The sequence below is a fragment of the Aythya ferina genome, assembly GCF_964211825.1.
Source record: "Aythya ferina genome assembly, chromosome: 1".
In the NCBI taxonomy this organism is placed as follows: Eukaryota; Metazoa; Chordata; class Aves; order Anseriformes; family Anatidae; genus Aythya; species Aythya ferina.
The window spans coordinates 173,051,957-173,196,135 of NC_140296.1; the positions used below are offsets into that span (position 1 = coordinate 173,051,957).

Genomic DNA, 144,179 nt, shown 5'->3' on the forward strand with positions numbered 1-144,179 from the left:
TGTTTTTGTTTTTGTTTTTTTTTTATCAATTATAGGCTTTAGATGTTTGGTTTAGTCAATGTAATGTCTTCACGTGTTACTGGAAAAGAGGAAATTAAGTCTATTATTTGCTAATACTTGAGGTTTTATTTTCTCTCTCTCTCTCTCTCTCTTTTTTTTTTTTTTTTGGGGGGGGGGGGAGGGGTATAATCTCTGCCTTAAGGCACTTGACTAAAGTTTGGATATGTTCACAAAAAATGTTTAGTAAGGTTAAATACAAAATATAACCTTGCTGTTTTAGCGGATTTTAGGTGCTATAATGATTTCAGTCAGTAGCATGGGCACACTTTGAATGCACAATATTATTTAATTGTCCAGGGAAGAAGCCGGTGGTGATAGGTGTGAAAATGGAAGCTTTCTCTGGAAGAAGTGGGAAAACAGTGGTGACTGTGGAGTAAATTTCTAGAGGCTCAATGGTAAGTAACTGCATTATCAAGTTGATTTACATGTTGTACACTTACAATTACTTTTATAAGGAAGTCTGTGAGGTGAACTGACAGGAGAAAACATTTATTTGCTTCTCAAATATTTTTGCTTCCTAAAAGCATTTCTGATTCTCTTTGAGTTGCTTACCCACTAGGAATGTTTGTGACTAATAATGGCTTTTTGACACTCTGTACAATAAGTGCACATGACCTCTTTTATGTTTTTAGGTTTCCATTAAACATGCATCCAGTCCCAGCTCTTTATCAAGCAAACAAACAAAAGATGATCTTTTTAAAATGTGTGGCCAGCAGGGCTAGGGAAGTGATTGTCCCCGTGAACTCGGCTCTGGTGAGGCCACACCTCAAGTACTGTGTTCAGTTTTGGGCCCCTCGCTACAAGAAGGACATCAAGGTGCTTGAGTGAGTCCAGAGAAGGGCAACAAAGCTGGTGAGGGGTCTGGAGAACAAGTCTTACAAGGAGCGGCTGAGGGAGCTCGGATTGTTCAGCCTGGAAAAGAGAAGGCTCAGGGGCGACCTTATCGCACTCTACAGGTACCTTCTTAAAGGAGGCTGTAGTGGGATCTATTCTCCCATGTGCCTGGTGACGAGGTAATGGGCTAAAGTTGTGTCAGGGGTGTTTTAGGTTGGATATTAGGAAGAACTTCTTTACTGAGAGGGTCGTTAGGCATTGGAATAGGCTGTCCAGGGAAGTGGTGGAGTCACCATCCGTGGAGGTCTTTAAAAGATGTTTAGATGTTGAACTTAGTGATATGGTTTAGTGGAGGACTTGTTAGTGTTAGGTCAGAGTTTGGACTCGATGATCTTGAGGTCTCTTCCAACCTAGACAATTCTGTGATTCTGTGATTCCCAAGTCCTTCTTATGCTGGAAGTTAAGTTTTCCTAGGAAGCATAGATATGAATTCCAGTTTCTCCCAGAACACTGAACCAGGGTATTGCTCTTAGTGATCCTTCAGATAGAAGGATAAAAAAGGCAAGCTTCTTGTACCACTGCCATCATACACAGACACAGAATAATTTGTATTCAGCTAAATTCTGATTAATAATCTTATGAATTAATTTCAGGCTCCAGTTCCTAAGTAGTAGTTGTTATACTTGTAATACAAGTTGTTATACTTGTAATACCAAGTAGTACTCAGTAGCCTGATTCTGATGATAAACTCTGAAGATGAATTGTTTAAAGGCACCAAAAATATCTGCCTTATTTAAGTTGAAGGCACCTAAGCATGTAACAGGATTTAATCTAAGAAGATATTTGCAGGACTACCCTCTAATGCATAACAGGCTGTTTAAATGTAAGACAAACAATGGGGAGCAAAAACTTGGTGTTACCTTAATTAGTAGGCTGCTCAAATTCTCAAAAAAGCTGTTTTGTGTTTTTGTGTGTTTGTTTGTTTGTTTTTCATTTAATCCAGCATCAAGTGGAGATTATCTACGTGTTTTGTTCAAAGGAAAAATGATATTAAATAACCACCAGTACTAATTCCTGTATCATGCAGTTTCCTTAAGGGTCTCCAATCCAAACTGAATGTCTCCACTTCCTTCCACACACCCTCAATTAATTTGTTATGTCTGACAGGACAACAGTTGGGAGTAATATGGCTGTGAGGCATAAATTAATATTTAATATCTACTAAAGAGAAGATATTACCTTTGTAATATCACTGAATTTTACAAATGTAAGTCAAAAGAGGGTAAAGATTCTTCACAGCACTAAATGAGGTTCCATTCACATGATAGAACTTACTAATATACTTTCCAAATGGAAAACTAAGCAAACATGCACTTTAGAAGTTGACTGAGTCACACTGTTCCAAGCACTAACTCTTACTACTGGCAGGACAGACTGCACTTGTATTCCGGAATCCCTCAGAGAGTCTCAGTGCTGTGTGAACAGGACAATTTATTCTTTTTTTTTTTTTTTTTTTAATATATTTGTCCAAAATACAGAATATGGAGAGATGCTGCATTCATGTACAACACAATACTACAAATAACAGGTGTGTCTACATAGCTTATTATTTCTTTATTAACCTACCTTACCCCTCCCCCCTTCTGCCTGCCTCTGGTTTCCCGTGTTTTTTCCTCTACAAACCACCTCAATCCCTCCCTTTCTGCACCTTCACTACATCTTCTAACAATTCCACAGCTAGTCCTGTGCAGTCCCAGTATCTCTTCCTTTCTCCCCAGTGGGAGCCCTGTATCCCAGACAATGTCCTTGGGCTGTGGGGCAACCTTCTTGGGCTGTGGGGAGAGCCTCCTTGCTGATGTTGGGGCACCTGGCCTGTGGGCCTGTGGCTCCTCTGTGGTGGTGGCTCCTGTCTCTAGACTAGGATAATGGGTTTCCCCCCACAATCACAGCTTTGTCGTCCTTCAGGGCTGTGGCAACAAGCCTTTCTGCTCCCCATGAGACAAGACTCTGGTAACAGAGTTTAAGTGACTCAGCTTCAGAGTGCAGAGGTCTGCAGCAGCACCTGGAAATGGTGGCATGAAACCTCCTTTTTTTTTCACTCTTCCAAATTTAGAAAATTCCAAGTATATGTGAACCTGTGCAGGTCTCATATAGGACTCTGTCTTATAACAGATTTGATATTTTTTTATCTTTTATAAATGAAGTTAGATAACAAGTATGTAAGTATATGCCTTATCCTTTATATGCAGTTTTCTTAAATAAGTTAAAAAATGAATTACAGCTTTGCAAATGTAATATTCTTGTTCTGTCTTGACAATGATTTTCTGAGCTCCATCAAATGCAACAGGTGAGACTGCATTTCCCAAAGTAAATCAGGATCTTATATTTGAGAAACCCCTCTGGGACATAAGAGAATGCTCCTTGAAATATTAACATTATTTTTTTTCTCTATTTACATTTGGTCATTTCTATTCAAATTGATGTTTTAATCTTGGCCTAGATACATCACTCTTCTCAGATGCAGTAATGGACAAATTTAAGCACCTGTTATTGAATGCAAGTTCAACAAATCATCAGACACTTCAGTCTTCCTGCTGCCAGACTTAGGTCATCACGTATCTATTCAGCTCTACTGCCCACAAACAAGGCTTCCATAGTCTGCTATCACTGATAGTCTTTGTCACTGAGACACAATTATGCAACTTTGCCTCATGATGGGATACTTTGTTTCCACTAAAATTATGACGCAGTTATCCTGCATTCATTTTATTTTCCTTGCACAAGAAAAAGAAAAACAAAATCCAGAGTCTCCAAACCCTACAGGAGTTTGACTGAATGCTGAGAACTCTGTGGTAGAAGTTCCATAGGAATAAACTGAGAAGAAAATGATTTACTAGGAAAACAAAAACAATGAATCAAACAGACAAACAAACAAACAAACAAACCCTGAAAAAAAAAAAAAAAAAGTTCTTAAGTTTGAGACTGATTCAAAGACATAGTATTTGACTCCTGTATTATTTTAGTGTTTTTTGTTTGTTTGTTTGTTTTAATATTCCTGGTTCAGTTAATATTTTTTATTGATAATCAGGAGGAAAAAATAATTACCATTATCCTCCTTCCACCTCTGAGACATTATAGTAAAGAGCAGCACATCCTTGCAGGGGTGGGAAGATGAAGTCCAAAAATAAAGACAGAAAAAAGAGATAGGCAATCATAGCAATGACTGGGAGAGAAGGCAATATATAATATCTACAAACTGGAAAAGATTGAATAGTCACACAGATTTCAGTCATTTCTTTAGTGACAAAGAGAGTACATATGGCGCCAACCAGTTTTGTTTTCCTTTGTCTTTCCTACCAAGGCTGACCCAGCCTCACACTTAGTAATTACACATCTTTTATCACACACACACACACACACACACACACACACAAAAAAAAAAAGTACATCTTTAACGTGTGATTTGATGAGACAGTTAGGCAGACTAGTTTCAAAACACAAAGGGTGTAGCAGTTCTCATTTGGTGACCCTTGGATACCTGTGCTAATGGCTTTGTCTCGATTATCAATGTCAATTGTCAATTGCAAGTACTTTCATTACATATATATATGTGTGTGTGTTAGGAACTTGATAAACTTTCCTAGCCTACCTGGCATACATGGACTGACATACCATTTTTATCTTCTGTTGCTGAGCTTAAAAATCAAAGCTGAGTCAGTGAACTGGTGTGTCAGTCCAGGCCTAAATGCTCCTAAATGTGATCATTCTATCTGACACTGTGAACAGCAATTTTCTTTGTAAACAGCATGTTTAATTTAGACTGGACCAACATAATTGACAGAAAATGTTTGTATTTTTCTCTTATTACATAAAGGTGATGAATGAATCCTAGCTTGATTTTTTTTTTGGAATGTTTTTAATTTATATGTATAGAATCAAATGGAGTAGTCATTGTTCTTCAGTACTGTTATTCCTGTCTTGTCTTGGATTTTAGAATTATTTGTAATAAGGTAATAAGGTAACTTCACCAGTAAAGTTGTGGGGAATAGTAAACTTTCAAAGAAAATGTAAGGTTTGCACTTTAATATTTCGAGAAGAATAAGTCAGCATAGCATATCATAACATACTCTCAGGCATCTGAATTTTCATATTGAAATAGTACAAGCCAAGAAAATAACTAAGAGATAAAACATGATAATTTTCAAAATATACAGAACCTATGTGAAGGCTCTTGCATCATTTCCTCTGTTTTCCACTACTGTTGTAGGGGAAAAGGCACCCAGACCAGACTCTTCTGGTCCTGGTGATCACTGTACTGAGAAATCCTTGATGACAGTGAGAGTGAAAATAGCTTTGAAACAGACTGGTCTAATTAAAAAAAAAAAAAAAAAGTTTTACTTTTTAATTTGAAAATAGCTCTTTTTATCTGAAAATAGCTCTTTTTATTTGAAAATAGTTATTTTCTTCCAGGATTTTTTCACTTTGGTGAGGTGTTTGTTTATTGTTGTTGTTGATGATGTTGAGTTTCTGGTATATTTTTTTCAGTGGAATCTGAACAGTGAAGAAAAATGAAACTTTACAAAGATAGAATGAGTGTGGAAGAAGGAGAGGAAGAGGGAGAGGAAGAGGAAGAATGGACACTCAGTTTGCAGATGAGACAGATGTCTCTACACGTAATTAATCTCACCTCACTTAGAGATATGAGGACAGCAAAAATCCCCTTTATTAATAGGATTAATGACCAGAAGGAGAAAAGTGGCTTATGTGTGAAAAGAATTAAGTATCAAATACTAGCAGTTCAGAGAGAGAACTCTCTGAACAGAGCAGTTCAGAGAATAATAGTGGTTATTTTCCAATAGTACGAAACTAGTTCAATAGCACAAGACATACATTAAAAATATTAGGTTTATTGTGAGTACACAGTCAGATTTATCATGTAGCTAGTGTATTTCTACTGAAAACGCTGTATTTGCTCTCATGGAGAGCAAGAGCTCCTGGGTTTTGTTGTTGTTGTTTATTTTTTTTTTTTTGTATTTTCATGTTTTTCTTGTGTTTTTTTTTTTTTTTTTTGTTTGTTTGTTTGTTTGCTTGGATTGCCTTGTACCATGACTAAAAATATACCTTCATCAAACCCCATTGATTCTAGATAGAACTGCTCTTCTCTTTGTTTCCTTATTGAGTGCAATTATTGTGTAGGAAACAGACAAACAAAACTTATTTTTAAAAAAGAAATATACTGTCTTTGTGCTCTTTAAAACTAATGTAATTGTTCTAATTCACATCAGACAACAGTCTTAAAGACAGCATTACTTAATCAAGTGTTAAGGATATGATTTTATCTAAATCTATTTTTTCTGTAACACATGCTTCTGCTTTTGTCTGTTTTCAATCAGTTTTACAATTTAAACTTGTGACACATCAAATCCTCTTGTTTTTCCCTGAAATATTATTTATGACAAATTCACATCTCTTAGCACCAGGCTTGAAATGCTTTAGATGATATATGACTTACATAGTGAGATTTTCAAATGAACAAATATCAGATGACATATCTCTTTTCTATACTAGTCAAATCTCATTTAATTCTAAGAGTGTACTTTTATTTTTAAAGCTATTTCCTTTATTCTGCCAAAAAATTATTTTTCCCTTGCATACAACTATGTAGAAGGAATAATCCAAACATTTTTGTGGAAAAGTGTATGCTACTGAGGCTCAAGGAAACTTGTTACAAGATAGCTATGATGGAAATATTCTCCATAACGCTACTGGAATAAAAGAATCAGAGATGGAGGATCACTGACTTAGCACAGGTTTTCACTGCAATGCGCTGTGCAGCACGCTGGGAGATCAGGTGAACAGAAACATGCTGAAAGGTCAGAAATTTGTAGATGGGCATAAACTTTAAAATTCTCAGATGACTGCATAAAGTGTTGTTCCAGCACATTAACATAGTCTTTGATGAGATTTAAATATGATTGTTTTGGAGTGGGTACATCTTGTACTTGGGTGTGCCTTGTCAAATTATTTTAAAAGATGTAGAGTCTAGATATCTTACAGGAAGACTTGAAACACTCTTTTTAGGCTTAAACCTAACTTTTTATTCACTTCATTTCAATTCAAAGCTTAAGAGTCTTGAAGTCTGAGAAGTCCAAGGATGCCTTTCATTTCTTTTGTTAAAGTACGGATTTCATGAACAGAGCAGCAAGTATGCTTTTTGACTTTACACAACTACGATTACCAGGATGTTTTAGGGACATTCTTTTAATCTTCTGAGAAGATTCACCTGATAACTCAGATTATAAGGATAGATCTCATTTAATGATCAGTGCAAGCAGACTAAATTTGTTATACTTTCAAATATACCCCCCTGGCTTTTTTTTTTTTTTTTAATATAATCTTCCTAACAGAAGAGCATAAGGAGCTGAAATATAAAATAGACAGTTAATTATGTATATAGAAAAACTGCCTGAATGAAATGAGGATTGTTCCCTGTGAGCAGGAAAGCTTTAAAAGTTGAAATATGAAACGTTTTATTTTTAATAATTAATATTTTAAAATTGAAATGAATCAAATGGAAATTCAGCTGAAAGTTACCTAGAGAGTTCTGCAGGAAGTATATACTCAGTACAGTGGATTCCTATGGACCTTTACACATACTTGCTAGAGAAAATGAAAGTGAAGTGATATAAAAGCTGTATTAAACAATGGAATTTTTAATTTACTTGATTGGGATTTTTAACACTGACAGAAAACTTGCCTGATCTTTTCTATATACCAATTTTCATTAAATGTAAAATGCAAATTAAGCAAATGAGTTGTCTTTTTTTTTTTTTTTTTTTTTTTTTTTTTGGAGGGGGGTGCAAGGGAGAGGAAGGGGAGAATATTTACAAGATATTGAATACCAAGTAAAATGTGTAAATAAATGTGATAAAACACCTTTTATAAATGTATATGTGTTTCTTTCTGTTTACAGACATATGTAATTGAAATATGTGTGTATATATACATGTATTACCTCTCTCTCTCTTTCCCCCCTGGGTCTTCATAGGTATTTAGAAATTCAGTTGTAAATCCAGTGTTAAGTTAGAATGTGTATCAGAATGGACATGTCCTATCCTAAAACACAACTGTTAAAGTGCTTCAACTAGCTTCCTAGAGGTTTGTTTCAGCTGTTTTGTAATGTAAAAGAAGTAGTATTTAAATAAAGAGTAGCATTCAAAATTACATCAAAATTAGTAGCATACAAAATTACAAATCAGCAGATAGAAACTCGACATTGCAGCTGAGGGTTGGGCTTTCATGTAATGCAACTGAAGGCAGTGAATGTGATTTTCATCAGTTTACAGTGGGTTTCATAAACCCACTTGTTAACTGAAGACACCACTACACTTTGAACTTCATATATCAGACCATAACTAACAACCAAACATATCTTACCTTTGTGGTTTGCATCTGTTGTTTCCTTGCCTTTGCACTGTTGAAATTAAGGCTTTGGAGAACAGCTTATTTCCTTTTCCTGAGAAGATGCTGTATTGTTATTGTAGAGTCCCAACAGGCAATTCATCTATGACAGTCTCATAGACATATGTAAGTTGGTAAAACTGAAGCAGTAGCAGAATGTGACAACAGAAGACCTCCTCATTCTCTCTTCCTCTCTTATAGCCTTATGAATGAAGAGTCAGACTCTGTTTTGAAGGGCTGTTCATCAATCCATTGCTGCCTGAAAGGACTCCCCACACACACCTTCTTCAAAGTTTCTCACCTTTGTACAGGAAATTTTTGCTTTCAGATGGGTAGAAACAGCTTTAGAGATAAATTTATTTGGTGATGTAGCCAGGCATAAGGACATACAGAGATGAAGTGAAAGATCTCTTAGTATAGTAAGTGATCCGTTTCTTCACCTTTAACATTGCGTAAGTGAAAGGGCTTCTGTTTTTTGTTTGTTTGTTTGTTTGTGTTGTGGTGTTTGTTTTAATTTTTTCTGTTTTAACATAAGTCTCTAAAAGTCTGCCATGAAAATCCCAATTGCTACAACATGCACACGTCACAACCCGTCATGCAGCACCAAAACTGTATTGCTGTGAAATTATTCCTATTCAGCAACTCTTATGTATATTTTCAGGTGGATTGCACTTTGAGACACAGAGGTGGATTGGGAAAGCCTCTGTGAAAGGAAACAGTGAGAGAAGAGCTAACCCAGCTACTATGTTTCATGGTAGATGCTATTGACATGTCACTGGGAAAGGTGAGTCTTACCCCTTCTGACCCTGACTGGGAATTCTGAGATACAATACTTTAATTTGTGAAATGGGGGGAAAGATGTAGTGGGAAAAGAAAACTTTATACCAGCCTTGCAACATTTGATCTTATCTTCAACTGTTGGTAACAAAAAGAAGCTGTGTCTCATCACAGCAGCTTTGAATGTTCAAGGGAATAGGCAGCTGTATGAACATTCCCTTGCTCCACATCCTCTAAGCTATGCAAGGCTGTATAGTGTTATCCAGTCAATACAATTTACGGGCAACCAGCAGATGCGTGTTTTCATAGTAAAAAAAAAAAAAAAAAAAAAAAAAAAGGAAAAAGGGGTGACTGTAAGCAAGGTAAGTTATGTTTTCATGCAGACTAGATATTGTTTCTCAGGTACTTGGCTTACATTTTCAGTTTTGTCTCCTATGATAATAAGCCTGACAGAAATAACAAACTGAGCAGAGAAACAGTTGTCTTTAATTTAATATGTGACTGTGAGTGTTCTGAACTATGAAGTTATTCCTAGCTTAGAGGTGTTAGAAAGTGAGTAGCTGTTCTGGTATTCTTTCTTCAAGGATGTTAGCAGCCTCATGCTGAGAACATATTGTCTGCAATTCTGTAGCACGGAAAGTGGTTCTTCAGCTGCTACAAAGGTGACAAAGAAAACAGTATGTGTTTTGAGAACATAAAAATATCAGTAATCACTGATATTACACCTTGAATTCATAGGTCTCTCTCTCTCTCTCTCTCTCGCCCCCCCCCCCCCCCCCCAGAGGTCTTTAGACATCATTTCTTGTATGCTTAGAAATGTAGGATAATAGTCCAGAAAATCACTAGGACACTAGGAAACTTCCTAAAATAATCCACTGGACAGATACAAATCAACTTCCAGTTATCTTATATTTTAATCTTCATTTTATTTATTCTGTGGTTCTATTTTAAAGATAAACTTTCTAAATATACAAGTTTTTCCAGAAAGCGTGTATGGACTTTCGAGAGAAATGATATAGGAGTGGAGGAAAGACTCCTGGGTGTGCAAATTCTGATTCTTCTTAAATTCGGTCATTTTTTTCATATTCCTTTCACCCACCCATCATGGGATAGCTAATGATTTTCACAGCCACATGTGATTGGTCAAAAGAATTATTCCCAAATGTATTCTTCCATACAGTGACTGAAAATTTCTTGGCAGAGATGAAATTATCTTAAGGACAGGTTGCGTGAAGTGAAAAAATCTATTCAGAAAGCTTTTTGATTCCTTCCAAGTGAAGAACTTAAGGTCTTTGGCAAAAAAGAGAATTCCCCATATTTAAAAACCTGATGTTTCTTCTGGTGGAATATATTCATGCACACTGAATTTCATGACTAACAGAGAGAGAACCCTCTCACCACCACCACCACGCCTCAAACTGTTTAACCTATAAACTTTGTGTTTGTCCTTTGAGATGGTTTGGGGCAAATAGAGGAAGAATTTGGACTGTGTTTAAAACACATAACTTTCACTAACATAACTTTCAATGAGCTGAGCCACTGAACTGAGCAACTTGCAGACCTGATGTAAGGCATTGGTTAGTTATTTTGTATTTTTTGTATTGTGGATGCTTAGCTATAAGCTGGAGAAAGTGGGGGGAAAAAAAAGAAAAAAGAAAAAAAAAAAAAAAAAAGAGAGAGACAAGCGGCAAGCTATTTTCACCTCAGGCTCTCCAGGTAGCTGTCTGATCTGCACTTGGAGGAAAGTGAGAGAAACATTATCATGGAGGCCTCTCAGTGACTTCCTTTGGTAAACAGAAAACTCATTGCTAAGACTGATGACACAGATGTGGGAATAAGTTATTAACTGATATACAAAATGGAGTTGTAAATAGTTCCAAGGTGTTTCATGCTTGTTGATGATGCCCTTCAACACATGCAGAACTTCAAGCAGTCTGCTGGCTGCAAACTTGTGTTAATTTCAAATTCTTGAAGGCTATTAAGCATGTCACACTTTTGAAAGCCTGTGACTATAAACTTCTGTCAAAAGCCCACTTGCAACCCTCTACCAGCTGCACTGAATCTCCAGGTTGCTGCTGCTGCTTTTGTTAAAGCAGAGTTTAGGAATGAGTTTTTAGTATCTTTTCACTTGATCCCTGAATTGAGATCATTTAGTGAGATCATTTAGGCATTTGAGATCATTTAGGCAGTATTTCACATTTTCTTTTTGCATACTTTTTATATACAGATCTAGATCTGAGGATGGGAAGAGAAATATCTAGTTGTGTGAGGTAGTCATTTTCAATCAACTCAAGTTCTGAGTTTGATACAAAAAATCTAGTGTCCATGTAAATACAAAATGTCTGACTGTGAATTTTATTAATATCCAAAAATTAAAACTTTTGTTTGCAGTGTACATCAACCAGGTAAAAGAAAGAGATCATCAATACAATCTATTTTTTTTCATCTTTCAGAAGTGATGCATAGTGTATCTTTCTAAAACAATGCATTTCCTACAATATTACCCAAACACAATTCCATAGGATTTTTCTGGGTCTAGAGTAACAGAAAGTTCTTTCACTGGTGCTGTTTCACTTTGCATAAAATATTCACTGTTGAAAGACTTATAATCCAGGTGCTAGAGTCCATCCATGTGAAATGGAAGAAAAGATTACCAGTCACAGTGGCAGTAAAAATTACGTAGAGCAGAGAACAGCAATTCACTCACTAATCCTCAATTTTTTTTGGAAGAGGGAATCATGAGTACCTTCACAGAATGTACAGGCAGAAGAACTGAATCTGTCTGTATGAATGAATAATATGATCATGAATGAAACCTGTTGTTTCATAAATAGTATCCAAATCTTCCTTTATTTCCATTCAAAAGGTCCAAAAAGTCATTGAGAACATGTGTTTTGTAATTAAGGCAAAGAAACACTTTTTCCGGGAAAAATAAAAAAAAAAAGTTCAACCTAAATCATTTTTTTCTCAATTATTCAGTTCAGTGATTGAACTGAATAATTGCACTGCCTAAATGCTACTCATTTATCATTCAGACCAAAATGGAATTGCAGTTATTAATCAAAGTATATTATGATGGTTGGCAAAATGAATCACTGTTCCTCCAAAATAAACTTTTTGTCAGTAAAAAAAGATATATGTATGACACTAAAAATTTTGCCATTTCTTTTGATGCCTAGCTATGGCTTTAGGGTTTAAAAGGACCGTTTCTGAAAATGTTTGTTTTGTGCAAAGTATGAGCACATAAAAGTTAATTATTTCTTTTACTGTTTGGTTTAAACTTATTTTAATAGCCATAAGACCTGACTGGGAGTATGTATTGTTGGTACAGAAGGCACCAAACTTTTCTAGTATCACAGTAAATTGGCAACAGTTTTATACAGAAAATGGACTCCCAGCTATTGCTTGATTTTCTATAATTGAACAATTTACAGGGAGGAAATTATATACATACATATATATATAATTACATTCAGATTAAAAAAGAAAAAAAAAAGAAAAAAAGAAATAATAATAAAAAAAAAAAAACAGACATTGAAAGAAAGAAACTTCATATATTTTGTAAGAAAACAAAGCCTTGCAAAATACTGATAGATTCTGTTGAATATAAGTCAACAATATGCTGTGGTGGCTGAAAAAAACAACTATATCCTGAAGCACGACACTGCTAGCCAGTCAAGAGAAGGGATTGTCCCACTCAGCTCTAAACTGGTGTGACCTCACCTTGAGTACTGTGTGCAGTTTTGGGAGCCAAAGGACATAAAGAGTGTCCAAATGACACTGTGCAGAACCAGAAGTTGAACTTGATGATCCTCATGGCTCCTCTCGAAGGGAGCCATACCGTACCAAGATGGGGATGATAATACCACTTGAAAGTATTCAAATTAAAATTGAAAAAATCAAAGCAATAGCATCTTTATTATAATATAAATATATTGCAGTGTATTAGAATGGCTTTTATGAAAGCTGAACAATATGTCCTCCAGTCATGCTTTTTTTTTTTTTTTTTTTTTTCCTTTATGGAGACATTGCCATTCCCAAGAATTTTCTGAGAGATTTTTATCACATATGGTATGACACTTCTTAATTTTCCAAGATGTTGGAAAAACAACAACATTTTTTCTTACAGTTTTTATTTAGGTGTTTGTGCTTTTGTTGCTGTTGCTGCTTCATTTTGTTTAGCTTTGATTTTCTTTTTAAATAAAATCAATGTCTAGCAGCTAAAATGTATCACTTTACTTGATGGGTATTTGTTTCAGCATGGCTAGTGTGGAAAAGTCAGGAGGAGAAGAGTACATGAAAGAGGAGAAACTACTTGGTTACCCTCCAGGTCAATTTACATATTAAAGCTCTAAACAGATGATAAAGAAAAAAAAATACAGACTGAGGTCTCCATCTATCTTGCCACTGAACTATCAAAATACAAAGGCTCAGAAACAAGTACATTTGGTTAAGTGTCTATTGGTCATTGTCTATTAATCAGAAATATATTTTAGTCAAGCACCTGGATTCCTTGAGGCAACATAGGTTCAGCCATAGAAGTGATAGCAACAATGTCTTTGATCAAGCTTAAATATTATATTGACATGGAAAACAAATGGGAAAGAGCAGTATTGGACTACATTCATTCTGCCATTTCTTTTACCACTCTGTATCTTCAATTTTACTTTTAGTCTTTGTTTGGTCTATGTCTCAAAATTGATTATTTATGAATATTACACATATTGAAATATGTAAATATTATAAGAGGCTAGAATCTAAACAAGATCTAAATATAGTTTAGCTGAATCAACATTTCCATATCAAGAGAATTATTGATAACATTATTTTAAAATTTGTTTTGCAGTTATTAGAAATCTAAAAATAAAGGCCATTTGCTTTCATATTATTTATTTATTTATTTATTTTGTATTCAGTAATTCAACTTTCTTTAAAAATTTGGCACATTTGTTTGCTACTAGCTTATTTTTCTTCCGTGTAGAAGGTTCATAAACTGTATGTAAAGGATATTAATCAATATCTCTAATTTTAAATACCCAATCACATTCTATAAATAGACACTAATTTAACTGGGGCAAGCAACCATAACGTTAAGCCAATAGACAAATACATAAGACCTTAAACACTTAGAGAGATGAGAAGGAATAGAGTTTTCTATATCCAGCATTTCAAGCCAAATTCCTCTGAATTCAAGGACAAATTCCTCTTCTATATGAAAATGACTGTCAGTGATACATTAATGATATTGCATGTACATGGAATATAGAAAAACATCCCAACCAGACTAGTGGGTGTCCAGACATTTTTTGAGTAATGTACAAGATTCAGTTGTAATTACAGAGGAGGTAGGGACAGCAAAGGGCTGGTAGCATCCTTCCTATACAGGAAAATTTTTAGTTCTGTTTTTGTATGCAAGTGTAAGTGATTTTGAGATCTTAGCTAAATCTGAATAGTGACTCTATGAATATCTGCACATTTTAAAACTGCAAAAAAATTACTACTAAAGAATTAAATAATTAAAAAAAAAAAAAAAAAAAAAGGTCTTACATCTTCTCAGAAACTTTACATGGAAATTTTATTTTAATTTCTCTCTTTTTTTTTTTTTTTTTTTTTTTTTTAATTCTTATCATACACATTTTTTCCTTGTACTTTTCCATAAATATATATGGACAAACTGGACATTAGACACTAGTACAGGCCTGGAATAAAGGTTTATGAGCAAGAATGCATTTAAGTACAATTTAATGCAGTGCATAAGCATTTTACAGGGTTAATATACATTATGAACAATGAATTTTGTCAGATCAAAAATGCATTTGGCATGTAGAAAGAGAATGTTATCATCCACCCAGATGTCTTTGGAACATAAATAGCACCTCTAGCTAATAAATGATTGTCAAAACAAAACAAAAATAAAAGCCTAGCCAATATATTCAAGTAAAAACCATACAGTATTGCAAAATACAAAAAAGGAAGAAAAAAAATTGTTAGTCAACAACAATGGCTACTGCATGTTGAATTATTGCATAGCAATACCAAGTTCTATTGGTAGACTGTAGACACGGTGAACTTTCCAGGTAAGTGGTAAGCGGAAAATACACCTATGTCACACTTAAGGAAGGGTATTCATTTAAGTGCTTTATGTACCACTCTGAAAATTTTCTCAAAAAAAGCCTTAAGGTAGAATGTTTTAAGAGTCAGAGACAAATGTAGACATTTCACTGACTTGCCTATTTGCAGACAAAATAAAAACAAAATGTGGAAAAGATACAAAAAATTGTCATTTTTTTATAGCCTCGTGTTCTGGAGAGTTTCCCATAATAATTTTATGGGAGTATTGTTTGCAGGGCCTTCAGTATCCTCATTTTCCATAGTTTTTACAAGAGTATCATGTCCATCAATTTTTCATATGATCTTGTCCTACATACTACAGTAGAAGAAAAATCAGTCTATATTTTACAGTCTATTCAGAGATCAAGTAGATAATACTTCCACAGCAAAACCAACCAACCAACCTCTCTACAATGGAGGATTTCTGCTGTCTAACAACAATGATAATTCTTGATTATTTTAAGCCAGGTGAATTATTGAAATATCAGTGTTATGGAATATTTCAGTTTTCTGAATGAATTTCTAATATAAATGAAACCACCAGAAACTGAGAAATAATAAAATATACTCTTGTAGAAAACATTTAAAATTTTCTGTCATTTGCTGCAGTCTTTTATCTGTTTACAAATACATTTATCAGGCACAGTATGCAACTTACTCTAAAACATTATATATATTTTATATACACACAAATATATATAATATATATAAATTAGAGTTGTATATATAGGGGAATACATATATACACACATACACATGTGTGTGTCTATATTCCCATATATATTTATTAATATGTACATTCCAAAAGACACAAACTACTTGCTCTGGAAAGAAGAATGGGGGGCAAAAAAAGGGAAGAAAAAAAAAAAAAAAACAAAAACAACAACTGTTGAAGGAAGGCTTGATTGGAAGGAAATAGATAATTTCCTTAGGGGCTGAACAGATTAGATCCGATATATATTCAAATATATCCCCTATATTTATAATCTACATTCAGAATGTTTTTTGTTTTGTTTTTGTTTATTTACAGACTATTAAAACAATACATATTGTGCGTTAACTTAGGGACTGAGTCATTAGGAATATTATGCAGGGATAGCTAAATTTGCCAGTTGCAACAAATCTTGCATTTGCTGTTTTATATCTGACATTCCTGAGATTTGATATGGAGAAAATAAGGCTGAAGCCTCCACTGAAGCCAGATCATTTCCAATGTTTCATAAAGTTCTTTCACTTTGATAGTTTGTTTATATTGGCTTCAGTGGACTCTGTACTAGGTCCTAGAAGGCAAGAATGGTTTGCAGACTAAAAAGAGTATCTTTGAAGAAACAATCATCTCTGGTTTTGTAAAGATGATATGAACAACAATCATTTTTCCTTGGCCCCAGTGCAATATTTTGTGATCATCTTCCCCAACTACCCCACAAAGGGAAAGAAAGTTAAAATTCTGTATGAATTCCAAATCAAATAATTTTATTTATTTATTTTTAGGGGTGACGAAGAATGTGAAATATTCTGTAATACTTTTTAGAAATGTGTGCAGGTATTAATCATGTAATGTTTCCATTTAGTTGATTCCATTAATTCAGAAATTGGGGAAAAAGAAAAAAAAAAGGCAACATCATCTCACAGAAAGGGCTTTGGATACTTAAATGATACTTTTTACACTTCATTTTTTTTTCTTTTAATGACACTTTTTACACCAGTTCATTACTGTAAAAACTATACCAGTATGGCTTAAGTCTTCATACTTACTAAAACCTATTCCAATTGATTTAAAGAATTTGGTCATTTGGTTAACGCACTGCCTTAGAATATAATAGAATATAACTGTAAGCCAAAAATATTGGGGAGACTTTATAATATTCTGTATGTTTTACCACTATGCTTTTGTTAGCTGTATTCTTCCAGGGTCATGCAAGTCGCCAAACTGTAATTGAGAGGTAGATGACAGAGAAAAAAATGATTGCAAAATAATAACATGCAATTTATGTTGAAATTATATAGCAATACTTCTGCAAATTGTGATTTAAAAGGTGTCTATACATGCAAATGCTTTTAAAGTATATATGCACAAATATCAGAAAAGTACCCACTCCCCCAAAAAATCCAGAGAGCCTTGTTAAAATTGATGTCATCTCTGATAACAATAAGTATTTTTAAAAATTCCCTTTATATTCCTCAGTGTGAATAGAAAAATAGTAATCTATAGAGAAACTAACAAAAATTGCCATTTTTTAGGCAAAATTGTCAGTATCAATTACAGCAAGTTCATCTAAAAAAAAAAAAAAAAAGTAATTTGCTTTGTTTAATGAAATCCTGATGGCAGCACCCAATTTAGCTATGTTGTATCTGTAGCTTCCAAATATCTGAATAATACCACCCCACAACCACACAGACTTGAAAGCAGCAAGTGAAAAACATTACTTAGGCAATTGAGGAAAGACAATGAAAAGAAAGCATTTAACAGAAGTCACTACATGCCAGGTACAAGATCTTTGTGTCACATCAGAATGGAAAATTGGGGGTGGGCAGAACCTTCAAGAGCAATGAGAGTGGAAATGAAATTATAAAAATTGCAATTAGGTATGCATTTCTAATGGGAAATAAAATCAGTATGATTTCTACATGGGTAAAACTAAGTAAGATTAATCCTACTTCTTAAGTGAGTATAAGATGCATTGTTGCTTCATGGAATCTTTATGAGCAGTTGTACAAAAGTTGTACATTTGAAACTCCTCATTTGCCAGCACAGCTTGTGACTCTACAGAGTTCTCTGGGAGAAGTTTCAAACAATTATATACACACTGTCAAGTTTTTGTTTTGTTTTGTTTTTTGTTGCTTTTTTTTTTTTTTTTTAAGTACATTGGATGCTGGCATGAAAAAAAATAAAATTAAATTAATGTGAATTTTAATTCATGAAGTTAGTGAAATTGCTGTCATCAACTTCAGCACCAAGTAACATTGAATTTATTCTCATAAGAAGAAAGTAAATAAAAACAAACAAACAAAAAAATCTATTTGAAGATAACTTTTTCCAAAGCAGTTCACAAATCACACTCCTGAAATAAAAGCATTGCAGTCTAACTACTTATGCTACAACATTTCTTATAAAAAAAATACTTTTGTGAACTTGAGGGAGATACAGAACTGGCAACAATTGCAAGCACAGTTGAATGGTGAGAAGTGGCAAGGGTGAACGTTTGTTCTTGAACAAGTACTGAGAATTATTGGTGAAAAGTCTTTCTCTGGAGCTGGAAAGGGCAATGCAGAAGAACCCTCCAGCTACTAGAGAAGTATGCTCCCCCCAAAAAATAAAGAGATAAAAGTACCTGGATATGTACTCTGAAGTATTTGAAATTTAACCTTGATGTTAAAAAGGAAAAATATGATTGATGTAGGTTCAACCTCCTTTCCTACAAATTTTAAGATTTTGGCATTACTTGATTGATCAGATAAAATTAAGATGATAATTTAACTCAGTGACACTATGGCAGAGGTTTGAAGAGGCTGAAGTATAAAGGAGGTTAAGACCAACTCAGGATTTGCTTGCATTGACTGACAGAGACTACTGACTCTGTACTGCCTAACATGCATGTGGTACATCTTCAAATTTGAGAGCACATTTCTTGATTGTAGGGCAGAGGCATCTCTTAATCTAGACCCTGCAGTGGTGCACACTGGAGGCTGAGGTAACTAGGAGGGTTTAGAGAGACAGCGTATACCCAGGTCTCATTCTGAAAGCAGAATTATAAAGAAATGATATGCAGTAAAAATTAGTGCTAGTACGAATGATATTCAGCGGGTTGTAAGCAAGTTATACTCATTTTGAGACTGCTGCTTAATATAGAATTGATGCAAGGCTATTTGTTATTACTTTTAGAAATAAGACCTACATATTCAAAGCAATTGCCTCTTTATAAGCTGTTACTTGGAAGACATAGTTTTTTAATTCCAGGCAGTTTTTGCATAGATATGGTTCCAATCTTCTTCATCCCACTACGGATTCAGAATTCCATAATACTCATAGAATCATAGAATGGCTCGGGTTGGAAGAGACTTCAAAGATCATGTAATTCCAACCCCCTGCCATAGGCAGGGATGCCCCCACTAGATCAGGTTGCTCAGGGCCTCTGTATCAAGTGTATTCTGATTTTTTGTTTTGTTGCCAGTTTTAAGAGGAAAAATAATGAAAGAGGTGTAAAGAAATGTTTCGCTTGAGTCAGTTCACGTTTTATATTGTTTCAGTTACTTGCTACATCATTTTACCTTATTGTATGATTAAAAATTGTACATTGGTGAGTGGTGGTGAAGCAGCTCTTTCATTCCTAACATAATTTACTGGTAATAAAAGAGCAAGAGCTCTGCAGAGGGTTGTGTTTATATAAATTTTGATTTCCTTTGAGACAGGAACATCATTTTTGTTACTCATGGTCAGGTGTGTCTATGGCTCAAAGAAGCTTGTTTTTCCCTTATTTCCTATGCCATGTGTATTCTGCAATCCTGCACAGAACAGATTAGATGCCTGCATGTTTCCTAAGAGCCTTTTTGCCCTTTTTTATCATCTTTCTTCTGAGTCTCTTATTTACCCAACAGCATCTTTTAACAGGCTTAAATCAAAAGATGATGCTGTCTTCTACCCTGTTTTTTTTTTTTTTTTTTTTTTGTATTTTTTTTTTCCCAAAGAGATAATGAGCACCTCAGTTATTTTGGCTCATTCAAGTACTCAAGAAAGGCTTCAAATCCTTTCAAATAATCTCTGCCTTTCTACCACTTGCTGTCAAGAATAGAAAGAACAGAGTAATGTTCCTGATGACTACTCTTTAGCTGAAGTTTCGGTTCATCTTTTGCAATCCAACCTTTATAGCTGATATTCCTAACTCTATGAAAGCTTAGTGCTTATGAAACTCTTCCTCTCTTTCTGATTCTGGGCATGTAGGGCCTTCACAGACTGGATCCTAGAATTCACCCATTATGCCCATATAGCCAAAACGAGAGAAATGCTTTTACCTCATGGGGTGTTGGCAGGACTACATCCTGGAAAGAGGTGTTTATTTGTTCTCTGGAACTGAGGGTTGGCAAAGGAACTGGAATTTTACTGAGATTAAATCATTTTCCTTTACACAGTTCATTGCTCAAATCCGAACATGTAACCCTTATTTTCTCCCAAAACTCTGAAATGCAACTATTTTCTTGTTAGTGTACCTACAGAACACATAGGAGGTGTTTAATTTTCCTGCACATAATTAGGTAAAAAGAAGACATTTATTTCTGTACCATGTTGCCAGTAGATTTATGATGTCTCTTCCCCAAAACTGCTGAGATAATGAAAAAGATCAGCACTACTGTGGAAAATCATAGTGGAATATCATGATGATAACCCTGCAAAACAGAGGCAAGCACTATCAATATTTTTTGGAAAAAAAAAAAAAAAAAAAAAAAAAGAAAGGAATTAAAGGAATTAAGATAATTGTATTGAACACTATTCTTAAGAAACTGCTTTCTCAAAAGCAGTAACATCTGCTAGTTTTTACTATTGTTCTTCTTTTGTTATTGGCACTTCAAAGTGTGTTTAAAACATCTGTTAGTCCAACATATTTGCAACTTTTTGATATTTAAAAGAGGGCTAAAATGAATGATACTATTTTTTCCTAAACTGAATGTACGTGTATCCTGCATAAACAGTGCATGTTTTAGGAATCAGACCCTTAATTTTCACAACATCCAAAGTATTTATATACAACACTCCAAAACAAATATCACCCTTCCTCACCTATAAATAGAATAAAAGTACTTTAATTTAATACCTTCAGAAGATTGCAATGCTAAATCATTTTTGTAAAGTAAAATTTTAGGCTTTGTTTTCCTTTACATAAAGGATGAGGAAAAATTGTGTACATTTTAATTGGTGTAAGTGAATGTGTGAAACCATAGACACAAGATCAAATACCCTGCACAAAAAAATGGTATGTCGATACAAAGCTCCCAGAGTGGCACTGTCAATGTGCCTTGCAGCATTTTTGTTTAAATCAGCAATATGAAAAAGAAGTAGCTTTTTACTAAATGCATAGGAAAAGGAGATAACTAGCATGAAGTTACCTGTCTGCAAGGATCAGGATCAGTTAGACCTTTTATCTCCTCTTAGGAGACCATCAACTGATGACTTGCCAATAAAGCCAAGCAGTTACACTGATGCCACTGCCATGAAACTGGTTCAGGCCACAAAAGACAAGGGTGGCCTGGATCCTTTTAATATCAGCAGGTTAAATCTAGTCAGCAGGGTTAATCTAGTCCCTGTAGAAAGAAGGCTTCACAGTCTGGTCCAGTTCCTTCAACCATACAGGAATACGCAACTGAACAAACTAATTGATGCTCCTGTTAGCAATGTAAATCCTGGTTCAAAATTGTTTCATTTAGGTTAGTTCAAATTAGTGAGCTGTGTTCAAATATATTTGTTGAAGTACAACATAGCCACCTATCACAGGAGGAAATAACCTCCAGAATATATTCTAATTCAGCTGTTTATTGCATTTTAGAGATGGTGCCCAACAGTTGTTTGTCTTCCAACCTTAACTTTTACATCCATATTATAATTCTTTATACAGGTGTAATGTATATTTTGATCATACATTTGTATATTTTGAGCATACAAATGAGAAAAAAACGTTTCCATTGTGCTTCACTCAGGTACTCTTGTTTCCTTTCAAACAAACCTTTGAGCTTACATTTGTTTTTGACGTAAGTGGTAAGTACAGTTTGGCCAGATTTTTTTTGCAGACATTAACAATAAGGGTGAACAAAAAGTATCCTCCCATATAAGAGTAAGAGATACTTTTGTATTAGATGTACTTTTGAAACAAAACTGTCACTGGAAGTCTTACGTGTGGTTTACCTGACTCTTGATTGTCCAGAGTCATAGTTTGGATGGGCTCATTGCATGGAGTCACTACCTCTGTAACCTCAATTTTGTATCTCTGAAATAAATAATCTGTAGATAGTAATTTAACTTGGAGTCTTGCCATGGGGCAAAAATCTGTTCCCATCCAATATTGTGACTGATCATTATTACCAGAAAACCTGTCCTGTGTGTTGAAGGCATATTTCTAATGGAAGTCATAAATGTTGCCTTCTGAGATACATTGCAGATTAAATATTGGTTTCTCTTTCTGAAGGATCTTCAAGAGCTTTGTCTGCTCTGCTGGCAGCATCTTCGTTCTCATTGTTTGTTAATGGTTCTGCCTCCTTCGAGTCAGCGTTCTTCTCGGCTTTCTGCTTTTCATCTTCTAACTTCTTCTCTTTTGCCAAAAGCCTATAGTTAATGGCATTACCAATGAACAACCAGATGCTGGCCACAATCACAATCACTCCACAGACAAAATACATGTATCGATATTCACCAGTAACATCCACTAACCAGCCTGGAATAGAAAAACAAGAGGAGAGATGCATTTTTAGAATAGAATACTCAATACAATACAAATATTTCCTCAGGAAAATATTTATATATGGCCTGGTTTTGAAGTTGGAGCAGAAAAGCTTTTTCAATTCTATATTCAAATTCTATAAAATACAGAGTGGACCTCTAACAAAACCTGTATTAACCAAGCTACCAATTGTCACTGGAATCAAACACAACAATAAAATATTGAAGAATGAAATGAGTAAAGCTTAATGAATAATGATAGACATTTCCATTTTTTTTCATTTTCATTTTTTCATTGTCTTATTATTTTATTCACCTCCTAATTTTGTTTCCTATTGTTTTGGAATGACTGTCTGACACTCATAGAAGCTGCATAAAGACAATAGGATGAGGAGGAATGTGCCTTCTTAGGCTGCTGTCACTGTGCATCAAGTGCTTGCTTTTCATTTTTATTTTCCAGTGAGTGGTGAAAGAGATAGAAAGGCTTGTCCCTTCAGCCATCATCTTCAGCTGCTGAGTTTAGATGAAGCCTGTACCTTAAAATTATATTCACAACTCTCAGATTAGTTTGGTCACAACAACGAAAATAAAATCTAAGTGTGGTTCCACTTTATTAGCCATTCTTTCTGATTTTTTCAACTCCCTAATCAACATCTGTACATACCCAAGTAGTTAGCTCTGAACTCAGCTACACTAGCACTGAAATTCAAAAGATAACCTGCCCATTACAATGTATCTATTTAGATGCTTTTACTGGGTTGCAGCCATAATGCCGTAATTCACCTGAGACACACTTACAAGCCGTCAAACTATTTTAGTCTTTTCTCTATTTCACAAACCTAGTATTAGGAAACACTCAAGTAGCACTGCAAGTGTATAATTCACCTATTAGTGTAAATAGTACTATTTACCAGTTTTTATCTCTAAGCAGTCTTGCATAACATTAAAAATGAGATTCTGCATTAACATTACTTCAGCATAATATTTGAAAGGATATGAACTAGTCAAAACTGGAATTTAGCTTTTCCCCATTGTCTCTATTTAACAAAAGGAATCAATTACTCATACAGTTATAGCACAAATGCATGCCTTTCAAATTGTCTGCAAACCTAATATATTGAAAAATACTCATATATGTTATTGCAGCATTAATATTAGATTTATATCCTTAGAGTTAATTTTAATATCAATTTCACAGCTGGAATGAAAAGGCTGGACTCTGTAACTCACGGGCTCACTCCCCCCACTAGGTGGCATAGGCAGAGTCTGTGTGAGAAGAATGCATTTCTTCTGCCATTACCAAAATGAACTCATATGTTAAAAGACGAGGAAAATATGGAATATCTTGTGGACTATTGAACATTTACTTTTACACATATAATTGTATTGAAGTAAGTGGAATAGTTTTGGCTTATTTAAAATTTCACTCAAGAATGCTCTTTTCTTACAGATACTGACAATAATCCTTAAAATATGTGGACGTGTGTAATGGCCTTTAGGCACATATGGTCTTGCTGACTTTTCTGGCACTGCTTTGTGTGTAGTGCATATTCACAGGACTGGGAATCTCAGTATCTTTGTATTTTTTATTGTTAGGCTTACACTGCAACACATGCACACACATATTTAACCTATACTTTTTAGCAAGATTTGAGCATCTATGTCTTTAGTCTCTTACATGCTAAGAAACATAATGATTATAAAACTCACTAACAGCATTATTAAATACTTACCAAAAAAAAAACAAAATGGAAAAGATAAAATAATCTAAGAGAAGATGCTTTTCATCATTTTTGGTGCCAGAAGCCCCAAAATTAAAAATAGCTATACACCAAGCTATACACCTAAGTTCCTTTTGAGATTTCCTTACTTGCAGTGACAAGAGAAGTCAGTAATATTAAGAACTTCCAATCCAGGCAGGATGATTGAATTATCTTAAACATATCTACTGGCTATAGAAACAGGCTGGACAACAGGCTGATCGTTGGAGGTATGGTGTGAAGTCCATGCCAGAGCACAACGCTCCACAGCACAGCACTTGGAACCCTGCCTGGGCTGCCCTGTCCTTTCCAGCACCTCTCTACTGGTCTCTTCCGTTTAGATACACAAATCCTCTTCATTCAGACAAATTAAAGTTGCTACTTTAAATGTAAGCATGTGCTTCTCTAGCTGTAATGAGGTTGGAGGTTTACTGAGATCTTCATAAAAACTGAGCAGTGGATTTGATCAGTTCAGGAGAGTAAGAATTGTGCTGCTGAAAAACAAAGTGGAATTGACTACATGTAAATTAAGACCACAAAGATAGCACTAAGTGCTATCAGGAAAGCATACATCTATCACCTGGACTTATAGGTCAGTCGAGATATGCTCTTAATCTATCTATTGCATATACATGCAATACACCTTTAGATTTTCATGTGGGTCTGAAATTGTAAAGTGCAAAGTTAATAGATATAGTGCAGTATTCCTATAGTTCATTCCTATTCACAGAGAAAGTGTTACATAATATTAGGTATAAGTTTTATATTAATTCAATACTATACTGCAAATTTCATGCTGTCATGTCTGGAAAACAAATAATAAAAGAAATTCTTACCTCCTAGAGGAGGGCCTATGAGCACAGGGCAGCATTCCACAATGGTAACCAGTCCAACCGCACTGGAAAATCTGGCAGCCCCAACGAGGTCCATCAGTGTCTCAAAGAGAACACTGCTAACCATTCCAAATGCAAACCCAAAAAATACAGCATATATCACCAAGCCAGTGTAGTTTGTTGCCAGAGGACACAAGATATGACAAACGCCATTGTAGAAGACAGCAAAACTAAAAAAGTACTGGATCTTTGGCCGGATAAATTTGGAGTTTGCTACAAGTCCCATTGAAGGCCTAGCAAACATGTCTACAAAGGCTAAAATAGATAGTAAAAAAGCAGCAGAATATTCATCAATTCCCTTGTGCTTGGCATAAGGAGCCAAGAATACTATTGGAGCAAAGAAACCAATAAACATAATGACATTTCCTGACAAATAGATCAGAAACCCTCTGTGTTTGAATAGGGATAAATCTAGGTATTTATTGATAGTTTGCCAAAAAGACTTCTTGTTGTTTTTGTGCAGGGTAGAATCTCCTGTGCCTTTTTCAACATCTTTTTTCACAGGAGGAATTGGTTTTGGTCCAACAGGTCTCATAAGTGACCCAGCCACACAGCAGTTCAAAAGAAGTCCTCCCAGAATGAGAAAGCTTCCTTTCCAGCCAAATGCATTAAAGAGGAATTGATTGAGAGGTGCCAATGTGCTCAAAAACACTGGACTTCCAGCCATGGCCAGTCCATTAGCAATGGGACGCTTTTTATAGAAATACTTGCCGATCATGGTCAAGGCAGGTTGTAAGTTGAATGCCAAACCCAGACCTAAACAACACATAAAACAAAGTATTATTGCATTTCATGCACTAAACAAAACATATCATACATTTACCAAGCTATTTTTAAAATGACCAGTATCTAATCTAGTGATTTTCAGTGAAGATTAAAACCAACTAGCATAAAAGAATGAAAAATACAACTTCTTCATGGCTTTCCGTGTGTGTAAATGCCAAGACTATGTCACAGTGATATTCTGTCATTTCTCCCTGTAGCATTGCAATAAAAGCCCAAATTTCTTGCTGTGTTTCAGCAATGATAGAGACAGTGGAATGACAGAGGAATGATGGTGTCAGTGCCATGACTCTCTGTTTTTTATTTACTAAGCTATAATACAATTCTCTCTTGGCTCATTTCACAAAAGTTATTAGATGTCATCTCAGCTACAATGAAAGCAGGGTGAGTTTAAGTGCATTAATCTCCTCACTTTATATTTCCCAGCCTATTTAAGATTGAACTTGTGTATAAAAGTGGAATTTAAAATGGCTAATTCTTTTGAAACACGTTCAGCTCTACTTCCTCAGGTACTGAAGTCCCCACTAAAGGAGGAAGAGTTGTGGAAGAGGGCGACAAGTATGGGAGCTGACCACACATCCACATCAGCCAAGTGCATGAGCTGCACCTCCAGGCCTTCTCTCCACATTAAGACATCTAGGCAATAAAGGCTAAGTAGCTATGAATCTTCGTGATGGCACAGGAAATAAGTTTTCTTCTCTGACAGACACATTACTGGCCCCAGACTTTACTGTTTAACTGGGAACAAGTTTAAAATGTAGTAAATTAGAACTTAAAAAAAAAAAATTAAGGAGGAATCCTTTAGACCCAGTGTAGAGAAAGGTAAGCTGCAACACAATAATAAGTATTATTCATTCATTACATGCCAATATTTCACCTCTAATCTCATTTGCCTTCCTTATTCTGAGGAGATAGTTCTTTTAAGGTACTTCTGGTAAAGAGGTTATTTAATTTACTGGCTTTATGACTACTTTAGTTCATTGCCTTTGGCAATATCCATATCTTTAATGACATTTGAATAATTTTATTTGGGGTTTGACATGGATTTTAAACAGAAAGCCATTGAGCTGAAAGTTGTCATGTTTTCTATGGGAGTTTATGTATGTATAAACCTACAGAAAGCTGGGAGTGCGTTTTGCATTTTCACTAGAATTCTGCTAGCCTCTGCCACCCCATTTGACATTTAATGTGATTGAAAGCTAAAACAATGAATGTGAAATTCCACACAAATTACTGTAATAAGTGCTGTCACAAGCCAATCAATTTTTATACTATAATTACAGTGAAGCATGAAACAGTACATACATACAGCATTTATTGAATAAAATCATCAGTTATTCCTGGAATATCCTATGAAATAATTTAACATTACACCAGCTAATTTAAAAAATTAGGCAGTTCAGCTAGCTAAAATGAATTGATCTTGCTACCTTCTTGTATTGCATTTGTAGAATGCCTTGCACAGTGGGTTCTTGCTCAGTAAGGTAAAACAGCATTAGAAAAAATAAAATATTTTAAGGAACACTCTTACCTCCAACAACCCCAATACATAGATAAAGCTCCAAGACGCTATTGCAGAAAGAGGAAGCAATCATGCCAAATGAACACAGGATACCCCCTGCTATCATAACTGGCCGGCTACCATACTTATTGACCAAAATGCTGCTTATGGGACCTGTTGGTAGAAAGAAAAAACATTAGCAGGTAACAAGTAACTCCATCATACATGCCATTTTCTTCAGGATATGTTGGAATGTCTTACTATTCCATCCTAGAAAATGTTTAGCTGTTTCTGTACCAATTTGTTGAACAAAAACTGTTTGTGGCCACGTGAGCCTGGATGTGGATACATATACTGCCTCCATGACAATATAACTATTGATTAGTCATGGAGATGGATCAAAAGATTAAAGACATCAGACAAGTGAGAGGGATTGTTACAGTTCACAGGGAATCAATGCTGAGATCAGTCAATGGAAGTTTTGAAAGTGCAAGGACTGAAGAATTTCACATACGAGACAGATATCGAAACTCCAGTTAACAGAGCAGAGGGAAGCTCCAGGCAAGCAAAGTAACAGATCTTCTTGATCCTGTAGCATGTCTTGGATACCTACTTAAAACTACACAGAGACATAGAAACACCATCAAATGAGAATGTAAATCTCTGGCCCCTGAGTCTCATTTCCCTTACCTGACCCAGAGAGGAGCATTAAGGGGCAGTAAAATGACTATAGGCTGTCTAAGAAAATCTAAGATGTGGTTTAGCAAAAAGACCTATAAACTTTAAAAATATTGCTACAAGCCTGTTTTTCAGTTTCAACTGCAGTTCAGTTTATAGTGTAATTATGTCCACACTAAACAAACAGCTAGTGTCCAATTTAGCATGACATGCATTATATGTTTTTTAAATGACCGTGACTAGAATAGATGGCATGCTACATATCAAGATTAAGAGGTTGTCAAAGCTCTTTAGGAAAACCTGCACACCATCTGATTGCACTATATTTGGCCCAAACCATTATGAATAGTCTTGTTTTTGCAATAACTAAACTTATTTGATTCAAAAATAAAAATACCCATAATAAAAAGTAATACATTTCAAACTGTAGCTGGCATAAAGTGGAGAGCCAAGCACTGAACCTGATTTCACTGCAAAACAGTTTTAAATCTCTCTGTATAGATATATTACTATTTAGGAATAAATGCCAGTGTTTCCATGATGCAAAGAAGCCAAATTCCAACAAATTTAAGAATGTGCGCTTCATAGGTACACTGTCATTTTAGACTCCATTGCTTGAATTGCTTTAAATATATTAAATTACTATTGTGAACATACCAAAAATGTTAATTACTGTATCTACAGCAGAAGTCTTAGGCATACTCCAGATGATCAAAATTTAGCTTTCTTCCTTAAGGAAACAAGCTTCTACCATAGTGTTGCCCTTTGCCTGTCCCCCTTTTGTGAATCCTGAAGTCAGTTTGAAATTACATGTATCTTGACTGACAAACTTTTCAGCTTGACTGACTGAACATTTAAAGTTCTAATTTACTACAAAATTTCAGTGATATTTAGATCTTACAGTCTGTGTATTCATTCAATAGTATAGGTCTCAAGGAGCCCGGGATCCCAGGGAAGCCTCTGTTAATAAAAGGGCAGCACAGACACTGGGAAATGTGCTCAGCTCTGCCTGAGTAAAAGCACGGTACATAAAAGCACTTTATCTTCTTGCCCTGGCAGCTGGGCAAGGCTGATAGGTGGGAGCATGGATGATAAACGGGATGGCTATTGTACTGGGAAGGTAAAAGATACTCAAAGTGAGGGTGTTAAGGCTCATCTTGAAGACATATAAAACAAGAGAGCAGGCTCTGTTAGCTCTGCTGCTCACTGAATTCTAGGTTAAGCATAACCATGTATTGAAACCAACAAACAGAATCCCACAGCACAGAATGACCCACCAAATATATAATAGCCTAGAGATTTAATAAAAGACTTTAAATCACATAAGAAGCACTAAAACATTTAGCTGACATGACACCTTATAGAGATACCCAACACTTTTTTTTTCTACTTGAAGAACTACTACTTTCATTTCTACTAAGAACTGTAGTGAGGTGGGGTTTCTCCCTGGAAGGCGTATGCAGAAGGCAGTGAATGATGAAGGACTGACAACATATGTTCAGAGTACTTCCTAAAAGCACCATTCTTACCTCTCTTGTCTTAATAAGCTTGTGCACTTACAACTACACATAAGGATAATTTTGATCATTAGTTTTTCAGTAAACATTTGTATGGACAATTGGTAGTTTGGCCCATGTTTGAATTAGATAGAAAGCCCTTTTAAAATACATGAGTGGTATAAATATTTTCTCTGGGTCAATAAAAAATAAAAATAATTAAAAAACACTTTTAATTCAACTCTGTTTAACTAAAAGCAAAATGTTTCATCCCAATATCAATGATATTCAATATTACTTCAATATTATAGAAAAAAAATGAATTTTAATGTAATTTCCTGACAGAAAAAGTTGAATTGTTCTCATTGCTAAACACAGTAACAGTATTTCACTTCAAACATTCCAAATTAATTAATTTTTATTATTTTCAAGATCCTTTTTTTATGATGAGATGGAAGTACTTCTAAAATTGAACTGAGTACATGAACAATTTTTAGTATTTGTTAATATTTTGACCTCCCCTCAAATCACTGCAGTATTAAATGTTGCCTTTCTGTACTCATAATTAAAATATTCCTTACCTCATCCTTAGGGGAAAAAAAATCTACAAAAGAGGCATGACACTAGGAATATTTGGCTATACTATTTACAAATTTATTCACCATAGGCAGCACATTGAATTGTACCTTTATGTACCTTTAATTGTACCTTTATTGTAAATTTATACTTAAGAAATTATCCAGATATCAAAAGACCTGTTTCTTTTCTCGTTAAACAAAGACAGTATGAATAACCAGGATAGGTATGAGACCATATGAAAAAAAGATTAGGCAAATCCACACATAGTAGACAATCAACTGTTGGAAAGAGAGGAATGGTAATAAAAAAGATTGTTGTATAACATTGCTAAATTGCAAACTTATTTTCAGTAAAACTATTGATCAAAAAGAAAGCATTGCACAGCACTGATAAAGTTTTCCAAATATAACCAAGGACAAAAATAAACTCTGCTGTAGTATCTACCACAAAATAATACCAACTGTAGTATCCATTTCTTTATTACTGTTCCATCAATCCTTCCTTCCTTCTATAAGCCAGGAAAATGAGTCAGACTCTTGTTTGTTTAGGGGGGTAGGGAGGATATTTGCTTTTGGATTTTTTTATTTAAGGGGTGGAGGGTATCCAGAAATGGTGATTTTCATAGCAGAGAATTCTTTCAGGGAGATAGTTTAGAAATGGTTTAGGAACAAGAAAACTGCATCTCTGTGGATCGCAACTGTGGCAGCTGGGCCAGGACTGTAAGTTACAGCTTTTAAGATGACATGCATGCAACATCAGCCTCACTTACAAGATCTGTTAGCTACAGGTCAAATATAGATGTATTAATTCAGGTTGGTGGATGAATTCAGGATGAAGACACCAGAGGAAAGACAAAGCTGCCTCATGTGTCTGAGCTCTGCACTTCCAAATGACCTAAATCTGGACTGTATTATAAATTGAAAATTATTTTAAACATTAGACTCTCTTTGAGATATTCTCTTCAAGTTAATGATGTGTATTTACTATAACAGCTCAATCTATATTTCTATTTTTTGCATATTCTGGTCATTGGCTTAAAATTTTTGTATTTGGGAAATATTGTTTTATAAGCCATTATATTAGTTTAAGCTAACTCCATAAGTTATCTAGAAACCCTTGCAACCTGATGAGTAGGTTAAATATTTTCTTGTGACAATTGTGTACATACTTGGTTTTGAGTCTCATAAAATCATGCATATTCATTATCAAATGTATATTAATCTACATAAATTCCAGATGTTCACCTGTCATCATGTGTTTTATAGCTATACACAAATTTCACTTCACATTTAACAGCTTGTGCAATTACTTAAGCAATGCTCACATGCAGCAGTTGCCTTGGTTGTTGTTTTGTTTGTTTGTTTGTTTTGAGAAGCATCATTAAGCTATTTAAATAATGTATTACTGGCAAAATCATGCTATACATTAACACATGTTAATGCACTAAAGGACTACTGGATCTGTGACTCTACTTTCCTGAAGCCTGAAGTAACTACCTAACAGATGTTAAACTCACAAGAATATTTACTCTGATCTCTCCCTTAGCACCTACAAAACACTGGCCACATAAGACTGTGTACTCCCTAAACTAAACTTAAGGCCATTATCATAATATGCTAACGGTCCCCTGGTTGTATTTTTGTTTTATATCTATCTGTTTGAAGTAATGACCAGACCCTAAGAAGGAGTTAGATAGCAACCATAACTGTGCCACTGAAGAAGAGACTCAGGAACAAACACCTTAGAAGAGGATGAAAAAACAAAACAAAACAAAACAAAAACAAACAAACAAACAAACAAAAAAAATGGAAGCTTTTCATGTTCATCATATGTCAAGGGAAAGATGGCAAAAGCTATTTCAGCTATGTGGGCAGAAATTGACATGCATTTGGGAACTGTTTATTATGAGTTGCTTATACATCGAAAGTTTGTTTGTTGTTTTGTTTGTTTACCTGTTTGTTTCTCCCTAAGGAACAGCTAAGGAACATTATGACTACAGCAAGACAACATTTACTACTACCATAATTTGAGGGGAGGTCAAAATGTTAACAAATACTAAACATATGCTCATACATACATAACAAAAAGCTTATAATAACATGCCATCTATTTTGATGGCTAAGTAAAACATTTACTTGTCTATCTGTACCGTGGAAAATGTGTAGACAAAGCTGCTTTGACTTCAGTGAATACCAAAATAGAAATATATTGCTTAAAAATAAAATTTATTATTATTTGTAATAGCAGTGTTAGCAATAATCTCTTTTCCTCTCACTTCCAAGTTAAACTTTTCACTCTCCATTTAAATCTTCCTTCTTCTGTTAAGCAATACTGTTGTAAATGAAAAGCACCAAAAAAGACTATGTAACTGAGTAGATTTTAAAAGCAGATGCCTGAAGAAATAATCACTTTTTTTTTTTTTTTCTTTTAAAAGATGTCTATTTCGCTAATATGTATTAAACAGAACTTGAACAATAGAGTTTTCTTCTTACAGGTATGATCGCTTTGTATTGCTTGCTTTTTTTTTTTTTTTTTTGGAAATAAATATAGAGCTCAAACTATGCACTATACATTTAATAGTCTCTCTCTCATGTTACATTCTGACACATTCACATGCACACTTATGTACACATGTATTTATTTGCTTTTTCCAGTCCTAGGTAAATACACATATAAAAAAATGATCTGAATCTGGTTGTGTATCTAATATCTCTAAAAGTGTAAAGGATGCAAAACAGGTGATAACAATATTTCCACTTAATAGCTACAGGTAATACCATCAGATCAGTTTGAAGGCCACGAAATAGAATAAAGGAAGATTTACTTGGCATAAAATCTATATCTTGCTCAGCTCTCTGGTAGAGTAACATTTATCTGTCCACATGTATGCTCCATTAATTTACAAGAGGAAGGGAATCTAGGGAACTAGAATTCTTGCTGTCTTCTCTCTTTTCCACCTTTTTTTTTTTTTCTTGCTAAAAGGAAAAATAAAATATATTTACCTTAGTTCTCCCCTAAATAGACAGCACTTTCTGTGAGGGATGAAAAGAATGATCTGCGGCTTAAAAATGTAATAACTAGTCAGAACAATTCCAACAGGGTTTGTAGCAGTGTACTACAGGATCCAACAAGATATTTGTAGCAGTATCAAGCTGCCATAATTATCTTCTATTTCAATAATGAAGTCATCCTTGGGTCTTTTCTACATTTATATTCACTGGAGTGGCACTTTTTTAAAAGTATATAAAAAGCTAGGTTTTAGTATTTAATTTATTTGTTCTTGGTTGATTACTTGATGATATAATGTAAGATGCAATTGAAGATAATTCACATCTGTAATTTTTTTCATACACAACCCGTGCCTTTATGTTTTTTACTTTCCTACATGCATTATATTTGGTAGGCAACTAGAAAAGAACCCTTTTTGATATAAATGTAATTTTTTAACGTAAATTGACAATGTCATACAGTGTTCATAGTGTCATTGACCCAGAGCAATCTGAAATGACTCAGTCTGAACAATCTGACATTTATTCAAATAAAGTGAAATCATAAAAGAAGCTGAGAATAAATGGAATAATATTTGAAGTTGCACAAATGCAGTATCGTAGATTGCATCCTGTCAAGGCAAATGATTTAAACACACATACATTTTTGGCACCTGCAGAGCATTGCACCAGCTATCCTTCTAGTCTGGCTGTATTTTGTTTCTGTTTCCTACAAGGCTGGAAAACCCAGAGGAGTTCCAAGAATTAAAATGAGGACAAGCTACTTGCTAATATCAGTCAGACTTGTATTTTTTTATTTTTTACTACATAGAAAATCCACTTTCTGGAGCTGATTTGCTTTGTTTGGCAAAGAGTTTCCAGTATTTTACTAAAGTAGAGTCTTACCTTTCATTTTAAAACTATTCCTTCAACCACAAATGCTTTATGCTAGTACTTAGTACTACTCTTAGAATTTCATCTCTGTCATTCAGAGGAAAAGCAAGTCAAAATTGATTCTGACACTGTTGAAAATCTGTTAATGAAAGTGAAAAGTGTTTTAAAAATTACTTTGTTTTTCTCAAGGTGGACTAACTCAGAATACTAAGCAACCTATGATATTTTTATTTCTAATTCAAAAACTTTTGGCTAAATACTATAATTTTTCTCATTACTCTTGGGTTTGTAAAAAAAAAAAAAAAGTATGCATGTTAAAAAGTCGGGAAACCTTTGTTGTATTAGATTCTTTATCACATTTGTGGGAATGGTAACCCCTTTCAAACACAGTCTGTTTGTGTAACAGCAACAGAGGTAACATAGTTCAACAATGGCTGTAAAGCTTTCTCTGTAGCTCCTTTATGCATTTTGCAGTATTTTCTTTCTTGTTTCATACAACATGGCTGCACTGATTCCATAAAACCAGATAATATAGTAACTTTGACAGAAAGCAGAGAGGAAAAAAAATGTTCTTGCAATAAATAGCATCCCAAAAAAATGGCTAACACCAATTTCAGGTAGTTGAAGTATGAGTTAAATAGCTCAGCAGCCCAAAGCACTGACAGGAAGCAAGCAGTCAATGGCTCAACCATCCACTGCCGTGGTGAGATTTGCTCATCACTTCCCCATCTCAGACTATGTTTCCTCAGTGTCATCACCTTACATCCTGAAAGAACAATGAATTACTTTTATAAGAAATACAATAATCATGTGATCATGTGTGTGGTATCCCATAAAAGCCTGGGTGATAGCAGAGTGCCTGCAACTTTTCTCATGTTTATTCCCCCTCAGAAAAAAAAAAAAAAAAGTAACAGATTGTAATTTTGAACTGATGTACTTATTCAATAATATATACATCCAGCTGTAAATATCAGAATTTCCTGAAATATTCAGAAGAAACGTAAATAAGTGATGAATAGTGCTGGTGCATACTCCAAATGAACTACTTTTATATAGAAATTACAGATCCTTGTACTTGTTTTTAATTTGTTTTATTTATTATTTTTGCAGATATATCAGAGTCATTACATACTTTGATGAAAGGTGTTGACTGGCTTGTACTTTTTTTTTCTTGTTTGCTAGGGTACTGAGGTATGTGGAGCTATGGACCACATAATTTATAAAAGTTATCTCCAAGTTAATGAACTGCTCTACGCATATGAATTTTAAAAAGTTGGAAAAGTACCAATTTTTAATCAAGGGGTAGACATGCTGATTATTATTTAAATGGATACATATCAATGCTTGATATTAATTATCTTTTGTATGCTCTGCTATGTTTGTTTTTTTTTTTCATGAAAGGTTCAAAGAGTCAGTCACAAAGCTGAAGTCTTGAAGATGATTTATGATTTTTTTTTGGAAACTAGCAATATGAAACTTCGTCACATTTAATCAGAAATGAATGTAAATCTGTGTGTTGCTGAACACTCAGCAGTTTTCAGAAACATTTATGGTCACCGACTACCCAAAAGGAAAAAAATAAAATAAAATTAGTTGTCCAAATTTTGCATTAACATATTTATTTTCAGAGAGGTCAGAAGCAGCAGAACATTTCAGCATTTTTTAAAACTTCACTTATATTTGTATTCCTGTTAACTTCAGTATCCCTGAGAAAACTGAAGCACATGGTATATTAAATATGAAGCGTAAATAACATAAATACGAAGCATAAATATATAAATATGAAGCATATTTGCAAATAAATTATTTTTTCAACTTGGAAAAAGGAAAGAAAAGAGAAAGAAAGGATGGAACAAGCCAATGATAAGATGGAACAAAAGCACCTATAAGGGAAATGTATTTAAATAGAGACATTGTAACACCAGGCACATTCTTCTCACATAGTAGCCTGCATGCTTCTGTAATGCTGATAGCTGGAAATAGAACCAGCACATGGTAAGTGAATCCCAAACAGTCTTCTCAGAAACCTGTTGTTTTCTTCTCAGAAAACCATTGCAACCAGCTTGTAACTTAGTAAGCTGTAAATGTAATGTAGTGCATCAACATGAACATTAGAAAACTCAATTACAAATGTGAGTTTCCTGGAAGACTTAATGAAAGTTTCCTGTAGAAGAAAAGATGATGAGTTTTTCCAGGGTGGTATTTAACAGCAATCAACTTAGCTCCTTAGTAGCTCATGTACTTTTGTGAATCTAAAGTTAACACATCTTTTTCAATCTTAAAAATGTGCTGGAAATTACACCTAAATAATGCTAGTGGTGACAAGCACAATGAACCCATGCCATGAAAGGTTATTTCTCCTTCAAATGAAAAAAAAAAAAAAAAAGAAAGAAAAGAGAGACAATCGTCTTGCCTCTCAAAAATACATACAAAATAATACTAATACATAAATATTAATAAAAATAATTATCTATAGCAAATAGTTAACATGAATGTGTTAATAATAAACTTCATTAAATTTCTGTCTTTTTTAGGGTTTCAGCAAGAATTTCAGTAGGTACAGAACTACAGAATGCTCCAATGGACATAGTTAATGGTCAACATGCAGAATTTTGCATGTCAATGCAGATCACAATTCTTAGCAATACAAGTTGTCTTTACATCTTGCTACCTGTATGAATCAGATTACCAGACAAGTTCTGTATATTCTGATGCTACAAAAGGGGGATGATTTTCTGTATTCTTGCAGATCACAACACTGAAATGAAAGACAGCAATTACAGTATACCATTGTTGTAGCTACAATTTTAGCAACTAGAAAGTAAGAACAATGTTGTTAATTTCAGAGTTAATCACTGGAAAAAAAAAGAAAGAAAGAAAATAAATAGTCCTTGCTAATATTTAAATTATTCACAGGTATTTTTGCAAACAATGTTATTATATTACAAATATATAGTTACAAATATTTCCCTAGTTTTTTTCTTTATTTCCTCTTTGAGTAACAACTGTCTTTTCTCTCTCTGCATATGTGCATGCACACATGAGCACAATATTCATAAATGTTTATTATTCAACACTTTCTATTTATTATTCCCTATTATGATTCATAAATTTTTTTATATATTTTCTTAAAAATCACAGGCTACTTTTCCTGGAAACAGAACAAAACTGTCATTTGGAAGCCAAGCAGACGTCACAGAGACCAAAAGTCAACGCAAACTCTTTCAGAAGACTTTGAACAGGCTATTTAATAGTTCTTATGAATGTAAGATACATTCTCTGCAACCCAATTCAGTATGTTTTTCAGATAATGCATTCACTGTGAAAAATTCAACCGACTTCAGTTAAGATTAATATTGCCATTTGGATTTCTCTGTCTTCTTCAAACTTCCCATTGTATTTATGTTCATACAATATCCCATTTTCTCCCTACACATCATCCTATGGTTTGTTTTCTTCCAGAATGATATTACATCTAACTCAACTTTGAAATCACAGAATCACAGAATCACAGAATTTTCTAGGTTGGAAAAGACCTCAAGATCATTGAGTCCAACCTCTGACCTAACGCTAACAGTCCCCACTAAACCATTTCCCTAAGCTCTACATCTAAATGTCTTTTGAACACTTCCAGGGATGGTGACTCCACCACTTCCCTGGGCAGCCTGTTCCAATGCCTCACAACCCTTTCAGTGAAGAAGTTCTTCCTAACATCTAACCTAAAACTCCCCTGGCTCAACTTAAACCCATTCCCTCTCGTCCTGTCACCAGGCACGTGGGAGAACAGGCCAACCCCCACCTCGCTACAGCCTCCCTTGAGGTACCCATAGAGAGCGATAAGGTCGCCCCTGAGCCTCCTCTTCTCCAGGCTGAACAAGCCCAGCTCCCTCAGCCGCTCCTCGTAGGACTTGTTCTCCAGGCCCCTCACCAGCTTCGTCGCCCTTCTCTGAACCCGCTCAAGCATCTCCATGTCCTTCTTGTAGCGAGGGGCCCAAAACTGAACACAGTACTCGAGGTGCGGCCTCACCAGAGCTGAGTACAGGGGGACGATCACCTCCCTAGCCCTGCTGGTCACACTGTTCCTGATACAAGCCAGGATGCCGTTGGCCTTCTTGGCCACCTGAGCACACTGCTGCCTCATATTCAGCCGACTATCCACCATCACTCCCAGGTCCTTCTCTGCCAGGCAGCTCTCCAACCATTCCTCTCCCAGTCTGTAGCTCTGCTTGGGGTTATTGCGCCCCAGGTGCAGGACCCGGCACTTGGCCTTGTTGAACTTCATGCAGTTGACCTCAGCCCATCGGTGCAGCCTATCCAGATCCTCCTGCAGAGCTTTCCTACCCTCAAGCAGATCGACACACGCACCTAACTTGGTGTCATCTGCGAACTTACTGAGGGTGCACTCAATGCCCTCGTCCAGATCATTGATGAAGATATTAAAGAGGACTGGCCCCAGCACCGAGCCCTGGGGTTCTCTACACATTGTAACAGACATAACATACATAATTTCAAAGAAAGCACAACATACACGCTTCCTTTGCCTAGTTCCTTTGTCATCATATTCCTGTCTTGTCTCAGTCTTGCACTGTATAATTATATATGAAAGTGAAAATACTCAATCTACTGGCTACAATGTTTCTGTGGACCACTTACTGTGAATTATGGATCATGAGTGGATCATTAAATGTCATCTACATATTCCGAATATATGCAATGAGAAGTATAAATCTGGATTTATTTAGAATAGGGCGTCCTGAGAAGTCATCATATATATGTCATTGTCGATAATACTGTTAGATTAGTTTCAAATGCATTTGTTATTTAACACATATGTAACCCGATATTTAAAATATACTTTATATAAAATATTTCTAAAATATTATTTTACCATTATTTTCCATTATAATTGTATTCTTAATAATATCTGATAAAACTATCTGGTAATATCTGGTAACTTTCAGTGGTAACAATTTTAAAAGCTTAAAAGTGGGAATTTCCCAAGTTCCTTGATAGCCTCTAAACTAGCTGGTGTCTGAAAATTTTTATAAGGTAAATAAACATATCTCAATAATATTTAGGTCACAAAGTACTAAAGAAAGGGGGGAAAGGGAAGGGAATTTATTTTTTGTTCAGAGACTTTGTACAAAATGAGAACCGGGTGTTCTCATTAGATTTTGGCATCCAAGATATTTAGAGTGTAAATACAGGAGATAGCAGTATATTAATGGGATCACAACACATGCAGAATTTGCATTTTTCCCAGTATTTTGCAAAAAAGGAGATTGATCAGTCAGGGTAGTGGAATGGCAAGGGATGGGGTAGAGGCACAACTACATGCAGTTGTCAACTTAAAGTAAGAATACATATATATATATATATATTATTTTTTTCCCCTGTTTTCAAACGAGTGAAAAATAAGATGGAGAAAACTTAGTGAACAATTCCAGAATTTTGGAAGTGTTCCATGGGTTCAGAACACTTTCCAATTCACTTAAAATGTAGACACCCAAAATTATTATTATTTTTTAATAAGAATACTTAGGAAAATATTTTACAGTCAATAAGTAATTTAAGAATGAGCTCTTTTCTCTCTTAGTTCTTTTTCTCTCATTTCTCCTTTTCCTTTTACAGCAAAATATACGCACATGACAATAACATTATACTCAATAGAGCTGAAAGTGAAATCATATCCAAAATGTTAAAAGTCAAGCAGGAAGGGCAGAAGGCCAGTTTGGTTGAGCAAAGATCTTCTTCAAGAGCTTTGGCAGAAAAAGAAAGCATATGGCATCTGAAAGCAAAGTCAGGCAACATGGGAGGACTACAGAGATGCTGCTCACCATTGTAGAGAGAGAATCTGGACAGCCAAATCTCAATTAGAGTTGAAGCTGGCCAGTAGTGTTGGGGACAAATAAAAAGTATTTTTTAAGTATTCTTACAGGAAAAGGAGGACCAGAACAAACACTGGTCTGATACTTGATGAGGATGGTCACTTATCAAACAAGGACATAAACAAAGCAGAGATGTTTTATAAATTTGACTGTCTTTAACACCAGTGATGGGCTTTGGGACCCCAGCTGTCCTAAATTGGAGGATCATGACTGTGGCAACAGTAAACTCCCAGTTAACCCTGAACTTGTGCAGGATTTGCTGCTCCACCTGGATGTATACAAGTCCATGGGACCTGGTGGGATTCATCCCAGGGTACTCAGAGGGCTGCCTGATGTCATTGTGGGACCTCTCTCAAATATTCTTCAAAGGTCTTAGAAATCTGGAGAAATCTGGAGAGGTTCCAGTTGACTGGAAGCCAGCAAATATAGTCCCAGTTTTCAAGAAGGGCAAGAAAGAAGATCCTGACAATTACAGGCCTGTCAGTTACACTTCAGTGCCTGATAAAATTATGGAGATTATTCTGAGAGTTATTGGAAAACACCTAAAGGACAACACAGTCACTGGTCACAGCCAACACGGGCTCACAAGGGGAAGGTCATGTCTAACAAATTTAATTTCCTTCTATGACAAGATCACCCAGCTAGTTGACCAAAGGAAGCCAGTCAATGTAATCTTTCTGGATTTCAGTAAAGCTTTTGAATTGTCTCTCACAGTATCCCTCTAGACAAAATGACCAGAATACACTTAGATAAAAGCATAATAAGATGGGTGAACAATTATCTGACAGGTCAGGCCCAGAGGGTTCTTGTAAATGGGGTTACATCAGTCAGGCAACCTGTCACCAGTGGGGTTCCCCAGGGCTCCATTTTAGGACCTGTCCTCCTCGATGTTTTCATAAATTATTTGGATGAAGGACTTGCAGGTTTTTGTGAGCAAGTTAGTGGACAATACCAAACTGGGTGGAGCAGTTGAGTCCGTCAAGGGTGGTGAGGCCTTGCAAAGAGATCTGGACAAATTAGAAAGCCGGGCAATCACTACCAATATTCAGTTTAACAACAACTGCCAGATTCTGCACCTGGGAAGGGGCAACCCTGGTTATATATACAGACCAGGAGACAAGATGCTGGAGAGCAGCCCCACAGAAAGAAATCTAGTGTTTTGATCTACAGCAAGCTGAACATGAGCAAGCAGTGTGCCCTAGCAGCCAGGAGGGCCAACTGTATCCTGGGACGCATCAAGAATGGCATTGCTAGCTGCCTGACAGAAGTGATTGTCGTGCTCTGCTCTGTGCTGGTGTGGCCTCTGGTATGGTGTGCAGTTTGGGGTGCCACAGTATAAGAAAGATATAAAACTATTAGAGAGTGTCCAAAGGAGAGCTACAGAAGAGTCTGGAGGGGAATATGTATGAGGAGCCGCTGAAGTCACTTGGGTTGTTCAGCCTGAAGCTATCACAGAGTGAACATCACAGTCTACGCCTTCCTCACATGGGGGAGTGGAGGGGCAGGTGCTGATCTCTTTTCTCTGGTGACCAGCAGTAGAACCGAAGGGAATGGCTTGAAGCTGCTACAGGGGAGGTTCAGGCAGGATATCAGGAAAAGGTTTTTCACCAAGAGGGTGGTTGAGCACTGGAACAGGTTCCCCAGGGCAGTGGTCAAGGCCCTGAGTCTGCCACAGTTCAAGACGTGCTTGGACAACACTCTCAGACATATGACCTGATTTATTTATTTTTTAATTCTATGGTTCTATGATTCTATACTATACATGTATATTTTATCTATACATTCATTATATGAGCAGGTGTCAGTTTATCTTTGCATATTCCCATACCTACTTCACATACATTTTGTCATCTGATTTGTCATCAGACTGACACTTTTTGATTTCCATCTAGCTACAGAGCTTTGTATAATGTGTCTTTCAAATTTTTAGAAGTTTCCTATGGATATTAGCCATATGCCATTTCTTTTGTGTTGTTCAACACATACTCTTTCCACAGACCGCAATCAGCCAAAACATGATGACTTCCTTTAATGTGCAGGAAAGTACACTTTCCCCTATAAAAAGAATATTTTATAAAATATTACCAAGTAAGGAGTGTAAGAGTCATGAAAAAATGAGTGGAAAAAGAAGATATTAGCAGGGAGCTGGGCAAAGTTATTTATGGCATTTGTGTTTTGCCTGGACTACAACGGAAACAACATGCATAATGTTGTCTACAAAGTCCTTTCCCTTATAGCAACAGAAAATATATCCCCGTAGACAAGGTGTTTTTTTAAATGGGAGGGGTTAGGGAGGTCTAACTCAAGTTTGCACATATGAATAAGGAATACTTGAGCTCTGCTGCAAGCAGCAACATAAAGTGTCTTGGTGACCCATAGCCATCTGATTGCACTTGAAGATAATATTTGTTTGGCTTTTGAAACAGTCATATTTCCTTACCTGTTGTGAACAAATAAAACAACCTAGTACTGGCAGAAACCTTATTCTCTACCAAGTAATATAAAGCAGCTTAGTTCTAATGATTGTAATGCATCATAAATTCAAAATAAATTAGTGGCCATTAAAATATAGGCTTCCTATGATTTGTATTACAGATGCTGCCTAGATATCATGCATTCCTGGAGCCACCTTTCATCTAAGGAGTTATGCTGATATTTTTCAGCCAGAACATATTAAAACGATCCAGTGAAATACACCATCCTCTGCAATGATTTAACATATGTGCTTGTGAGGAGAATATTGCTTAGGTTTCCTAATAAAATAATTATTTTCTTCCTTCGGGAGGAACTATGCTTCTCTAGTAAATTTTAATACATCTTACTAAAAAGCTATTTCTTAGAAAATTGAGAAAATTGACTTATTTAGGCAGTATGTATATCTGAACACCCTGTTGTTTTTGTTTGGTTGTTTGTTTGGTTGTTTTTTTCTTTGGTTAGTTGGTTGGTTTGTATTTATTCTTTAATAATATCTGGAGAAATGATCAAGAAGAAATTACATGATCCAGATTTGTTCCTGTCTTAATCCCACCTGCCACTTCAACTGGTTCTGAGTATAGGGTCAAGTGCTGTGCATTTAAGTTACTGTTTATATTTGAGTAAGTAAATATGAAAAGCTTCTGAACCAGAATAGCAATGGATTATATATCTTTGCGCATTCTTTCAACAGGTGTAGATTCACTGTGTGAAGCACAAAAAAATCACTCCCAGATGCATTACCTTTGTGAAATACTATTTGATTTTTAAGGAACAATACATAAATTAGAACTAGCATTGTATGAAACATTCTTTAACATCCATTTTATTCCTAAAATGAAATAAAAAATTCAAATCTCAGAATTCTCAGCTGAGTTAAATCTGTTAAAAATCTTCAAATAACTCGCTCTGAATTATCTCAAACTTCTTCTGTGGAACTAACTTAAGAAATCAGAAATAAAACTATGCAGCATTCCCATGTTCCAGGTCACTCAATAGTATTTTGCATTTCTAAACATTACCAAATCATCTAAAAAAAAAATGTTGCAGCTCTACAGTTTTTAACTGCAGCTTAGTGTAAGACCAGCTACAGGACTGTATTGCTCATTATTATACATAAAGTCACAAAATGTACAGTGGACATACCACTGGGATGAACCCCCATCACATTCTCAGAAGTGCAGTCTTTGTGTAAGTCCAGCCAATTGGAAGGAGGGATTTCATTTATTTATTTGTTTATTTATTTTGAGATTTTCTGTAAGTTTCTATTACAATATGTGTTAATTAGAAATGATTGTTCAGGTTATCAACAGCTTAAAACCATCTCTCATGTCGACTGTATTCTCACTTGAGAATCATACAGTTTCAGGTCATTACCGGTGGATACTTTGTTACACTGTGTGTTACATCAGTAAATATCAGAACAATTCTTACAGTCAGGGTGCCTGCTTGCCTACTGCTCAGCCCACTTTGAAATACTGGAACTACACAGAATCGAAATAATTAACATTTATATTAGGAGAAAGACTCATACTTCAGGTCAAATTGTACTGCGTCCTTGAATTTTTATTTTTATTTTTAATTTATTTATGAAGTAGAGACAAGATTACTGACAAACAAGTCATACCAAAAAGGTTGGTCAAATGATTAATAAAGTGAATACTCCCAGTTTTTCTTAAATGCTATACACCCTCAAAACTACTCTTGCATATTTTATATTTTATTTGGGGGAAAATAATAATTTATGCATAATGTATTTTTAAGGTTGATATTAATAAAAATGAGATTTTAATGACTGCCTGTGGGAGCACTTAAGTCATTGAAAGTACACTGCCAAAAGACCTTTATGTCACAAACACCTATGCATAAACATATTTACATATGTTTATATGTTGACTTGAAGCAAGTGAGAAATAAGTCTTAGCTTTGAACCTGATGAGATCACTTAGGCATTTGAAATTAAGCACATATTACAGGATTAGCATCATGGAGACCATACTTGGAACAGAGTCCCAGGCAGTTATTTTGCGTATCTCTGATAACAGCATAACATTGTTACTGAAACATGTAATTCATCACTATATATTTTACGTTTTAAGTTTTCCTACTGACTCCTTCTCTCTCCCCACTCCCCCCGCCCCCAAACAATGATTCTAGAGTATCTAGCTATAGATTCAAAAAAGACCTGCAGATTCATCATATGTTGAGCATGAACATATCTTCTTTATCAATAATGTATCTATTTACCTGGTTTAGTTATTTTATTTTACTGCATTTTGCTCGGGAGATGTCCAGGGAAACTAAAATAAGTAAATACATGAATAAATAAATCTTATTCACCATACGTAATGCCATGTTGCTTCTCACCAGCTTCAATACTTCATGTGTCTTAATTAAATCTTTCATGGCAACAGTTTTTAAATAGAAGATCCAAAAATAAAGCCTCCTGCACTTTGCTTATTTACTTGCTGCTTTGAAAATTACAACTATTCCGATTAGGCAAATAACACGAGCTTAATTAGAGACATTCAAGGCTTAGTAACATCACAATAAGGAGGGATTAATACTGCCATTTACATATATGATAACAGTTCAAGCAATTTAGAACAGAATTGGTCTTGAAGCATTTTTGAGTGAAATTTGACTTCCAAGGACACAAGATTACTCCGCTTCTAAGGAAGGCCAAATAGGAAACCTCTCTTCTTGAATTGTGCCTACTCTGAGAGCCACTGCAAAGAGTCCTTAGTCCTGACACTAAACTGTTCCTCTGAGTAAGTTATGTTTTACTATGTAGAAAATAACAAGAAGATGAAATCTAGGCTACATCTTCAAATCTGGAAGCAGCATGTATGGGACAGCAAAGCTTATTCTTGTAAAAGAGGAAAAAAATAATCACTCACATAATTACTGTTCCTGGAAAATCAAAGACATTCCTCCATAGGAGAGCGGTATGAGCAAGATTTGTAGCAAAACACATTTGGTACTGCCAGCTGATACTGATAGGGAAGTGTTTTGGAGCTTTCTACAAAAAGACTGAAATGTTTTCAACTTTCAGATCATTCACAGAGAATAGGAAAATACAACATAGATTATAGATTTCTGTCCATAGATTTTTATCATCTTATAATCAGCTACAGAAGGATGTGGACTTAGTCAATTATTAAGCAAAAAACCTTTTCTCCCAGCTGGGTTTTTTAATTAGCTAATGATGGGAGCTGAAGAATTATGGGTATGAGGAAAGATTAGATATTTACAAGCTAATAAATAATTTTAAGATTACCAGAGAGTTTTAATAGCATCAAAACTAGTACAACCTAAACAGTGTCATTGAAACATGGAAAAATTACAACCTATGCAATATTCAAGAGATCTAGAAAGACTACAAATATTAATAAAACCAGCAGGACAAGTTCAAAATCACTATCAATTGGGTGCATATCTCTGCAGGAACATACTTAGATTTTAACGTCTCTAGAGAGTGAAATATATCATATTGGTATAGGGCAACAATTGTGTAGAGTAGCATCACTTAAGGTAAGTGCAAAATAGAGATCTGAAAACTTCCTCTAGGTTCCTTTAGCACTGAAAAGACAGTCAGTCTTTCTAAAACATAATTTATCTGTCGTGTTTTGGACAGTTAACATAGGAAAGGACAAATCAGAAATTTCCATTTTTATTGACTGACAACAGAAGTTGTCTAGACAACTGGTTCAGATGTAAGTACCTATGCTGAGGAAGACTAAACAACACATGAATACCATCCATATGATCTCTAGTTACTATTGTTAAAAAACTGTAAGGGTACAACTATTTCCTTCACAATTTTCTAAGAGTCAAAGCAGTTAATGAAAAGTGTTTCAAAGCAGTATATACGGAATACCTAAGAAGGCACAATTAATGTAAAACATGTCCATGGAAAAGTACTACAAGAATTGTTTGAACTAGATGATGAAATGAACAACTTATTTCACAATACATTCTCCTATTTTAATCACAATCTTCACATTTAAATCCATGCCATTTGGTTGTCTCTTTATAGTACATATTAATCTGAACAAAAGTCAGGTAAAATTACAGCCATTGCACTTACTGATTTCTTGATAATTAAATAAAAATGCCAACATTTGTGAAAAATGAAGATAAACTTGTTTTCTGCTTATATGCTCCAATGAAACATATATTATTAATGAAGCTGTAGTTGTATGTACTCTTTGACATGGGTAATCTTAACAGCAATCTTAATAATCTTCACGGTAATAGCAATCTTAATAAACTTCAGTTACATGAAAAGTTTCTGACTGATTAGAAAACTCTCTGCGTGGCATGTATGTTTACATGCAATCTCTGCAAAAATCTTCAAAATCAGTTAATCAATTAAGATTGTTTGAAGTAATCTTAAAAGACAATTTAAAACCATCTCATTCTTTGATTTCTGTAGTTTCCCTGGCATCAGAATAAACCTGTCACTAAGTCCAGTTACCTCTGTTAGCAACTATGTATCTACATACCATTACAAATGTCAGTAAAAATTCAGTTGTTGCCAATTTATACTGGTTTGTAGTATCTTATAAATATCTCAGTTCAGCTCTGTTTCCCTTGGCTATACCTTTCAAAATAAACCAAGGAATAGTTCTTAGACATTCCAAAACAATGGACCAGTAAAATTCTATAATAAGTTCTTTGTAGAGTGTTAGGTTTATTATTTCATTTGAAGTGCTGGTGTGACTACAATGGTATACACAGCATGAGTAGATAGACTTTTCCTTCCCCACAGAACTTCTCTGGTATCTGCTTAAATATCTCATGATTCCCAGTTGTGCTACACCATTGTTTCATTACCTTTGAATTACGCGACACAGATCACAAATGCAGCCATTGTATAATCCAGTGATATGAAAAACTATATGGGAACTGATCCAACATTATTAGTATACAGAAAGAAGAAGAAGAAAAAAGCATTCCTTCGTCTAAGTTTTACAAGCTCAATGAATATATCAAAGGCCTAAGTTAGTCCCTTGATATCTTTTTAAAACAAACCCGAAGTTTTAGTCCCTTAGAAAATGTATTTTATGATGAATGCTATTTATTATTGTTTGTCTTTGACCCGTTACTTGAAATGAAGTGGGAGAGAAAAAAGAATCTTCTTTATGGATAAAAAAGCTGTAAATATTGATTACTTTTACCTATAGAAATGAAGATCAAGAAAAATACAAAGCCTTAAATGGGAAAAAAAAAGAACCTAACTAATGTTCATTATGTAGTCTATTATGTTGCCTGCTTGTATATAAACAAGAATTTTTTTCCTTATAGGATGGAATTAATTTAATTAAAGTCACCACAACTATCTCTATGATAATCATTACTATTATCCTATGTCATGGACATGGAAAATGTTAGTAAAAGTACAGTGGGAATTTTCTTATAAATGGTTTTCTGTCAATTACTGAAAAGACAAAAATATTTCTCTCAATGGCAGCATGTCCTTAACTTTAAGACTGGCTTTTTGAGTGTGGCTAAACAGATCCCTGTAAAAACTGTTTCATGAAAACTTGACAAAATTGGATAACCAAAAGGCACTGAATAACAATTGCATCTTGTCTGTTCAGCCAAACATAACAAGCTGAAGAGTAAAAAAGCAACTAGCTCCTGTAGACAGAATGGCACTCCTGTTCAAAAAAATATTACGTATATATATATATAAAACAATCTACAACAGGTGTTTTTTCTCATCCTTCTTCCCACATCCAACTTTAAGGGTGCTTACTAACTTATTAGGGTGTTAGAAACCTCTTTGTGTTTAAAACACTCATTACTACCACAGAACATTGCCCTACAAGGTACAGTTTTATTAAAACTCAAAGGCTTCCAAGAAATGTAAGAAGTGGCTGTGTTACCCTTCAGAGGCTTTATCAGAACTCCTTAGCATTCAGGTCTTCTTTTAAAAACTGAACTACTGTAAGTTCATAATATTTGTGTTACTCCTGATACTTCTTTTTTGTACTTATCTCCATTTGTTAGTAAGATTCAAAATGCTCTGTTCCTGTGTCACCTCATTATGACTTCTTTTCCTTTATCTGTGAGTCTCAAATTAACTTGACATAGATGTTTTACATATATTTTAGGCTAAATGTGAAGTATTCCCTCATGCCCATGAGGCATTTGGAAAGTTGATAAGTTCTGCTTTCAAGGACACTCTAAATGAGGTTATTAAAATTCAACACTTTGCATATTCTGATGGAGAAAAACATTTGTCCCTGACTACAAAGGACATAGGTCAATTCAAGAAAGCTTCTCAATCTTCTTATCCATGGGTACTGAAGGCCTTGTACCAGTATTTGTAAAATCTAAATAAGAAAATGTTACCAGGGAGGGAGAAAAGTGTAGGAGCATAGATTCTGTCCAAAAGTAAAAATCCATAACCATCTGTTGTTTGTGTTGCATGCATTTCGCAACTGTCATCTCCACTGTGCACGCCATTTCATCTTCACAGCAATATCTCTAAAACACCCACTGAGATAAAATCACAAATATTTTGAACATACCATATGATACGTTATTTTCCAAATTAATATTCGACAAAGTCATAATGAGAACTTTTTTACTTTACTTTTGTGTTGTCACCTGAAAACTCTTTTAATAGTTTGTTACTACCTGATAGTTAAGCTCAAACTTGAACAATTAAACAAACAAACAAACAAACAAACAGAGATAGAAAACTATTAAATGCTGCATTTTTTTAATTGTTGGTATGTTTTCAAAAACAGTAACAACCACTATTTACAATTCTATAGCACTTTTCTCTTCAAAAAAGGTTTCCAAATGCTTTTTTAATCATTTACTTGGAAAAATCATCTAGAATTTTGTCACTATCCCTTGGGTGGTTTAAGAAAAGGTTGCATGTGGTACTTAGTGACATGATTTAGTGAGTAGTATTGGTAGTAGGGAGATGCTTGGACCATATGATCTTGAGGTCTTCTCCAACCTTAATGATTGTATGATTCTAAGACAATCCTACATTTCACAGCTGAGTCTGGCTTGGAGAAATTAACAGCTCTTAAGATAATTTCTACAGTGCAACGTCAAACCCACTAAGTAATTTTTGAAAACAAACAAACCAAAACACCAACAACAACCAAAACCAAAACCAAGCAAACAAATAAAAAACACCAAATAGAAATCTGTCCTTGGAAAAATGACAGAAAAAGAGTTAAATAAGTAAACCAACTGCTTTTTCCCTAAGGAAATCTAAAACCCAAGGTCAACTGTGTCTGAAATCAACAGACCTGTCACGCAGCTTTCATGGCTGCCACTAAGGCTCCCATCAAAACTACAATGAAATTATTAAAAACATTTTGTGTTGTGTTTTTGTTTTGCTTATTTTTAATTTTTTTCTTTTTTTGCTGGAAACAGATTGAGCTTTGAAAAGAAGCTCTCTAATCATCTTTGGCTGGTTAATGATGCACAAAGCAAAAGGTGAAGTTTAGAAAAAGAGAATGAACTGAGAGAACTTGATATCAAATATATTTGGTCTTTTTCTTCAGTTCCTTAATGCTTGCATGTATCAGAGCACACATACAGCTCTGTAAGTATACATACATAGTCGATATATGTAAGAATACATATATGCACACATATCATATATACCTATGTGTTCATATACACACAGAAACACAGGGTACCCTGTCAAGATAGCTCAACTAATTTCATCTTATCCCAGATTCTGTCCTCCAGCACAAGAAGTTTGGTGGTCTCAGTCACAGTCCCTTGTGTGTAGGAGTCCATCACAAAACCATCACCCCTAATCTAATACAATTGACAGTCTCTGCTCAAGAGAGGCAAAAGAAGGAGTTGCCATGGAGACTGAACTATTGCTCTTCTCCAGAGGATGCTTCTTTCAAGCACACGCTGAACAACAGAGGCTGTCCAATATCTGTAACCTTGATCACATTACAGGATCTTGCAGTTTGGGAAGGCTTTTTAGTAAACTCTAACAAATATCCAGGAGACAAGAACAGGGGAGAAAACAGAGAGCTTGAGGGGAAAAAAATAATAAAAACAATAAGAACAAACAAACAAACAACAACAACCACAACAAAAAACACCACCACAACAAGAACTATATGAAAGTACATATTATGGTAGATTGAGAGAGGGAAAAGAGTTTCATATTGACTTGATTTATCAGATTTGTCACCTCTGTTTAGTGCTTTCCTAACAGGGTGAATGCTGTGCTTGACCTATTTGCTGGAATTAACCAGGACTGCAGGAGACCATATGGATTGCCAGATGGTCTGCTATAATTTAATGCCATTTATTCTAAGTATGAAGTAAGTGATAAACATAATTAACATTCTTTTAGCTCCTTACTGGATGCCTTTTATTAGTGTTTTTTTTTTTTTTTTTTTTTTTTTTTCCTCAGGAATTGAAAGGTAAGTTAATACCTTGTTATTGAAACGCAGATGCCAGCTAATTAACTGCAAGAGGCTGCAGCCTCTAAAGCAAAGAGTGTCGGCACAGACTCTTACTTATTCACTGACCCCACTGTGATGATTAATAGGTTGAATGCTAAGCTCTAATGAGGATGACAGATCTTAGATGTTTTCAAGTTACCTTAATTAATATCATGATGAACAGAGTGTTCATGCAGACATATCACACTTCATAGTAAACACTACACCCTGTACCATGGTCTTAATGTGTCTTTCACGTTACAGCACATCAAATACTAAGGAATCAAACCACCTTCAGACAGTAGAAACAATGCAGTGATTTCCTCCAGAAATGTTTTTCCTGATTCCTATTTCATACTCTGCCAGTGATTGTCTAAATGGCCTATTTTTTAGGAAGTGGTTCTAGAGAAGCTGTGGCTTCAAAGAGTGTTTTATCAGGCAGGATCGTCATTCTCAGCATTTCAAAACCATGAGTCCATAACAAGATATGCAAACAACTTTGCCTACTGTTCCTGTGCTAACAGTCTTCATAGGGACTGGGCTAGGTCTTAGCAGAATGAATAGTCAACTATTTTGTAATGTTTAACATCAATGTACAGGTGAAGATATCATGCTGGTACTCATAACATTGAAGGAAGTACTAGAGAAAAGGCAGCAGTACTGAATGCTTTGCATTTTACATTAAATATTGTGTACATTGAACCTGGTATATAAACATGACCACAGCCGAATGCCCTTTGATTTGCATCTGTACTGTTATTAAAACTTAGGTGAACTTTGAGATGACAGAAATGGCATAAATTAAATGTTATTCAGAGATTAAAACAAACAAACAGCACCTGTGCTATAAAGCAAATCTGTCCTTAGAAAATTTAGCTATGAATTTAGCTAAAAAATACAATGAAATAGGGTCCAGACCAAAAGTCATAGCATAAGGTAAGTAGAAGCAAAACACAGCTCTTTATCATCTGTGTTCTTCCCTTCTTCCAGATGGGTCCACATTTGTTCAGGGGCTTCAGAAGCTAATTTAGAGGGGACCTGAACATGACATGCTGTCCATGCCCAGAGCAGCCATGCATACTGCCATGCCTTTGAATTGCTTGTAGACAGTCTGTCCAGATGTGCCTGGCAGAGTCCTAGTCAAGCAAGCCTGGGCACATGAAATGCCACATCACAGGGTAACTCATTTCTAGGCTTGCAGTACCCATAAAAGCCAGTCTGGTTTAAGAATGACTTGGTCACACATAGCAAGAACATACATGATCTTGCTCTTTACCCTGCTCTTGAAGGAATTAATTCAAGTTACTTCTTCATTTGGTGAATTTTCTCATGATTGTTGCTGTTCCTATAAATTCCTTCAGGATTCTCCATATGAACAGATATAGGTTAAAAATATCTTAACAGCAGATGTTTATTGCTATTGACACCACTTGTCATGTCATCTTTATTGGGTCTCTGCCTCTGTCACCATTTGAAAAAAAACATTCATTTTTCATTCCATTAACCAAAAAATATTTACCTGCAGTACTTAAGACAACACTGTGCTGGCTGCAGGATCTTTTTTATAGTCAGAGGTGAAAAACAGATACTTAGAGAAACTCCCATAGCCTGAAATCTCTTCTATGCATACCTACCTCTCTTCCTTGACTGCTAAAGCAACTATGACAAGTGCTAAGATTTAGGAAGGCTGAAATCAGTGATAAAATAATAACCATGAAAAAGTAAGACCATGGTTGTTTCAACAGGTTGTTTACTGGACCTGACAATACCATACTTTATTATAGATACCACTTCTGAAAAATATTGGAGTGATGCTTTTCAGTGAGTAAAGACACAGTTCTATTGGCACAATGTTTTCAGTTTCTCTTTATACACTTTTATACATATGTACATATGCATACATAATATATGCATTTAATAGCTCCATTACTGCAAATGGTCAAATGTTCCAGGTGCTTACCTTACAACATTTTTATTTTAAAAAGGGCATTAGGTAAATTCTTACCTGATCTTAAAATTATTACCTAATAAATTTAGGTAATAATGATAAAATCAGAAAATAATTAACTTCAACTGCTTTAAGATCATAGGGAAAAAAATAGACAAACACAATATTTGCAAATTTCACAAACATCTTACCTCCTGCATACATGACAGCCAACATTATTGATGATATCCAAGCTATTTCACTATATGATGTGTGGAAGATTTCCTGTATTTCTTTGAAGAATACTGTGATGGCTTTGGGGAATGCATAGGAAAATCCAATGGAGATAAAAGCCCCAAAGACCACAACCCATCCCCAGCCTCCATCTGGAGGAGGGTATTGTGGTGCTCCTGTTGCTGGTGGCATTTCTATTCTTTGTCTCTTCTCCACCTAGGCTGAAAAAGAAGAGAAGAGACAAAGTTTCAAACAGTTTTCCTTTTTTATCAAACAGCAGTATTCTGTCATCATCTGCAGAATCCTCAAAGCTGAGACCTTCCAGTTTACATGGGACCACATGGGACCTGTTTTTAGAAGCAAAACCTGTTCTGAAAAACAAAGAAACAAAAAATATGTCAAGAATATTTGAAATATCCGATTCAGTATGTTCCACTATTACAAAGGACTGACCTCAGTTACTGAAGTTGTGCTTGCAATTAGTCACTTAGAACATTAGTCACTTAGAAAGCAAATGTGTCTCTATGGGTAAATTTATGTAGCTTTATGCTCTACATTATGCTCTACAGTATGGATTTACGATAGGTATGAAACAGAAAAAAAAAAATGAAATCAGATGTACAGGAAACAATGGAAAAAAGTTATAGTAAATTATTCCTAAATGCTATTTTTTTAGCAACATTTGCAGGTACTTCAGAAAAATTATCAGCAATGACAGCAAGTCATAACACAGTGCTTTGTCATATGCTGCCATTTTCCAATTGTTGACAATTGTTAATATTACTTGCTTAACTCATGAGAACATTTTAAAAGCATATTTAAAAAAAAAAAAAAAAAAAAGAGAGAGACTTAAAATTTCTTGTGTTTCCATAAAATAAATGTAAAATATTACAATTCCAAATTGTATTGTTTTTAATGTTTTCATATGTGAATTGGTAGATGTTGCTATTACTTGCAGGAACAAGGTGGTGGTACTCTTTTTGCTGTTTCCACATGTTTAAAGACATCAGGAAGTCTTTCACTAATAAATTTTCAAACTTTCCACAACTATTCTCTAATTTAGAGTTTACCATAATAGAGGACAGCAGAGTGATTTTTTGTAGAGGTTCTGAGAGGTGCAATCAAGAAATTCAAGGAGCTCAATAAATCATAAGTAATTCACATAAAACTCCTAAGGCCTGAAACTAATTTTATACTTAATCACCTTGATATCTAAATACTTAAGATGACTATATTATCCATTACCTTTCTAGAAAACACGTAGTAGCAAGAATCCATTTTGTAGTTTAGAGATTTTTCCAACATAAAAACCCTTTATTACTAAACAGAGTTGGGAATCTACTATATTTTCTTCTGTGCAATCCAGCCTACACAGACAGCATGAACCGAAAATTCCTCCTTCCTCTGTGTTCCTTCCTTGGGCATTTAGGTAACTTAGTACTCTTGATTGGTCTCCAACCACACCAGTACAAAAAGCTGTGATTCATAACAGTATGTAGGTTTTTGTTATGCTTATGATTAACAGCGAATCTCTGTAAGACTTCTATGCCACTTACGCCATATCCCAGTTTCTCACAGCAAACTGCATTAGCAGTGGGATGATATAATTACCTTAACAAAAAATAAAAAATGAACTGTGCCAGCTTATATTAATCTCTCAGGATAGCGTCTAGAGTACTCTCAGGGTAAATGCCATGTAGTACTGCCTACAACACGACAAAAAAATTGCAAAGTGTTGCTTTTCAGATTATCACAAGGCCACTGCTGTGACAGAAACCTCTGTATTTCTGATTCTCCAATTTACTGCTTTTCGTTGTAGACATCACCTTCATATTGGCAGACCTCCAAAGGAGCTAAATCAACCACTAAAACATCTGGCTTCTACGCAAGGTTGGAGAAGCCCAGGTAATTTGGCTTCTGCATCATATCATACAGATTTGCTGCTGGCAGCAATAGGTATTTGCCACTCTGTACCCAGACTGCATATATATTTTTATATGCACATCTAGAAAGAACCCTTGGCATATATTTTGTTTCCAGTTACCCTGGTCTCAACTTAGTCCGCTGACATGCATCAGTGAGGAAAACCTGGGTCTGCCCCTAGAGGATGGACAAGTAGAGACACTTCTGGTTGCTAAAACTTAACATTGGCAAAGCAGTTAAACACCCGTTTGCTGTTGCTGAATCAGGACCCATTGGTAGGAAGAGTATCTCAAAAAAAAAACACTGGACTTGAAAAAACACATAGTAATTGATTGCCACCACAAATACCAAAACACAAATTGGTATGAAAAGCAGAGCCTATTTCTGTAACCTAAGTGGTAGTAAACAACAGAGTTTTCTATCTGTCCCAGAAAGCTGTTGTTCTGCTCATCAGAGAAAACTTTTGGTTATATCCTAAAAAAAAGGGTAACTATTATTTTCTTACACTTCAAAGTTTGAGCATATTTGTTTTCATATTTCATATTCATATGACAACACTTCTATCTTTATTATAAATTTTAGTAATGCAACACTACATCAAGGCATTGCTCCCCATACAAATGGCAAGTGCTTACCAATTTATTGAGGAAGTACTCCTTTTTCTAAAAACAACACACAACTGTTTTGCAAAGTCACTGCCACCATATTGGTCAGAATAACTCCAATGGTTCCTGAGTGTTGTAACAACCCAATGCCCTGATACAGGCTTGGGGAAGGGTGGCTAGAAAGCTGACCAGCAGAAGAGGACCTGGTGGTGCTGGTCAAAAGCCGGCTGAACATGAGCCAGCAGTGTGCCCAGGCGGCCAAGAAGGCCAAGGGCATCCTGACTTGCATTAGAAATAGCACAGCCAGCAGCGCTAGGGAAGTGGTTGTCCACCTATAAGTGGCACTGGTGAGACAGCACCTTGAATAGTTTTGGGCACCTCACTTTATTAAGGATACTGAGTTGTTCAAACGTGTACAGAGAAGAGCAACAAAGAAGCCTTTTGTAAAGACCCCATTATATCTGCTTTTCCAGAGGAGCAGCACAGACTCTGACAATTCAATGCTTTCCCCCCTTCAAAAGCTTCACAGTAAACTAAGAAGGCACCAGGGAAAAGAGCAAAGGGGCAGTGGCTGTTCCTATGCTTCAGCCTAGAGGCAACCTGCTGCAAAGCCAACTGCACTGCCAGCTTCTAGCACTGCTACAGTAAAAGACTGCCTGCTAATGTATGCCAGGCATTACCCTGCCAGAAAGAGGAGTCTGGATCATCATATCTCACACCTCCTATTTATCCCACAGAATACAGTTAATAATAGCTTCCCTGATATTTCTTTATGATTGTGATAGTCAACTTAGCAGCAGTTAAAAGGTAAAAAGGGAAAAAAAAAAAAAAAAGAAAAAAAAAAAGTTATAAACAAATACATTTACACCAAAAGGAAAAAAGTATTCATTTTGTCAGAAACATTAAGCCCAACATTTCAAGTATTCTTCTTAGCAGCTAAAGCAGCTTTCTTCTGTAACATTTTCATTTAATGTCCCTGAAACTGAACTTCTAGAGCAGTCTAGCATGTTAACATCTTCATCTCTTATCTAAGCCTAACTGTAAAGATCCGGATAGTATAGGAAGTATACAGACAAATGCAAAATCCATTAGCAACCAAAACAAAGCAGTGTTTTAGATGAGTGGATGTAGATGCTGAGAAGGTGAGAGACAGAAGAGGGAGGACTGAAGCAGTGACAAGTGAAATGTCTTCCCAGAGCTCTCAGGGCTTATTATGGGCTATGAAGAATAAAAAGACATAGGGTAGAAAATGTAAAAGCAGGCATACATGAAGATGTTCAAGCGAAGGACATTGCGCCTGAATAACAACAACAAAAGCTGCATCTGAGTAAATAAAGGTCACCAGCAGAATCCATAGTCAGTCATGTGAATTCCACCATGTGCTCAGGGCTTACACGGGAGCATTGCTCATACCCCTCCTTTTACAGGCAGGTGGTGAGTGAGGGACACTGCCTGCAATCTGTACAGAGTGGAGCAGGGCAACAAGTTACTGAAGCATGTCCCTGGTGAAGCCATCAATGCCTCTTCTCTCTGTCAGGTACAGAAAGGCTACTCAGCCTTTCCATACCCTGAATGAGGCTGTGCACAAGGATCTTCTCCTCTGTATAAATCGCATTTATGAAAGCAGTGAACAAATACATAGCTTACAGTAATAAGAGCTCCATGTGTTTACTAATAAACAGTAGAAAGAGGACAAGAGGACACTTTAAAAACATGTGACGTACTACACTATTATTATGTGGGTCTCTCATCACAACAACGTTTAATTGGGCAAAAGAGAATTGAATTAAAAAGAGAGAGGTGGAGAGAAAGCAAGGGAAGGAGGAAAGAAAGAGAAAGGACGAAGAAAAAAAGAAAAAGGAAGAAGGAAAAATGGAAGAAAGGGAAAGGAAGAAGGAAAGGAGGAAGGAATGGAGAGAGAAGCAAGCAAGCAAGCAGCAAGGTCAAACTAAGAGCAAATGCTACAGACAATGCACCTTGATGCAGACTTCATTCAGTCATGATCAACCTGTTCAGACTGCTCTTGTACCAATGCTTTGTTAATATTCTGCAGCTGTCAGCTGCCAGAACCAGCTATCAATACAACTCTTCTCAAAAGGAGTTGTATTGTTCTCATGTTTACAGAGACACTGATTTTACTGGGAGTTTTAGTTTTGCATTTCTGCAACATTAGAGCAACCCTTTTCTTTTCCATTCCTGTTTTGTCTGCCTTGCCCTCAACACACCCCATCACTTTAACTCAGCAGATATTTGTCCCAGAGGAAAAGAGCTGGTATGAGAAAATTCTGTCCCTAGTTGTAGAGTACAAATATTTGGCATGTGTATAGGGCATTCCAGCTCCATGTGGTAAGCCAAGGACCGCAAAGATTTACAAATTTGAGCTAATTCAGTCTTGTAATATTCCTGCAGGGTGATTCAGAAGTATCATCCACTTTCAGACATGGGAAACAAATAACAGCAACAGGTTAAATAACTTGACTAAGTCTTGCACCAAATGAATGGCAGAGCTGGAATGTGGACTAATGTCTAAGTAAATTGTCAGTTAAGCCTGAGATGAGAACACGTGTTTTAAAAGCTCATTAGGTAATAAATGCTGATTGATCATACAGCTTGATACCTGAGCTGAAAGCACAGGTGTGGTACAGTTTTTGCTTTATAGGTTTGGAGAGTCTGCTGCTCTAGCTAAAACCTAATGAATATTAATTGCATTCCTATATTTGAAATCAATGATTTTGTGGTAGCATTACCTAAAGAATGAGCTATATAGGAATTACACTTTTATTAAATACCCTTGTTTTAAAGATAGAAATAATAATAATAATAATAATTGTGATTATTTTAAAAAACATCAAGCCCAAGCAGGGAAAGGGGTATCATCTCACCGAATGGTACTGCCTCAGCAACTTCTACAAGCTCTTCTCATTATTTTGAGAGCAACATTCAGTATTTGAAAAAAAAAAATCTTATTAGTTTTGAGACATGATGTTGTTCTGACTTGGGATTTTGTTGTGGGGAAAGGGAGGATGTGGAAAGACTTGGACTGAAGGGACCAAGAGAGATTGTTCTCTGCTCTTATCTCTAACTACTCACTTCTAGAGGCAAAATAGCTCCTAATGAGCACTGGTACCCAGACTGCCGATCTTCCTGAAAGAGGAAAATAGGCTATATTTTGTGTGAATATTTGTATTCAGAGACTGAAGAGCATGTGATAAATAAAACCCAGGTATATTACATATATACTCAGAATCTGAGTTTACCGCACTTTTTCCACTGGGGTCTAACCTGCAGGACAAATACTCCCCGTGAGAGAACAAACCTGCTAAAATGTACCCAGGTTATCAAGCATTATCGAAAGCTGTTGGACTTTGTAGTTTCTCCAACATGCTTGAATTGAAAGGCAATGTCTGTGAATGCTTTCCAGACAGCAAAATGTGACAATAAAATACATTATACTATAGCTATAGTATACTATATTAATTTGCATTTATGGGGCTTATGTTAGGATTTGTTATTTCTGATAAAAGTCTAGGCAAATCTTAAAAACAAAAAATCACTGGCCTTAATTGGTTTTAAACCCTTTTTCACATCAGTCCTCAACAGCACAATAACCAACAAAGTTAAAATATATTACCATCGTTATTCTACATACCCAGTTTTATCCTACTAAAAAAAAAAAAAAAAAAAGACAAATTATTTTTTCCCTTGATGAGGGGATGAAGGAGTAGCTCTAAATTTTCATATTTATGAAAGAAACATGCTGTTAGTCAACCCATCCATAATTTATAGTTGAGAATCAATACTGTAGAATACTTTTCATCCCACTGAAGCAGAACCAAGACAAGTATGTGCCTGAAGACAGCGTGGGAAAGTAACAGCCCCTCACACATCCAAAGCAGGCATAGCAGTATCTTTCTTCCAAATGCGTGGAAGGTGAACATAGGCAGGCTCTGTGGAAGGAGGCAGAAGGAAGGGAAAGCTACGTGTTGTCAGATAAAATAAATGAACAATCCTAGTACCTTTCTTTCCTCTTAGGGTTTGGTGTTGTAATGGACTGAGTCTTAGTAACAGCATCAGCTGAGCAGATAATTGGATGGAAAAGCAAGAACTGTTTGTTGAGTAAAACAAGCATGATTACAGATGTGAATTCCTGATGCCTGGGGGAATAATGAAAGGTCTAATTCACTTTTGCCAAGAATACTGGAATAAAGGCACGTCCTCTGTTTGTACCAGTTTGAGGACTCATAATAGGATTACTGAGACAGAAGTGAGTCTGGTGTGGTAAGATATTGTCCTATAAAAAGCAAAAGTGTATAAATTGCACTGGGAGAGAGTAACAAATCCCATTCACACTAAGGCACTGTTTAATCGATGTTTAAACAAAGTCTGAGGCCAAAGGCTGTTTCTAAGTCACAGAAGTCAGGTTTTTACAGAACTGGGACCTCCACCTGACAAAATTATATTGAAACTAGTGTTGCTACATGTATGAGATCAGATTGTGAGCACTATTAAGTCAGTAGTGAGATGAATAACATTTCTCAAAACTAATATTAATGCAGCATTTATAATTCCTTGGATTTAGTTTCCTGTTGATGTTGTTGTTGCTGCCTCTTTCTTCTAGGAAATCATATTCGAAACTTTAGAAACCTGTTCTGTATTCACAGTCATTCTGGGTAGGACTTCCATTCATCATGCCTTCTGTTATTACCTTTTTTCTTTGACTTTATGGGAAAACTAAATGACTGGCTTACTCTGGATGACTAAATGCCTAGATGAGTAAAGTTAAGTGAAATGAATTCCAACCAAAGTGATTGCAATTCTGTTTTAATTACTTCAAAAAAGAAGTCAATAGAATATCTAACCCAGAGAGGCTGGCATCTCACCCAAATTGGAGCACACTGAAATGAAATGTTGATGGCTACATTGAAAATGACAGTGATACAGTCCGAAGAATTAATTAGTTTTAACAGTAAGTTGACTGAGGACGATGAAAAATTCTGTGCATTTGAAAAAATCCCCAAACTAATCAACCTTTAAAAAACAAGAACAACAACAAAAAACAACCTCTGTTGTACCATTAAAGAACAAGCTTTAATAAGCTCAGCTAAACTTGTTTGTTATAGCTCAAAGTATCAGCTCTCTGCACTGTAAGAATATTGATCTGCTTATTAGTTTATTTCTAATCACCACTACCATCCTTTCAGTTCTGGGAGTACTCCATCATAAGCTTATTATTTTAACCCTTCAGAAACCAGTTTTGGACCACTGGCAATATACATGTAAGCCTTTTCAGTACATCGGCACGTGTATATTCTTTAAAATTTATGTTGAATGAATGTTATAAAAAAAGTATATCCAGAATAACAGAAATGACTTCATATAAATCTGGAGCTGTATGTTTGATAGATATTTTTAACAGTTCTGATATTTGGAGGGAGTAGAGTTATATATTCACTTACTTGTAATATTTTATACATGGAAGAACAAAGGTTTCAAGTCAGTGTTAATGGAGTTATCTGCACTGCTGCTGCACATTATTTGAAAAACATATAGCATAATCTTTCCAAAGCAGCAGATTTTCCATTATCAATAATAACATATATTCATTTTAATATCATTCTCCAGTACTAGGCTGGATATTGATGATGGGGAAAAAATAATCTGTTCTTAGTCTGTGCAACTAGTTAAAGTTTTTAAAATCGAGACTCATATCTTTTTACATAATTATATAATTCAGAAGTGGCAATATTTAATTCAATTCCTACTGAAGATAATATTCACATCCATCAGTTTAATATTTAATGTTATGAAGATGCAATAGATTCCAATTCAAATTCTGCTGACATAAATTTCTGTAAATGCTATCAAAGTTAATCTCTGCTCTTGAGGCTAGAATCCAAGCCCTGGCTGTTTTCTTTACTTCTACATTACAGACCAGGGTACTTTCTGCACATGTCCTAGCACTCACCTAAATCCTGTCCTGGAAACATCATCTCAGACATAATAAGAAAACATTTTCTTCAACGTTTGTGCAGCACATGACTCCCATGGGTGGAAATAGTTACTAATATTTAAGTCTCAGTGACAACTACTTAGATTATGTAACAGGAAGCAAACTGATCTGGATTCTGTTCCTAGGAACATATGACTGGGATCAAATAACAGTCCAAGCCTGGAAAGTATCTCCAGACTGCAAAAGCTTATGAAGGGTTCACACTTCAAGTATTCCTGCCAGTTTGGAAATTGTTACTGGTTTAAGAAATGTTTTCTATATTATTAATAAAATGGAAAAGGTTAGTAATGCTTCTGATGAGATAGAAACATTTAAAAGTGTGAACTGAGAGATCTAAAGAATTATACATTACCTTAGCTACAGTTAACTTGTGTACTGTACTGAAACTTACCACTTAGACAGGTAAGAAAGAAATGGACAGAACCATCAAAACTTACAATAAGCAAAATGCCTTTTAAAAGAAATTATTTGGGAACTATTGTATCTTGGAAAAGCCAGAATATTTTCTGCAGTTGTAGGTATATGGTCTAAAAACTTCCAAAGAATTTAGGTCATAAGTAAGAAGCTATTCAGGTAATGTAGAATTTTTAAAGCTTTGTGGGAGCTAAGAAAGTGAGCCATCTATTTGTACGAAATAAAATTAAAAACGTATAGTTAATTCAAACTGAAAAATCAAATCAATATATCTCTGCCCATAAAGGCTTGATGCATGAGCTCTTTCTGACAGTGGAGGTTAAAATGTGAGCCACTGATTCCAAGCACAATAGAATCAAGAGAGAAATTAATCCAGAGGTCATTCAAGGATTACTGAAACCTATATAAGGCCAGTAGAAATGATGAAAATAACTATTTCATCCATCTGCCTTAACAGAATTTAGCAGAGATTAAAACTTTGTATACATTTATTTAAAAAAAAAAAAAAAAAAAAAAGATTTGAGAACTGAATCAGAGCGAGCTCATAAAATGAAGTGGAAGAATTCTGAAAATGTTAACACTTTTCTTACAGTCACAGTTTACCCAGAAGTCTTCTCAAGATGGAGACATTAATTACCATTGTATTTATCTTATGACCAGTGCTTCCTAGGGCTCTGGAAAAGCAAAACTTGTTAAAAAAAAAAGTGAGCAAGGTATGCTCACTCCAACCACCTCTGGTTCCATGCAATAGATTAGCAAGCAGATATACTAATATATCTGTGTTGTGGCCATGCAGAACCCATCCTTGCAGATGCACTTGCCTTTCCTTTAGTATGGGTATCAGATTTTAATAGCATTTTGAAGACTGTGCAGGGGGAAGGTAACATCTCTAACCACCTAGCACTAAACAAGACAGCAAGTCCAGCACATCCAATTTTACAGCCTCTCTCATACTGATATTTATGTTAGTAAAAGATTGTAAAAGAAGATCTATTTTTATTTGTTAAACTCTAACTGAATAGACAACTAAGTAAATGGGGAGTTACATATTTACATGAAACACTGTAGTATTATGCAGAGATACTCACACTCTTTTGATGACTAAACATGGCTAGTAGGAGCAGAACAGCTATATTAGCTCATTACCCCTTCTAAGCAAATTAGTTCTCCTCCGGTATCATGGCACTGTGCTACATAAAGTAGGTACATGTATGACGATTATTTGTCCAGTCTGGAACATGATGATAAAAAATTCATTTGAAGTATGTACCAAAACTAATATAATTTAGGCAATGACAATGTTTTAGTATAAACAAATACAGGGAAGGAAGAAGTTAGGATTGTATTTGATTTCCATGGGAAGGAAGAGGATGTTTAATTACAAACTTACTATGTACTTTGTCCAAGTGTTAATGAGGTGACCTGCTGATATATATACAACATAACTTTAAAGACCAGGATGATTTAATCAAATTCTGATTGTACTCTGCCACCCATTGTGAGAAATTGGACATGGGGAGTTCAAAAAACCTCTCATGCCTATTATGGGGGACACCTTCCTAGCACAGTACACATTGTCCAGAGAGTGTATCATACAGCTGTACCTCTCATAGAGCTGTTCTACAATGGTGGAGCTACAACATTCTCTGAATACTTTACAGAAAGTTTTAGAATTGATCAAGAGTTAAACATATTGTTTATACCTGTATCATTTGCAACTTTTACATTCTGCCCTCATTGAATGTCCAGAATACATGTATGAAGTCTGTGCCTCTGCTCTGGCATAGTGTCAGTGAAAAGTCATTGTTTGGCATTGCTTGATGCACTTAACAAGATGAAGAGATGACCAGCCACTAAAGGGATCAAGAGAAGCACTATACAATTCTGAAACCCCTTCCCTCTCATGCTGACATGAGAAATGACAAAGACTCTTGAAATCAAGTATTTACTTTTCCCATTTTTTCAGATTTTTCTGTATTTGTCCAGATTTGATTCTTTGATAATATTTTTCTCATTGAGCCCAGAACAGTGTTTACCTTATACACCACCTGTTTCCCGTGCTTATGGTGGCTCTGCAGCTTTTTCCAGAACTTAAGCCTTTTGATCAGAACTTATGAAGCATCTTAGCCTGTTACAAAAGGGCTCCTTTCAAACATTAAGAGTAACTCCTTTCCTTAATACAAATGGACAGTCTAAAGAGACCATCGTCTGGGTTGCAGGCCCCAAAAGATATGCAAAAAGGAGTTTTGAAGTCTGGCAGCCTATATGTGGTATGAAACTGCTATTGTGATAGTTCTGTTTTAGCTGATAAATTACTCATTTTGAACACAGCACATGAACAAGGGCCAGCATTGTTTCATTATTCAAAAGCAACCTGATAAATCCACAACTAGAAGAACTTTTGTGCTGAGCTCTAGTAGTAATATATTAGGTGCTGTAATTTGTGAATTGCTCTTAGATATAAAATAAACATACTGAAGCTCCACACTCAGAATCAGTTTGGTTGTAATGAACTTGTATGGCTATAGTGGCCAAACATTGCTGTGGGTTGCTCCTAAATAGCCTTGAATCATCCACACTTTAAAGCTTTTACATCACTCAGTGAAATTCACTGTATCCTGGTTTCTGCAAATGGAACATCTCCCAAGGTTCATTAAGGTAGGTTTAAAAAAAGAAAAAAAAAAAAAAAAAAGTACAAAAAGGCATAATTCTTCACAGCTTAACACAGTCTGAAAGAACTGAAAGAAAAGTTTTACAAGTTACCTTTCTCCAAAAACCTAAGAAAGTGAAGACTTAACATCCTCTGTGAATAATTATATAATGCCAAAAAAAAATCATTCCAATTTTGAAAATAGACTTAGAAATAGCAATGATGTTGACATGAGCTAGATAACAAGGTTTTACTTGTTCCTCCTCCAGAACTGCATAAGGAAAAGATAACTTGCAGTTATGTACCTCACATACACAAGCTGCAAGTCTTTACAATGAAGATAGATGCACAGGTGCACCTCACTTTGAGAAAATTATTTCTTTTGTCTCTTAACACTGCAAAACAGTTTTATTTCTCTAACATGTCATACATACCTGTTCTGATGTGCAAAAATGTGATACTGTTCCACCATATGCTGTCATGTAGCTACAAAATCATTGTTAATTGCCAATAAAGCACTTGAAATAAAGTGCTTTTTTAAGCAAAGGAAAGCAAAGATGGCTCTAGGGCATATTTGACACAAAATGGCTACTATAGAATCCCAGATGGAATCTTTATCCTCAATTATATATATATATGTATATATATATACAGACCATCATATGTATCAGACATACATATATATGTATGTATGTATATATATATATAAAGAGAAAAAAAAAAAAAAAACCTCTATCCAAAATAGAATTATTATGTGCATCCTAGGGTACTCCACTTACTTCACAGAAAATGATACACACAGATGAATGTAGATATAATAACTGGTTGTAGGTTTTTGTTTTAGTTTTTTTTTTTCTGAATAACAATGCTGTCTTAGCAGCTGAATGTGCAAAATATGCAATATGATGCTTATTTTGCAAATAGGTTGATGTAACCAGGACAGGGAACATGTAGCACAAAGACATATGAAAGTCTTCAAAGGCATACATTAGTTCTCTCACCACAGCACATGCTTTTAATCCAGTATGAGTTGACTGGTATATGTCAAGTTGATTGACACATTTAATTCCTTCTTTTAAGTGTCTTGGTTTTAGTTGGTTCCATTATATTTATTCTTTCATCTTAATGATTTTTTCATAATCTATAATATGAGCGTACCAATAATAATAAGTATACACCTGACTTATTTTTAACTCCCTGCATTACACAAAAGCATATTCTTCCAGTCAAGGAAGTGACTTACATTTCAGATGACCTGGAGCCATTCTCTCACTCTGCATCAAACCTTCTAGTAATTTTAGGGAAGCCTTTCATATTTCATTTCAACAAAATGCTTAAGAATTAGGATAAACTTATTTATATTTTAAATAAAACATTTAGTCTTAAGACCTTTGCAAACTGGTTGTGAGTTACATGTGCCTAACTTTTTTTTTTCTAACTGTATCAGAAAGAAACCACTACAGGAAAATCTCTAGAGCTTCAACTCACCTCTAAAGCAGCAACTTCTCTAGCTCAAGCTAGATTTTGTTTGTAGTTATATTTTCAGCAGCCATGGAAAATGAGATTATTCCCTCCAAAACTGAACAATTTGATTACATGGAGCGGCAATGTTCTCCTGAACAGTCTCACAACTGAAGTACTCTCTTGAAATAGAAAACATGCTGGCTAGAATTCTGTTTGATAGAAAACAAACCTGAATGTTAGGTAATGCTCTGATCACTGCAAAAGCAGCTAAAAATGAAGTGACAGGGTCACCTGACATGGCCAACAATGTGACACCAACTAGGTGTACTCTACTAATGTCAAACAGCCCAGAACTATCAAATAACCTTATGTTGTTTACTTAACAGATCCCAAAGGCAGAAAAACATCTAGCACGATCAAGACTGGGCATTTTTGACCATGCTAAGCAGCAGAATTTTAGAAGCCTGAATCAACTAGAAAAAGAAATTTAAGGGCATTCAGTGATACAGTGGCTGTTTGAAGTTTTGATTATTGACATTTATATACTTGCTAATAAATATAAGCTTATATGTATGAAGCTTGTATATCAAGCTTACATGTGAAGCTTGTACTCCATTTTGTATCAATTGTATTGAATTAAGGGATGATGAGAACTGGCCAAATACATTTCTACAAGGCAAATACTAATGATGACCATTTATTCAGGTCATGAACAGCAATCAGTGTAACTGTTTATATATTAGCAGTTCTGTTAGTTTTGTTTTGTCCATTAGAGGAATTCAGTGATTCTATTGTAGTGTATATTGTTTATTGGCTTCTTTTCTCTTTCAGCCTTCAGTAAAAGAATATGTATTCTTGATGGCAAGGTCTTTAACACTGTATTATCATTGCCCTTGAAAACTGCCTTTTGTGCAAGCCAATGTCAAATCCTGTTTAATCTATCTGCATTTTTAAGTGTTTATCACCATGTCAAAGTCCCGGGAGTTATGCACAAAGATTAAAATGCAACAGGCAAGCTACCTGCAGGTAGGTAGTGGCATCGGTGGTTTTTGAGAGCTGTGATACCATGAAGTTTCTCCAGAACAAGTATGGCTGACAGAAAAAGACCAGCCATGGCAGACATTAAAAAAAAAACAGAAAAAGAGACCAGTGCACAAAACTTTCCAAAACGAGAGTGGTAGTAGGGCTGAACTCCAAATTTCAGAATGTCTTCTTTTTTTTTTTTTTTTTTTTTTTTTTTTCTCACGGATTTTTGTGACAACATTAAAGGTTTGTTTATGCAAATAACCTTACATGTAAACTGATAAAAATAAAGTGATAACTTCCAGCAATTTAGGTAATAGTTATCAAAAACATTCCATACAATAAAGCCTGAAAAGATAATTCAGTGAGAGAAAGGTTATTTCAGAAACATTCTTTCTCACCCTCTCTTTTCTATAAAAGAAAAATAAACCACAGATTTTTAAATGCAACTTTCTTATTTGGTCTAGCATACACATTCAAAATTTACAAATTAATTTATTTGCAAGGAATACAATAATGAGTTTGTGTTTTTTTTTAGCTGAAAAAGAGGCAAAACAAACATTGAAGTCAACATTTCAGATGAGGATAATTCTTTGTAATATGAGATACTGTAAAATATTAAGGCCAATGTATACTTTGCAAAAATATTTCCCTATGTCTTCAGTATAAACTTGGCAATTTCAATGACAATCTCTATTTTAATTGGGAGTGAAGGAAGCCTAATAGCAATGCTAATTTATTGATTATATGATAGCAACTTTCTCTCTACAGTTCATCCCAATTACTTCTCTCTCCTAGGCAAAGAAATGTATCTCTTTTAGTATTATTACTTCAACAGATTCCATCTTTAGCAGGCCAAGTTAGAATCTACGTCCAAGCTCTTCTATTGGAAAAGTATGACATCTTGATTTTGAAAATCTGAAATCATTATGTAGCCATAACCTCCCCTTTTTACTTGTTGCAAATGAAAGAGGGTAATCTGTAAAAGACCCAGTATTCATCCCCATCTCCAAATGTATGGATTTACTGGAAAAATTGAAGTCAGTGCTGGCTTTGTGTCATATGCCACTTAGCAGAAATTGTATATCCAAATTCCACACATTCTGCACTAACAAAGTTACTGAAAATTTGTGTTTTGCAGCATGAGCAAACATTTGTTAAAAGGCATGGGAAGAGAAGCATATCAGCCTATTTTTTTGTGCCAAAATACAATTTACTTTTAAAAAATAAAAGTTGCTATAAACAAAACAGTATCTCATTTGAAGGGAATAGCATACTATGCATAGTATTATTATTATTATTTTTTTGAAACCTCGATTCTCATCCATTCTGGTTTCTATATTGCCACACTCATCTTATTTAAACTTATTTATTTTTCCAATACTTCACTACCTGTGCTAACACTCAAGGATATAGCAAGAGGACTCAGTTCAGGTTTCAGATAAAATATTTGGCAACACAGCACAAGGTCACCTTTTAGCCTTATGACTAGAGGTTTTGGTTCTCCATCACTGACCCTGCCTGTACTATATTCTGTGTTAAGTCATGCAGGGAGGTGGAGAATTGTGTAAGAAAATGCAGACAGACTCAGCAGTGTGTATAGCCACATACACTTGCTACAAAAGAAGTACTCAACTCTCTCCTCTCAATAGGGTTTGCTTCTCTTTATGGCCTTACAGATTTTTCTTCCTTTCTCCTCTTTTCTAGTCAATCCAGAGGAAAAATCTGTACTTTCACACAAATAGTTAGGGCATGTTTCTTTTGTATAGTATCAACAGAGACAGGTATTTTTAAAAAAAACTATTCATGGCTTGCTATCACACTGCAGCACTTTTTCTAAGAGACACTCTCACCTCAGATGACCAGCTCTGAATGCCACAGCATTTCTGGAGAACTGATATGCCAAAAAGCTTTCAACAGTGACATCATTCAATGGATTTTGGAAAGGATGTAGATCTGGGCCAAGCTGCTGAGTGTTAAATAGAACTTATCAGCAAAGAATTTCATGCAGGTTTGTAAGAAAATTTAAGTTTTTAGTTTCTTCATCAGATGGTCTAATTAAACAGTATTTCAAGGAGCAAATACAACATAATTTCTGTGGTGTGGCATCCAGCACACAACCAGTTGCTTCTTTGGAATTATCAGATTCATTATCTCCTGCAAGAAATATAGATATGTGGGCTTGACCCCTTTCTCAAAAATAGTTCTGGCCAGTACAGCAAAGATCAGGTACAATGAAGAAAAGTCATGGTTTTTATCTTAGAACAATCAAAATCTGAATCAAATTAGAGAAGGACAGGTGAGTTTAAAACTAGACTCAGAGGATAGTAAAACCTTTCTTCCGCCCCCTTCCCTCCGTCCTCCCCCCTCAAGTTTCAGAGGCTTTATACATGGGGGAAGGGGGGTAAGAATAAAAAATTCAGTATATCATTTAAAGAAAATTATGTAAAATTTTTCATAATTCTCTTTAAGCAGTTTCCAACAATCAAATAGACATGAAACTGGGAGGGGGCTTGGTTTGGTTTACCCCAACATCAGGGTATAAATATCTGTCATAAATACTCAACTAAGCCATAACCCAATTGCAATGAAATATTTATGTGAAACCTTCCTCTGTTTATTCTAATATTCTGAATAATATTTGTATGTTTCATATTATCATGTTTATTTTAATTTGCCTTTACTAATCCTATTTCCCGTAATTCATTTTTTCTTCATCATATCATCTCAGAAAAAAACAAATAGCATTTAGAAAGAATTCACTTATATCTGTTTCAATTCCTTATGGTTTCTTTCCTTCTTATCTTTTTTTTTTTTTCTTTTTAGAGTAGGCAGAATAATCTTATTTAGAAATGACCTATTAATTCAGAGTTCATCAAGCAGTAATGAAGTACATTTCCCACGGATGTTTCAAATGCCAGTGATTTTTTTTTTCTAAAAATTTTAAAGGAAAGTGTTGGCTTTACTAGCAATGAATGGAAATTACTGAGAACAATCAGCTGACAATGTAGAAAATGAAACACACAATATTTCCATATCCTTAAAAGGATATGGAAATATCCTTTTTTGATCCCTGTCAAACCTTACAGCTCTGAGGACCAAACAATATGTACGACAGCCAAAGGAAAAATTTCTAGTGAGTTAAACTAAGAAAATGAGGACTCTAAATTATTCCACTAAAAACATTATTCCTTTTAAAAACTGAAATTTTAGTTCTGTGGAAACATATAAAACTTCACACCAATACTGAAAATGAAGAATGGGATCAAACGATCTCATATCCATGGTGTTGATTTATGTGATATAATTAGCAAAGCCTATTTAACCATGTCATATATGGTACGTAATAGTTTATGAAACACAAGCAATAAAGCAACAAATGCACAATGGCAAACATTGGAAATTATGTCAAATGAGTCAAACCAAACCACACCAAAGCCTAATTTTAGTTTTACTCCACACACTGTCTCTCAGAAATTTCTGGATTCAAGACTACAAATCCCTTTTTTCAGGACTCAGACTACAAATCCCTTTGCTACTACTTGACAGGGGTAATTAATGGTCTATCAAAAATGACAAGGAAGTAAATTTTATACTAACAGAGTAACTTGCTGAACCACCCCCAGCTAGCTGAAGCCAGATAAATGAACCAAGTCATTCTGCACTGTGTCAAAGCTTAAGTACAATTTTCCTACTTGCATGGTATGCCTGCAACAAATACAACTTGAGGTTTCCAACAACAGACATGCTGTTATTATGGCAACTACACAGGATAATAAAAGAAACCTTGTGAAAGTCACATGTAACAAAAGTTGAAAGGAAAGTCGCAGTAAATGACTGAGTCCCAAAAGCTTGGCCTATTGCTGTTATTTCAAGTATTTCCATGATTACTTGGTAGTTTGCAGGTTACATAAATTTCATAAAAAAATAATTTTTAATCAGTATTGCAGGCAAGCAGATGACACAACATTTTGTAAAGCAGGTTTTAGACTAGAGGGATGTCTTAATTTTTGATTACTATATCATGACAGCATCAACTATTATCTTTAATTGACTTCATCCTCCCTTACAGGGCATGGGAAAGAAACAAAGTTGGTTCTCTAGTCACAGAGATGATAAGATCTTAAAAAAACATCAGGAGTCTCTTGCATCTCAAAGACGTGTCTTTGAATCTTCTGTAAAACAAAATAGCATTTTATCCTTATACTTATTTAAATAAATAAGGCATTTGTGGTTATTGATATAAAGATGTATGAACTTGACTGGAGGAGAAGTAAAAATGTGCATAGGAATTTAATGGATGACTTTCAGCATTTAAATAAAATGCAAAGAAACTTTTACAATTTGTAGCGATATATTTCCATGACATCTCCACTCAGTGTCTATGGTGACATAAGGATCTTCTGGAAATCTAGCATTTCTAAAGTTGGATGAACCTTTTCAGTTCTGAGTAGGCAGAATCACGTTTGTGCTGTTCATACAGTGGAACGAAGGAAAAGATTGAGAAGTAGCTAGAAGTCTGTAGCTAGGCATTTCTGGTATAAGTTCAGAAAAATCCTCCTTCCAGTTCAGTACAGTTGTGGTGCTCATAATGAACAGATAAGCAAACTGTGTTCTGAAAGCAAGTTCAGATACTATTGTCATATGAAATGAGGGAACAGTGAAAGCAAGCCTTCTTGTGAGAGTATACCCCTCTGACCTGCCATTTTAGACACTGAAACTATTTTTCAGAGGCCATGGTCTAGCTCGCCAGTTTTAAATTACCCACAGATTGAACAGACAATGTTTTTTTTGTCCAATGCCATGTACAGGTGGCCATCAGGTATGTGGCCATCAGGACAGTCTATGCTTTCTGCTGATATCTCCACCACCATACATCTCTTCATGGCACTGGTCCTGTTAGCAGGTACCCACACACTAGGCTATCTTGCATCTGGAAAAGCAGCTATTTTCTGCTACCTTGGAGAACATCTGAGATAAATACTATGCTGTTGCTGGATTCACCTACCACCTGAGTGATGCAGAGACACCTACACACCCCTAACCACTCTGGGGAACTGCAGATACCTCCAACTAAAAAATGTGCTCTAGGCTTCCAAAACACACAAGATATCCCTTGATTTCTCTAATACCAATGCTTAGAAAGCATTAATGCTTTCTAATTTCTCTAATACCAATGCTTAGAAAGCATAATGCAAGCCTTAGATGTCATACAGATAACTAGACAAACAGAGAGATCTTACACTAGCTGCAGAACCAAACCACAACAAATTTGGGGTTAAAGAATTAAAGACTGCACCAACGTCAAAATAATTCGGGGAGATGAGACTTTGGGGAGATGCCATGGTCAGTGCTGCTTAGGATCTCAAAGTCAGAGCTTGCCACCTTAAGCTTCTTTTTGAAAGTAAGGGATGTTACAAACCTTCAGTAGAATCTTGGTTGGATAAGGAAAAAATGAATTGTGTGTCAGATGAAGGGGAAAAAAGAAAAAAGGGGAGGAAGAGAGAGAGAGAGATGGATGGATGGATGCATGGGTGGATGCATGGATGGATGCATGGATAAATTAATACCTGGGAGACAAAAAAAATGATAATTGCTTTTATTGAATATTGGCAGACAAAAAAAAAAAAAAAAAGTTTCAACTTCTGCACTCTTATGGTTAGCACAGAAGGAGAGATGAAGAATTTATATTTAGCTAAAGGACAATGTTTTCCTAGTGGGATAAGGAAATTCAGTCATACCTACTTCTCCATCAACTTTAGGTTAACTTGCCCTTCAGACACCTCTGTGTTTGAAATGAAATGTTCCTCAAGAACAGGTATCAATTGTTACCTTAGTCTTTAGATGCAATTTTGTGACTCAGCCAATAGGACAACTGCAATAACTAACAAAGACACATTTTTGTTGTTGACACATTTAATTGTGATAACATATCTACCGGTGAAAGATTTGTTTCTGTCATTTCTTCTTGAAACTTCTGTTTCAACTGTACGATACCCAGCAAATCACCAGCCTTACAGCATGATTTGAATACATACATGCCTAGCACAATTTTTCCTGTTTATATCTGCTGCTTAAATTACAGTAACTTTTATTTTGGAACTAATTACATTTTCCCATATTAACACATCTCAAACTGTCTCTGCTTTGTTGGTCTGTTTAACCAGCACTGCACAAGAATACTGGGCCATTGAGCCTAAAATTATGTATATTTGCTTGCCATTTTCTTCTCTTACTGCTATCGCATGAGTAATTCAGCTGCACTATGCAGCCAGATGTTAGTACATACAGTTGATCTAAATCATTCTTGCCAAGTCAGAAATGAATACCATGGGATCATTTTGAACAAATAAAGTACTTACTGTGGGATGGAAAACAATGTGTCTTATGTGAAGGATACAATGCATCTCACAAGGCTTTTCAATAGACTGTAATTAACTCTTTATATTTTCATACATTATAGTAAGTCTTCCTTGTGAGTCAGAGATGAATTACTAAGCAAAAAATATTAATGTTTGTTCCAATGGTGCATTTCATAGTTATGGATACAAATGAGTTTCCTAATAACATGTGAAAGAGAGTTCATTACTAATGGAAAAATTCCTAATCTATGGAGTTACCTTCCTGCTTATGTCTTTTCTTATTTCCAAGTTAAAAATGAGTCATTTTGAATTTCAGATTGAGGACATACCAGTAACTGTATACATCGTAGTGCTGTTAAAATTCAATCCAGCATTTCTGAAAAGCCCATCTTACTAAATCAATAGATAGGCAGACACAGATAATCCAAGCCGCTTAAGATACAGCAATGTACACGCTGAGGCCTTTAAATGATTGTTTCATTATACCAGTCATTTTAATACAGTGATGGTCTATATATAAGGAAGTAAAAGTGTCTGTAGCACCAGATTTGGAAAAAATACATTTTATAGATTCTTGATTTGTCATTAAGCAAGATTTCTTCTTTTCCCATCTTTCTTTATTTCACTATTCAATATATTTTTGAACTACCTGTTTTGTGGGAATGAAGGTGCATAAAATGAAAAATTGCTTCCTCCTGAAACTATCCTTTGTCTTCTGATTTGCAGAGGGTGTAATTTTGCCCTCGTTCAAACAGATCTTTTCAAATGTTAATGATGTCTACTTTTAAGATGAGTGGTTGTTATAAAACTATTTGAGGTAAAGGCTTTCTGTTTCACAGCTTAAAGATTTCTGCATTTGAGTAGATAATCTTAGGTCACCATGCTCAAAAAGAGCCAGTTCATGTTCCTGTAGCCACATCTCAATTGTCCTAATCCAAAAAAACAGCAAAATGAAGTGTTTTCTGGCTGCTGCTCATGCAAACTTCTCAATTTAGTACAGTCAGTTGTCCCCCACGTCATATTCTCTTCATCACAGACACCTCCTTAGTCCTGCCTTTCCACTGCATGTCTCAAGGTCTCACATCACTTAGGATTGCCACAATTCCCATCGCACACAACGACAAAACCAAAGTGTGTCAGAGACTTTCTTCCCCACAGAGCAACTGTTCTATTTTTGCTTTTCTAACACCTCTCCACCTAGCACACTAGCCGTAATGATTGCTTGAGCTGGGCACCACCATAACATTACAATGATCTCAGGCTGATGGTGTATCCACCTGCCATTTCAAATTTAGATTAAGTTTTTCGCCCGGAGCCATAACTCAGACAACTTCAGCAAGGGCCAGCCAGCAGCATAGGTATGAATTACCTCCCTAACTGTTCTGAGAGCACTGGCTGCTGTGTGAAGCCTGCCAGGGGCTTCCCTTCAAACAGTGACCTGAGTACCAGGCGGCACCAGCATTTCTCTGTGTCTGCATTCCCAAGAAAGTGAAGGCTGTGAAACAAACACAAAGACCAAGCCAAAAACGTTCATACTGTATTATCAAATGAGTATCCTTTTTCTTTTTTTTTTTTTCTCAAAATCCATTTGTATCATACTCTTCTTTCACAAATATCTGAAGTTTACTGTCAGCCAAGGCAAGAGCTTCAATGAATCTGACAGGAATGGGGGAGAAGAGAAAAATGACATAACACTTCACACGGTCACCAGAGATAACTGTGAATGAAGTAAAACACATGAGGTGGCTCTTCCCAGGCAGTCTGAAGGTGATGTAATGATATTAATCACATATTCTTGCTGCTGTGTCTGTGACACTATAAAATCTGAATGATGTAATAAAGGAAGGTAAGAACCACTTGCTGTTTCTCACAATACAAAGGGGGGGCACACAAAGAAAGGATTAGGTAGATTTAAAAATAGTATTTTTTTACAAACACTTCTCAGATTGACAGGGGGAAACGTGTCACAAGACATGATGGACATCAAACCACCAAATGTTTATTACAAGATCATACTAGACATTTCCAGTTTCTTATAGTCTATGCATATCCAGTGAAACACTTTTGTAAACAGGATACTGGGCTGACTGGAACATTAATTTCACATCATCTGTTAGCTTTAATGTTCTTGCAAGGGACATAGACTATAAAAAGTGGTGTAAAATGGAACCTAGTTTCCATTAGGAAAGTATTCTATAGAATGAAGGATTCTCAACTGTACAACCAATATAATTATTAGATTTTTTGTGAAGATTTCTCTTAATGCATACACACATATATATACTTTTGCATATATATTTAAATATAATAACAAACTACTTACTCATTACTATTCCTGGTCCTTTGAAAAGGTTTCAAAGGAAGAACTAAGGACATAAAAATCAACAATATGTTTCAGAAGATGATTTATAAGAATTTCCTACAAATTTCCTACAATATTTTAATTCTCCTTTTCCTGTGCATCTACATTGTAAAGTTTGTTTTCTTTAATGATGCATGTTTTTAAGGCAAATCCAGAAGGAGTGAATTGCATCCCATTCTACTTTCCTAAACTGCACTTTGAACCTTGTCTAAAATATTTCCAAAATGTGGAAGAGTCCTATTCCTCGAATAGATATATAGCAATGCCACTATTCCTTTCTCTTAGAACAAGCATTAAAAAGGTAGTTTGATATTATTTCATCTTTCTCCCACAGATCTAGGTATAAGAAGACACTGTGTGGACTAGAACATTTTGCAGTTACTGTCAGTAATGTATTTCCTGAACATATTGCAAAATTAACCATTCTGAAGAAGGAAGAGCAATTATTATTCCCAAATGCAAGAGTTAGTCTTTGGAGGCTAAGTGATAAGAGCTTTCCTGACACAAGGCAATGCTAAATTTAATGAAATGTAAAATAGTTCATTATTAAGCATTGTAAAATGGTAGTTACCAGGAAAATACTAATTTCTTCAGACAATATTCCCTAAAAATAAATAAATAAATAAACAATGTTATTATCTCTCCCAACAAGGACTGTAGCATGCCTCTAGGAAAAGACTCTTTGGCGGTTCAGTGGCACAAGCAGAGGCTAATTATCTTTTTCTGGTTCAGAGCTAGAAAGCCCAACACACACAGGGACTGATTTCTAGACAGGCCAAATGACCACTAAGAAGTTCATCTTCCCCTTTTTGCTTCCTGTTTGCAGCTCAGCTGCATCCTGGCTTGAGAGCATAACTACTGCTGTCAGGCTGATCTCATGAAAAGGAGGGGGATATACAGGACAGCTGGCCAGCAACAGATGGGGATATGCTGTTCCATCTCGCAGCTCCTTTTGCATCACATGCTGTCTAGAAGGAATCCTAACTAATGCAGCACTGGTCTTCTAAAGGGGACCTGGCTTTAAACAACAGTTGAGTCCTAGAACTCAAAGCACTTCCTAAATTGCCTATCCACTACTTTAATAATCCAGTTCCTTTAAGTTCAGATCAGTTGTTTGTGCTGGAATTTAATTATTCAGTTCTTTAAATTTCTTTTTGTTTAAGACAAGGTGAAAGCATGCCATAAAATTTTCCAGTTTTGTGAATAGAACTTGATCCACCTGTTGACACTTTAAAGTATCTTGCCCTTGAAGGAGAAAGTTCTTTGCACTTCTAATCACATGATAAATGCAAAAAGGTCATCATCTGTCCCATTTAACACAAGGATGACTGCTTCCACTCACTGCTTTACAGCAATACTGGCTTTGACAGTCAAATGACTTCTGAAATAGTTAAGCTGCATTAAAATTAGACTGTTGTTATTGAAATTTACAATTAACAGAAACTATCTTTTATTCATTCTCATCTTTGTATAGACACCTAGAATTTAATTTTGTTCTTTTGATATTTCAAATTAAATATTACTTGAAAACAAAAAAGTAAAACTAATTTGAAAGCTTATAGAAGCAGAAATGAAGATACCAGTTCATTTTGACTTTCCAAGTGGAAAGAAATGAATAAATTAAACATCGATGCTGGTTCTCATTATCTAAGGGTAACTGTAGGGTTCTTATTCTATACAAACCCACACTGACCCAACCAGTGATTGTGTGTCGATTCAAAAAAATTACCACCTTGATTAATTGCCTTAAAACATATATACTGTTTATTATGGATAAAGTTATCTATATATACCATAGACACAACATCACAGCACAGTAATCCTCTGTGATAGGTTTACGCCAGGGTTTAAATTGCCAGGTACTATTATATACTAATGTAAAAACTGAACCCAAGTATATAAAATGTAACAAGCAAATTAAAGGGGATTGAAAAATAGGATTTGGCTGAGAAATATTGCTTCATTGCATTACTGTCCGTGGCACTGCATCTTTATACAAAAAGTGTTATAACATCTCAGCATATGACTGGACACATTTAGCTCATATTTGGCAGCTTGTTAGAAATGTTATGCAAAAGACACTTGTCAATCCCATAGAGATCCACAAGTGTCATTTTCTTCATGTGTTTTTCTTCTTTTAAAGTGGATTTTAAATTTAAAAAAAAAAAAATCTATATTAACAGCAGTGTATAAACAGAGCTCTGTATTAAATCATTTTTAAACATACAAATTATGAATTAGAAAAATTGATTTTGCATAATATTAATTACATTTTATTTTCATACTATTTATCTATATTTAACTAAAGGGTCGGTTTTACATACATGTACAATTTGACCCTTTTAATTCATTGTTTACTGATTTCAAAGAGAATTTCAAAGAGAAAGAACAGAAATGCATTTTTACAGCTTCCACCTTATTATCAACAAATATTTCAGTTTTTGAACTAAAGGAGCAATTCTTGTGAATGCTTACATACAGCACTTTAGTACTTCTGCATATTCTTAATAGGCTGCATGGTATAAAGTTTCACTCTGATTAGCCTCTTAAAGGAAGTACTGATGGGAAAAAAAAGAAAAAAAAAAGAAAACACACAACTTCACACAATGTGCTCTATGAAAAACAACTAAATATTCTTTTATATGAATAAAATTAATATTCAGATTAAATGTTTTCAGATGTGAGCCTTTATACAAATGCAGTGAACTACAATTGAGTTTACCTTACTCTTAGCTACTAATCACCCTCACCAACAAACAGAGCACGCATCAGATCGAATATCACCCAGAAAAAGGAATTACCTCACTGAATAAAATTTTGCCATTTTTACATCTTTTCTTTCTTGGCAAAGTCACAGCCCATTCTTTCCTTTTTTTGACCTTTCTGTGCTTAAACTTGAGTCCTGCAGTTAAAACTTACTATTACTACTACTAAAATAATTAGAATTGTTATTACAACCTACTACTCCTTCTCCAGTTTCTTCATACACCAGATATTTATTGCTAGTTTTATATGTGCATTATTATCCATGTAAATCACAATCCCCATATCAGAGTTCAAAATGCAGTGCAAAACCACAAGTATAGATAAAATTACAGTTTATAATTTTCATACCTTATTTAATTTGCATATGTACAGTTCATAGCTTGTGCATCAGTGTACACCACATACAGTGACAATTTTATGATCAAAGAAATGCATCAATTATGATACACTGTTTCTAAACCTATAATACTAATTTTTTTTAGCATAATCAAAGTACAGAATTTTAAATGTGACAATGCAGATAGTTGAGTGTTTTGCCAGAATTTTTGGGACCTTCATGCATCACATATGGTAATTTTATTTGAGGTTGATGGCTATATCCATTTGTCATCTACAAGAACTTGATTCCATCGGTTTTGTATTGTTTTGAATCACCAGATGCCACTTTTCCCTTCTCTAAAGACTTGCCATCTGAGTGTGTAGGAGTTAGGTCTGGTAGAAACACTGTCAGCTGAACTGAGATGCTTTACAGATCTTGAGCACCTTACCAGTAAAATAATACTAATAATAATAACAACAACAACAACAACAACAACAATAATAATAATAATAATAATAATAAACTCTTGTCTCAATCTCCCTCTTTAGCTGGGAATATTATTTCTCAAATTAGTTGCTGTATATAAGCTATGTCTACAGAAATGGAAAAAAATAAGAAAACAAAAACAACACTTGTCAACACATATGCACTGCCCAGGGACATTTTTAAAGGCATTCTTTCACATTCCCTACAAGATTATATTTAAAGTTGCACTTCTAACTTGAATAAAATAATATTCACAAGTTCAAATAAAATTGTGTTGAAAAGTTTGTCTCTGTATAAGTGCCATTATAATTTTGCCACTTCTATTTTAGTTACTTTCTTCAAGTAATTTCTCTGCCTTGTTTCCATGTGCAATCCACAAAAACATAACAAAACAAAACAAAAAAAATAGAGAAGAATGCAGTCATGGCAAGAGCTCTTAGCGAAGTTCAACCATGATTCATTATCATCACATCGTAATGGAATATCTCAGTGGAAACACCATAAAGCAATGTTTAAACATCATGCAGTGATTGTTTTATAATGTCTGTAACTACACTGCACACGTCTTTCACTCTCCTGCATTCTTCTGTTATGTGGGTCAAGCACAGTGCTTCCTTTCTCTGTGACTTTTGGGAAGAAAGGCAAGCTGATTTTATTTTTTTTTTTCTACTCCATTTCTTTCCATTTTCCAACTCTTTAAGGGGACAGAGAGGTGTATTAGCAAGTCGACTTTGTGTGACAATCTGAAAAACAGAGTTTTAGGAGGTAAGCTAAAACAAAAGGAATTGTCATCATTTTGAAGCTTCACTAAGATTGCATGTTGCATCACACTTGTTCAAACATGAGTCCTTTATATAAAGATTCAAAGGTCTCTCTATCTTTATCCTTTTGGAACAGCATTCTGTTATCTCCTTTTATCTTTACTAATACCAAATGACTGTTTTTACTGTTGGAGAGTTACAATACATCAGTTGTACATCAGGATGGGACCACATGAAAAAACACTGGGGTTCCAGCACCTGGTGAAAAACAGTATTTTTTTTTCTAATCTTCCCAATATTTTTTTTTTTCAGAAACAGTTTATGTATAATGCTTCACGTAGACTTAATGAGAAACATACCATGAACAAATAAGAACCAAAAATATATACAGAGAGGTATAAAAATACTCAATGTAAGTTAAGTGTGAAAACTGTCACCACTGACCTGTTGAGTAATCTTTGATTTTGTAGTCTTAGCTTTGCTAAATGGGAAGCCATTAGAGTGCTTTAGAAGAGCTGTGAAGATGACAATGAAATTCTGGTCACTGAGCCATCTCTAGTGAAATCTAAGACAGTTTTGCGCTCTGATTTGAGCTCAGTAAGCATAGAATTAGACCTTGAAGCTGCAAACATTGATAACAGAGGTAAAATAAAAACAGAATTTAAAAATGACATCCTATCTCCATGAAATGAGCCCAGTAAACACTTGTCCACAATGTTGTATAAACAGCCACTGTAAAACTGCTAATGCATCAACCACTAGAAAAACTGTTTAGGTTGGTTGGAGGTTTTGGAGGGGGGAGTTTGTTATATATGAAAAACAGAATTGGAAATTACTATTTCATTTGCTTCAAAGGAATCTAATAATTTTAAAGCGCCTACAGCTAAACTCAGTCATAGGACATTGAGTTCTGAGGTTGCAAAAGACTGAAACAAAGTTACTTGTGTCAGTGAAATAGACACCCACAGTGCTTGCTTTAAAAGCAGTCCATCATTCTTTATTATAAAAATCCCTGGCACTGCCAATGAACCAACCGCGTAAGTGCTCAGCAAGGCAGAATAGCTTTGATTCCATTACTTGGTTCCATGAAAGGGGCTTATGTTACTGCTGCCCTCCCAAATGCTTATGAAAATAAGATGTATATGATAATGACTTTTCTTGTAAGTAAAATTGATATTGCATTTATAAATTGTATGTTACTTCAGAACACAAGATTAATTTTCCCTGTCAGCCTAGGCTGTAGTCTTTATTACCACACGTGTTGCCACAGAGATCATCCACCTTCCCTGTTGTCTCAGCCGTGTCCAACTTGTCTTCAAATCTTCTTCCTGCCCTCATTCATCTTTTTGTATATTAGTTCTGAGGTTCTTGAGTTTCCTAGAAGCTGTGCTTCTGCCAAACACTTTGCTTGTGCTCTTCATCACCATCTTATCATTCTGCTAATTCAATCCAAGTCACATAGCCACATAGCAACCTCCATCACATCCTTCATTCTAACTCCAATTTACATTTCACATCCATCAGTTCTGAAATCTGACCTGAGCTACACTGATCTGAGCTACTTCTTCAAGTTCCTCCTTAGAAGTCTCATCTTTGAACTCTATTTTCTCAGAAATGTTGGCAAAATACATGAAGAACAAATGCCAATCAAACCTATAAAGCCTGACAAGACCAGGGAATTTCACCATTCAGTCGTATCAATCCTTGTTATAAATCATTAGAGGTAGGAAGAGTGTTAGAATATTTCTTTTGTAAAGCACTTCACTCTTTTTTTTTTTTTTTTTTTGTCAATATATGCTATATAATCATTAAAAAAACGATAGCAAATATTGTGCAATGTGTACTGGTGCACTGACTTGTCTTGAATTTAATTAGTCAATTAGTTTTGCATGGATTACCACAGTAATCTGAAACTATCTATTACACAAAGTAAAGCTAAAAGGAAATAGAAAAACAGCACATTACCTGGCAGGGAGCTGCTGTCCAAGACAATAATCTGAACTTGATAGATACAGAGCCTTTGTTCAGTTTGAACATTTAAAGGCTCTTTGGAGACCTGATTGGCTGATGATCACACATGATGTTTGGATAGTTTATTTTGTGCGACCAACTGCCAAACCAACGAGCATCTCAAATTACTGAGGCACAAGAGGTTATGGTGAAGCTCAAGACTCAGAACATGATCCCACAAAAGTGTATCCTTTGTTTATGAACTCTGCATAGGGTTTCTTTCACAGTTTCTTTGTCTGACATACAGGACTTTTCTTTATCATCCCCTGTAGAAATGTGTGCATTCAAAAGTGCATTCAAATGCTATAGCCTCCAAAATGACTGCTACTGTCTGGGGACATCTGCACATCGCTTATGCCTAATGCTGCAGGAGTTCAGCATTTACAGAGATGGTGGGCGTGAACTTGCCATTTAAAATGTAGAGCATTAATATGATTTTGTTCAACCAATTAAAAATTTAATACAAAATGCTCTAAAGATCATAAGCAGAAACTTAAAAGCAAAATGCAGGCACTCAATCCAGCTAATAAGTTCCAAAAGTCTAATATTTTTTCTCATTTGAAGAAAATTGTCCAGCAATTGACTATAAATATGCAATTAACTTAGACTTTTTTAGACTGTTCCATTTACAGGCATAGTAAAATTCCACATTAGGCTTTGTAGAGTAATTAGAAACTTCTTTGTATTAATAAGCAATACTAGCCACTACATTAATCAAAAAGCTGTACTTTGCTGACAATAATGCAGAATTTGCTTCAGAGCTCCAGAATTTATTTGTACAAGAACTCACCATTTTTGTATAGAAAAAAAAAAACCATCTAATTATTTGCCATACTGATGACAAAATAAATGCATATATAAAAGGCAAGTTGTACCTTGGAACAAATCACAACTTCACTCATGAATTCTAAGCAAAATGCATACACAAGTTCACTTCAAAACATCTTCCTTTTTAATTCAATAATGACCTTAACTATTTTGCTGGAGAAGCAAACAAAAAGCGTACGTGTTGTTACAGTTGTTATTTTTCACCAGTTCCATTCACTATGCCTTGACCCGATAAATGCTGGAAGGGATGAAACTGCACACTGAAGTGAAATGGAAAAAACATTCTGATGACTCAGGTTAAAAAAAAAACGAAACTTCTTGTCCCAAATATCCACTGTGCAACAAATATTAAAGTCTCAAAGGTCTTAGAAGAGCATTGTTTATGAATTTTAGGCTGTCTCTCGGACAGATTATATGAGAAAACTGCTGTAACTTTTACAGCCCAGCACTTGGAATATTCAGAGGGAAAGAAGCAATTCTTACACCTTTTTTTTTTTATTATTATTTATCTGAAAATAATGATGCTAATGATGAGAACTGTTCATAAGAGCTGTGGTTATCTGTCATGGAAATTGAGACAATTTTAGAACTCCTATAAAGGTACCCAATGCAAGGGTTACTCAAAGAAAAAGACCGGCCTAAACATTAGAAAATATTATCATTTAATTGATCTCTGTACTGTGTGAAACTTTAATTTGAAGCTGAAATGTCTCCTCCAGGAAGGATGAAATATAGTGGAGATAATATGTAGCAGGCATAGGTAAGTCTCTAATGTAGAACTGCAGGGAGGGCTCTTCGCAAGCAGCATTTATCTCAGCACTGAGGACAACGGCAGGAAGGGAACATGTTTGCTGACAGAAGCACATAAGAGAAAAAAAGGGAAGTAAACACGGGTTGTTGAACTCTGACAGAGAGAATGTGGTAACAACAATACTGTGTTTCCTATTATTGGGAAGAAATAGGAAGCAAGCCATTGTTTCTGCTGGACACCCTCTGTTAAGATTTTGACAACTTGCATGTAGTTCTGGGTGCAACTTCTCACTTGTGTCAGCAAAGCTGTTCCCCCCACCGTGGCCTTCAGGAGGGGCCCTTCCTTTCACAGGCTCCCTGTCCCACCCAAGGAAAAATGGGACTGGGGAAGACAAATTAGTTGCAACCTCCAGATCTCTGCAACCATCAACAGCAGATGCAGAAAAGAGCATCAACACTGGGTACCACTTCAATGTCCCTAGAAGGTGAATCCCCAGCTGACCTCTGGAGACACTGACTGCACAGTCAACATCAGCAAGCACAGCACAGAACAGCATTAACTTGGCACCACAGTGGCGGATCAGAACCAGCTTTTGTCCACCCACTTCAGATACCAAACAGAATGTCTTAAATCCACTCCTACAGCAATCCTAATCTTCTAAATTCAGGGAACTGAGCATGAGGTAGAAGGTCAGAGCTCACGTTAAAGTGTGCTTCTGAGTGACAGAGCTAATTGGCACAGGGCACAAAGGTGGCAGACAACTGGCTTCCAGTTCACTGTCAGCTTGAACTTGACTAAAATAAAGTTAATGCTGTCTTGGATTGTTGTCTATAAAAATGTATAGATACCAGTAGGGCTACTGCTCAACTCAATGTACAGGACGAATCTAGCAGGGTATTTTGTGAATAATAACTGCAGGAGAATTTTAAATATGGATCTAACTACTTGAGAGCACCTCTGATATGGATGCCTTGATGTAACTGCCTTACTGCACCTTGCAGCCCACTCACACATACGCACATACTCATTAAATTTAACCACTCACTCCTGGAAGAGATCCAGACCTCAGAAAGAGGCTGAGATTTTATTCTCAGATCATGAGCTTAAACTATAAAAATCTAAGTAGGTTCACAACAATCATTTACTTCAGATGCTTACCTTCCACTCAAGTTTGCAACTCACTAATGTCTGTTCTAGTACAATGCCTGCTTATTTACAGACATCTAAAAACTAGTCCCATTTGCATACAGCCAAGTAGTATCTTTAATACTCCAGCACAATTTGTCCTTCAAACACAATTTAATGATGTTGGCTTTCTTGAATGCTTTATGTTAGCAGTAGTAATAGTGCTTAAAACTAAATAATGCTTTGTTCTAATAACAGGGATTTGGTCACAGTGTTTTCTGTTGGTGTGATTTATTTATTTATTTTGGTCTGATTCCCTACAACACCTCAGATATTGGTGGAGAGTCTCGATTTCTCCTGCTTCTTCTACTGCCACATAATTTTAGCTTTTCGTATATTAGGAAAGATTAAGGTTTGTAATAAAGCACTTCAGGGTATTCTTTGCCTTACACACCATGTGTCACTCCTTATGATTTAAGGGAGAGATTCATCACAGACATTGACATTGACAGTGCTGATATTTACATGGGATCTCAGTATCTGCGTTCTCAATGGGCAAAAGTCAATGGGCAGAAATGGGCTTTTGGGATGTATCTCACTGACCTTTTTAGGTGTCTAAGCTACAATAAAAGTATTTGTTGCCTAAAAGTGCCTATATGTTGCTATTATATAAAGTGAGTTTAGGTAACTAGCTCAATTATAGATATCTATGCTGATGAACTCAGCATTTGATCAGATGAAACCAGGCCTACATGCTCATAATACATTTTCTTGGTATTGCAGGAGACTGAAATAATAACTCATTTGCTTATTTGAGTCAAATACTTTTAAATGTTAAGTTTTGGGGAGTAGGAGGTGATTTTTCTTGTTTATTCAACTCATAATAAAATAAGAAATTGAAAAGTATGTGTTCTGGATTCTAAAAATAGTTCTTATAATCTTCCTTCAAATAGATCCACAGATAGACAGCATGGTGTTGAAAACTGAAATTTTGCTATCTTTTCTTCATTGCTCAGAAAAAAAGAAAAAAAAAGTTCATTTTGGCTGAGTAATGAGTCTCTGAACATCATGTTCTGCAATACTCATATTTTGTGCACAATTTTCTTTTGCTGCGTTTATAAAATGTGCAACTCAGAAATGCTGCATTACTAATGTTTTTGTGGCTATCATGGCTACATAGAAGAAAATATATGGAAAGGGAATATGAAAATACACTACCTCATGCTTTATGTACATACCATAGTCAACTAATACTATCCTTTTTGAAAGTAAATCTTCAGGACAAGTCTTATATAGCAAAAGCAAATATCTAGCTGTCTTTAGTCCAAAAAAAAAAAAAAAAAAAAGTGACAAATTTCATATGTGCCATATTAATTCACAATTTACTCAACTAAGTCATCACATAAACCATCCAAAGAAACACCAATTAAAACTTGAAAAAAATGTACGATGTTTTACAGAACAACATAGAGGACAGCTTACCTTATGTAAAGACTGGACAATTTCCCAGAGCTGCAAAATTGGAGAGGCAGCATTTTCAGAGCCAATTTTGACTGCACTGATTAAATTGCTAATAAGGCATTAATTTGCATAAGGTACAAATACTTTGTCTCATATTTTTTGTGGGATTTTGTGAGACTGCACTTTGTAAAAGCTGAATATGTATCATTCTGAAAGTCTACAAAATGTGTAGTACTAAATACAATGTCTTGTGAATGTTGGAGTAGAAGCAACAGAATATATTTTATTCAAGGCAACAAAACAGCAAAGGATGTTCCTGTTGATATAGATATTGGATATTCATGAGAGAGAGTTCACTACTGAACAGAAAAACAGTAACTGTTTGCTAGATAAAGTGGCAAACTTTTTGAATGAGGCCAAGAATTTCCTAGTAAATCAACTTGCAGGGGAAAAAATAAAATAAAATAAAATAAAATAAATATTCAGTTAAAGTCATTCTCTGTGAATTACTTTAAAAATGTTATCATTCAGGCCTGAAGTTTTGTTGACTTAGGTAACTGCAGATACACAAGAGCTTGAGTAATAAGGCATGCCTTAAGGCATGATAGTACTTAATAAAAACAAGTTTGAGTGTGTTAGGTATGAAGAAAATGCAAATCTGAAAGTTACATTGCATGTTATGTTGCCTAACACTGTGTGAACTCATAGCCTTTTGGTCTGGTTCTTGTTCGATTCTCCTGCAGGCACTTGTTTTCAGTGGTTAGCATTAAGAGATAGCAAGAAGTGAATGGAGAAGACCGTAAGGAACCATGAAGAGACAACAGCAGGACAAGGCAGAGCTGCTGTACCTGGGCAGTGAAAAGAAAAAAAGGGTTTTCATCTGCCTCCAAGGTGAGGAATGGGGAAGAGGCAGTGGTAATAATTCTCCCTCTTGCACACCACCCTTCAGAATTAGCCAAACACACCGGTGGATTGGTTACAAGCTGCAGCACACCGTGTACACAAGTGTACTTTTGTGCACAAGTTGCAAAAGCTCAGGCTGAAGAGAAATATCAGTAGCTTCCTTCTCACTACCTCTAATCTGGCATTCACTGCAATGGCACTGCTGCGAAAACACATGCTCCCTACCAGTCTGCCAGCCCTCCACAGCAGCCACCGCTGCGTCTGCCCGCCCCACAGGAGCACATGCTGCCAGCCTGCTGTCCACTCTGCCTCCCTAATCCACCAGCCTCCAAGGCTGGTGGGTTCACCCCTCTTACTGTTACAGCTCTAGTAATTCAAGCACACATTCAAGCCAGCATACAAAGTCCAAATGAAGAAAAACTCCACAACTGACTTCAGGCTTGTTCACCACAAGAGTGTTGTTTAATGTTTCCCCTAATCTTCTGACCACCTTATATTACCTATATGAATGTATACACAATCAGACACAAGATAAAAGAATGCACTACCTCCAAAATTATTTTTAAGGCTACAGATGGCTGTAATGCTATAAGGGCAGAGCTAACAGCTGTTCTTATCTCAGTAACCCCTTAATGCATTAAATAAAGCAGTATAATCATAGCCACTAACTTTCTTACATTTTGTGGTTGTTGTTTCTTTGTTTTGTTTTAAATAGCTCATGAAGGACATGGGTGAACAAATCATTAATATTTTTGCCATTCTTCTGTTTTACTCAGGTCACTTCAAATTCTGGTATTGAATCCCTCCATTTATCTTTCATGGATTATGGTGTTTGCAGGCAGTGTATTTTTTTTAGAGTAGAAAAATATCTTTTTGTAGTCAGATCAGATAATGTATTAAGCCTAATTCTGTAGAACCGAGTGTGTGTACATGAGGATTAGTGAGTTATAGAAAAGGTGTTCTTCAGAGGAGACTGTATGCTGTGAAGGCATTACAAAATATAAAAGGCAAATGAGCTTGAATAGAATTATATCACTGTCTTTTCTGGCAACTTAATTTTTAATGGTATTAGTCTTGTGAAAGGCTCCTGTAACTCTTAGTTTTAACTTGGCAAATATTTATAGTTGCATAATTATGTTAAGGAAAAACATTTGTATCCAGCCTGTAAAAAATACACATGGTCTACAGCTTTTAGGTTTATAATTTACATACATAAATCTTTAAATATGTGTTATATTTGTTGGAGGTTCACTCAGTTTTCATCCAAATGATGAAAAACAAGTAAGCAGTAAGTGTAGGTGTACATTATAGTGGGAATGTGATAGTTGTATGCATTACTTCACATAAGCATAGTGACAAAAGTATTCGGCAATTGATGAAATAATTTTATTTAAAGAAGGAGATATACCGCTTACTGATTAAAGTATAATTTATTTCTGCTTTGCCTAGAGGGGCAGCTGTGCTGGCAGAAGCCCTCAGCCTTGAGGGAGAGACTCTTGGCTGTAGTATCTACCAGGGTAAAGCAGGTTTATTTTTATGGGCAGAAATCCACACAAGTCCTGCCAACAGAGTCTCCTCAAGAGAGATACAAATTTTACGCAACTCCCAGCTGGCCTGAATACTGCCACAGCAGCACCTTTCCCTCACAGCTCACTTTTCTTTTTTCTTTCTCTCTGAACTAATCAGCTTCTTTCAAGCCACCCTGAGTATTTGAGAGAAATATAACAGCTTTAACAGCCACAGACAAAAGATTCAGATTGTACAATTTTGTTATAGCTCTACAGCAGCTATTTTGTGCATGTACGTGTTTTTTAAAGATTGTAAACTTAGCAAAAACAGCCTCTCAAAAGTCAACCTATGGTCCACAAAAGAACTGCTCAATCTGATCTAATATTTATTCTGCTGTATTTTAGGGTTTAAATTAAAGCCAGTTCTCCGACAGTACAGGATGTCCTTTCCCTTTGAGGCACAGAGGTTTTTTAGGTATCTTGGGCTACAATGCCTTCCCTTAAGAGCAGGGCAGCAAACGAGTTGATGCATTGCTGGACTGCCTGAGAATAAAATCCCAGCAGCCTGATGTAATATATCACATAGCTTTCCTTCCTTTCTCTACTTTCAAAACCTTGCATCTTTTCACTGCTGTCACCAGTATTCTTATTCCTGCGCAAAGAATCACTGCAACAATACCCAGACAAGAAATTGCCATTTCTCTGAAAAAAAAAAAAAAAAAAAAAAAAAAAAATCTTACATAAGCTCTTCTCTTTTTTGGACAAACAATAGTTTCTCTTGGTTCCCTTTTGCAGCAGAAAGTAGGCAGCCCATATCTCCCCCGCAGGCCCCAGGTAAACTTTTCTACCAAGTGAAGAAATAAACAGGGATTCCCTCAGGCAAGGTCAGTGGGACAGATGAAATTGACCGTGGGAGCATGAGTTCAACCAAATACAAAAGATTCCACACTGTGTGGGGTTTGGATAAATAACTCAGGTCTAAGTCTTTTAGGAACACAAACGCAAACTGTTCCCTTCTTGATTGGGGTAACAAAAAAAGAACACACAAAATTAATGAACTTAGTAGGGACTGACCAAACAGTTCAACCTCAGAGCAGTGAGAATAGCCATGAAGTAAGTCTTAGCCACTTGGCACTGGAAAACAGAACCTGCTCTGCTTTTTTGGATCAATAAAAATTTCCGTTACTTCCGTTTCCTTCATTCTTTAGGGGTCTAAATTTACTATTAAGTAATTTCTAAAGGGTCAGTTCTGACAGTTCACGGGGTAAGACAAAGCAATGGCAGTGAAACATCTTCTCCAAGTATTCAATTCTTTCATGTTCTTACTAGGTGTAGAATCTACATCTCCTTACTCTCCAGTACTGACAACATGCAGAGCAAGTTCCCCTCCTTCATCCCTATGCCTTCTTTCACACTGTTGTCCTTGAAAGAAATAGTCTTCCTTTTCTATCTATCAATATCTATTAATCCTTCTATGAACCTGGTCATAGAAATGTTCCAAACATCCTCTGCTTATAGAACTGTATTTGCTTCTCAACGTACTTTCAAACTAGGCTGTTCAGACTACAGTTGTAACTTCTGATTTCATTCTGTAAGTGTTAGGTAGATGAGAGGATTGGCTTGAAAGTAGGATTTAAGCTCCAGTTATTAAGAGATAACAACCTCCTTATCCATGACCCAATACCACTGAAATTAAAGAACCCAATTTAGGTGCCTAATTTAGGTTTGATTTGATGAGATTATTTTTCTGCATATATATATATTAAAAAAAGTATTTATACAACTGGGATAAAGCTGGTAAATGGTAAAAAAAAAAAAAAAAGTGTAACTACCTTATTTGGGTCAAAAACATATTCTCTGTCCTCAATAAAAAGTATAATTCAATATTCTGAAAGAACCCTATTCTATTAGACTGGCAATTTGAGTATAATAATTTTAAAATAAGCTTGTATGTGTTAACTACAATATTTCTGCTAATTTTTCAGGAAATAGGTACAAGGAAAAGAAAAAGAAAAAAAATGGCCTTGTATATTCATGAGTGAGTGAGAACAGGATTTAAATTTTAGATATACAGCTTTTAAGCAATACTTAAATACATCCAGAAGTGCAAGCTGATTACCTAGTTAAGCAAGAATGTCTAGTTTCATTAACAGCTGTTAATGTTGTCAGAAGAACTTATTTTAATTATGGAAATGACAGGTTTTTATATCCGATTACATTATAAATACAATATAACTATGTTTTTCAGATTGCATAAAACAATCAACTTTATTATTAAACAGAATATTGGAAGTAATTTCTTCATTTTTTAATCACAAAAATAATTCTGAGTTGGAAACCCTCAACTGGATCAACACTCCCTTATGCATTTGGGCAGTATAGGACATGGCAATGTACCCATGATATATCTTCATTTCACATGTCGGAGCACTTTTTTCATGACACTGAGGGAGAACCACCTGTGCATATGAACATGAACCTTGAAAACAAGCACTGCGGAATGAGTTCACAGGCTGCATGCTGGTACCTGGCTTCACAGTGCTGTACAAGCAATAAGTAGAGAATAATGCCTGTTTCACCCACCCACCACTAAAGCATCTGAAACAAATCCATACTGCAGAGTCCACATCTCCCACTCATGAGGTCACCAGCTATTATTACTCAAGGAAATCTTAAAGATCCAACCTTTAATCATTTTTACAGTGTTAAGTGTAATGTTTTTGAATGTATATTTTTGTAAAGTAGTTCTGGAATCCAAGATATTCTCAACAACAAGGCTTAACAATGACCATAAAACTCAACACTTTTTATTTTCAATATTTTAGTATTACTGTTTGTGAATTGTATTGTTTGATTGTTAACTCTTCTCATATTGTATTTGGTATTCAATCTTTTATTAGCATCCTGTTTGACAGATATACTGGTATACAAGACAACACAGCCAAGACTGTGTGCCCATTGTGAACAGATAACACAACAGTTCATCAAAAACAAAGACCTTGCTGGCTATAGCCTACAATTACCATACAGATGTAATAAAAGCAAAGGCCAACATTCTTTCCAAATAAATAAATACGTAAATAAATATCTGAAGACAAATAAATACAACTCAGAAAATATGACCCATTATTCTACTTCTCCTAGCTTGAAGAATATTTGCCTCTGTGAAACTCCTCAAAGTAATATTTTCTCAGGTTAACATCTCTTGTCCTTCTACTCTATTTTCATCTCTTATGCTTGTCATCCTTCTCAGGCTACATGTTTTCCTTTATCCTCACCATAAGGAGGCAGAATATGAAAGGCAGAATTAAAAAAAAAATGGTAAAAATGTAAACACTTGTAAGTCTAAAGATAGCGTGAAAAATACATAAATACTTGTTACTATGGAAGAGCATCAACTATGCCATATAAAAGCTGTCTTACAAGTGAGCATGTTTGTGACAGTTTCCAGTTTTGAACACAGAATGCTTGTAAGATGAGCAGAGTAGAATAGTAACTTCACTTTTTACCTTGGAGTAATATTATCATATATAATATATAATATATATTATTATAAAGGAGGAGAAGGAAAATGCTCTTACAGAAAGAAAGAGGACAAAGAAAGACACAGGACACATCAAAGGACAAAGAGGATGGATACATTAAATTATTTGTCTGGAAACAGAGAAATCATTTTTCCTTCTCCAAGTGATACAGGAGCCAACAAGGAGATACAAGAGGTATTATGCTGAATCTCATTGGGAGATTCGACTTTGGGAGAGCAGACTTTGCCCTCCTAAGGGATCCGCTTAGTAGAGTATCATGGGACAAAGCCCTGGATTGAAGAGATGCCCAAGAAAGATGGTTGATATTCAAGGATCACCTCCACCAAGCTCAGGAGTGATGCATTCTAACCAAGAGGAAGTCAGGCAAAAATGCCATGAGGCCTGCAAGAATGAACAAGGAGCTTGTGACCAAATTCAAACAGAAAAAGGAGGCCTACAGAAGCAAGGTGGACAGATAGCCTGGGAGGGATACAGAGACATTGTCCAAGCAGCCAAGGAACATCACAGAAAAGCCAAACCTCTATTAGAATTAAATTTGGCCAGGGATATCAAGGGCTACAAGAAAGGCTTCTGTAGATACATCAGTGATGTATGATATATGATGTATGCAGTCTTCACTGTCAAGAGCTCAAGCCATGTAGCCTGGTTCCGAGAAGGCAAAGGCAAGGACTGAAAAAATGATAAGAGGGACACTACAGGCCCACTGAAGAAGATTGGGTTCAAGACCAGCTAAGGAACCTAAAGATGCACAAGTCAATGGGTTACATCCAGGGGTGGATGTATCCACAATGGGATACGTCCAAGAGATACATCCAAGGATCATGAGGGAACTGGGGGATGACATTACTAAGCCACTGTCAATCATATTTGAGAAGTTACAGCAGTCCAGTGAAGTTCCTACTGGCTGAAGAGGGAAAACATAACTCTCATTTTTAAAAAAGGAAAAACTTAAGACCCAGGGAACTACAGGCCAGTCAGTCTCACCTCTGTACCTGGCAAGATCAGGGAGCAGATCCTCCTGAAAACTATGCTAAGGCACACAGAAAACAAGGAGGTGACTGGTGGCTGCCAACATGGCTTCACCAAAGGCAGTCAATACCCTCAGTCATGCCTGACAAATCTGTTGGCCTTCTACGACAGGTTTACAGCATTGGTGGATAGGGGAAGAGCAACTGACATCGTCTATCTGGACTTCTGCAAAGCATTTAACACTGTCCCCCATGATATCCATGTCTCTAAACTGGAGACATTGATTTGACAGATGGACCACTCAATGGGGAAGGAATTAGCTGGATGGTTGCACTCAAAGAGCTGCAGTCAACCACTCAATGTGCAGGTGAAGATCGGTAATGGGCAGTGTTCCTAAGGGTCAGCACTGGGACCAGCGTTGTTTAACTTCTTTGTCGGTGACAGGGACAGCGGGGTTGGGTTTGCTGATGACACCAAACTGTGTGGTGTGGTCAACACACTGGATGGAAGGGATGCCATCTAGAGGGACCTGGACAGGCTTCAGCAGTGGGCCTGTGCGAACCTCAGGAAGTTGAACAAGTGCAAGGTCCTGCACATGGGCTGGGGCAATCCCAAGCACAAATACAGGCTGGGTAGAGAATGGATTGAGAGCAGCCCTGAGAAGGACCTGGGGGTGTCGGTTGATGAGAAACATAACACAAGCCAGCAACTGCAACCCAGAAAGCCAACTGTATCCTTGGCTGCCTCAAAAGAAGTGTGGCCAGCTTGTCGAGGGAGGCAATTCTCCCCCTCTGCTCTGCTCTTGTGAGACCTCACCTGGGGTGCTGTGTTCAGCTCTGGGACCCGCAGCACAAGAAAGACATGGAAGTATTAGAACAAATTCAGAGGAGGGCCATGAAGCTGATCAAGGGGCTGGAGCACCTCTCCTATGAAGACAGGCTGAAGGAGTTCGGGTTGTTCAGCAGGGAGAAGAGAAGGCCCCAGGGAAACCTTACAGGAGCCTTTCAATACCTAAAGGGAGCCTACAAGAAAACTGGGGAGTGACTCTTTGCCAGGGAGTATAATGCTAGGATAAGGAGTAATGGCTTTAAACTAAATGAGGGTAGATTTAGATTAGATTTTAGGAAGAAATTTTTCACTCAAGAGGGTGTTGAGGCACTGGAACAGGTTGCTCGGCCAAGTTGTGGATGCCCCATTCCTGGAACTGTTGAAGGTCAGATTTTATGGGGCTTTCAGCAACCTGGTCTGGTGGGAGGTGTCTCTGTCCATGGAAGGAAGGCTAGAACTAGGTGTTTTTTTAAGGTCCCTTCCAATTCTATGATTCTATGATTTTGTCAATAATTAAAATAAATATTTTTAATTTCAAAATATAAGGCAAGTCACAGCAAGTGATCCACAAGGCTAAGTCTTCAGAAGAAATCAGAAGAGTATCTTAACCCTTACTGTGTGCAAACCAAGAGTAACACAGTGCAATAGTACCAAGGAATGCAGATCAAGATTTAGAACTAGTCACAGAAACAGAGGAATTGCCAATTTAGCAGTACTGTTGAATTGTTTGAGTGCATCTCCAAACATAAGTTACAGAAAATACCACAGTGTGTTTAAGTGTCAGTTTTAAGTGCCCTTCCTTGATTTTTCAGCCTCATGTCATTTTGGCCCTTACATTCATCAGCTTTGCTTATAAACCTCTTCTACTACTCTAATATAGCTAAAACTGAAACAGGCCATGTATGGCACTCATAATAATATAGTATTGTGTATGAATGAGAAAATAAGCTAAATTGAAATAATACTCTCCTATCCAGCATAACCATATCAAAACATCTCTTTTTGGATAACTATATCAGAAAAACATGAGAACAAAAGCCCATACGCCTCTAGCCAACATAATTATATCTGCACAAGAATAAGAGAAAAGGTTCTCTTTTCCCATTATTCTTCAGCAATACAATGCATGCTTCATGCTTTATACATACAGGCTATTATGGCATATTCTTTTCTATGTATTTTCCTGAAATATACAACCTAGAGGTCACAAAATATACAAGCTTTTGTCACTCCTTCCTAAAACCTCGTGTTGTGACCTCTAATCATGGGCTACCGAGTCCCCTTTTATAGTGCTGATGAGAGGAAGAGAAAGAGGATGCCTAATAGAAGACAGCCAGTTAGGACCTCTGTGTGATACAGTGAACAATCCCAAAAAATTCCTCAGTGCAGAAAGGAAGGCCTTAGTTTAATAGTATGTACAAATTACTACAAAGATGTATATCTTAAAAAAGTGTTTGGTAATGGGTTGATATGCTCATTGCCTTCTTCAGACTCCAGCACCAATTTCCTCCTACAGTCCATTCTGTTCTCTCCACCTGCTCTCAGACGCAATCTCTTTGCTCAGCCAGGTTGAGTCTCTGTCTCAGGAATATTTTTTTTCTGAACTTTAAATCAGTCATCAGTTCCAGGCTACAGTTTATGTCTCCTTGGTCTCCATTTCTAACATCAGCAGGAGGCATTGTTAGATGCTGAAAACATGGGGTCTAGTATCAAGCTTCAGACCCAAATCCAGCCCAGGCATAGCACTCAAAAGCAGCTGACTTCTAGAAGAGACTCTAGTAAGTAAATTCTAGTGGAGAACTTACCCACCAATAGGAGAATCATCAAATAATTTAGCAGATACAATTCCAATTGTTAAGAAATCAGACAACTACATTCCCATGGGGAGCTTATCTGCATCAAGTTGTTTTTTTTTTTTCCCTTCTGTTTGAAACTTGTCCTGAGGGCCACATTAAGAATGCAAACTATAGGAGCCCAATTTAGTAACTGCAACTCCTATGGCATTTTAATTCAACAGTGTTGCAAAACATTAAATGTCCTTCATGTTAAGGCTTTCAATTTCTGTCTCCCAATGTGGTCAGCAGAGAAAAGCAGCAGTATCTAAGAACCCAAGCTGTTAGAACCGGTAGTTCTAACATAGTCCTATGTCACTTCAAAAATTCTAACCCTCACTGCCAAATATTTATACAATTATCCGAGAAAATAGAAAAAAAAGGCCACAAAATACTTCATTTCTAGTGTTAAAAAGTTCTAACATATTTTTTTTTTATCTCCAATACCAATCAAATAAGTTATAAGAGAATCCAGTTTTGTTTAAAGAAATAAAATATGCATGTTGCATGTGTGTTTTTTTCACTGTAACGTACACATTTGTTTTCAATATTTTTTTTAATTTGGAAAACAAGCACTGAGAAGTATAAGCCTGAAAGTTCACAGTATGACGTTGAAACAATTTGAGATTTCATCCTTTATTTTCTCCTTTTTGCTTGTTCCATAGACTTCAAGAATATCTAAATGATTGGTAGCTTCTTATACTGGGAAGCATGTTGTTAAGCATAAATGTGAAAATGTAAATTAAAAATATATTTATTTGAAAATAAAATCACTTCTATGCTTAGGGATTATGTAGTGCTGTTTTGTGACTCTTTTTACCAATTTCTGTTGCGTGGACCACATGCATGAGGCAACATACATCATCATACTATCATTATCACCATCATAGTGACAGCAAATGGAAAAAGTTCTTTGATGCCAAATACACTTTGAACACAATTACAACTCTGTCTAATACTTGTTATCCCTGTGTGTCAAAACCAGGAATGCTGCCAACAGTCTGCTACCACTGAGGCCATATGATGGGAGGGACATGCACATGCCTGAAGGAACAGCAGGAGTCTGCAAGCAGGTGTGGAAAGCTACTCTAAAGGATCAGAACACTTTAAAAATATAGAGAAAGATAAGAGAAACCATGAGTACAGGAGATGTTCTGAGCTGTCTTCTGCATAGCATGTGCTTTCTGAATGTTCTCAGATTGATCATCACCTTGATCATCACCTACAGCTGAGTCCTCCGTAAGAAAACCTGAAAGAGAGCTAAAAGTGAAATAAATACTGTCAAAACAACTGGAAAGTGCTCTTTTGAGGGGTATTCAGAATGGAGGAAAGTAAGCACCATTTAAATAACCCTGCATGTGTTTGGGCAACTCAAGTCTGCAGAGGTTTATACTTCAACTGTTAAAATCACACACTGTCATTATCTCTCATGGTAACCATATGAACGGAATGTCACATCCACCTACTCTGAAATATTCCTGTTCGTGTAATGTTTGGGCTTTCTACAGTTTGTCAATAGTTGGCTTGCAGTACAAGTTTCCTACTGTATAAAGTTATTTGAGAATTCTGTAAGTTTTCCACCATTATTCAGAACACCACTTTCTTGCTGGGTAGAACTGAAATACATTCAGTACTTCACATTGAATAACTATGACACCAAGTTAAAACAAAACACATCAGCAGCTAAACCTAAATATATATATAAATAATAATTTCAGGATTAAGTTTATTCTCTAGTGCTTAAGTGCTTAATTAATTAATTAAGATTAATTCAATTTTCTTAAGATCTTATGTCTTACAGCCACCAATGGGAAGAATATACCATGAAGTGTCAAGATAAGGTCCCATTCTTTTCCAACAGTTTTCCTCTTTCTTTTGGGGGAACTTTTTTAATTGCCCTAGTTATGTCAATATCCTTTGGGAAATGGTTATTCACTTTTTTTTTTCTCCCCCAGCAAACACTCTTCATGCACATCCCTGATTACATATTACTGCAAGTGTCACAAGACAGGAAAGCATCATCTCCTGAAAATAAAAAATTATTAGGAAGTAACTGGTGACTTGACCTTGATGATAACAAGTAAAGTAACTATTTAGCACTACTGTATAAACTAAAATCAAAAATATAATCAACAAAACGAGATCATGAATCACCTCCCCCCAGACATAAAAGTTATAAACTAAAATTCTTGAGACTGCAAGGGGAGAAAAAAAAAAAGAGAGAAAGTGTTTGTCAGCCACCATGATTTGGTGAGCTAAAATTTTGTTCTTCAATAAAAGCTTAAGGTTGTTTTGATCACTTAACTTTATAACTTTAAGAACAACAGCTATAAAAAATATTGGAAGCACACAAGCACACAATAGATTGTAAAGCTAAGCAGTGTTCCCCAGTCAGTAAGTCCAACAGCCTGTACTCCTGAAGTCATGGATATTATCCCCTTACTCCTATAACCCCATTACTTTTGTTTAAATGTTCCAAGGTTCACAATAAAATTATGAAAGTTGGCACAATGGCTCACAAATACATACAAGCCAAGGAATGTAGGTTTGGACTAAGATGCACATGTGGAATGCAGCCTGCTTCTCACATTCACTTGATACATAAAACAGTTGGTCAGTGAGGTCCTGTTTTCCTATGTAACCTTTTCCTTGGTGTTGTGCAAACTTTAGGCCACATATGTATTACATGTACAGGAACAGAAACTAGTAACATTCCCTATCAGCGATTAATTGCAATGACCTAACCCTTTTTTTTTTTTAAATAAATATCAAAAGAAAATTACTTTTTCATAGACATACTGACCTTGAAACATTAAATTCATTTAATATCACAGGTAATTAGTATAACCAAATACTATTCTTCTTTTTCTTGATCTTCAAATAATAAAATGGACAGCATTAACTCTAGCGGGTTTAAGGGATAGAGTTAATTCAGAATTGTATACAGATACTGTATTTGCTAAAGCGGGAATCTACTCAAGAAAAATTCAACTCTTCACAAGTATCTCCTGATGTTGCAATAGGAAAAAAATCAGGTGAGCTGTAGCCTCTTCCCTTAAACTGGAAAGGGCCCAATAATAACCAGAGTTACTGAAAGCAAAACCACCTGCATGTCATAAAAAGAAGACAAGATAATTTACTTAAGAAACAACGAATACTGAAGAGGATATTTAAAAAAAAAAAGTCTGCCCCAAAAGTTTCTATCTACCGTTCCTTCACCACTTTACATGTAAAACACCTCTTCAGATCAGTTGTATGAGCATGTAATCGAAAGTCTTCCTATCCATAAAATGTAGGAATTTAGTTTTCTGCAATCCACTAAGACCCACATCTCTATCATTTTGAAAAAATAGTGCTGAATTCATCAACCAAAATCACTCAGTGCAACCACAAGAAAAAAAAAGAAGAAAAAAAAAAAAAAAAAAAAACACACAACCTCCAGCCCTCCAGCTACCACTCTCTGCCCTATCCAAAACAATTAGCCGCTTTGCTCTGAAGCCACTTACATTAAAGGACTGTGTTCCAAACTAAGTTAGCTCAGTGATTACAGATATGCGTAGTTCTATAATAACTTGCACAAATAATAAAAATATTGGAATATACTTTCTTCCTCTTTGTGGAAGGAGTATATATTCAGCACTCATTCTCACGTACAGTATTCAAAGTAGGCATGGAAGAAGAGAGGAGAGCACTGTCTTTTAAAATAAGAAGGGAATTGTTTATACTTTATTCGCAGATTTAAAATGTATACATAAAAGCATTCGCCAGTTTTATTGAACTACTTGTCGGTTTTCTGTTTCCTTTTGATATCAGTCTACCTCCCTCTGTCTTGAAGACTAACTTTCTTATCATGATTCATCTCGACAGAGCTGAGGCAATATATTTTTGGCTTGATTGGTGTGCGGTTAAGTTTATGGCCCCATTCGTGCAATGGGAGCTGCAAGCACCTCTTTCATTACTATTTGATAAGTAACGTGAGACCCACAGGTGGATGTCACTATGGAAACAGGAGTGATTATTATAGAGACCAATGAAACAGGAATGGATGCTTCCATGAGGCATCAGCATCCCTCAGAAGGCTGTTTTGGGGAAAAGCAAGAATAATTTCAATAACATTTCTTCTTTACTGAAAGCTCAGACTGGTGCCTGAAAAAACTGCTCTCTCTAAATGTTATTTTACTTTGGTTTATTTTCTTGTGCACCTCTGACTTAAGAAGCAGCAGGGAATCCACATGAATGCTGCGGGCCTGCAGAACTGTGTGGCAGCCTGCCCTCCCAGGAGCACCGGGAGACACTCTGGTCTTCAAAGTGCAAACAGCACGGCTTCTTGGGCTGTTTTATGATTGTTTATAGTGTCTTGTTGGGGCTACTTCAGCAACCACAAAGCCAGGGCACAGAAAACACTGTGAGCATGGAGAACTGCTCTTCTCTCGGGACAAGCCTACAACTGCCCCTGGCCACAGTCCCCTCTGTGCTACAGAGGCCAAGGAGAAATAAAGATGGAGAAGGGGCACCCTCCCTGCTCCGGCACGAGCCTCGCAGGCAGCTCGCCGCACGGCCCCCAGCCAAACCCAGCAGCCTTTGGGGATGTCACCACCAGCGCTACGCGGCTCGGAGCAGCCCGACCCGGGGCCATTGGGGGCCACCATCGGGGTCCGCCCGGAGCCCCCTGCCCAAGGTCACCCCGACCGCTGCGCTGTGACGTCACGGCCCCTCACTCACGGCGCTGATGACGCCACACGGGGCAGCCCCGCCGCCGGCACTTCGCTCCCCCCGCCCGCCCGCGCTGCCCCCGCGCCCGGCAGTGCCGGGGAGGGACGGGGCTGCGCTCCCCCACCCCGCAGCCGCGGCCTCGGCACCGCTGTCAGAGCCCGGAGCCCGCAGGGGCGTCTCTCTGGCAGCGGATGCTTCGGTACCGCGGGGTGGAAGGGGGGTGGGCAGCGCATCTGTCCGTCCTTCTGTCTGCCTGTCCATCCACCCGTCCCTGCGTGGGCGGCGGCTCGTGGGCGTGTGTGTGACTGACACTGCGGCGGGGCAGCCGCCCTCCCGCGAGGAACCAGGGGGCTGGGAGGGGGGACGACGACAACGCCGGCGCCCCCCGGCTGCGGCAGCCCCGTCTCCGTCCCCCGCAGCCCTCCCCGGCGGGGGCGACCTCAGCGGCCTCGCTGCTCCTCCTCCCTCCTGGCGGGTAGGTTACGTTACCTGCTCTCTAGCTCGGGCTGGATCTAATCCCGCGGCCGCCGGCTCCCTTTCGCGCTGCCGCGGGGGGGTGAGGGGTGAGCGGGGCTATTAATTTATTTATTCCCCCATGAGGCGTCCTCGGCAGCACAGCCGCGAGGAGGGAGGCCCGGGTGCTGCTGCTGCTGCTGCGGGGCCGACGGGGCGCCGCTATCCCGGGGGTGCCGCGGGGGAGCGGCCGAGGCGCTTCGGCACCGGCGCGGTGGGGCGGGGGCTGCCGAGGAGACGCCTCCCGGGCTGCCCAACCCGGCTCCGCGGGGCCGGCGGGGGCGCGGCGCCCAGCCCGGCGACACCGAGCCAGCGCCCGGCCCCCGCCCGATAGCATCACCCCCCCGCCACCTGCCCACGCCGGGTCGCGGAGCCTTGCCCCGCGACCTCGCCGGGGGTGGCGGCTGCGGCCGCGTACCGCGCTGTGCACCTCGCTCCTGGCACGGCGAGTCGGGTCCGGCCCCCCCGCGGCCGGCACCACCCCGTCCTCCGCCCCTCCGGGGCGCGGAGGGCCGAGGAATTGGCGTTATGGGGCTGTTTGAGATCGCTAGCTGTTCCACGCGGAGGTTGCAGAAAGAAACACTCAGTTTGTACGTTAAAAAAAAAATAAATACATAAATACATCACAGCGAGCTTGTTGTCCAAAATATGGGAACTTCATCTCATCAAACAGGCCCGTCAACAATGAGTTCTTGATGAAAATCGTCATCTCTCCCTTCAATCCCCTTTTCTCGCCTTCCAAAAGTCAATCCCCTCTTCTTCCCCCCCCCAAAAAAAAAAAAAAAGTTACACAACTTTTTTGTGTATGTCACGAACATATTAATGAGAATGGCCACTAAATTCTCCTAAAATCCTATCCTTGAGGCTAAAAGGCTCATGGGGAAAACTGCAGAACATAACCACATAATTGCATAATTAAAGCCCTTACCGTAATGCCTACTCACACAGGTAGGGTTGCACTTTATGCAGAACATTTAAAGTAGTCTAAGAAGCATAGAGAGTAATTACAGTTGTTGAAGTGGTGTTGCAAAAGTAAATATGGTTATCAGGATTATTTATTTATATATATATAACTTTATTGCATGTACATTGTTTGTCATGAGCTTTATGAATAGGATCTTTATAGGCTTATCAGGAACTGAGGCTACATCTAGGAAGAAAGAAAGAGAACTGGGGTTGGGTATATTCCAGTTTGCTGAACAGCTGTTGAACAGGACAAGGACTTGATAGGCTTGTCTATTTTCCGGTAATAACATTTGAATCCCTTTGATATCATCAGCCAAAATGAACAAAGAAGTTTGGAAAATAATCTGCAAAGGAGCATGGCACCCCAGAAAAGGCTGCAGCATGAATGGCAATACCTATTACCCATCAGAGTCCAAGCACAGAGGACTGCCATCTTGAAGAACACAAGTTCATAAAAATCTGGTTTCTTTGGGTCCATGGCTTATTTACTTTATTTGCTTTTATGTGAGAAATGTGAGGAATTTTTCTATTTTAAACTAACGTTAAACCAGAAGACAGACTCAGAAAGCTCAGTAATGTAATATTTTATCTTTCCTTCTTTCTCTAAGATATTGTTCTTGTAATGCATCATCAGCTTCCACTGCCAGTTCTTTAGATTCAGAAGGAGAGAGTAATTTGTCATGTACTTGTAAAGCAGCCAATATACTCCAGTCTCTGGGCAGATCCTGGCACAGTAGTCGTGTAAGGAGCAGTAAGTAGTTCACTGGGTGACACAGCAAACACTTTTGTTGCTGAAACTGACTGAAAAATTAAGAGTCGTTTTTGCGGCATCACATAAGCTGAGCAGTACCTGAGTTACTTTCCTGAGTCCACACATATTTTTAGGGACAAACATCCATGGTGACTGCCAGGGCAGCTCAAAGTCATAGTTGCTTTGATGTAGGTAGCAGTGTCAGTCATCCCTTGTGCAACTGTGTGAAGGGAGCCTGTGCCCAGAATCCCCAGTCACATTGTCCGCCCTGGCATCGGGTTGCACTGCAGGCTTTGGAAGACCAAAAAGCAATTGAGAGAGGCCCACTACAACAAGCAAAGAGGAGAGCGGTCACCAGTGACTCTTGGGTCTATGAGCAAAGGGGACTTTGGTACAAATGCCTGTGGCATTGTACCTGCCTTCCAGGGAGGCCCACAATTACAGGACTACAATTAGGGTTTTTCAAGCTGCTGTTGCTGAAATCAAAGCTTTATGCTGGGCATTATAGGAGTGGTAAGCTGTCTTCAATATTGAAACACTTTGTGTGCCCTGAAGAAAATCATAGGCCATAGGGGATCTTAGACGGTTCATGTAAAATGCAGAAGAACATGGGTGAATTGTCTTTTACAGTGAAATATTCACAGTTTACATACTGTTATACAGAATGTCAAAAGTTCAAAAGGGGAGCTGAGACAATAGGTGCATGAAGGTGGAAATGATACTGTTTTTTCATTGCATAGTTCTATTTCCATCACTGATGTGCCTTAACTTGAATGAATATATAGTTATAGAATTTCTTCATTTATAAATGTATGCAATATATATTATAGATAATAAATTTTGCAGTGATATACGTGATAAATCATGTATAGTATTTGTTGTGCATAGTACATACAACTCACTATACAGTACAATGCCACATGCACTACGAATAGCTATACGTTGTGCGTATGTATAATAAATATTTATACATTACCATAGTTATACAGAAATAGTAGATGATATTAATCTGTTAACCATTATATAGATATATACATATTCTGTATATACGTATATATATGCAGCTTTTTTCTACATCTCTTTTCAGAACAGCCTCTCTAGGAAACGTGCATGCATCTTAATTGACTTACTGCTTCTGTGTGCTTCATCACATTTTGAATTTTCTAGTCTGAGGCAGAAATTGAACACAGGCTATCTGCAGTTATAATGGTGTGATTCTGGCCTACAGTCTGCACAAGTTTTGATACAGTTTAGTGGCCTGCTTAAAGTACCAAAAAGCTATGATTTACCCTTAGATTAAAAGTTGGCATATGATTTTATTTTTTATGCAGACCCTGGTTTCAGTGGCACTATTTTTTAAAGCAAATGAACTCCTCTGTGAGTGCTGCAGAACAAGGGCTCAGGAGTGAGTCAGGTCCTTGATGCAGATACAACTGTCATCATTCTACATCCTTCCAGCCTCTGAGCATCTTCAGTGTAGGAAGCCCATTATTCAAAGTAAAAATGTTCACAGCCACCCTCTAAGGGTAAGAATTAAAAATGTATTAGTGATAGTGATTAATAATTTACATGTGAAGCTAGCAAAGGTTCAGAGCTGTGTGTGTACGTGTGTATGCGTCAAGGGGGAGGAAGAATTGTGTATTTTCAGTGATCTAATTGAAGGAATTAAACAAACTTACCCATCTAATGTATGTGTGAAAAGAAGTCACACATTTGGTTATTCATTCCACATCCATTTGATAGTGAGATAGATTTTAGGGCATATCATACACTTTCCCCTTTGGGTTCATAACAGTTTGAAGTCTTTTTTAGTGATTTTAATGGAAAATGTTTTTAAATATTTTTTCATCACCAGAGAAAAAAAGAAAATGCTTTAAATGTTGAATAACTAAAGATATTTCTGTGAGTCTGTCCACTGACAGTTTGGGTAAGTCTCCTACTGAATTAGGCCATATTCCCCACCACCACTTGTTATGCTGTTTCATTTGAATGCAAAATTTTTCACTTTCCTCTGCTGCATTACATATTATGTCTTCTAATCACAGACTCTGTATCTAAAGGATCTATGCATCATTCTGGCCTACAGCATACATAAGGTTACATTTTTTCTGGACTGATTCCTGTTCCACACACACACTACTCATATTTCTCTCATGTACATATGTAAGCTGCTGTGGTGCTTGCTCTCCATTTCCAGAAAATATTCAGTGTTATCATTAAAAACATATTGGTAATTCACCTCAGCCACTTTCTGCAAGTTTTGTATCAACAACTGCCAGCCTGTGTCCCACTGCACCTTCACTTGTGCACACACTCACTAACAAAAAACTTTAATCCTAGTTTGGCTAATGAAACAGATGTGTACTCTTTTTTATGTGTGATAAAATTCATATGATTATGATTAGACTCTAAAATTTCTAATGATAAAATACAGCCAATAGGTGTCTTTCTATTGAGGTCAGTTTTCTCTACAAGCATCAACCACACTTGTTGCAGGCCCAATGAAATTCTTGTCTTTTACAGCACCTGGATGCAGAAAACACAGCACGTCATAACAGCAGCAATAGACTCAGCTGTGAAAGATCTTTATCACACATCACAGAGAATTTGAGACAGCTGGCAGTTATCAGCTGAAGCAGGTAGTCAGTAGAAGTGTAGTAGAAGCGTAGAAGATAGATAGATAATAGAAAAGAAATCTGGAAACTTAGGAGATATAATAAACCTCTGTTCTAGAGGAGAGGTAACAACTCTGGTAGGTCAGCTCAACTCCCAGATCAGTACTGCATCTAATACTGCTGAAAATACAGCAGCAGTTTGCTGTTTGTGCCTGTCAGGTCTAAAGTAGTATTTAGGATGTTGTTGGAAACACAGTTTGATATATTCAGTTATAGAAATTGCTATCACAGTTAAGTGAAGATGGATCATGCTGCTGAAAAGCAGCTGACCACAATCCCAGGGACACCATGACCCTGTATTAAATTATGCTTGCCAGAACAGAAAGCTACTTACACCCACTTCTTATTCTACATGCGGTTGTGTCTATGCTGCAAGTGTAACCATTACATAACATTCCTGTCATATTGATCATGGTTCTTTATGAAGAACATGATTTTATTAATTTTTTTGTGTGAGTAATTTCTGGTTGCCTAAAAATAGTTGAACCATTATATTTTCAATAATATGAGCACAGAGAAGAGAGAGAAAGGTCCATCTCTATGAGTAGGAGAAGAATGAGCTGTAATTAAAATAGTCTACAAAAGATCTTTTGCTTCAAATCACTCATAGTTCCCAAATTCATATCTATAGAAAGCGTGAAATCCTGCATTAACACACAAAGAAAATGATACCATACGATCTTCTCTTGCTGTTTTCTGAGGTGTCATTGAACAAATGGTGGTAGGGAGACAGCATCAGATGTTGATCTGTCAAGGTGGCCACAGAATAGAAATCTGCTAGTGGCATCGTTCTACCAAAAAAAGTGTTAGAGTGACATCCTTCTCGATTCATTAACACACTTAGGTGGGTCACATAAAGCAGCTGATGTCAATGAAACGTGAATTTTTATGGAGCTGAACACACATGGGGTGGGGCTGGGGGGAGGCTTTTGTCCCATTTGCTTAGCAATATGCTTTAAAAAAAAAACCAACTGTATAACAGGAATTATAATTCATTCTATGCTTTTACACTGAAAGACCAAAAAACAAGACATGCATTAAACGCGTGTTGTTTTTTTTTTTTTAGACATTAGCTACCACTATTAAGTAAAATTCTAACTTTCTTTATGAATGCAGCATATTATATTCACAAAACCCCTTAACAAAATTCGGATGTGTCCATGTTGCTGGTTATTTAAATAATGAGTCCTTTGAACAGTCTTCTCTGTAATTCTTTAAAAGTAACTGCAGTACGTGTTTTTATTTTTAATGTGTTGTTTTAATGTATTTTACTATGCCACTGAACGTGAAATAATTGTGTGCCTCTGTAAGTTCCAACTCTGAGTGGTGATTGCTTAGGATATTTTCCTTTCATATCTTGTCAGATGACTGCTAAAATAAGAAAATAATAACAGGCCAAACTTTCAAAGCTTACATACCTTACAAGTCTAAAATGACCATGAGATCTTAGTTTGAAACTTGATTGGTCTTGTAATTACAGGAATATAATCCTAGAGATAGACTTTGGGCCAGTCTGAATCCATTTTTTATATCACTTACTTAGTTCAGCTGTTGTGGAAATGTAAATTACTATCATTGTGTTACAAGCTATACCTAACTTCATTAGATTACAAAACTTTTTAAGTAGCAGGAGACTTTTCTTTCTGACTTGTTTCATTTTAAGCAGATGACAGAGAAATAGTCAAAAATAACTTACTCGATAAAATTCTAGAACATACCTAATTTTTTTCATATAAAATTCCAGTATACGAGTAATTATTGGCTAACAAGATGTTGACATGTTGTCCTAAACAGTGCAAATAATACACCAGGAATATACAAAGCTAGAACTAAGAAAGTATCACTCCCAGGGTATGATCCTTATTGTTGGAATATAAACAGGTCTTTTTAACTTTTTTTCTCCTTCTCATTAATTCTTTGAATATTTCAGTCTTTTTTGATGCTGTGATTCAGATTTAACAAGAAAAATGAAGAATAACTTGTTCAGCTCAGTATCCAGTCACATAACTCTCTGTTACAGTGGCATTCATGTGGGAGGTATAAACAAAGGTGGGTTCTAGAATCTTTTTCTGGTGACATTCCCTAAATGGGAATAAAGAGAAGCATCCTTCATTATCTGGTTGTTCTCAAAAAGTGAATTCAGTGCTCTGAATCTCAAGGGATAAAGGTACCTGTTCTGCATAGATACATGAGTTATCTAACTGTTCAAACAAACATCTCGGTTTAGTGTACCCAAAGACACTTTCTGTACTGCCAATTGAAAGGTAAAGGTAAAGACAACCTACTTGAGTTTTCTGAATTTCCTCTTGGAATCATTTAACCCACTGACTGCATAAGAGCTGGGTTACCCAAGGGAAGATATCTGAATCATCCTACTATGTAGATGTTAGCATACTGGCAGCTACGATAGTCTGAATTGGATACCCTTTACTGTAGATTGGTTTGCAGAAACATTAAGCCTCAATAAGTGTACCCTGATGGGATCACATTCTTCACTCAAGGTGAAATAAAAAGCCAACTCCTGAGTTGATTGTAATTTGGTCTACAGAATACCATGAACATCTTGAATACTGTGGACCTATTTAATGTGCAGTTAATCTTCAGTACTTTCCTTTATTGTTGAAAGCACTGGACTATATGTTCAGAATCATACATGAAGAGCTTTTGCTTCTTGTCTTTATGTCTTCTTGGTAAAATTAGGGTTTTCTTTGCAACTATCCTCTGCAATAGTGGCAAACCTAACAACAAAAAAAGAAGTGTGTTTTGGTTAGTTCTGCATGCTTCAAAAATAAAACTCCCCAGGATATGAAGTATTTTCTTTTTTTACTGATTAGATCAAAAAATGTAGTTTTGCAATTTGAAGGAATGATGGGAGGTTTCAGGTGTTGGGTACGTAGCCCTCAAAACTTAAACATATTACTACAAGTCCTTCTCTCAACACACAAGTCAACACCAGGAGACTTTGGAAGAAGGAGTCACATGATACTTTGTGTATGGCTCTGTAGGGAAGTATGAGGAAGCAAAATTCATCTCTCCTTTTGGGAAGGCTTCAGATTGCTAATTAAACCCTCTTGTCCATAAAGAATGGATGGTATGACAGCTGTATGTTTGCAGGTGTTCTCGTATTCTTTTTGGTGACTCTTATCTTGTAACAGCCTGTGCTGGAGCTTCTGCTGTCACCCTGTTCTGTTTTCATTTTTCCACTCTGTATTTTTACCCTTTACTTTGCAGTCCTAGGAAAGGTCTAAGTCCTTGGCCTTCATTTTGTTTAATGAAACTGCTTTCTCTCTGTTGTGCTGTCTTTACTCTCTCCAGGTACTTCCAGTCATTCCTGTGCATCAGCCTGTATGGGAGTAAAATATTTATTTTTTTCCTGTGGGTAGTGAATCACTGTAACAATGAACTGGGGGACTGTACGGCTATGTCAAAAAATCAGTAATAAAAATTGCTCTCTTCATGTTATGACTTTTTTTTAATCAGTCATTGTCTCATTGTCACTCTCACTGCCAGAATACAAAACTGTGATATCTTGTATTGAAATCTTTACTTCCCATCAAATAATGAATTCTGCAGCAGTTTATAGTGGTCTAGGGTAAGATTCCAGTGGAGGTTAAGACACCTCTGGGTCTCTGTGTGGAAGAGCTCAAGTGTAAACTATGCATGTAAACTCCTGTTCTAGACAACAGAGTTAATCCAATCCACAGAGCCTAGTCAGTGCGTTGTCAGCTGGTGAACTGCCTTGCATATGTTTCAAAATGAGCTGGGTTGTGCTCTAGGCTCTATCTCAATACAGAGGAAGAAATGACATCTTGTGAAAATATACTGACAGTTTTGCATCTTTTGCATCTGGATGCACCCAGACACTGAAAAATATTCCACTGTAATCATTAAATTTCTTAGAAAAGTAATAAAATCTCTCTAGATTTTTTTTCCAAGTTAAATTGGGATGCCATGAAATTATCAAATCTTTTGTCATTTTCTGTGGTTTGTGCACATCATACACTACACTACAATACTGTAAACTGAATACACCAAATAAATGCAGTCTTTGGTAATCTTCAGCATGCCTCTATCCTGAAAATATCTATCAATTTAATAAAATCAGTTCTTGAATTTCTTGGACTGTTTCAATGCATTAAGATATTAACAGGATTATGTGAGTTCATGGTCTATGATAAGAGGAGGCTACATTTGCTGATGCAGAAGGTTGCTTTGAATTGTGTTAAAGTGTCTTTCTTACCTGTTCCATGTGAATAAAATACTTAATTTTTTTACAAATATATATTTATATTCATAATGAATGATTGTATATATCGGTGGAAGCCATTTGTCCCTTTGTCTAAAGATTTCTGTTTCACATATCCTCCAACCTCCAACCTGTTTTGTTTTAGAGCATTGGGTTGATCTGAAGGGTCAGCAGCCAATATACCATAAAGCAGATTTGAATCCAACCATCAAGTAAAAAAGGAAAGCAATTGCACAGGACACAATCCACAAGTTATGGTAGGACTAAGGTTACAGAGGGTGGCTACAGACCCAGGAGAGCTATAGAGACAGAGCCTAGACAGCCGCAGAGCAGTGGCAGCCAGCCAGTGTTCCTGCACAGATGAAGATGAGGCCAAAAGGAGGAGAACTTAAATCTCAGACATTAGCTACACTAATATAGAACAAACAAGCTATGTAGGAACCTTACATACTGTGACAAGAATTACGACAGCTAGTGGACTGGGGACAACTCTCCCTGCCATGCATAACTATCCTGCCTCACAACAGATCTCTGGATCTCTTAAGGACTTGTTTAACCTTAGACAAAACCTTGAGTGCATTCTGGAGACATACCAAGAACTAGCTTGTCTGAATATTCCAAGCATAGTCGAAGCTTTGGAAAACTACCATAACTCGCCTAGAGGAGAAGAAAGGAAGAATGAACCAGTGGGAAGACACATCTTCCCCTAACCCTACCTCAGAAACTGTTAACAATGACACCTTTCACACTTTTTCCTCAGGGTGCCCATCTCAGGAGGGGTCGGGGGGGGAATGGCCAACAATAATTTCTTTCTTTCTAGTTATCTCTCTGAAACTGTACCTTCTAGCAGATTAAAGGCTTTTGACTTGCTTGTTGTGAAAACAGCATTTCTTTTATGAACAGCACATTCTCACAATTGACACTTTGCAAAAGTAGCAATAACACCACCAGTGTCTACCCAAACCTGTTTCTTCTTACCACAAAGCAAGGTAAGAATTCACAGTAAGGCACCTTTTTCATACAGCCTGTTGTTCAGTCTTCACAAATACTTAGAAACATTCTTCAGGGTCAGCCTTACCTGCATGTGCTTGAGCTTCTGAGGTTGGCTTTCTTAATTAATTTATTTTTTTTTAATATAATTATTAAGTTTTATGGCTGGGAAGGAAGCTTAGAATCCATGTAAGTAGCTTCACTGAAAACAGACAAGGTGAAGGAAGTACTCAAACTCCCCAATACGAAACAACTGTAGAACCCAGGGAACACTTACCTGCCAGCCTCTGAACTTGAGTCACTGCCAATCTACTTCCCAGTGAAGTAGTACCACCAGGGTTTTACTGTACTGAGAAGGCACCGCCAAGGTAACTAGCACCTAGAGTGTCTAAAACTATTTCACAGAGACAGTAGAAAACATGAAGAAAAAGCAGCCTACTGGGGAACACTGAGTCCATTTCACCACAACAGTAGAATAGCACCCTAGGTAACCTAAGCCTCAAACTCCCCGGGGAGGCAATTCTTCCCATCAGTCCTCATGCTTCCTATATAGCAAAGGTCAAATGATCCCCACCTGACAGATTTCACTTCACAAGGGTGGAGCCAAGAGACTTTGTGGAATAGGCTCATCTACCTGTGTTTTAATGTTTTAAGGTCCTTATCACTAAGAGAAATAACCTGACAAGGGGCTTACAGTTGACCTAATGAATTAACTACAAAAGGTGCATAAGGGTCATATTTCTGTCAGGAAATACTGTGAGGAAAATTAGTGCAGAGCCTGTTAAAATAAGATAAATAAACATAAATAAAAGAAAAAAAGAAAATGACCTTAAAGGCAAAATTTCTGTCATAGATTTTCATCTGTCTAGTCACGACAGATAAAGAATATAGCAATCAGAATGACTTTTCTTGACATTACTGGTATTTAAATTAGCTTTCATGAGATCTCTTCTTTATGCAGGACTTTTCAAAATCTAGCACCATGACCTCTGACTACAGTACTCTACAGGTACATTCTTAAAGGAGGCTGTAGCGAGGTGGGGGTTGGTCTATTCTCCCACGTGCCTGGTGACAGTATGAGGGAAAATGGGCTAAAGTTGTGCCAGGGGAGGTTTAGGTTGGATGTTAGGAAAAACTTCTTTAATGAAAGGGATGATAGGCATTGGAATAGGCTGCCCAGGGAAGTGGTTGAGTCACAATCCCAGGAAGTCTTTAAAAGACGTTTAGATATTGAACTTAGTGATATGGTTTAGTGGAGGACTTGTTAGCATTAGGTCAGAGGTTGGATCAGGTGATCTTGGAGGTCTCTTCCCACCTAGATGATTCTTTTGCAGTCTCCAAGCTCAGAGCTAACCACCTAGTAGTCTGGCACAATGGACTTTTGTGTTCCTTGCACTAGCTGTTCCTTCACTTCCTCTTCAGATACAAGGACACGCGTCTCTTTCACGCTCCTTCATGAGTAATCAAGCCAGGATAGATTAAAGCCTCTTCAGGTCAGGAATATACCTGCGTTTGGTTTCAGTGAGAATTCAGGCCCTAACAACTCAAGTGTCTTCTGGACGGTGTTTCTTCTGGGTAGGATGATTTCATTTCCCTTTTGAAGATTTACAGGTATAGAGTAACAAAAGCAAAGGCATAAAACGGTACCTGAGGCATAGGCTACTCTTCACCCTGCAGCAGACTATAGGTATGATATCATTTCAGACAACTATGATCTACATAATGTGAAGTGTTCCAGCTTGCTTACGATCTGCCAAAGGCCAGAAAATGGGACCTTCATTTTAAGACTGTATGGAAAAGGAAACAAAGACAACAACAACAGAGAAGGAACTTTTCCCTCACCTAATTTTATTATGTTGCAACTCCTTCAGGTGTCCACAAAGAATTTTGCTCCTCCCCCCTCACCCCCCCAGCATCACCAAAAAAACAAACAAAAAAAAAACAAAAACAAAACAAAACAAACAAACAAAAAAAAAAAACATTGTGTCATAGAGGTATAATTTCAGGTCACACTAGAAGACATTCTTCTCGCTACAGTACAGTTAAGCCCCACAAAGTGCCAAAAAAATGCCAAAGAGTAATGTATTTACAAATTAGTTTTACATGTTGGCGTTACTTACTTGACTGATCTTGCATTCGGGACTTGATCTATCTGGAGGGGAACATGTAATGCCGTGCAAGGTTGGTTGGTTGTATGACTGACAACGGGACTTTAAAAGTTTGAACTGTTTGTGTAGAAGCAAAATACAGAAGAGTACACTATCCCCAAGGGAAACATAGAAAACTGCCTGTTGCTTCTCAGGTTTAAAGTTTTCCCTTCAACGGTGTAAGCATCTGTTAAGGTGTAAGAAAAGGTGTAATCAGCTGTTTGAGTACAATTCTTACGTATACATGAACATTTTCCTCTAAAGTTTCCAACTTGGAGCGCAACATTTTTCATCATGCTCTTAGATCAAGATTCTGATTCTAAAAATGGTTCCTAGTGCAGAGAACTTTTCCAGAGAAGAGAGAAGCAAACCAATCCTGACTGCTTTGAATGAGATGGAGAGAGCAAACAAATGTAAATGAAGAAAATAAACCTGTGTTTTCCCAGAATTGTCATAGTCCAAAAGCTTTCAATTGGTTCAATCCCTGAAAGTTAATTAGCGTAAACTCAGGTTGCATCACTGAATTTGAAGTAGTAGGATAGACTTGCACCATTGCAGAGCCTCAGTCATGGATTGAATTGACATTGCCTCTAACTCTATACAAGAATGAAAGAGAAAAGCACACCTTTCTACTTTGTCAGCTACTGGCAGACCTACAGAGAGAAAAAAAAAAAAAAAAAAAAGGAAAAAAAAAGTTGTTAATTAACAAGTAATGTTGTTTTAAGGCATTTCACCAAATATATAATACTTGGTAGTAACCAGACAACAAATGAAAGGGAAGAGGAAAGAGTAGAAAGTACATGCATGGCCTTAATTTACATGGCAATTGACAACAAGGACAACCTACAATGATTTCTAAGTGCCTTACACCATTCACCCTTGAGACAGAAAAATGGGATTCCCATATGATGCAAGGGGAATGTAATACCTCTCAAAATACAAGCGTCTGGGGTACGCTACTGAGTACTGAAAGTGCTAAGACTAGGCAGCACCGAACTCAACAGAGAAGGGAGGCTGAGTCCCTCTGCCTGTTCATGTAATAGAAAAGAAACTCAGATTTTAGTCCTAAGCAACGATTCATAGTGACAGGCAAGGAACTAGTTCTTTTTAAGCCAGGGACGATTTCAGCATCTACAAAGCTAAAGAACTGGTTGATGGCTCTGTGGCTTCACGTTCCTGGAGCAAAAATCTGGGAACCAGGACTGGGGACCTGGACTGGAGATCAGATATCCTCCCACTGTCCCTGCCACGCATAACCTAATAAAAAGCCCTACTAAAAATAGAAAATAAAAAGGCAAATAAACAGCTCAAAAAGTAGTGCAGTGTAAAAAGTTCTCTTCATAAAGCCTATAGCTGTCTGTGACACTGTGTGACAACTAGTGTTGTCTGTGGGGTATACTCTGGTATGGTTGTTTGTATTAGCCACAGATACTCAGAATAGTCTGTCTTTTAAACCTTTTCAATTTTCCATTATGAAACTGTGGCATCAGATATGACACAGCCTCTTACACTTTTTTTTCTTTTAGTGCATGTCAATGTCAATAGAATTACTTTTTATTAAGTTGTGTGTTATGTGCTATGGATATTCTTTTTCCCTATCAAATTGAAAAAAAAAAAAATCCTGATAAGGGCATCTTTTCTCTAAGTACTTCTTAAAATAGAATAGCTTGATTCTGTGGATAGTACTTTGACATTGATGAAAACCAGGGAGATACAAACAAATTCTAACAAGTCTGGAAGTGGCGCCTGTATACTTCAGAAAAGGTTTGACTCATTAGTAGATTAATAGGAAGTACAGCGATCTGAATCTCTGAAAGAAGTCAGTGAATTAAGGGCAGACCATTACTCTGTAGCTCCCATTAGCCTGCACATTAGTCAGATAGATCTACAGATATTTCTGTCCCACACAAATCACTGGAACAATGGACATGGGCTTTATATAAAATCAGCATGTCCATAAAGTGGAATGTAAGAACATTTTACAATTACTGCATTTAGCATAGTCAAAGGTTTTGGGTAGTTTTGTCACGATTTTTATTCTCAAGGGCCTATCTATTCACAGACCTGAGGTAGCAGAACAATACAGATGTGGGTCATATAATATGGACATTTTTTCTCAGTAATAATTCATGAAACCATCTAATAGCTTTCATGTAACATGCATTTTGATATACCTCACAGAAAATATGCTTGGTCTTACCTGAGGGCAAGATGACCCGTCTTCTGTGACTGAAAGACACTTGCAGTCCTTTTAAATATGGGTCACTTGCAATGACAGATGCAGTGACAGATTCAGCAAGATACAGCAGTTCCTTCCAAAGGGCTTGTAGTGTTCTGCATGTGCAGGAAGATCCCAAACACTACACATAAAAACGCTTGGTTGGGAAGGGCTTCCCCTGCAACACACATTTTGGATTTCAGTTGTTTTTTGTGAGATTTGTATGACCAAATGGAACTTTTGCAATTTAACAGCTACATCTGAGGAAAGCTTCTAGACTACCCTTATTTTCAGTAGTAAAAACAGGCACCTCAAGGACACAAATACTTGAATTGGACAGGTCTAAAATGGGTGAATTGAACACAATAGATGAATTGTCTACAAAGACAGTCCAGGGTGTTTGTACAGAGATAAATGTCTGCAGTTTAAATATCTAAAGTAAAGTGAAATGGCTTCCATTCTAACTTTTGCCTTGTTTGCCATCCTTTTTCAGGGAAAATTTGAGCAGTGGACTCATAACAGATTTATCGCACCACCGTTAGCTGTTTTTTGATTGCTCAATAGTTCATTATATTCACTCTATCTGTGTCCTGTCATATAATGACTTACCACAGGCTTCCAGTTTTAGCTGATAGTTCTGCACTAGATAAGCACGTTATTAGCTAAACTGAAAAATAATAATAATAAAAAAAAGGCATTGTTATTGATGAGAACTTATGATTTTCCAGACAGGTCTTTCTGCTGTAGTCTTCGACACAGAGCAGTAAGAACTGAGAAGGCACAGGTTATATTGTCTTCCTTGGTTTTACTTTAGATATATTAACAGAAATTTCATCCTTATTGCTACTTGCCCATCAACATATACCCCTAAATATAGTCTTAAAACTTCTTTTCGTCACTTAAGTATACTTTAACTCCAGGTTACTACTTTTATCTATCTATATTGACTACTACTTGAAGAGTGGGCTTTGAACAGAATAGTTCAGCAGTAATAGCCAATAGAAAGGGAAAAAAAGCACAATTTTACTGCACTCTTATTTTGTATAAGGTATAATAAAACTACTTGCAGATGGCTTCAACAACATAATGGTCTCCAGAAGCAGGATTATGGACTGACAAGTCCAAAGATACGGCTGATGAACCCAGGCCAACAATGCAGCTACCATAGACCTGCACATAGTTGGCAGCTGTTCTATGATATTTGTGGAGCAGATATTTTTCTCCTGCGTGCAACATTCCTTTGCCAAGTGTATTCAGACTTGGCACAGGTAGAAATATTTGACGCTCAGCTATTTTCTACTTTGAAAGGAAATGTTGGTGTTTGGTCATGTGTGTTTTTTTTTTTTTTTTTCCCATGTATGAAAACTGTATTCTGTGTTTCTCACAGCCTTCATCAAATACTTGGCTAGCCATGGTTAGCTCTGATTGCTCTTCAGGATATGCTAGCTTTAGCTACTTCTTACACACATGTGAAAGTCCATCTTACTGGTTTCTAATTATAAAGTCTAAAGGTTCTTAGAAAGCGAAAAGGAAAATTTTTGGAGTTTTCAGGTGTTAATGAATTTATGCTTTGCAAAGATTTGCTCATATTACAAAAAAAAAAAAAAATAAAGTAAAATAAAATAATATCCATTAAAAAAATTCTACCAGTCTTCTTCTAGTGATACTGATCATTTTCAATTATCAAATGCAATAAGGCATGATTTTCAAAGGAGACCAAATTGGATATGTATATAATGGATTCAATTTCCATTTATTTCTCAATGAGAATTTTTAAAGGAGAGAAAGATGTAAAAATTATACTCATCAGTATGCAGCACGCACAATGAGACTGATTTATTTATTATAAATGAACACTCATGCTCTATTATATATATATGACTATATGATTAGTTTTGCATCTTCAGAGAACTGTGTTTGATTAGTTCTTTGGCATGCATTTTGTCAGTCTCCTGAATGAAAGGGATGAAGTTAGAGTGGCTAAAATAAGCAATTATATTGATATTATAATTATATTATAATTATTAATAATAATTATTATTTCTGATGGAGAAAATTCTCTTTATATTTATATCATATTTGGGATAATTTATTTGTGTTTGTCTGAGGACCTAATTTTGGTGGTATCACAATATTTTCATTGTGAATGTAATCAGAAGCATCCAGATTTACAAATGAGTGCTTTTCTAAATCTTAATAATGAAAGATCAATAAGTGATTCCAAAATTACTTGTGACAGATCTCAGCAATAATAGAGGAATATAGTTTCAATTCTCTTGTGTACTTCAGCACATTTAGGTCAATGAGACTGATTATGTTTTAAAGCTGTGCAAAGAATTGATTTTTCAATTTAGCTTCTGAATTAAGCATCAGAAATAATTTTTATTCTGAAAAGGCTGTGTTTTTTGTTTTGTTGTGTAATTTAGGTTCTGGGCCAATAGAAAAAAAATCAATTTGTTGGAGATCGAAGTATTGTGTGGCCTTGCACAAACAGTTTTCTTAGAACACGGATAAAAAAAGCAAAGGAGATGGGCCAGATCAAGACAAGCCTGCTGAGAAAGTCAAGTATTTCTTTCTGCTGGAGTGTTAGAATATCCAGCTGTGCTGTGTAACTTCAGTTTACTTTTCAGTTAACCTCAGAGGAATTAAATCTTAAATTCCTCTTAACTGCCATTATACATGATTTTATAACGAGAAGAACAATTCTGGCAGAAGTAACTTAAGTGTCATCTTCCCTCTTGTCTGCATTGCCCTCAGAATATCTATAACCGTGAGAGGATAAATTCATTTAAAATATGAAAGAAACTGATTCAGATTCCTGCCCTCAATCAGAAAGGGAACAGATCTGAGTTCAGAAAGTACCGTAATAGGTGTGGAGCGTGCTAAGGATGGAAAATCTATGGCTAAGATATGTGTATGTTGGAGACACTGTTTTGTGTAAGATGTCATTACTGAGACAGAGAGAGCAATTGCTTGTTTTGGGTTCAGGGAACCTTTCAAGAGCCACTGGATTTATAAGCACTAACATAAAACAGCTCAGTGAAAGCTAAATATGACCTCCCATTTCTGCTTTATATTTATACTTCTGCTTCCTCTTGAAGTTGGACTACTAACCTAGGATCTAGGAGAAAATTGGGAATGTAAGCAGGGACTGCCGAATCTTGTATAAATATCAGGAACATTAGTTTGAACACCTATAATGATAACTCTACATTTATGTGTAATGAAATTTTCAAAATTCTGGTAATGTACACATTTGTCTAGCACTTACATCATTTTGAAGTGACTGGAAATGCATTTATTGAGGAATTTACATTTGTATCATCATCAACATTGCCATCAACTCTCCTCACCTTTGCTCATATGACAACAGCTTTAGCTTCAGTCTTTCAATGGATAAGAATGGAACAGAATTAAGGGATACTATTGGGAAAACTTGGCACAATGGATATGTTCAGTATAGGACAGGTTTAATTTTGCATTGTGTTACTAAATTACTGCAGTTACAGGAGGGGGGAGAGGAACTATTTATTGTTTCTCAAATTTACCAAATGCTGGAAATACAGTTTGTTTTCTTAAAGAATTAACATGCTTATATGAAGATTAAAAATAATAATAATAATAATAATAAAAGTTAAGATGCTGTTGCATTGCAAATTTGAAACATGACTGTATGAACAAGGACAATTTGACAACATGGCCATCATTCATTCTTCTGTTCATGAGGCTTAGTGACTTCCCTGACTGTTATTTCCATGTCATGTCTCTGTGTATTTCATAGACTGAGTTAAGAGATCTCATTCAGAATTCTAGCAGGTTCAATTCCCTACCACATTAATATTTGCTCAATACAAAACTCTCCCTTCTCTCTGTCCCACCTACACAGAGAGCAAGAGAGAGAGAAAATTAAGGATAGGCATTTTTACACAACCTGATGGTTTAGAACTTTGTAGATGGAATTACAGCCTGGTTTAGATCAAAATGAGTAAGAGGTATTAAGAGTTCATCTTTATAGAACATATATAAATATATAGAAATATTTGTTTAAACTAAAAGAACAGTTGATTATGCAGTTTCAAGGTTTTTAGGGAAGTCATAAAAGTGCCTTAGTGAGAACTTAAAATTTTGTTTAGAGGAAGTGTGCATTTACAGCACCACTAGAGGTTTGTTCTTTATAGATCTCAGAAACAGGATATGAAAGGGTATCTTAGGCAAACAAGTTCAATCAAGTCCAATCTCCTGCTATTGCTGTCTATATTGTTATAAAATAATTTTTTCTTCCCAGAATTCCTCAATATTTACTTCCCACAATTCCTTACTTCATATGGATACATTTCAGAACTTCTCTCTGATAAGTCTGTGATTTCTTTTTATTTAAATTGGGTAAAATATCAACCACCTCTAAGGTTCGCAGCCAGTTTGTTCTATTCCTATTCACATATTTACCTTATTTTGACATTGATATTTTTAAATTAAACTTACTTTTGGAGGTAAGAATGTCTTTTTTTTTTTTTTTTTTTTTTAAATTCCCAACCTACAAGCTCTTTCCTGTAATTAATGACCTAATAGCTACTTAATGGCTCAAGAAAGGATAAATCTTTTTTATTCAAAGAACTCAAACATACCTTTAAGAGTAAAGTATTTTTCTTTGCTACACTACATAGTTAGATCAAGCTGCCTATTAATTAATACAAACAACTTTGTTAATGTATAGTGTTTATGCTGGTTCTTGACTGAGGCTGTTTACAATGGCAGTCAACCACTGATATAATAGTTTTGTGCGTGAATCACCCTAAGACTATTTCTGAAGCATATCATAAAAATTATGCCAAAAAACAGAATTACCTTCAAAATTGTTAAACTTCTATGGCATTTGCAGATGCCAGGCAGATTCCATCCCAGCACTACATTTTTTCCTTCAGCTTCCTGTACAAACCAAGAATAGATTTCTGATCTCCTTCAGGACTGAATTCCCCATTGTCTGCAGCTATTTGAATACAAATAATAGCCTTTACTATTGTGATGGAAGGATGTCTTTTCCTGTGATTTATAGAAATTATTTTTTTTTTATCATACTCATATTGAATTTCAGGTTCCCTGCTTTAGGCACCTGAAACAGATTAAAATATCCATGTCTCAGAACGTACATATACTTGAGTGACTTCTAACTCTGGAAATGTCTTATTCAATTAGCCCCTCCCTTTCAGTCTAAAGATTTATACTTTTACTACAAAATTACATTGTTCAGAGCAGCATTACCTTTTCTGCGTCTGAATTCCATTATGATTTAGAAATCTAAAGTGTGCTGCCAAAATGACCTAACTGTACATTGGACAGTCTCATGAATTGGCAGCAGAGTTCAACCTAAGCCAAACCAGAACCTGTTCCTTCAGAATCAGTGCCTGAGAAGAGATGTTATGGTGGTGTGTACACTTTACAAAATAGCTGGAACATTCTGATGGGAAGAAATTATACATGAAGTTTAATCATTGCTCCCTAGATGATTAGTGGAGATTACATTACTTTTAGAGTTAAAACAAAAAATATTAACAAAAGCACAAATTATCCACCTAGTACAGAGTAGATGCAAAACTAATCTTTCTAGCTGCATGCTTTGGGTAATACTGTGAGCCCCAGGCTAAGCTATAGTCTTATGGTTAGGGCACTTTATTAAGATGTGGAAGTTATGGAATTAAGTTTGTTGGATTTGAAGGAAATTCAGTAATTCCCCAGAATATGCATGTATTTACAAAATAGGCTACATTCATAAGATAGATAGCATGTGGTGTGTTTTAAAGAAGGAAAGAAGGTGAGCCCTGCTTGAATGCTTATGTGTTTACTTATGTGTTTAGTCTAGGAAAAGGACTTAGCACCTGAATCCAATGGTTAGAGAAGCCCCTTTAGATTCCAAATCTGGGAGAAAAATAATAATAATAATAAATAGGTCTTACATACCTTCCTTCAGCATTTCCTGTTAACCTGTTTCTAGACTTCATATTCAGAATGTGCAGCCCATCAATAGCTAAACCCTGCCAAGTTCAGTGACTTTCTGCATAAACAATACCGCTGACCTACATCCCCAGCCTGGCAACAACTGGTGGCATCTGCACTTGAAAACAGGTAAACCCGAAAACACCAACAGAACAGTCATCAGCTTTAAGGCCAACTGACACAGACTAGCCACACCCACACAACATTCTTGACCTTGGTTCTGTGCCTGGGATGGTGTTTTTGGATACACAGATACAATAATGTCTTTTCTTTCTTTTTCTTTCTTTTTTTTTTTTTTTTAAATGAAGAAAAAATGAAAAAAATATTGCAACCCATCAGCAATCAGCTTTTTTTTTTTTTTTTTTTTTGACTATGTTACTGAGGGCACCTGCTACAGGTTCTAGAGTGTCAGGGCATGTGGGTTTGAGGTACAAGACTTGCTGGAATAGTGCAGGAAATGAGAGGGATGGGAATTAGGTTAGTAAGGGATAGCAGAGTAGAGAAAGCTCTGGGGCTGAGAATGGCTCTCAGCACATGCAATTCCCAAGCATTGTCTAGGAGTGCTGGTTAGTACAAGGTGAAAACCATGCCAGAGATTATGTTAATAATTAAGTATTATGAGCGGCTGGGTTCAGAGTTTGAGCTTGCTCTGTAGTCCAATATTTTTAGCGCTATAGACATAGTCAATTGAGATAAGATTTTACTGCTGGGCTCATTTTCTCCTAATCCAAAAAAAATGTTCAAACATGACTAGATAAGAAGACAGAGGAAGATAACATCAGTTTGGTTTCAATAACAGGGAATGAACAAAGGTACCAGAAAATATTTGCTTTTTCCCTTTACAGCTGAAGGAAACTATGATTTTACCCTCTGCTACACATAGTTGTTTAGTGGGTTTTATTGGAACAAGAGCTCTGTAGGGACATCAGATCAGAAACAGAAAGTAGAACAGAAAAACAGATCAGAATTGTGAAGAAAGGATGGAAGCTTAGAACTACAGAAATGGGCAAAAGCTCAAATAGAACTTCACAAGTACAACAAAGGTTGCAATGACACCTTCATTCTAGTACTGCAATAAGCCTTTAAGAAGGACTATTGACACTAATGCTGCAATACTACGTTTTATCCAGATATTTATTTTAAATAAAAGATGAAAAAGATAAATGAGCCCAGAACTACATCATTAAAACAGAATCTTATGTTGTCTGATTTTTAAAAATGAACACATATATGTATGGCCAACTCTGGTGTTCAAATCTATTTGTCTTAAAAAAAAATATGAAAATAAATGTCATACTGTTGCTCTGAAATGTCTTCAGATAAATTCTCCATAAAGTACAACAAAATAATAACTATCTATACCCATTCAAGGAAACGTGACAGTTTAATTACTTGTTGCCTGTGGATTTTTACATTATCAATTTATTCTAATGATGGCTTTGCAAAATAACTACTAAAATACCAATATTGCTGTTATTTGTATATCTTTGATTGCAAATAACTGTAGACAATTCACTAACAGAAAAAGAAATGACAAGTCTTTTCAGTTGGCAAGTTTACAAAACAAAGTAACAGTATGTATTGCATAATGTATTGTTAATGTATTAAAGAAAAGTAAAATAATTGCAAATACATTAAAAATCAGTTGTAATAATGTGTTAAAAATACAGAACAGCATTGTCACTCCTTGAAAAAAGTCCCTTTTCATGGCATTTTCCTTACAACACTTTCTGCTGCTGGTTTTGCAGTTTTTAACCTAAACTAATGTTAAATTGTTAACATTATGGATGTTAACATTTTTTTAAAAAATTGTTAAGCATTACAAATGATTACCAGTTACATGGTACTGATGTTTATTTAAATAAGAAAATTAACACTGAGACTACACCTTGAATGAGGTGCATTGACAACAGTAAAAATGTGTATCTGTAGAAATCTGATGTGGCAGATCTTTCTCCATGCAATGCATTAATCTCTCAATTCAGTTCTGATTTTTAAAAGTTAATGTGAAAGGTTCTTCACAGAATAATCGCCTGAAGTGAAGAAGTGCTGATCAAGCATTTTGTCATTGCAAAGTAAATTATCATCCTGCTGTCGTTAGAATCCCATGAACATGGTTTTGGAGCGTGATTCGGAGAAATATTCTTCCTAATTTTTCAAGGAGATGAGCAAATCTATGAAAAATATTTGCTGAGAAATCAAGAAGCCAAGTTAGGAGGGAGGGATAAATAGTCATAACACATTTAAATCCTTTGACTATCCTTGCACTGTAACTCTGTCTAGCTGTAGTTTGTGGTGGAGTCACAAGACTTCTGTTTTGTTGTTTTTTTTTTTTTTTTTTTTTTTTTTTTTTTAAATGTATTGACAGCCATATAAATCTGTAAAGGTACTGAATCAAGTATATTATTTACTAGTAAAGATGGCAACAGGAAAAGCTTGAATGGCAGCTTTAAGTTTTGCATTAACATATAAAGATGCAGATCTATCATAAATCTTTCACGAGGCTTTCATAACATGTTTGCCTCTCAAAACATAGCTGGAAAGACTGCAGCCCTGTACTGATGAACCTGAGAAATGCAGGTCTCTGCTGTGAATAGGAGAAATAGTGCTGTGCTGATTCTTCTGAGGGCAGGCTGCTAGCACAAAACTCAATAAGCTTGGCTTATGTTCAGTGTGTGTATGCTGTATAAAAAGGCTCTTGCATTGTCTTGCTTAAAAAGATCTCTGATCTGCTCAGACAAGATGATGAAGATCAGCCTCAACCACCCAGCCAAGTAATTTATTAAGATCTTGGCTTGCGTGCAGATTCTGCTTGCTACCGTTTCATGAGTTGCAGCTGCCTTGGAGACCCTAAATTGTGAGGAAACAAAATTTAAACAAATTTCCTCACCTATGTGCAGTTCCACACCTCTATCAACAGAGACAAATATTGGTTCTGTATGACCATAAAAGCATCTTTTTCATTCTTACATGAAAGTAAATTCACCTTGGAACTACACAAATTACTGCCAAAGCTATTTTTCACTGGGCTGATGTATTATTTTCAGATAGCAGAGGGGATTGGTTTATATTTATCAGATAGCTCAAATCTGTCATCAGGCACTCTCTACAGGTGTCATTATTTGACAGTAAAACTGGGAAAACCCTTCTTGATCCTTGTGTCTTTAAAGGCAGGGAACATGCTCAGATAAAGTATGCAAAGCAAATATAACTGTGGGTGAAGTGAGAAAGGCAAAATGAGCTGACTGGAAGTGGATGGGGTTGCTCTGAGACTTAGTGATGACAATTCCACTGTATTAATCCTTTTCGTCAGGGAGAGGATGCACTTCACACAACAGATGTCTTGACTCAAGGTGTTTGGGAGACTCTGTGAATCCCTTGTCAGATCAAGTATGAATCATTTCTGGAAGGAGGAAAAGAGCAGATTAAAGAGATGAGACAGACAGTACTCAACAGCAGTGAGATGTTTATCTGAAAGGGAGAGAGCCACATTCAACCTCCTGCTCCATGTGATTCAGAGCAGAAATTAAACCATTGGTCTCATTCAGACTTTAAGAGAAGAAATCCCATTTTGAGACACTCCAAAGAGACTATTGCCATGTGCAATTGTGTAAATAAGAATAGTTATGCTGTAGCTGAATTTGGCCCAGAATTTGATTTGAGTAACTGCCATATTTCCAAGTAACTGGGAATGAATATTTGACTGCAGATATTTTCCTTGATCATGTAAGTGTCTTATACCTTATTTGCAAGTAGTTGCATTGAGCATCCTGGCATTTTTTCTGCCTATGTGGCTGTATATCAATAGAATTCTGATGTTAGCTAATAAAATAGTTGAAATGTCACCCAGTGCAGTTTTTTGTGTGTTCTGGTCATAACTCAGGAAATCATTTCAATGGATGTCTCTCAGTAAATAAAGGACTAGCTTTCTCAGCTTCAGAAATGTAAAGTGAAGCTTTTGTTTACTTCATCTGTAAGATAACAACATTTTACAAATAGCTTTGACCTTTCTTCTCATGGATAAATAAATCTACCGTTATTTTCTAGAACCTTTTTATTTTTGAATTTGAATGTTGTCCTTAAGAAAAAAATAAAGGATCAACAGCAATTGAACCCACACTTATTAAATAAGTTGTGAAAAATACTGCAATAGTACTTAACACCAAAAAGAAATTGATTGACGATTCATATTGATAAGGTTTGAATTTCTATCACTATAAGCTATATTAGCATCATATTGCTATGTTTCATAATGTTGGGAATACACAGCTTTGTATTAAATACCAGCATTTTCTATGACCACAGCTTTTCATCCAGGACTTTAATATGATATTAGAACCTGCTAATAGTAAACTATAATTGTGCCAGATGAGTAATAAAAGCAATAAAAAGATGAAGGGACAGGCACTTGAATAGAAATATCTATGAAATAATCACTTACATAGAAATGAATTTGAACAAAAAATTCTATAGTCATTTTTTCTGTTTGTGAATGATTTCCACACAAAGAACTCAAAAGAACATCATATAAAGAAAAGGACAAATATGTGGATGTACTTGCAAGCATTGTACCAAAATGTTTATGAATCTGATTCTGAGCAGCTGCAGAATGATCTAGGTAGCTGTTAAAATAGAGATGAAATTCAATACCAATTATTGCACAGAAATGCACAAGGAAAGAAAAACAATCCTAACTATAGAGTTGCATCATTCTAACTCTTTCCACCTGGAAAAAGATCTTGGGTCTTTTTGGTTAGTTCTCTGACAATGCAAGCTTGATTCTCAGTAATAGTCAAAAGCCAATCACAATTATGTGAATGATTAGCAAAATAACGTAGAACAAAGCAGAATACATAATTATACCATTGTATGAAACTGTGATGTTTGCAAAATTAAAATATTTCATGAATTTCTGGGGAAAAAAAAATAAACAGATAAAAACATCCAAATCTGAAAAACTATGGAGAAGGTTTCATGGAATGATATGTATAAATAGGTATAAAATTACTTAGGACAAGAGAAAAAGGAAATAAAGATCCTGGGTTTCCTAATTCTGATTGCTTTATTAGATACAGTTTATGAATGTATAGATGCAGATAGATAGAAAATATATGATATCCTGAGTACATGCTTAACATGTTTCTTTATTGAAAGGAAAATATTTTAGCATATCCCATGATGCTCTTTAGGATTATACGTATATATATTAAGTGAGGTGTCTTATTTTCAATGACCTAAGTCTTAGCTCATCACTTCAGCTATGCTAAAAGGGCCTAGAATGACTACATCAGCAACTGTAATGTGCTACAGGTGTTTCTCTTGTAGGATGAGTGTCTCTGGCTGTTCACATAGAAGAGGCGATCCAGGGACAGGATCTATGGAAGCTTAGAATCCATGTAAGTAGCTTCACTGAAAACAGACAAGGTGAAGGAAGTACTCAAACTCCCCAATACGAAACAACTGTAGAACCCAGGGAACACTTACCTGCCAGCCTCTGAACTTGAGTCACTGCCAATCTACTTCCCAGTGAAGTAGTACCACCAGGGTTTTACTGTACTGAGAAGGCACCGCCAAGGTAACTAGCACCTAGAGTGTCTAAAACTATTTCACAGAGACAGTAGAAAACATGAAGAAAAAGCAGCCTACTGGGGAACACTGAGTCCATTTCACCACAACAGTAGAATAGCACCCTAGGTAACCTAAGCCTCAAACTCCCCGGGGAGGCAATTCTTCCCATCAGTCCTCATGCTTCCTATATAGCAAAGGTCAAATGATCCCCACCTGACAGATTTCACTTCACAAGGGTGGAGCCAAGAGACTTTGTGGAATAGGCTCATCTACCTGTGTTTTAATGTTTTAAGGTCCTTATCACTAAGAGAAATAACCTGACAAGGGGCTTACAGTTGACCTAATGAATTAACTACAAAAGGTGCATAAGGGTCATATTTCTGTCAGGAAATACTGTGAGGAAAATTAGTGCAGAGCCTGTTAAAATAAGATAAATAAACATAAATAAAAGAAAAAAAGAAAATGACCTTAAAGGCAAAATTTCTGTCATAGATTTTCATCTGTCTAGTCACGACAGATAAAGAATATAGCAATCAGAATGACTTTTCTTGACATTACTGGTATTTAAATTAGCTTTCATGAGATCTCTTCTTTATGCAGGACTTTTCAAAATCTAGCACCATGACCTCTGACTACAATATTTACTTTTGATGCATATAAACTATCATATAGAAATGCCAGGATCTGGATCATCACTCCCTATTCAAGTCAATAACTGGGTTGAAAGTTTTGGCTTTAATTTGGGTACGTGACTACATTGCTGTTGCTGTGGTTTCCCCCGGCTGGCAGCTAAGCACCACACAGCTGCTCACTCACCCTCCCCCCTCCTTCTCTGGGAAGGAAGAGAGAAATAGGAAAATGAAGCCTGTGGGTCGAGACAGAGACAGTTTATTAAGACAGGAAAACAAAGTAATAATAATAACAATAATAGTACTGCTACTACTAACGTGTACGGAATAAGTGATGCACAATGCAATTGCTCACCACTCGCTGACCGATGCCCAGCCTATCCCCGAGCAGACAGCCTCCCCATCCTGGCTAGCCACCCCTATGTATTGTTTAGCATGACGTCAGAGGGTATGGAATACCCCTTTGGTAGTTTGGGTCAGCTGTCCTGGTTCTGTCCCCTCCCAGCTCCTGCTGCACCCCTAGCCTGCCTGCTGGCAGGACAGAGCGAGAAGCTGAAACGTCCTTGGCATAGTGTAAGCACTGCTCTGCAACAATTGAAACATCAGCGTGGTATCAACACTCTTTTCATCCTAATCCACAACATAACACCCTACCATCTCCTAGGAGGAAAATTAACTCTATCCCAGCTGAAACCAGGACAGGTGTTTTCTGGCAGGTCATGAGAAGAAGATTGGCTGGCTTGAGGGAGCTTCTGTACACATGCCTTTTAGGCTGCAGCCGAAGTGTTCCTCTAGATCAGGAAGTTTGAAGATGGTTGAGTGGTTAGAAAGATGCCTGGCAGAGAAGGACCTGGGAGTACTGGTTGATAGTCAGCTGAAGATGAGCCAGCAGTGTGCTCAGGTGGCCAAGAAGGTCAACAGCATCCTGGCTTGCATAAGAAACAGCGTGGCCAGCAGGGCTAGGGAGGTGATTGTCCCCCTGTACTTGGCTTTGGTGAGGCCGCACCTCAAGTACTGTGTTTAGTTTTGGGCCCCTTGCTACAAGAAGGACATCGAGGTGCTCGAGCAAGTCCAGAAAAGGGCAACAAAGCTGGTGACGGGTCTGGAGAACATGTCTTACAAGGAGCAACTGAGGGAGCTGGGATTGTTCAGCCTGGAAAAGAGAAGGCTCAGGGCGACCTTATCAGACTCTACAGGTACATTCTTAAAGGAGGCTGTAGCGAGGTGGGGATTGGTCTATTCTCCCACGTGCCTGGTGACAGGATGAGGGGAAATGGGCTAAAGTTGTGCCAGGGGAGGTTTAGGTTGGCTATTAGGAAGAACTTCTTTACTGAAAGGGATGATAGGCATTGATATAGGCTGCCCAGGGAAGTGGTTGAGTCACTATCCCCAGAGGTCTTTAAAAGACGTTTAGATGTTGAACTTAGTGATATGATTTAGTGGAGGACTTGTTAGTGTTAGGTCAGAGGTCAGACCAGGTGATCTTGGAGGTCTCTTTCAACCTAGATGATTCTGTTGCATATTCCTAAAGAATAAAGAAAAACTGTGAGGCACTGTGATGTCAATTGTTTGTCAGCCATACGTATTGCTTTGTAACATTGGGATAGCAATGTATTTTTCCATATTCCCTTAATCACATGATTTTGCTTCTTGCCTTTCTTAGCTTCACATTAATTACCAGATATCTTAAACCGAATTTGTGATGCTGATGTGAAATGAAGTGTACAAATATGCCTTTTATTGTATATTTTTTGCACAACATGGCAAGATTTTGAACTCAACCCTTTTACATTCAGTAGGACTAAATTAGAATTAATTAACATTGTCCTTTTTATTCCTAAGCAGTGAATATAAACACTATTTTATTCCAAGTCATTATTCTTCTCAATATCCAGTAAGAACTGGGTAAAATACACCGTGATTTTTAGAAGAGAAGTTATGTTTCTGCTAGAATTAGAAATGTGAAATATGTGGTAATTTCACTCTTGGAGTGTCCAAGAAAAGAAAAAGGAAGAATAATTTGCAATTCCCCTCTTCAGAATAGAGTTTACAGCTCAAACCTCAAGGGAACCAGCTATTTATGCTGAGGGATGTGTAGTCCAGATATCTGCTTGTCCTCGTTTTATGTTTCTATTCCAAAAGATGACTGCCTGCTTCAAAAACCTTTGCTTCTGTTAATATAGAGCTTAAATTGAACACCCAGATAGTCTCAAAAACAAATAACAACCTTAAGTTCTCTTATCTTTTGGTAATCTACAATATCAATTCAAGGTTTTTGTTTGTTTGTTTGTTTTTCATGAAGAACCATTATTAGCAACATTGAAAATGAAAAATAAGTCATTGGTAAATAAAGTCAGCCTTGCTTCTAAATATAATTTGCTCTTAGCATGATGGTATGACTGTTATGGCTATTACTACATTTCTATGAATAAATAGTTCATATTATTAAGAGACCTATTTCCATTCCAAGTAATGTGCTTTTTTTTTTTTTTTTTTTTTTTTTTTACTAGAAACAGTCAACCAGAATGTGATTTGCAAATATTACCTAGTTTTTATGTTACAATGTTGCTGTTAGTTTTTTTTTTTTCTGTTAGATATTCCTATACACATTCATACATATATAGATATACACATGTTCTCATATATTTTTATACAGTTTTGAATCTGCCAATATGAATTATGAAATCATATAACTACTGCAAACAAAGGAAACAATTATTGTATTAAAAGAGACTCAATATACAAACTACAATGATTATTATAAAATTTCATGACAGTGAAAACATTAATATTTCAAATATGATGTTAGAGACAAGTGACAAAGTCCCCCTTTCAGTGTGTTTTTAAATACTTTTTTAATTTTTCAGATTCTCACTTGTCTGTGAAAATGCTGTGAAAGAAATGAATGCAGTATGTGAGCAGGTATCCTGAAATCACTGTTTAGAGGTTAAAAAGCAAATCAAATGAGAGCTACAGAAGTTAAAGAGAAAGGACATCCTTATGTTTTTACCATGTGTGAGTCTCTAAGGAGCACATGTTTGAATGAATAACAAAATAGAGCAGCAATGGTTAGATGATTCAATGTTATTTAAAGAATAGCTACTACAGATGAACAGAATTTCTCTAAAATTAGAAGACAGTCAACCAGTATAAACTCAGAGGATAAACTATGTCTCACAGAAGATTCATTCTACCATTATGCCAGCATTCTTCTGTTTTCTGATTCTAGATGATGAATGCAGTATTCTCATGTAATTGCAAAATTTCAAATAAACTTTCATACAAATATATGTTGTTATGGACAAATATGTATTTTAGGTACAAAATCTAGAAAGTTTTTGTTTGTTTGTTTGTTTTCCATAGAAAAACATAGTATCTGACAGAATAAACATTTATGTATTTACACAGTTAAATAAATATTTTACAGCAAAAACATCAATCAGTTTTCTATTCAAATATTTTGGGGTAGTTGGAGGACATATTTTTTGAAATTAATCTTATGCTTGCAGTTTTCTAATCTGTTCTCATACATAAAACGAAGTCACATTTCAATCCGAGAAAGCAGTTAATGGTTATCTATGACCAGGCCTAAAGAGTGTAATCTAGGAACACCTAGTCAGACACAGTGCGTTTGTCTCCAAAATCCCAGGAATGCATCAAACCCTTCCCACCTGTGACCTAACTAATATGGAAGGTAACCTAAAAATGTGACCAAGAAGGAGCCACATCATGTATACAACCTACAAAATCAAAGGAACAGGTCCATAGAGCATGACATTCGTTTTAGAAAAGTGAAACTATACTAAGTATGATCAAGTAGGGGAAAAAAAAAAAAAAAGATTTTAACTAAACATATTCCAATATAGAGATTTTAGGAAAAAGAGAAAAAACAAAACAAACAAAAAAAATCACTCATAAAAGACATGCTATTTTGGCAATAGAAAGCATCTTTGAAGTTTGAATATCTGCAAATAAAAGTACATGCCAGATTGGAGATGGATCGGAAATCAGTCACTTTTTGTTCTGATTCCTAATTATTTCATGTTTCCTTGGAAAGAGATTAAATTCTACAGGAAATGAAAGCTAATTGTGGGTATTTTCCATCATTATTTGAAGAACAAATAACTTTTAATATTCTGGATTACTTGCTATTACTGTAATATCCCAGCACAGATGCAGTTAGCTGCTAACTTAATGTACAATAACTCTTCAGTATTATCTTGTCTGTTCCCAGGCAAAAATTTCAAGCCCCGTGCCTGATTAGAAATAGTTTGTATGAAACTTTGACAATCTAGAGAAAAAACAGTCCTTCTTACCAAGAAAAAGTAATATTCCACAAAGAATCACTCTAAATTTCTTGACACTTCATATGCAAATATGTCCCAAATAACAGATTAAAAATATATCTTGGGCCATTGCTTCTAGATGAGCCTGTGACTAGTGGAACTGCTACATGTACAGTATACAGAGTATTTATCATTGCTGTTCTCATAGTGAAATTGGAGCTTCAGTGATAAACAGGAAACGTCATCCCACCACTTTTTTATTAAAAAAACATTTTTATTAAAAAAAATAATTTTGTTATTATTTAGTGGATTTTCTGAAAAGAATACAAAATTTTTCTGTCTTGGTTCAGGTTGCTCTAAGTAGAAACTGCTCTATTTTCAAATTCATCTAATATTGAAGTAGACATTGCACTATAGAGCTGAACAAATTTGCCTGGTGAATGAAGAGTAATAGCAAATGCAAGTTATGGAGTAATATCAAAAGAGTTGGACTTCCAGGATTTCTTCAACAGTTATTTAGGATTACTTAAGTTATATGAATCAGTTGAACTTTTTCAAAGCCTTCTTTTCTGTAGTGAGGTCAATAACACAATAGCCTTAACCTCTATTTCATTTCTTGAACTATTTTACCAGTCTTGCTTTCCCACCCTACTTTTCTCCATGCCTTTCAGGAATTGATCCCTGTCTAAATGCTCCTAAAGGCAAGAAATTTCCCCTAGAGCCATATTTTAACTTTTTTTTTTTTTTTTTTTTTTTTTTTTTTTTTTTTTTTGTCCAGTTCTGGTCCTCAGCACCCTTGAAAGAATTTATCATTGTCTGTTTCTAGTGAGATAGCCCGTCCTCCAAATCAAATATATTCTGAGGAGCCCTAGATGAAAGGCTTTCCAAAACGTGTCTGAAAAAAAAAGGGATCATTTGTATAATTATATCAGTAATTATAACAAGTTATATCAATAACATCTGTTATAGTTACCTATCTGACATTATTGTGCGTGACTGCAGATGGCTAAGGCTCTTCTCTTGTTCTTTTGGATCCATCAGTAATTTACAATAATGGAGGGTAGATTATGTAGAAGAAAATCACAAAGCTTAGGACTTGTTTTAGCATTTTAACTGTCTTAATAAACTTTACAGCTATTTATTTTATTGATTTATTTATTTTTATAGAGCGATCACACTATGACTATGTCACTGAAATTACTTCATTACATCAATGCTAAAAGCATGCAAGGGGCAATAATCCCTTTTAAGAAAATTTTCTTGAGTGATAAAAGAAAATCTGTATTTCCCCTTGTAGCCATAATAACTGCTAAGGTGACATGGGCAAAAAGAGTTTTGTCCATCAGTAAGGTTTCTGGCACTCCTGATAGAAGATCATTTTACCAGTTTGCTTGGAGCTTGGTTTTAGAAACTTCTTTGCACTGTTAAGTCAAGGACAGCAGTTGTTTGGCAATAAAGGTTGGGATTTTTATTCTTGGAATGTAATTTGAATTTCAGTGAGTAAAGGGAAAAGTTTGCTAAAGAGCAAAAGAAGTGATGGGACTCAGTAGGTCAAGCTGATGGTTGGACTTGATCTTGAAGGTCTTTTCCAACATAGATGATTCTATGAGATTGAGAGTGAAAACTAATGGAATACGAAAGGAAAGCAGGAGGTTGTGAGACTTTGCTTTGCTGTTTGTAGCCAATGGTCAGGACATCTTAGATATACATGGTCACTCTCCAGGAAATAATGCTGCAAGATGTCATTAATGTCAAACTCTTAATTGAAATGGAATTTCCTGACATTAAGTGGGAACACAGCAAAGCACTGTGAGAGCTGGGAAGTTTTAAGAAATATAAGTCCAAAGGCTGGATTTTCTCATATATTTGTAGCATCCTCTTTCCCTAGCAAATGGAAAAGGTTTGTAATAGTGTCAGTTAATTATCAGCTGTATTTCTTGACAGTATTCCATATACTGTGCAGAATAAATATAGAGAAAAAAGTGGCTCCAGAAAGGTATGTTTTAGAGTATGAAGTGAGAGCCTTTTTTTTGTTGTTTTTGTTGTTGTTGTTGTTCTGTTTTATTTTGGTTTTCTCACAGAAAGAGCTTAGCAACAGAAAGGGAAACTCTAATGCTAATCAGGATTTCTACACAGGCAGCAGATGATAAAGAAAAATCAGTGTGTGTTTCCATTGTGAGTTTCCTAACGGACCAGTAGGAAATGAACCTAGACAGCAGTCACAGCCAGCATGTATCAGGCTCCTCCGAAATCCTCTTTGCAATAAAAGCAGACTCAGCTGTGGGTGATATCACTGGGGTACATAAAAGATGTGTAAGACAAACCCATCAGGAATTTTGTTGTTGAACTTATTTTCTGTTATTTATTTATTAATCTCTCTCAAAACTGAAGACCGGGACATCTTTCAAGTAGCAAAGCTTTGTATGCAATCTTTTATTCTATGCAATTTTTATACAAATAATTTAAAATTAAGAATGAAATAAAGGGTTTGATATAGAATGAATCCTCGGGCAAAAGTGTATAATATATGTATCCAGCACTGAATTTCCCAGTTGGATTATTGCAGTATTCTGTTAAAGAATAAGAAAGATTTTAGAGCTCAGGAAGTCTCCACAGAACCTTTCCATGTAGATACCATAATGTAACATATTTTGATATATCTTATTTAGTTTCCAGACTGGGTAAACAGAGTCAGCCACACACTGTGTTTCAGCTGAGAATTTCAAGGCAGTTTGGGAGGTGAAATGTTGGTCTCCTGTTCACAGTACTGAGGACTACAGGGACTTCATTAGATACAGTATGCGCAGAAAAACCGGCATGTTTATGATGGTATCTAGAGGAATGGCACTATAGGGAAACATTTAAGTTATGCAATGATCCCTTAGTAGGCTATGGAGGTTATCGGCATAACATAGTAGATAAAGAAATGGTTTTGTCTAACCTTCTACCTAAGATTTTTTTTTTTTTTTAATTGAAGAATTCCCTCAAGAAACTCAAGGTATGGCTATAAGTTGTTAATGAACCAACAGCTAGGATTAACAGCTTTACCCAAAGCAAGGGAGCAAGCTAGGAAACAAGACTACAGGCCTGAAATTTGGGGATTCATTGGAATTGCAGGACGAGACCAAATTTTTGATGTTTCGGGCCTAGTACTTCCAATTGTAAACTGCTTATGTTCCTCTATCTTTAGTGGTAAATAATAACTATAATAATAATAATAATAGTAATAAATTTTGATGGCATCTCTGATACATCATCCAGCATTATAAAATGCTGGGAAAGCTTCATTGAAGTTTATGACTTGACAGTTTCTATTTCACAGTTAATTGATTAGTTTTTAAAAGTCTAAAAAAAGCAAACAACAAAACAACAACAAGCTAAATTTGCAAGCTCTTGAAATGCATTTAAAGACATTACATAATGTTACAAGAAGCTTAATGGTACCCTTATGTATAATAATGCTAAACAAGAAAAAGGGTGGTTAATTCTCCAGAAAGAATGTGAACGTTGTTGCGATGGTCATGTTATATGGGTATAGTTTGCAGCATACTCTGACTATGTCTTGGTCCAAGCTGAATTATGGAAATACAGGATTATGGGTCGGTCACTACTGACCTGAATTATCCCTGTGAAATGATAAAGAGTTCATGAACATTATTCATTCTGGATGGAACGGTGGAGATTGACCAAGCAAAGGACTCCTCTCTGTGTCCTTTCTCAGGGTACCTGCATGTAACTGACAGTAATGTGGAATTTAGTTCTGCAAATACCAGATGATGCAGATGGAGACAAATAATGCAACTTCCCCTATATGATAAGGCACATCTGTAGAAGAAAGAACCATGAGTACCGTAATCAGTCATCAAATCAGCAAAGTGATTTTGGATGGGATGTGAACTAACAATAAAACAAACAAATGAAAACATAACAGGAGAAGTCAGAGATGTTTCCAGAAGAAGTAGAGAGTATTAAAGATACCAGTGAAGTATTGTATTAAGCACTAAATACGGTTCTCTTTGATGATCAAGACAGGTGAGCTGTATAAGTGAAAAAAACATAGAATGAGTGGACGCTAAGGGTCAGTATTATCAGTAGATATTGTAAGAGCAAAAGTATACCTGCAAGAAAATATTTTATAATTTGTAAAAGTATCAAAATAATAAAAGCTATAAAAGAAAATAAAAGTTTTACTCTTAAAGGACAGTGTTGGCACATGGTTAATTATTATAAATTTACCTGCAGAGGGACCTGGACAGGATGGGTCGATGGGCAGAGGCCAATGAGATGAGGTTCAACATGACTAAGTGCTGGGTCCTGCACTGTGGCCACAACAACCCCACACAATGCTACACACTTGGGGCAGAGTGGTTTGAAAGCTGTACAGAGGAAAAGGATTTGAGGGTGCTGATTGATGCTCATCTGAACATGAGCCGGCAGTGTGCCCAGATGGCCAAGAAGGCTTATGGCATCCTGGCTTGTATCAGGAATAGTGTAGCCAGCAGGACAATGGAGGAGATCATCCCTTCTGCTCCACTCATTCACCACTCTGCTCTGGTGAAGCCACACGTCAAATAATGTGTTTCAGTTTTGAGCCCCTCACTACAAGAAGTACTTCGAGGCCCTGGAACATGTCTTGAGGTGGTAGCATCACTATTCCTGGGGGTGTTTAAGGAAAGGCTGGATGTGGTACTTAGGGACATTGTTTAGTGGGTGATATTGGTGGTAGGGAGATGGTTGAACTAGATGATCTTGAGGATCTTTTTCAACCTTAATGATTCTGTGATTCTATAATTTTTTCACCATTCATATACTTTTTCAGTACATAAGAAGGTAAGACATATTAGATTTAATTATTTGGCTTGAGCAGTGTCTGACACGATAAGAATATGAGTTCTTAGGTATGAAATTTTAAGTTGCATTCTTGTTCAGCTAGTGGAGTTATAGATTATGACATTTCTATATGACAAAAACAAGATTTCAGAGTTGGTCTTTGAAGTTGAACTGAAAGTAGTGACTTACCTATCTCCTGCCAGGCGAGGGTGATGTGTGGAAAAGATGGACCATGACGTTTGCAGAAGTGTGATCTTAATCATAATTTTTTGTTGCTGCTGTCAGTATTTACAGCTTCTCCAACAACATACATACAGGGAAAGTTGCTTAAATTGTAGAGTTAAATATTTAGGAAATTTAGGAAAACATTGTTTACAAGGAAGTTAGGTAATACTTTTTTTACTTTAAAAAAAAAATGTCTAATGCAAAAGGTGATCTTAGAATAAAAGTTTTAAAATTAAATACTGACCCTTGAAACAAACACGTATAAGAGCTGTCTCTGGGACAGATGATCTAGATGATAAGACTGAACTAGTTCCATGTGTTCTGTCTTAATGCTTGTATTATACTCCTTGACTTTTTTTTTTTTTTTAATGCTTTTTTTTTTTTTTTTTAAAAAAAAAAAAGATTTGTTCTATAAGTAGTCTATTCTCTTTTGGACAAACAGCAGTCTGATGCTTTGTGTGTCTGATATTCTTAATGTGAAAGATAGGATAGAACTACCTGAGAAATTGGATAGGTGTTATACCTGGTAAGTTTATCCTGTTACGTATTTTTTCCTCGAGCCATTACGCAATATCTATGTGATCAGTGACCCAGTGATTCCTGTTACAAGCCCCTTTAGGTACTACTGTCAAAATATATCCACATCTTGTAGGTATCCAGATGTAACAGAAAGACAAGCACAAATTAGTATGAAAATTATCAGTAGAAATAATGCTCAATGACTAGAGATCTGCAGTTTACTCACAACAATGCTGTTTTGCAACTCTTTCATAAATTAAGTTGATTTCTCCACAGGATTTTCACTCTCACACCACTGAAAAATGCTTGAAAAGAAAAGGCTTGAATTTCTTTGGATTAAGATACACATTCTCTCCTTGAATACACCCAGTACTGGCTCAGACCCAGATCTCACATTGCCAAACTGCTCCAAATAATCCTTTCATCGTTCAACATAACAGTGAATCCAGCTGAAATGCATGTGGATTTTGCCATCTGGGAAGGAAGAGTAAAGTTAATGCTTCACTGACACGTATTTTAGCACTCTTTTTCTTGATATTCACAAGTTTTGGTTACATACACATCAACTTGTCTCCAGGTTTTCAGATATCTGAAAGTCATTGGATTAAACATTCTGGAAAGGAACACAGTTTTACTGATATTTTAAATCCCAGTTGCAATGGGCATTTATTATGTACCACACACTTCAGATCCAAACAGACATAATTTTCTGTATGCCAAGGTAAGTTGTCAAGAAACAATTTGTGCAGTATGAGTGTGGATAAATGGGGATTTTTGCTTGGAGCTCGTGTACATATGTGGGGACGTGCAAAAGGTTTGTGGAAGAGAGCAGAGTGAGAAGAATGCATGGGACTCAGTAAGAAAAATAAGGTAAGGTCAGAAGATATATTCATGATTTAAAGCTCTGGAGTTAGGATCTGAAGTAGATGACAGATACAAAAGTTTTCTCTACTGCTGGCAGAGATTGTAACTATCCTGGGACTCAGTAGTAGGAAACAGACACATTGTGAATACCAGTGGGAATGAAATCAAGAACAGAATCTGCAAGACTTTCAGCAGACAGTTTAGCCTAAAAATAAAATATAGCTTCGTGGAATTCTTTTGAACACGGGGATATGTATCTCTGGCATTGTTACTGTTTTGTATATGGAAAGTGAAAAATTGTTCTGTTTGTCCTAAGAGAGAAGTTTGGAACTAAAGAGAAAAGCGTAGTGCCAAACCACTAGTCACCCAAATAAACATGAAAAGAGACTATGATAACTGATCAAGGATTCAGTAGGGTCTGCGTAAGCAAAGATAGAATAAATGGTAGAGAAAATGGGTCTGAAATTAAAGAAGAAAAAAAAATGTGGTGTGTTGCGCTGATGCAATGACATTATATAAGCATGATTACTGATGAGGTGATAAAAGGCAGCAGGGAGCCATGAATAAAGATATCTAAAAAAGGTCATAAACACATGAGTCATCAAAAACAAGAATCCTTAGAAACATTTTGGTGTACAAACATTTTAGTTTGCAAGGCTTTCTTTAGAAAAAGGACTTTTCAAGTAGAGAATCAAATCAGTTCCCTTTAGTTAGCAAAATGAATATATCAATTTTCAGCTTGGAAAGAGACTATATAGGAAAAAAAAATGTGTTTTGTTTTGTTTTTTTTTTTTTTAAAAAAAAGGATACTTTGGTAAACTTTTCAAAGTTTATAACATTATGAGAATGAAATGCCAGATTGCCACAGTCTGGGTCACAGAATACAAGGTAGGTGTTTTCATGCTCCAGGATAATTACAACTACTCTCTAGTTTCTTCAGGCAGGAATGGTTTCTGAAATTGCACTACTACAATTAACAGATTAATTCTACCTGCTAAAACTTTTGGCTGAAAGGAGAGAAAACAAAAGAGAATACAACAAATGTAGATGTCTTTTAGACATATTTTGACTGAGCACTAAATGTTTGGAGTTCTAGATTTTACTCAGGAACCCCCTAAACATTTTGTCTTAATGTAGCTTTAGAAGTGCATAGTGGCAAGTAGTATGAATTTGAAAAAGTAATAAAAATACCCCACTATGGGATATTTTCTATTGTCTTTATTATTGTAGTACAAAGGCTATGTGTGAATAGAATACTTGTATTCACTGTATGTGAATACAGTATATACAATAGCTGTTGCCAGGGAACTGACTGTATAGCTATATTGAAATTATCAGCATTTAATTCTGTGATTGGAATGGTGGTACTACATAGGAAAAATATTACCCACTCTCAGTGTCTGTGGATATTCAGGATTTCTGGAAAATGCAGTTATTTCAGATTTGGATAATACTGCGTACGAAACTACATGTATAATATATAGCCCAGTATTCCAAATCAGCTCATGAGATTTGGATCCTCAACTACTTATGACTTTGGAATGAGGTTTTCATACCATGGTCTATGTTTTTATCACTTCTCACGTGAAATATCCTTCCCATTGTATAATTCCTTATTTAGTGAGAAGTTGCAAACATCAGTATTTAAATAGTACTTTCCTAATCTGCAACACAAGGAAGCCAGATTAGTCCTAATACTGAGATTGCTGATACTCCATGTTCCATGTTGAAATTGCAGTTCTATTTATCCTTCACCTTCTTTCAGTCTGACATATCTCCTTACTGGCATTTTTCAGTGTTGTTAACAAAGAAAAATGTGTTCTGTTTATTTTTAGATAACATGGACAAGTAAAGTTCAAAGTTTTGTATAGAAATACAGTGGCTTTGAGTTCACATTACTCATATAATCTTTTGTTAATTGTTCCATTTAGAAATTTCAGCCAGTGCTTAAGCTTCATTAAGGCATATAGCAAATATGACTTGCTGTAAAGGCATTAAGAAATAAGGCACTGTTATTTTTCCTATCCATTAACAAGTAGGAGCAGAAGGAATTGATTTTGACTTCATATACTTTTTGAAGCATTTCTGTTTAGTTTTTAAATCATGTCACCAGAAGTTTAAAAATATGCCGTTAGTTCCATGTAGACTTTTGTTTACATTTCATATGTATAATAATAGCAGCTAAGGAAAAACATCTTAATGATAAAACTAGTGGCTATTCTTAAATTCTGAAATAGCACATTTTCTTACATTTTTTTTTAAAGAACATAGCAGAATTAAACATTTAAACTAACTTTCATGATGAATACATGTATGTGGAGAAAAAGTCACTGAGATTAAAGTCTTTGATGTTATCTCAGAGAGTTTTGGTTTTAAAGAATATTTTAATTATGACAATTGCTATTTAGGATTTCTGTCAAAGAAAGAAATAATCCCAAATATTCTAAATTATGGAAGAAGAAATTGTAAATCACCAAGTGTACTTTGAAGCGAGTTAGTCTCACCTAACTGAGACTCATTGCTGGTGTTTACAGGAAAGGAGAGAATGCTAAAAGAATGTGCAAGCTGCAGCTTTGAATTAGCTTTTGCTTGTTTAGTGCAAGAGTAGAGGTAATCCAGAGGTAATCAAAGCTCAGCTGATCCGTTTGCTCTGGTTGTGTATCATCTGTGATTTGAATCAAGTAATCCAAATAAAATGTAACCTGCACTGCATTAAGGAGCTGGATAGAAAGAGATTTATGGCCCAGTATATTTGGAAATCTCATTTTTCTGTTTCAGACAGTGTCCAAATTCATCCAGCTCAGGAAACACAGCTATAAAAGAGAGAAACATTTTGGAAATGTCATCTTGTCAGTAATCACAGATTTTCAAGAGATTAACTGTAATGAATATGAATAGCCAAACTTCAACTTAAAGGAATACCCAAATTTTTAAGATGGATATCAGTCAGAACCCCTCACACCCTCTTTTCTTGTGATCTGTGAATTTTGCTTTGCACTTTGAGTTGTCAGCTATGACTGTTCTCCTTTGGGCAAACAACAGTGAGGGGAAGAGAGAAACATGGGCTTTACAATACTTCTCCCACGCTGCTTTCTCTGCAGTTGAAAGGAAAAAGTGCACTCCTGATTCTAATTCCTTATTCAGATTGTTGTTTGTACATGTATAATAATGTAGGCAAATTTCTGAGCTTGTTCTAGTTACTCTAGCCTGGTGAGAGGTGGCACTGATAATTCATTAGCAGTGTCTAATCCTCCTTCATGGGGGATAAACATGTACAATTTAGATTAATCTTCAGGATTCTGCTGAAGCAACTGTAGCAACCCAGAAGTGGAGATGTAAGAGAAGATGTCCAAAACAGAAGTGGTAGTGGAGTAAAAAAACAAGATGTGTGAAAACAAAATGCAAGAGATAAATTAGCCGTAGCAAAAATGAGTGAATGATCTATTAATGTCTAAAGCTTTTAGATTCAGTATCTCTGTCCACTCAGGGCAGTATACTGAAAGAGGCTTCTTTTCACTGCAGCACTCCTCAAGATAATTTTACTTCTATTTTGACTACATTAAATAACTAACTGTTATTTTAAACCATCACTAATCATTTAAGACAATCCACAACATTAAATATTTCTAGGCATTTTATTCATTTTATCTGTTTTGTTTGCATGATCTTTTTCCAGCTTCTTTGAGAGATTTCAGTTATGTATTCTTTTTACTCATTGAGAGCCCATTGAGAGATACTTCAGAGAAACTTTTGAGAATTGTAAAACTAGTCTCTCAAAAAATGATGAATGTCTGAAGTGTTTGTGTAAATTTATTTAGGTTGTATTTGGATTTTGAGATTGTCTTCCATGATATAATTGCTACCCAGTTTTCTGCCTTCCTAGTAAATAGAACTGGCTCTGTAAAAGATGATATAGTGATAAAGTAACAATTTAAATTCCGTGTTAGGTAAAGGGAGAGAGAAACATCTGGAAAAAAAAAAAATTAGTTTACTGAGGATGGGGTCCCGCATTGTAGATAAGCTCTTCTAACTCCTGCTTCCTGTCCTTGGATCGTGTATCCTATCTCCATTGCAGTGCTGGCTCTATTGATTTTATTTGTTTGATTTTGGGGGGTGGGGGGGTGGGGGGGGAGAGAAGGGAAGGATATATGTGTGTGTGTGTGCATTTTGGTTGGTTGGTTTCGATTTGTTTTGTTTTGTTTTTATCCCAAAACCTCAAGTTCACAGAACTAAAGTGGTAAAATGCTTTTTAGATTTTTAAGGGTTAGGATATTCCTTTTCTGGTATTTTTCTCATCCAACAGGAATATTACACAGTCCCAAAAGCTGCAGAGTTGGCAGAAGGTATGCAGCAGATTTGTCAGTTCCACCCTCGAAACTAGGAGACCAGATTATCTTTAGGCACTCTCTAAATTATCTTTTTTCCTTTTTTCTCTACCACATACCAAAAATTTAACCTTCCCAGGGGAGGATCCAGTCTTAAGCTAGGGCACTCAGCTCCTCTTTTAAGGAGGGAGGAAATAATAGGAAATAATAGGAAATGTCCAATGCTCCTATTCCCTTGGGATCTAGTCTACCTAAGGAAATAATTATCGATAGTCAGATGGACTTGTATCACCTGTATCACCTACAGAGTTGATTCTAAGATCTCCGGGGTGAACATACTCTTACCCCTTCTCTCAAAATTGAACCATTCAACAGCCTGAGGAAATAAAAGGGAAAAGAGAAGGAGAAGCCTGACTATAGTGGGTTATTAGGGTGTTCAGTTGGGAGTGAGGAAGGTGATTCTAGTTCTCTCTAACAGGCCTGACAGATCACTGGAGTGCCCCCTGAGACATATGTAAGCTTTAGTGGAACATGCCATGTGCCTACCAAGTAATGAAACTTACCTTCTGTGCACAGAGAGAGCAGCAAGAGAAAAATAGTAAGTTTATTGACGGAGACCATACAGGAGGGCTGCATATCCCAAACTGAACATTACATTGAACATCTACGGATACCAGAGAGAAACCTTTTGCTCTGTCTGGAGACACAGTGAATAGTCCTGGTGTTGTGCAACATACTAAGATTCAGGCTAGACAGATAGGGAATCTTCTATTTTGCTGATCTAGCTAGGTGGAAAGATAAATCAGACTGTGATAAGATTTCACAATTGTTTGAAGAAAAGAAATACTTAGGTCAAGATGAGAACAGATCACACATTCATTGTTTTTTAAGAGACTGTATTCTATAGGGCAGAAATCCTTAGATGTATAAAATACCTTTAGAAGAAATCTTTAATAGAAGAGGTAATATGTCTACAGACTATGAAACAGATAAGAAAATTCACTTATCCTGGAATACAAGTAATAAAAATAGTCCTTTCAGGCTCAAAAGAAACCTCTCAATCTGAATGATAATTTAGATGGATTCATTAAGTTTGGTATTGTACAGAGTGTTCAAGAGCATGCTGAACAGATTCATTCCTCAGTAGCTATATTTCAGTGGAGAAGATGATCACAAATAAGTTGGAATGTCTGTGGTGAAAAAAAATATATATATCATCCCCTAGCTAATAAAGATGATTTCCCCCCCCCCAACAACAACAACAAAAAAAGTCCAATATTCTGCATTGATTGTGAATAATAATGATTTGTTTTCTTTGAAAAGACGTTTGCAAGCTTTTAATGCTTTGTTTCAAGAATAATGGTTTTGCTATTTAGAGGAATGCTTTGTTCCTGAAATACATTCCCCAAAGATATTAATAGCTGATGCTGTTCAAATCATTCAGATATTACACAGAGGACAGTCAAATGTAAGGTGAAACAATGCAGAAAGATAACCAGACATGCAAATAAGCTCTGAAAATGGCTCACCAACAACAAATGTAAAGTTAAAGAAAGCACAGAACTAGGAGAAGAAATATCCTGTTATGGGATACGCATACATCTTGATAA

The 144,179-nt window shown here is 36.2% G+C and overlaps 1 protein-coding gene and 2 long non-coding RNA genes across 4 annotated transcripts; 1 reads left to right on the forward strand and 2 right to left on the reverse strand.

Annotated features, from left to right (window-relative positions):
- Positions 1-11,200: 11,200 nt before the first annotated feature.
- LOC311445401 lies at positions 11,201-20,010 on the forward strand. The gene is made up of 2 exons (XR_014698384.1): positions 11,201-17,774; positions 17,860-20,010. It is a non-coding gene; the product is annotated as an uncharacterized lncRNA (long non-coding RNA).
- Positions 20,011-21,750: 1,740 nt separating this feature from the next.
- Positions 21,751-101,958, reverse strand: SLC16A7 (solute carrier family 16 member 7). Of its 2 annotated transcripts, XM_084537426.1 has the most exons (6): positions 101,316-101,958; positions 66,299-66,483; positions 53,187-53,429; positions 27,634-27,777; positions 25,263-26,075; positions 21,751-22,661 (listed from the first exon to the last, which is right to left on the reverse strand). In XM_084537426.1, exons 3-6 carry the CDS (start codon positions 53,398-53,400, stop codon positions 22,390-22,392), a joined length of 1,443 nt encoding a protein of 480 aa, XP_084393552.1. In that variant the 5' UTR covers positions 53,401-53,429; positions 66,299-66,483; positions 101,316-101,958; the 3' UTR covers positions 21,751-22,389. The 2 variants fall into 2 exon arrangements, with proteins under 2 accessions (XP_084393552.1, XP_084393551.1); XM_084537425.1 differs by lacking the exon at positions 66,299-66,483 and having other exon boundaries at positions 101,316-101,956.
- Positions 101,959-123,817: 21,859 nt separating this feature from the next.
- On the reverse strand, positions 123,818-127,147 carry LOC311445394. Its single transcript, XR_014698380.1, has 2 exons — positions 126,808-127,147; positions 123,818-124,726 (listed from the first exon to the last, which is right to left on the reverse strand). It is a non-coding gene; the product is annotated as an uncharacterized lncRNA (long non-coding RNA).
- Between the last annotated feature and the right edge of the window lie 17,032 nt (positions 127,148-144,179).

Coding starts and splice junctions, on each gene's coding strand:
- SLC16A7 (XM_084537426.1), bottom strand. CDS start 53,400: ATGCCACCAGCAACAGGAGCACCACAATACCCTCCTCCAGATGGAGGC. Junction 26,076..27,633: donor ATGTATTGGGGTTGTTGGAG/GTAAGAGTGTTC, acceptor TGTGTTGTTTAG/GTCTGGGTTTGGCATTCAAC. Junction 22,662..25,262: donor CATAGGCCCTCCTCTAGGAG/GTAAGAATTTCT, acceptor TTTCTATTCCAG/GCTGGTTAGTGGATGTTACT.